The sequence below is a fragment of the Mobula birostris genome, chromosome 11 (genome assembly GCF_030028105.1).
Source record: "Mobula birostris isolate sMobBir1 chromosome 11, sMobBir1.hap1, whole genome shotgun sequence".
Taxonomy (NCBI): Eukaryota; Metazoa; Chordata; class Chondrichthyes; order Myliobatiformes; family Myliobatidae; genus Mobula; species Mobula birostris.
In genome coordinates this window covers 28,231,276-28,353,171 of record NC_092380.1, presented here as the reverse complement: position 1 = coordinate 28,353,171, position 121,896 = coordinate 28,231,276, and the positions used below count along the sequence as shown (strand labels likewise).

Here is a 121,896-nt window from a genome sequence, read left to right as displayed (position 1 = left end):
TAGTGTAGAGGATTGTCAAAGATTGCAGAGAGACATTGATAGGATGCAGAAGTGGGCTGAGAAGTGGCAGATGGAGTTCAACCCGGAGAAGCGTGAGGTGGTACACTTTGGAAGGACAAACTCCAAGGCAGAGTACAAAGTAAATGGCAGGATATTTGGTAGTGTGGAGGAGCAGAGGGATCTCGGGGTACATGTCCACAGATCCCTGAAAGTTGCCTCAAAGCTTATGGGGTGTTAGCTTTCATAAGTCGAGGGATAGAGTTTAAGAGTCGCGATGTAATGATGCAGCTCTATAAAACTCTGGTTAGGCCACACTTGGAGTATTATGTCCAGTTCTGGTCACCTCACTATAGGAAGGATGTGGAAGCATTGGGAAGGGTACAGAGGAGATTTACCAGGATGCTGCCTGGTTGAGAAAGTATGCATTATGATCAGAGATTAAGGGAGCTAGGGCTTTACTCTTTGGAGAGAAGGAGGATGAGAGGAGACATGATAGAGGTGTACAAGATCATAAGAGGAATAGATAGAGTGGATAGCCAGCGCCTCTTCCCCAGGGCACCACTGCTCTATACAAGAGGACATGGCTTTAAGGTAAGGGGTGGGAAGTTCAAGGGGGATATTAGAGGAAAGTATTTTACTCAGAGACTGGATGGTGCGTGGAATGCACTGCCTGAGTCAGTGGTGGAGGCAGATACACTAGTGAAGTTTAAAAGACTACTAGACAGGTATATGGAGGAATTTAAGGTGGGGGCTTATATGGGAGGCAGGGTTTGAGGGTCAGCACAACATTGTGGGCCGAAGGGCCTGTACTGTGCTGCACTGTTCTATGTTCTAATTCCGAGGTTTGCAGAGCCCTGTGAAATTGTAGCCAAAGCCATTCCATCAGTGTACAAAGTACTGACTTCTCCAGATAAAAGCGGCTGGTATGATATCAACCAGCTGAAATTGGTGGGGGAGAAACAGGAATGTCATAACAATTGATGTACATGATGGCCCTGATTTGGGAAACTGCTCCAAGAAGATGGAGGGGTGGTTTTCAGTGGCTGCTTGTCTCTCTATATATTCACTGGGGACTTTTTCCACAGTATTGTATTTTTAGTACATTTCATGTCTTGCACTGTATTGCTGCTGCAAGATAACAAATTAGATTAGATTAGATTATGAGGACACGCAGTTCTCTTTTATTGTCATTTAGTAATGCATGCATTAAGAAATGATAAAATGTTTTTCCAGAATGATATCACGGAAACACATGACAAACCGACTTAAAAACTGACAAAAACTACATAGTTATAACATATAGTTACAACAGTGCAAAACAATACTGTAATTTGATAACAGACCATGGCACAGTAAAAGTCTCAAAAGTCTCTCGAAAGTCCCATCATCTCACACAGACAGTAAACCTCCAGCACCGCCAACTTGCCGATGCAGCATCCTGGAAGCATCCGACCACAGTCCGACTCCGAGTCCGTCCGAAAACTCCGAGCCTCCGACCACTTATCCGACACCGAGCACTGAGCACCATCTCTGCTGAGCGCTTCGACCCTGGCCCCAGCAACAGGCAATAGGCAAAGTTCAGGATTTGGGGCCTTCATCTCTGGAGATTCTCGATTGCGCAGCAGCATGATCAGCAAAAATAAACTTGATTCTGATTCCTCGCTGACAATCAACACAGATGCATCTCAAGGATATGTGCTTAGGCCAATGCTCTACTTTCTGTACACTGTGGCTCCGTGCAGCTCAAATGATCGCTATACATTTGCCATGATGCCACTGTTGCTGGCAGAATTTTATATGGAACGAGGAGGCACATGGGCGTGAGACAGGTCAGCTGTTTGAGTGGTGTCACAACAGCAACCTTGCAGTCAACGGCAGTAAGACTAAGGAGTTGATTGTGGACTTCCAGAAGAGGAAGTCAGGAAAACACACTCCAGTCCTTATCAAGGGATCAGCAGTAGGAAGGATGAGTAGCTTCAAGGCGAGTGGTCCTGGTTTCTAATCCGGCCGGCTCCTTGTACGCTTTCCACCCGATGTGCCACCAGGTGCGGAGAGGAACAACACAAAATCCTGGACCCAACATGTTGATGCAATCATGGAGAAGGCACACCAGCGGCTCTACTTCATTAGGTGTATGAGGAGATTCTCAGTGGTCCCCAACTACCGGGCCGCAAGGAAACGATATGAGTCAGCTGCACCTTTCCTCATTCCCTGTCACGCACTGTTGAACTTGAACATAGGGTTGCCAACTGTCCCGTGTTTGCCGGCACATCCCATATATTGGGCTAAATTGGTTTGTCCCGTATTTCCCCCGCTAGAGCGTTCCTATGAAACCTTTCGTGCCAAAATGGCGTGAAGCGAAGAAGCAATTACCATTCATTTATATGGGAAAATTTTTTTGAGTGTTCCCAGACCTAAAGAAAAACCTACCAAATCATACCAAATAACACATAAAACCGAAAGTAAGTAACACGAACGTATAGTAAAAGCAGGAATAGAAACAGAGAAACGTAGAAAATAGGTGCAGGAGTAGGCCATTCGGCCCTTCGAGCCTGCACCGCCATTCAGTATGATCATGGCTGATCATCCAACTCAGAACCCTGCACCAGCCTTCCCTCCATACCCCTACATTTGTCTTTACCAGTCTTTTTCTTTTCACATATCTATAAAAGCTTTTACAGTCAGTTTTTATGCTCCCTGCCAGTTTTCTCTCATAATCTTTTTTCCCTTTCCTAATTAAGCCCTTTGTCCTCCTCTGCTGGACTCTGAATTTCTCCCAGTCCTCAGGTGAGCCACTTTTTCTGGCTAATTTGTATGCTGCTTCTTTGGAATTGATACTATCCCTAATTTCTCTTGTCAGCCACGGGTGCACTACCTTCCCTGATTTATTCTTTTGCCAAACTGGGATGAACGATTGTTGTAGTTCATCCATGCGACCTTTAAATGCTTGCCATTGCATATCCACCGTCAATCCTTTAAGTGTCATTTGCCAGTCTATCTTAGCTAATTCACGTCTCATACCTTCAAAGTTACCCTTCTTTAAGTTGAGAACCTTTGTTTCTGAATTAACTATGTCACTCTCCATCTTAATGAAGAATTCCACCATATTATGGTCACTCTTGCCCAAGGGGCCTCTCACAATAAGATTGCTAATTAACCCTTCCTCGTTGCTCAGTACCCGGTCTAGAATAGCCTGCTGTCTGGTTGGTTCCTCGACATGTTGGTTCAAAAAAACCATCCCGCATACATTCCAAGAAATCCTCTTCCTCAGCACCTTTACCAATTTGGTTCACCCAATCTACATGTAGATTGAAGTCACCCATTATAACTGCTGTTCCTTTATTGCACACGTTTCTAATTTCCTGTTTAATACCATCCCCGACCTCACTACTACTGTTAGGTGGCCTGTACACAACTCCCACCAGCGTCTTCTGCCCCTTAGTGTTATGCAGCTCTACCCATATCGATTCCACATCCTCCCGGCTAATGTCCTTCCTTTCTATTGCATTAATCTCCTCTCTAACCAACAATGCTACCCCACCTCCTTTTCTTTCATGTCTATCCCTCCTGAATATTGAATATCCCTGAATGTTGAGCTCCCATCCTTGGTCACCCTGGAGCCATGTCTCTGTGATCCCAACTATATCATTTTTATTAATAACATCGGCACTTTTAATTCATCCACCTTGTTACGAATGCTCCTTGCATTGACACACAAAGCCTTCAGGCGCTCTTTTACAACACTCTTAGCCCTTATACAATTATGTTGAAAAGTGGCCCTTTTTGATTTTTGCCCTGGATTTACCGGCCTGCCACTTTTACTTTTCACCTTACTACTTTTTGCTTCTACCCTCATTTTACACCCCTCCGTCTCTCTGCACTTGTTCCCATCCCCCTGTTGTGAACTAACCTCCTCTCTCCTAGTCTCTTTAACTTGATTCCCACCCCCCAACCATTCTAGTTTAAAGTCTCCTCAGTAGCCCTCGCAATATGATATGATAAATACACAGCCTATATAAAGTAGAAATAATGTATGTACAGTGTAGTCAGGAAGATGAAGGCAAAACAGATTGGTGGGGAAAAAAATTGGCACGTACGCGCATGCGCATACAGGTGCCTGCACAAGGCTTCATGGTCATTGTAGTCTCCTGGTGCAAAGTGTCCTGGGATTTGACGCTACTTTTGTCCCTTATTTGGGAGTGAGATAGTTGGCAACCCTAACTGTAAAAGACATGTTGAGGTGAGTTTAACCCTACTTGAACAACCCCCCCCACCCCCCTCGGTCGGCTGGTCTGCAAGAACATTGACAATATTAAACCGGTCCGCGGTGCAATAGAGGTTGGGGACCCCTGCAATAGGTAACCAAAGACTGTGGCAAATTTCTGCAGACACATGTTGCAGAGCCTCCAGACTGGTTGCATTTCTGTCTGGTATGGAGGCCTTAGTGTGCAGGATCAGCAGACGCTGCAGAGGATTCGGCAGCTCTGATACGGGCAGAGCCCTCCCCACTGTCGAGGGTGTCTTCAGGAAGCAGTGCCTCAGTAAGGTGACATCCATGATTAAGATCCCTCCCCATCTGCGGCATGCCGTCTTCTCATTGCTACCCTCAGGGTGGAGGTTCTTTTCCTCTGCCATCAGATTTCTGAGTGGTCCAAGAACCGTTTGAACACGAGTTCTTTTCTTTTGTGTTAATTATTCATTTATTAATTTACAGTCATTTTGTCCTTGCACAATACTGCTGCCTCAAAACAACAGATCTTACATCATAGCCGCCAATGGTAACAAATCCGATTCTGATTATAAAGGAGCCGGTTGTTGAAACTGGAATGTGTAGAACATTCCCGGAAAGGATGATAACTTTGTGGAATTCTTTCCTTGAGCCGGAGGCTGATGGGGGGGGGGGAGTGGGGGTAGAGCTAGATAAATATTTCAACGATTGAAGAATGGGAGGGGATCCAGCAGGTGGGGAGGGGGAGGACAGTTGGTGAGGGGGGAAAAGAGTATTCGGAGAATGGGAGGGGATAGTTGGCGATGGGGGAAATAAAAGAGTATTCGTGGACTGCTGAGATGAGATTCAGTGGGTGGGAGTGGAAGAGAGTCGATGATGGGGCAGAGTGTTCGTGGACTGTGGGAGGGGATTCAGAGGGCTGGGAGAGTTTGAGATTGGTGTGAATGTTCATGGACTGTTGGAGGGATTCAGTGGGCTGGGAAAGTTTGAGATTGGGGTGAATGTTCGTGGACTGTGGGAGGGATTCAGTGTGTGGGAGGGGAAGAGAGTCGATGGGGCGGAGTGTTTGTGGACTGTGGGAGGGATTCAGTGGGCTGAGAAAGTTTGAGACTGGGGTGAATGTTCGTGGACTGTGGGAGGGATTCAGTGGGTGGGCAGAGAAGAGTTGGTGATTGAGGACAGTGTCTGTGGTCTGTGGGAGAGCAGTCAGTGGGCTGGCAGAGTTTGTGATTGGGGTGCATGTCCATGTCTGGTGAGTGCCGGGGGGTGGAAAGAGAGTCGGTGATGCGGCAGAGTGTTCGTGGACTGTGATAGGAGATTCAGTGGATAGAGGGGATGGGGAAAGGATATGGAAGTGGGGGGAATTCCAAGGATGGGTAGAAGAGTCAGGGATGGGGTAGTGGTTGGACAGGCAAGTGGTGGGTATCACGTGGGTGGAGGGGATTCCCTGCCCTCCGCTTGCCCTGCCTGGTCTGGTCACTGGTCCTTCTTGTCCCCGGGACCCCAGCGGGCTCGCCACTCGTCAGGCCCCAGCTGATGCCGCTCTGTCAGCCAGCCCGAGCTCCGGGCCCCCGACACCAGCCCCGGGAACAGCTGCTCAACCAGGAGGTGGGTAGCTGAGACCACGTCCCACAGCCGCTCATCCCGAGCTGCAGCAAGAAAGAGAGAGAGAAAGGGTCATCAGAGAGGGGAGAGGGAGTGCCGGTCACGTGGGGAGCGGTGTCTCGTGGCTGTGGTTGGGGCTGGTGAAGGTTCTGAGACAGATGACGCTATAGGTACGTACCAGTGCGGATCGAGGCTTGGAGCTCCGCTAACTTGCGATGCTCCACTCGGAAGCCTGTCAGGTCCCGGTGAAGCAGCAGAAGAAGGAGCTCGGCATGGATAGCAGCCTGGATAATGTCCACACTCCCGGCTCCCTCCCTCAAGCATACGCTCACCTCACCTGTAAAGACAGTCCCGTGTCACCCCAAGGTGCTGCATACATGCCATTCTATCTCCTATCTACTCTTTCCACCCCCACTCCCGTGACACCATCCTCTCCGCTTCTCCCGGGACAGGGCCTCCGACATCTTGTCCTTTCTCCCCCCCACCCACCCCCGACCACTCTGTGTTGGGGCTCTGGACATACTATCTTCACTTCCGCACCCCCCCCCCCCCCCCACCAACCCTCCAGGACAGGATGTTGGACACGCCATCCTCTCTCTCCCTCCCTCCCCACCCCCCACCGGGATAGGGCATCAGACACACCGTCCTCTTCCCCCACTTCTATGTCACGTCATCCTTTCCCCTCCACCCAGGACCGGGTAACAGGACCTGCCTTCCTCTCCACCACCTGTGGAATAGGACACCCCCCCCCACCACCCGCGAGCCCCAGAATCAGGTCTCACAATGAATAATACTGACTCACCAGTATCTCGACGTATTCCCAGTAAATAATTCTTACTGTTGTTTTCTATAGCCCGTTGATATTCGGCAACACTGAGTACAAGAGAGTGGGACAGCCATTACAGGTCGGATACTGATCGAGACAGGGCGATCAGGGTGTATGTATACAATTACGGATTTCCAGGATGGATTTACAGTCTGGGATCTAATCCAGGGTGTTCCAAGATTATATGCAGAACAACAAAACCCTGGGAGTGGTTACAGTCTGAGGTCTAGTCCAGGGGTTCTATGGGTTTATATATTGAATAACAGATCTCCAGGAGTGGGTTACAGGCTGGGATCTAATCCAGGGTGAGGTGGGTATTTACACTGTGTATTATAGGTAGCCTTTTGGTTCCTTAAAGTTGTTATAGCTGGGGGTGGTAATGTGGACAAGCTCCCACTGCCTATTAAATGCTCCCAATGGGGTTTGCCTCAAATTGCCTCTGAAAACCAAGTCTAGCTCCTGGCCTTCGCATGTGGTTACTAAGCCTGAAGGAGCTGTTTCTACTGACAGAAGAAGGGGCCAAGGCGGGTTACAGGCACCTCAAAACCAGTCACTTTGAGCAAATGGAATTTGTCAGCCGTGGTTGGCAGCTCATCCAGAGGGAAATTCTGATCTCAAACTTCCGCTGCTTTACGGCTATACCCGCTCAAGGGGGAGGCTCCTGGAGTAAACCCAGAGGAAAAAATCCGGAGCAGGAGTCCCTAGGGCAGTCCGACACGGAGTTCAGAGCTGACCGGCAACTCCTGTGACGCTGCTGATAGCAAATTGTATTGGCCTCTGCAGTTCCTTTGAGTTCATCAGATGTGAGGAGACGGGGAGCTTGCTATATGGGCAGCAACTTGCTCTCCGTATCGTACTGCCCTGGCTTGCGTATCTACACAGTTAGGATGTAACATCCATGGTTGACCCCGATCGACGGAGGCCTCACGCACTCACACATTATAGGTGGGTGGGCGAGTTGGCAGTTTGTACCTACCTCTGGCAGATGGTGTGTAGTGGAGCTCCCAGTCGTACAGTCCCTCTACGCCAGAAAGCTGGAACAGAGGAGGGAGATTAGTTGTTAGGGTTACAGTAGCTGAGGAATTATCCATGAAAAGCATAATTTACGTTTGCAATACTGTATACATTCTAAATATAGACTCAGTGACCACTTTATTAGATACCTTCAGTACCTAATAAAGTGGCCACCGAGGTCATGTTTGTGGTCTTCTACTGTAGCCCATCCACTTCAAAGCTTGTTGTGTTCTGTGCTCAGAGACATTCTTCTGCACACCACTATTGTAACACATGGTTATTTGAGTTATTGTCTCCTTCCTGTCAGTTTGAACCAGTGTGGCCATTCTCCTCTGAACTCCCTCATTAGCAAGGCGTTTCCACCCTCCGAACTGCCACTCACAGGACATTTTCTGTTTCTTGCATTCTCTGCAAACTCAAGAGACCTTTGTGTGTGAAGATTCCAGAAGATCAGCAGTTTCTGAGATACTCAAACCACTCCGTCTGGCACCAACAATCATTGCATAGCCAAAGTCACTTAGATCACATTTCTTCCCCCATTCTGACGTTTGGTCTTAACATCAACTGAACCTCTTGACCATACCTGCATGTTTTCATGCATCGAGTTGCTGCCACATGATTGGCTGATTAGAAATTTAAATTCATGAGGTGTATAGTTTACCTAATAAAGTGGCCACTGAGTGTACCGTTTGTACATTCCTGACATGTAGATGGGTATAGGTAATGTGGCGGATGTGGAGTGCATGGACTATCTCACTCTACCCGGTGAATTGAGGAGTTTCCCATTACATTACCTCTTCCCGTCTATAGATGAGGAATGTGGCAGATGTGGAGTGCATGGACTAACTCATTCCACCCAGCGAGGTGAGGAGTTTCTTGTTACATTCCTCAACTATAGACGGGAAGAGGTAACATGGCAAAGGATGAATGATTAACCCCCCCTCTCCATCCCTGCGTTGGACTGACCTGGTAGGAGGGGCTCCCGGGGATTGATGGAGGCAGGCAGAGGGACAACCCCCTCCCTCAGGAAAGTGTCGAGCAGCAGCCGGAGACGAGCATTGTTCAAGGTCTCCATCACCACAGCCTGGACAGCGCGGTAGTTGGCGAACAGATGGAGGGTGGTGAATAGGGCGAAGAGCAGGTGGGTCAGGCTGTGGGGGGAGGTGAAGATCCCATGTCCAAGATTCACACCTTTTCTAATTTCACCACTCTTCCTTTTTTCACACCCTTCCTCTGCTCTCCGCCTTGAGCTTCTCCTCTTCCCCCCTACACCTGCTTTCCCTCCATTATCTCCCCCACCCCTCTGTCTGCCCCTCCCCACTCCCACCTTCCCTCTGCCCTCTCTCTCTACCTCCCCCTTTCCACCCACACTTCCCATACGCTCTCCCTACTGATGTGCCAGTTCCAACGCTGGGACAGCCCATCACTCCCATTCCCCAGGTACGTTCAGGCTGCACTCAGGTTAATGCCAGGGTCACGGTTCAGGGCTGGGGTCAGTCACAGGCTGGGGTTAAAGGCTGGGGTTTGTGGTCCAGGTCAGGACTGGAGGTCAGCTTGCAGTCGGGGGTCAGTGTTTGAGGTTAGGAGTCAGAATTTGGGTTCAGTTATGGATCAGTGTTTGCAATCGGGGGTTGGAACTGGGCTCAGCAGTGCAGAGTTTGGGGTTAGCTTGGGGTCAGGGTTTTGGCTTGGGATTGAGGTCAGCTTGGGTTCAGGGATCAGGCCTGGGGTTGGGGAGATCAAGATGCCTGTTGAGGGTCAAGGGTCAGAGTTTGAGGTCAGGATTGGGGTCAACTTTGTGTTCATGGGTCAGCACCAGGGTTAGGAGGGTCAAGGTTCGTGATCTGGGTTAGGGGTTGAAGTTGCATTTGGGGTCGGCTGGGGATCGTAGGCAGGTGTCAGTTTTGAGGGTCGAGTAGTCAGGGACTGGAGTTGGGTGGGATTAGGGTCAGCTTGGTTTTCGGGTTGGCCTGAAATCAGGGGTCAGGGTTAGGAGTCAGCCCATCATTGGGCGTCAGCGGTGCAGGGTATGGGGTTGAGAGTGAGGTCAGCTTGGGGTCAGAGGTCAGTTTGGTGATGGTTGGGGTTTGGGACTGGGGTCGAGGGTTGCGACGGGTGAATGACCAAGGGTCCAGGGTTGGGGGACTCTGCTCGCGTACAGAAGGTTGTCAGCAGTGAGTGGAGCCAGAAGCGCGCCGGCGGAAAGTCCAGCCAGGTTCACCAGGGTCTCCTGTAGAGGTAACACACAGGACAGAGGGTCAGTGGCTGGTGTCCCTTCCTCTCCCACCCAGCCCCTCCCTCTCACTGCCCATCACTCTCCCCCACATCAACCCCCTCCCCCTCCCCAACATACACCGTAACCCTCCTCACCACCTTTGCCTTGCACCTCCCTTTCCCTTCCAGAGGCCCTTACTTTCTGTCCTTCTTCCTTCTTACTCTCCCCATTCTCTTTCGTCCTGACCTCTCTGCTTCCTCTCCTCTCCCCTTTCCCTTGACCCTCTTCCTTCCCCCACCCCTTATCCTCACACCCTTCTCCACCATCTTCCCAACCTCTCATTCCCCCCCCCTCCACCTCTCCTCCCCTCCCTCCCGTTCCCCACCCCCCTCACCTGACTGCCATCTTTGGCTGACACATCAGCCATGTTGTCTCTCCGGGCCTGGTGAACTGTCAGTGCAGCCCTGGTCGCACCTCCAGCCACTCCCACCACCGACTGTGGAGAAAGAGAGAGAGAGAGAGAGAGCATGAACAGGGAGAGGACAGGACACGGTGGTGGGAGGGATTGGGGTGGGGCAAAACAGTTCTTTCCCAGTGACAAACCTTCATCAGCCCTGCCCCCAGTGACCCACCTTCAACAAGCAGGATACGCAGATGATGAGAGTGAAAATCGTTGGAAAGGCTGGGGCGATGATCTCAATGAAAATGGCCAGGTCATTAAGGAGGTCGGCAAACAACCTGGAGAAGGGCAGGGAGTGACGGGTCAGACACAGAGTGAAGCTCCCTCCACACCATCCCATCACACACTCCTGGGGGTCAAATACAGAGTGAAGCTCCCTCAACACCGTCCCATCACACACCCCCGGCAGTCAAACACAGGGGGAAGCTCTGTCCGCACTGTCCCATCACACACTACCAGGGTCAGACACGGAGTGAGGCTCCCACTATACCGTCCTGTCACATACTCCCAGGGTCAGACAGAGTGAAGCTGCCTCCTCATGGTCACATCACACACTCCCAAGCAAGACATAGAATAAACCTCCCTCTGCACCATCCTGTCACACACTCCCAGGTCGGACATGAATGGAGTCGCCAAGGATCTTGTGTCCAAGGTTTGAGAAACTCACCTCCACTGCTTGGCGTCCTGATCCAGTTGTGTCCTGCAGAAATAAAGACAGGGTCAGGCGATGATGTTCCCACTGCCCAGCCCCACAGGATCACGGTTCTGGACCCATATTCAGGTGGCGGGGTGAGTGAGAATACCCTCTGGAGGGGGCAAGGAGGGAAAATCAGAGGATGTTCTACAGTTGATTCCTGTGGTGGGGGGGGTCTGCATCTATAGAAGCAGACTGTTTAGAACCAAGGGGAGGGGTAATCTCGTCAGGATCCATCGGATTCTGAGGGCAGAGCTGGAGGTGGGGTGGATGGGTGGGGGAAGGGGATCTCTCTCCTGCTGGGAGGGGAAAACATGGAAGTGTCCGTGTCTGACCATGAGTGTGTGTGATAGGACAGTGAAGAGCGAGCTTCACTCTGCGAATGACCTCAGGAGTGTGTGTGATAGGGAGGAGTTCCATTTCGGGATAAAGGAAGGCAAAGACCGTGTGAGATTAAATTGGAAATTGAAACAATTTGCAAAGTGGGACATCTTGAGGAGCTAAACCAAGTCAGGACCTGCACAATAAATTCTTTGGGGTGTGTTGTACCCAGGGGTACTAGTACTTATTTCCCAAAAAGTGGAGATACACGTAGACAGGGTGGTGAAGGAAATATTTAGCACACTGGCCTTTATCAGACGCGTAACTGAGTACGAGAACTGGGGTGCTGGTGAGGCCCCACTTGGAGTTCAGGTCACCCAGCTATAGGAAGGGTGGGATTAAGCTGCATAGAGAACAAGAAAGATTCACCAGGATGTTCCCAGGACTGGCAAGCTTGGAGAGACAGGACAGGGTTGTTTCTGTTTTTATTCTGGAGTGAAGGGCGCTAAAGGGTGACCTGACAGAGGTTTATAAAACTCTGAACTGTGTAGATAAGGTGGGTAGTCATGGTCGTTCTTCCCCCAGGGGAGGGAAGTCTAATACTAGAGGGAATAGGTTTAAGGTGAGAGGGGAAAGGTTTAAAGGGGCAAAATTTGCCACACAGTGTGTGGTGGGGATATGGGATGACGGGCCAGAGGAAATACAATTAAAAAGCATTTAGACAAGTATGCAGATGGGCAAGGTTTAAAGAGATACGGAAAGCTGGGAGCAGCTCAGAGGAGCTGAGTGTGTCCAGGAGTGGCTAAATTGCTGTTTTGGAGGAGTTGGGAAACAGAGGAGAGGCTGGGATCATGCGGAAAGAGGCAAGGAGGGGAAGGAGATCTGACAGGGAGGCAGAGGAGTTGTGGGGTGGGGATGAAGCCGCTGGCTCCCATTTCTCTATATGTCTGGGTGCCGCACGCTTGATGGTAGCAGGGGTAGGCGGCGGGGGGGGGGGTTTGAGGTCGGGGATGGTGGAAATGGCTACAGCAACAACACTCACCCCTTCAACCAGGCAAAGAGGATCCGGCCGATCATTCCGGTGCCGTCTGGAAGAGTGAGCACACACAAAGGTCAGAGATGTGGGTGACAGAGGTCTCCGAGTCACAGGCCATGTAAGCAGGTCCTTTGGCCCAATTTGAGCAAGACGTCCCATCTTCTCATTTTGGCCATATCCCTCCAAACCTTTCCTACCTGTCACTGGTCCAAGTATCTCTTAAACGTTGTTAATGCACCCGTCTCAACCACTTCCTCTGGCAACTCCTTCCAAGTACAGACAACCCCTGGCTGAAGAGGTTGCCCATTTAAATCTTCCTCAGCTTAAATCTCTGTCCTTTGGCTCTTGGTTTCCCAACACCAAGAGAAAGACAGCGTGAACTCACCCCACCTATGCCGCCCCACTACGATTTTATTCACCTTTGTATAAAGCTGGGAAAACTGCCAGGAAGATTTTGCAGGGATTCGAGGGACTGAGCTACAGGGAGAGGTTTAGCAGGCTAGAACTTGACTCAAAGAGACAAAGAGGCAGAGCGAAGATAGCGCTAAATGGTGACTCCTTTGCTTATATCTTTGGAAACGGCTCTCTTTCTATCTTTGATATCTCCTTTTCATCCTTTTCAAGGCTCTTTTGAAGACCCTGACCAGGAGTTAAACTCTGACTTCAGTTCCTTGCGGGAATGGGACACACGGTCAGGGCCTCATGACTGGCCGCTTTTTGATATCCCAAGGACGTGGCCTGGAAGGCAAACGCGCCTTCAGGCTTCCAGACTTTCGTGGCTCTGGAGATGGGCTGATTCTAGGCCGGTGCCCCTGACTGAAGCGTTGCAGGAGAACATGGAATATCAGGAGCAGCGGGTTAGCTGCTGGAGGTCGTGTGTCCGGAGAGCTGCTTCTTGATGGTGCCGACTCCCTGGGTGCAAAGCTCGGAATAAGTGATGCTACAGTCTTTTAACACTGTAAATCAATGAGTTGTTTATTATGTCATCCCTCTTGCTGTGAAACCTCTTTTTCCCTTACGAGGGAGAAAGAGAACCTGTGATATGTCAAATTACTGGGTGAACGAGTAGTCTTTGGGGTACTGCAAGTCTGTGATTTTATTGATGCTTTGCTGCACACTTGAGTGCACAGCGGAGGGCACTGATGCTTTTTGCTGGTGGGAGTGGTGGTGGGGGGGGGGTCATTGCCTTGCTGCTGCTTGTGTGTGGGAGGGGGGAGCTGGGGGGGTTTTGGGGTTCTAACATTTTTTATCTGTCATTCGTTCTTTGGGGCACTCCTCTGTTTTCATGGATGTTTGTGAAGAAGAAGAATTTCAGGATGTAGATTGTATATATTTCTCTGACATTAAATGTACCTATTGAAGTACATTTATTATCAAAGTATGTATGCAGTATACAGCCCTGAGAGTAGTCTTCCCCACAAGCAGCCAAGAAACAAAGAAAACCATGGAACCCATTCAAAGAATAAATATCAACACCTCCCACCCTGCCAAAAAAAATCACATCAATAGCAGCAAAAAAAAAAAGAGCAAAAAACACAAAATGGAAAGAGTGCAGATATATTCAATTCAGCTCAGAGTTCATTATCTGCAGGCTGCCCTGATTCAAAATCACCTCAAATAAAAACAAAAGAAAAAGTGACGAGAAACCAGAAACACACCATAACATGAACATAGTGCAATCCACAAGCTGCCCAAGACCCAGGACCGTGGTAGCATCCCCTGATAGCCTTGAGGGAGAGACAGAGATTGTCCGAATGCAGGGACCTTCCTTTGGCAGTAGCCAGCGAGAGGCTGGTAGGTGGTGCCCCGCCTTCCGCACTCTCCTCAAGGATTTCAATCTTCCTTGTCACTTTAATTGGTGAGATATGGAGTCGATCATGGGCTCACGTGCCGACTACAGGTTTTTTGACCTCTAGGCCGCACGCTTCACTCGAAACAGCCTCTGAGTCGGCAAAGAGCCAGGTTGTTCAATTGACCCAAAAAGCACACCACCAGAATGTCGATCACAGGCTCCAACACCAGTGGAACCACATTCGAAAGAAAAAGACATAAAACAAGTGAAAGAGGTAGTTTTGTGAACCTTCTGGAGGATATCACACTTGGTCGTGTTATCCACTGGTGCCAACGAGGGGTAATCTTACAGAAGTATATAAAAACCCAAGGCGCATAGACAGGGTGAATGTGCACAGTCTTCTTCATTGGGTTGGAGAACCAAAAACTAGATGACACAGGTTTAAAGTGAAAGGGGAGGCACTTAAGAGGAACGTGAGAGGCAACTTCTTCCACACAGAAGCTGTTCTGTACGTGAAACAAACTGCCAGAGGAAGTGGTTGAGGCAGGTACAATAACAATACTTAAAAGACACTTGGACAGGTACATGGATAGGAAAGGTTTAGAGGCATATGGGCCAATTATGGGTGAATGGGACCCACTTCGATGGTTAACTTGGCTAGCATTGCTTCCGTGCTGTGTGATTCTTATGATTGAAAGACACTGGTCAGTGTACAGATCTGCCCGAGGGAGAGGGACCAAAAGACACCTGTCAGTGTACAGATTTCCCCTGAGAGAGAGACTGAGAGACACTGGTCAGTGTACAGATCTCCCCGAGAGAGAGAGAGACAGAGACACCGGTCAGCGTACAGATCTCTCCGAGGGAAAGAGACTGAGACACTGTCAGTGTACAGATTTCTCCGAGGGAGAGAGACTGAGAGACACCGGTCAGTGTACAGATTTCCCCTGAGAGAGAGACTGAGAGACATTGGTCAGTGTACAGATCTCCCCGAGAGAGAGAGAGACAGAGACACCGGTCAGCGTACAGATCTCTCCGAGGGAAAGAGACTGAGACACTGTCAGTGTACAGATTTCTCTGAGGGAGAGAGACTGAGAGACACCGGTCAGTGTACAGATTTCCCCTGAGGGAGAGACTGAGAGACACCAGTCAGTGTACAGATTTCCCCTGAGGGAGAGACTGAGAGACACCGGTCAGCGTACAGATTTCCCCCACTGCCAATCCCCTTACCTTTCAGCATCCAGGTGAGGGAAGCAGCAGCAATTGTGGCAGAGCTGTCCCCGACCCCCACACCCCTCAACACCGCCTGCGTGGCCAGGGTCCCGGTGAGAGTGCTGGCGAATGCCTGAGGAGGGGGAAGAGGGAGATGTTCTTAATTTCAAAATTGAGAACATTCATGACAGAGAAATATATATGAATAGAAGAAACAGTGCAAAAAATATCCTTTACACTCTCAGTTTGTACATTACGTAGTGTAAACCTTGGAGAAGAGAAAAAAGGATAGAAACATAGCAGCTATAAAGTCATAGAGCACTAAAGTACTTCCAGTCCTTCTCATTTGTACCAAACTGTTTTTCTACCTAGTCCTCTCAACATACGGCCAGACCTGAGCCTTCTATACCCCTCTCATCCAATGCACACAAAATACTGAAGGAAGTCAGCAGGTCGGTCAGCATCTATAGAGCGGAATAAACAGTTCACATTGGGCCGAGACCCTTCATCAGTACCGGAAATGAAGGAGGCAGAAGTCAGAATTTTGATTCGCTGATCATTGATTCTGCGTTGCTCAAGATCGCCAGCATCTGCAGAATTGCTTACATTGATGTACCCATCCAAACCACTCCTAAATGTTGCAACTGAACCCGCATTCCCCACTTCCGCTGGCAACTTGTCCCACACACTCGCACCACCGTCTGAATGAAGAAGTTCCCCCTCAGGTTTCCTTTTCACCCTAAACCTCTGATCCCTAGTTCTAGTCTCAGCCAGCCTTAGGGGAAAAGCCTACATGTACACCGCTTATAACTCTGTGTACATTGCCCTACCTGGCTCCCTGGGGGAGAGCCCGTTCCTTGTTTGAAGGGCTTCTCACCCACCTCAGCTCCTCCATGTGCAGTAGTGGAAGGAACTACAGGAGCCACAGAGAGATATGGATAGGTGAGTGAGTGAGCAAGGATCTGCAAGGTGGAGTACAACATGAGCTCATCCACACTGGAGGGAAAAATAGACGATCAGATGATGCCACGGTGGCATGGCGGGTAGTGCGACTTTATTACAACTAGGGGTATCAGAGTTCAATCCCAGCATCCTCTCTAAGGAGTCTATACGTCCTCAACATGGAATGCGTGGGTTTTCTCCCGGTCCTTCGGAGTCCTCCCACAGTGCAAAGTTCAAACTCCCACGGTTAGTAGGTTTATTGGTTATGCAAATTCTCTCGTGATTAGGTGAGGGTTAGATCAAGAGTTGCTGGATGGGGCAGCTTGAAGGGCCGATATGGCCTTTTCCACTGTGTCTATCCTAATAAATAAATAAACAAATATTTAAATAGTGAAAGATTGCAGCCTGCTGTTGTACAGAGGGAGTTGGGAGTGCTTGTGCATGGATTGCAAAAGGTCGGTTTGCAGGTGCAACCAGTTATCAAGGAGGCAAGCGGAATGCTGACCTTTAATGCTAGAGGAATTAAATTTAAGAGCAGGGAAGTTATGATGCAGCCGTACAAGGTACTGGTGAAGCTACACCCAGAGTACTCGTACAGTTCTGGTCTCCACACTCGACGAAAGATACATTGGCCTTGAAGGCCGAGCAGAGGAGATTCACCAGGTTGATTCTGGAGATGACGGGGTTAACCCAAGGAGAGACTGAGTCGTCTGGGACTTTACCCACTGGAATTCAGAAAAATGTGAGGGGATTTCACAGAAATATATAACATTATGAAAGGAATAAATAAGATAGATGCCAGAAAGTTATTTCCAGCAGCTTCAAGATTCAGGGGAATAGATTTAGACTGGAGGGGAAGAGGAAATCCTTTTCCCCGGAGAGGACTGAATTAGTGGAATTCTTTGCCCAGCGAAGCAGTAGAGGCTACCTCATTACAATATACTTCAAACACAGTAAAATATGGTAGATTTGCACATAGCGGGGGAATTAAGGGTTACAGGGCAGATAGGTGAAGTTGAGCTCATGGCTTGTTCAGCCGAGATTTTTCTGAATGGTGACGCAGGCTCGAAGGGTCAGATGGCCAACTCCTGCATCTGTTTCCTGTGTTCTTTAGCCTGTACCATGACTTTCTACAGCATTCCCCAACAGACATCTCACTGTGCTAGAAGAACAACACATCCTGGGCAGGCCAAACAGTGTCCTTCACTGAGTTGATGACCTTTCAGCAACGATTGATATCCGTCTTCTTGTACGTCCCTGGAACAGCCCCTGTTCCTGTTTCACAGCTGCCGGGGATGACAAAGGACACAGACCCTCACGTCTGTCCCCACATCCTCTTAGCAATCGACATCTGCAAAAAGCTGGAGTCGTCGAACCCACCCATGTGGGACCGAGCTCACATTAACAAATCCAAGGCAAACTGTCCTCTCCCCCCCGCCCCCACCCCTCTGAGATTGGGCGTTAGACTCATTATCTTCTCCCTCTCCTCTGGCACTGGGCATCAAACATAATACCCTCTCCACCCCCTTGGGACCAGGTACCGGACACACCACCCTTTCTGGGAATGGTTGTTGGATACATCATCCCCCCTCTCCCCATGGGAGCCCTGGTTTTGCACTGACCTGTATGGTGTCCCAGACCTGGTAAGACAAGTAATCAGCACTGACGCTCTCTGGGTATCCTTGTGGAAGGAAGACAGACTGAAAGAGAAATGTGAAAGGGGAAGGTTACTGTGAATATTCCAACTCAAAGCCACCGCATCATTGGCAGAAGAGATTACAAACTGTGTATTGAGGGTTGGAAGCTACTGTTCAGGGAGAGATAGAACAGTGTAGGTTGTGGAATTTGAGGCTGATGGAAGTGACGGAGTTTGGATCTGGTGGGTCATCACAATCTTTGAATAAGGAACCAACTGCTCTACATGGAGGTGGAAAACAATTTCTTCCCCTGATGCATTAGAATCGTTGGGATTTTCTTCCCTTGAGGCTCGGTCCCAGAGCTCAGAGACAAAGAGGTTTCAGGCTGTGCTAGAAAGGGCTGAAAATTTAAGTAACATCCCTGGAGGGTGTTGTGTTTGGGGAAGAAAAGCTTTATTACCCATCCCTACTCACCCCCTGAGGTGGGGCACTTACCAGCATTTATCACACATCCTTCATTATCCCCTCGAGAAAGTGGGTAATTTGCCAGCATTTGTTGCTCATCCCTAATTGCCCCCATCTGTTGGTGTCGGGCAGCGCCCTCCTTTCCCACCACTCACCGAGATCCCTCTTGCCAAGGAGTTGGCCACTTGGCCCGTTTTCTCCTGCTTTCTCAGCAACCTCCCTTCCAGATCGCGGATATAGTGGCGGGCCCCACCTCCACCGTACTTCTCGCTGCAGAAAATGGCGCTGTCCATCCTCGGCATGGTGCGGCCTGGGGGAGAGAAAGCAAGTGGTTAACACTCACAGAGGGGGAGGGCTTAACTCAGTGATGGGGAGGGGTTAATTGTCACAGAGAAAGAGGGGTCAACTCAATCAGAGGGGGAGAGGGGGGTTCATGGTCACAGCGGGGAGGTGTTAACTCATCTCAGATGGGGGGGTTAATAGACAGAGGAGTTAACATACAGTAGAAGAGGGGTTATTTCAAAGGGGAAGGATTTAATATTCACAGGGGAAAGGAAGGGATTAATGGTCACGGGGGAGAAATTAACACACAAAGGAAAGGGAAAGGGTTAACTTTTACTAGGGGAGTTAATCGGGGAGGAGAGGGGGAGTTAACAGAGGAAGGGGTTAACTCCAGCAATGGAAGGGTTAATGGTCATGAAGCGGGTGAGGGAGGAATAGGCGGGGAGTAGAGGGAATAGGGAGAGGGAGAAAGGGAGGTGAGGGAGGGAGAAAGGGAATGAGAGGGAGGGAGAAGTAAATGGTCATGGAGAGTGAGGGAGGGGAAAGTGGGAGGGAGAGATTAATGGTCATGAACGGGGAGGGAAAGGATCAACATGGTCGAAGGGAGGGAAGTGGAAGGGCAAGGAGAAGGAGGAGCGAGGGAGTGGAATGGAGAAGATCTGCTGGGGCACACTCCCGAAACTCCTCCCTTTTATCCCTCTCTCCTTTCAGGCCTCAACCCGTCTCTCTTCACTCTATGATTATTATCCCACAAAACTACATCCTCTGTGCCTGACACTACTCCCTGTACATACAGGGTTGTATAGCCAGTATAGCAGATGATACCGCTGTAGTGGACAATATTGAAGATAACAATGAGTCAGAGTTCAGGAAGGAGATAGTGAGCTTAGTGACATGGTATCATGACAACAACATTTCCCTTAAAGTCAGCGAAAGAGCTGGTCATTGACTTCAGGAAGGTTGGGAGAGGGGTGGGAGGCTGTACACGCTCCTGTTTACATCAGTGGTGCTGAGGTTGAGAAAGTTGACAGCTTCAAGTTGAGCTGTGAACATCATCAATAATCAGTCCCTGTCCAATCCCATTGACATATAGCCAGGAAAGTCCACCAATGCCTCTACTTCTTTTAGAGGCTAAAGAAATTTGACCCTCAATGTCTATAGATGCACCATTGAAAGCATCCTGCCCAGACGCATCATGGTTTGGTACGACAACTGCTCTGCACCTGACCACAAGAAAACACAGTTAAAGAATTGTAGAAACAGCTCAGCACATTGCAGGAACCATTCCCCCCACCCCCCCCCCCCCCCAGCGTCTCAGTCACATGTGGTACCGCTACATACATTTTTTCAGTGCTGGTTTCTGGTTTATGATTTTCACACGTACCGAGACACAGTGGAAAAACTTGTTTTGCATACTGTTTATACGGGTCAGATAATTACACAGAGCCTTGAGCTACAATAAAGTAAAAGAATAACAGTGCAGAATAAAGTGTAAAAGCTACCAATAAAGTGAAGTGCAGATAAATGACGAAGTGCAAGACAGATTGTGAGGCTAAGAGTCCATCTTATTCTATCAAAGGTCCGTTCAAGAGTATGATATTATTGGGATAGAAACTGTCGTTGAACCTGGTGTACGTGCTTTCAAGCTTTTGTATCTTCTGCCCAACAGGCATAGGGAGGACAAAGAACGTCCGCGGTGAGTGGAGTCTTCGATTATGCTGACTGTCTTACTGAGGCAGCAAGAAGTGTAAACAGACTCCATGGAGGGGAGGCTGATTCCTGCAATGTGCTGAGTTGCGTCCACAACTCTTTGTAGTTTCCTTTGGTCATACACAGAGCAGTTGCTATACCAATTCATCGTGCATCCATACAGAGTGTTTTCTATGGTGCATTGATAAAAAAAAACGGTAGGAGTCAATGGGACATTTGCTGGCTGGTGGCGTAGTGGCATCAGCGCCGGACTTTGGAGCTCGAACCCAGCCGGCTCTCCTGGCACGCTTCCATGCTGGGTTGAGCGTCGAGCTAGCAACTCGACCTCGTAAAAAAGAAATTGCCTGCTACAGAAACATCAACAGCAAAAAAGTTGATGGCCTATGCTCTCTCGTGAGGTTAAAAGGCAATTTCTTTTTTCAATAGGACATTCCAAATCTCTTCAGCCTACAGGCGTTGGTAAGCCTTCTTGGCCAAGACATCAACTTGGTTGGACCAGTACAGGGAGAAACTTGAAACTCTCAACCTCAACACCACTGATGTATACAGGAGCATGCACATTGGCCCCTTCCTGGTCAATGATCAACTCTTGTTTTATTGACATTGAGGGAAAGCTTGTTGTCATGATACCATCTCACTAACCTCTCTACCTCCTTCCTGTACTCCGACTCATCAGCATTTGAAACACAGCCCACTACAGTGCTATCATCTGTAAGCTTGTAGATGGAGCAGAATCTGGCCAGGCAATCATGAGTATACAGACAGTAGAGTAGGGGGCTGAGGACGCAGCTTTGTAGAGCATCAGAGTTTAGAATGTTCATGGCGGAGGTGTTGATACCAATCCTTACAGGTTATGGTCTGTTGGTCAGAATGTTAAGGAACCATTTGTGGAAGGATGCATTAACTCCCAGGGTCTGCTGTTTGGTGATGTGCTTGCTTGGAACAGCACGCAAGAACCCAATACATCATGGGTGCATCCCTCCCCATCATCAGCAGTATCTGCAGGACATGCTGGCTCAAAAAGGCAACATCCATCATCAAAAATCCTCCCCATCCAGGCCATGCCATCTTCTTGGGCAGGAGGTACAGAAGCCTGAAGTCCCATCCCATTCTACCAGTTTCAGGAAGAGTTTTGCACTAACCCTATCTCAGCAATAGGACTCTATGGATCTCCTGAAGATCCACAGCTCTAGGTTTTTCCCCATCACTGTCAGATTCTTGAACCCACTTGAAAACCCTAACACTGTTTCTGTTAGGTACCTGGAATTTCTTGCTTTGATCTTTAGAAATTTTCTCCACTTTTTGTTGATTCCACTTGGCACATCTATGTGTTGGTTAGTGTTTTAATCCAAGATTTAGATCCCGGATTCTGAAATTAGCCACTGGGAGGTATAAAGAATGTGACCCTATATTACCCTGTTCCCCATTGGTCTGGAGAAATTATTAACTTAACTATCAATTATGGAAAAACATTAAAATTTAGCTATTTCAGCAGAACTTGAAGTGCACAGGAATCCATCTAATTGTAAACCACAAAATGAACACTAGGAATACTCAGCAGGTAGTTCATGAGGAGAGATATAAAGGTTAATATTATCAGTGTCACTTCCTGTTTTGAAGTCTGTTATCATTTGTATGTTTCAACGTAAAAGTCTTAGAGAAGTACAGCAGAGAAACAGGCCCATTGAAACCATTTAAGCTGTCTACTCCCATCGGCTTGCACCAAGACCACAGCCTTCCATACCCCTACCATCCATGTACCTTTCCAAACTTACTCTTAAATTTTGAGATCAAGCTCGCATGCACCACTTGTGCTGGCAGCTCATCCAATACTCTCAGGACTCTCTGCATAAAAAAGTTACCCTTTGTGTTCCCTTTAAACTTTTCACCTTTCACCCTTAACCCATGACTTCTGGTTGTAGTCCCGCCCAACCTCAATGGAAAAAGCCTGCTTGCATTTACCCTATCTGTATCCCTCATAATTTTGTGCATCTCAATCAAATTTCCTCTCAATTTTCTACATTCTAAGAAGTACAGTTCTAACCTATTCAATCTTCACTAATAACTCAGGTTTAGCAACACCCCTGCAAATTTTCTCTGCACTCTTTCAACCTTGTTTACATCTTTCCCGTAGGTAGGTAACCAAGGCCTCACCAGCATGTTATACAACTTCAACGTAACACCCCATCTCCAGTACTCAATACATTGATTTATGAACGCCAAAGTGGCAAGAGCTTTCTTTATGACCCTGTCTACATGTGACGCCACTTTCAACTTGTATTCCTAGATCCCTTTGTTCTACCACACTATCAGTGACCTACTGTGTAAGATCTACCCATGCTGATCCTACCAAAATGCAAAATCTCCCACTTGTCTGCATGAAATGCCATTTGGCATTTTTCTGCCCATTTTTCCACCTAGTCCAGATCCCTCTGCAAGCCATTATAGCCTTCCTCACTGTCCACTGCAACCCAGTCTTGGTGTCATCTGCAAATTCACTAATCCAGATAACCACATTATCAACCAGATCATTGATACAGATGTCAAACAACAATGGGCCCAGCACCGATACCTGTGGCACTCCACTAGTCACAGGCCTCCAGTCAGAGAGGCAACCATCTATTATCACTCTATGGCTTCTCCCACAAAGACAAGGTCTAATCCAATTTACTACTTCATTCTGAATGCTGAGTAACTGAAACTTCATGACCAACCTCCCATGTGGGATCTTGTCAAATTCCTTCCTAAAGTCCGTGTAGAAAACATCCACTGCCTTGCCTTCATCCACATTCCTGGTAATTTCCTCAAAAAACTCTATAAGACTGATTAGACAAGATCTACCACTCACAAAGCCAAGCTGACTATTCTTAATCAGTCCATGTCTGCCCAAAGGCTTATAAATCCTGTCCTGTCAAATGCCTTCCAATATCTTTCCCACAACTGATGTCAGAATCACCGGCCTATAATTTCCTGGTTTATGTTTACAGCCTTTTTTTAAAAATAGCGGAGCAACATTGGCCTTCCTTCAATCCTGTCACTAAGTAAGATTTAAGTATCTCTGCTATTCCCTGCAATTTCTGCACTTGCCTCCCGTAGGATGAGGGAACGCCTTGTCAAGCCTTGGGGATTTATCCACCCGGATTTGCCCCAGGATAGCAAACACCTTGTCCTCTGCAATCTGTGCAGAGTCCATGAAGTTGATGCTATTTTACCTCACTTCTATAGACTCTCTGTCTATCTTCCGAGTAAAAAAAATATTTAAGATCTCCCACATCTGTTTTGGCTCCGCACTTGCATTACCATTCTGGTCTTCTAAAGAGCCAGTTGTGTCCTTTGCAATACTTTTGCTCTTGACTTATCTGTAGAATCCCTTAGGATTCACCTTCATTTATCTGCGAGACCAACTTCATGCCTTCTTTTAGCCATCCTTAAGTATTATCTTGCATTGCTTGTACTCCATAAGCACCTCATTTGTTCTAACTTGTCTGCACCTGCTATGCACCTCCTATTTTCTCTTAGTCAGAGCCTCAATATCTCTTGAAAATCGAGGCTCCCTACACTTGTCACCTTTACCTTTTTATTCTGACAGGCACATACATACATTGAATTCTCAAAATTTCATTTTTGAAGGGCTTCCACTTACCAAATACACAACACACACATGCCCCAAGCCACACCTGCCAGATAATTTCTGTTACCATCAACATTGGCCTTTCTCCAATTTAGAATCTCAACCCGAGCACCTGGCCTATCTTTTTGCATATTTACTTTGAAACTAATGGCATTGTGGTCACTAGATGCAAATTGTTCCCCTACAGAAACCTCTGTCGCCTGCCCTGTCTCATTCCCTAATAGCAGATCCAGTATCACACACTCTCACGCTGCGACTTCTACATAATGTTGAAGGAAATGTTTCTGAACACATTTGACAAACTCTATCCCATCTAGTCCTTTTACAGTATGGGATTCCCAGTCAATATGTGGAAAGTTAAAATCACTTACTATAATAATCTTATGTTTCTTGCAACAGTCTGTGATCTCTTTACAAATTTGTTCCTCTAAATCCCTAGGTGGTCTGTAATATAGCCCTAATAAAATGGCCACACTTTTCTTAATTCTCAGTTCCATCCATAATGCCTCACTAGACGAGTTCTCCAGTCTGTCCTAAAACAGTACTGTCATGACATTTTACCTGGCTAGTAATACCACTCTCCTCCTTTAATCCTTCTGAGTCTGTCACATCTAAGACACAGAAACATAGAAAATAGGTGCAAGAGTAGGCTATTCGGCCCTTCGAGCCTGCACCGCCATTCAGTATGATCATGGCTGATCATCCAACTCAGAACCCTGTACCTGTCTTCTCTCCATACCCCCGATCCCTTTAGCCACAAGGGCCATATCTAACTCCCTCTTAAATATAGCCAATGAACTGGCCTCAACTGTTTCCTGTGGCAGAGAATTCCACAGATTCACCACTCTCTGTGTGAAGAATCTGTTTTCCTGTTTTTGCCACCAAAGTGGATAACCTCACATTTATCCACATTAAATTGCATCTGCCATGAATTTGCCCACTCACCTAACCTACCAAGTCACCCTGCATCCTCTTAGCATGCTCCTCACAGTTAACACTACCGCCCAGCTTCGTATCATCTGCAAACTTGGAGATGCTGCATTTAATTCCCTCGTCTAGGTCATTAATATATATTGTAAATAACTGGGGTCCCAGCACTGAGCCTTGCGGTACCCCACTAGTCACTGCCTGCCATTCTGAGAAGGTCCCGTTTATTCCCACTCTTTGCTTCCCGTCTGCCAACCAATTCACTATCTAAGACAATGGAACCCCGGAATACTGAGCTGCCAGTCCTGCCCCTCCTGCAACCAATTCTCACTAATGGCTACAACGTCATAATCCCATGTGTTGATCCATGCCCTGAGCTCATCCACCTTTCCTACGATACTTCTGGCATCGAAATACAAGCAGCTCAGGACACTAGTCCCACTATGCTCAACCTTTTGATTCCTGACTTTGCCTGAGGCCTTACCAACATTTGTCTCCACAGCCTCTCCACTAACTGTTCTGGCGCTCTGGTTGCCACACCCATGCGACTCTAGTTTAAATCCCACCATGCAACATTAACAAATCTTCCCACTAGAAATTAGTGCCTCTCCAGTTCAGGTCCCACCTTCCATGGAAGAGAACCAAGTGACCCAAAACTATTATGCCCTCCCTCCTACACGAACTCCTTAGCTACATATTAAACTGCATAATCTTCCTAGTTCTGGCCTGACTAGTATGTAGCAATCCTAAGATCACAACCCTGGAGGTCCTGTCCTTTAACTTAGCACCTAACTCCCTATATAGATCCTTGTCACTTGTTCTACCCACGTCATTGGTACCTACTTGGACCATGACCTCTGGCTGGTCACCCTCCACTTGAGAATACCGAGGACCTGATCTGAGACGTCGCAGACCCTCGCATCCGGGAGGCAACATACCATCTGGGAAACTTGTTCTCGCCCACAGTATCTCCTTTCTGTTCCCCTAGCTAACAAATCCTCTATCACCACAACTCGCCTCTTCTTCCCCCTTCCCTTCCGAGTCACAGAGCAAGACTCAGTGCCAGAGACCCTACCACTGTGACTTTGCTACATCACCCTGAACAGTACCTGAAGTGTCGTTGAGGGGGAATGGCCACAAGGGTACTCTGCACTGGCTCCTTAACCCCTTTCCCCTTCCTGACTGTCACCCAGTTTCCTGTGACCCACACCTTGGGTGCAACTGCCTCTCTATATGCCCTGCCTATCACCCCCTTCAGCCTCCTCAACGATCCAGAATTTATCCATTTCCAGCTCCAACTCCGTAACGCAGATCGTTAGAAGCTGCAGCTGGATGCACTTCTCGCAGTTCTAGCCGTCAGGGACACTGGAGGTCTCCCTGCCTTCCCGCATCCCGCAAGAGGAGCATTCAACTATCCTGGCTGACATCTCTCCTGTCCTAACTGGGCAAATGGAAAGAAGGGAGGGGGAAAAGACCTCAACCTGGAGTTTCTCTTTTTTGCCTTCTCTGACTGAAGCCTTGAAGAGCTAAAGCCTCAAAATCTGTCCACTCCAATGATGGCAGCTGCACATGCTCCGGCCTTCTTTTAACTTGTTCTTCCTAACCAATCCCAAACAGCAATTAGTTGCTGGTTAGAACTCCAAACATACTGCCTGGAATTGCTGCCTTTCGCTGCCTGCACAAGGTAGGGTGCAGACTGAGGTCTCTGAGCTTCCTGTCAAGCCTGGAAGGAATTATGGTGTGGAATGCTGAACTGTAGTCCAGGAACAGCATCCCTCTTCTCCAGGTGAGGACGGTGTGTAGTGCTGTGGCTATGGCGTCATGGGTAGACCAGTTCCGTCGGGAGGCGAATTGTCGGGGGTTCACTCTGGGTGGTAGCATGCTGCAGATGTAGTCTTTAACCAGCCTCGCAGAGCATTTGCTTACATTTGAGGTGAGTGCAACAGGGCACCAGCCTGTTTGTTCACAGTTAACAGCTCCTAATGCCTACAGTTACTGTTCTCGAGATTTGTTAGTTATGCCTGCAGAAAAAGATTCTCAGGGTTGTATGTGGTGACTTGTATGTACTCTGATTATAAATTTTACTTTGAACTTTGGAAAGTTAAAGAATGAAAATACGAAGAAAGAACAGACAAAGGATAATCGTTTCTACCTTGGCTTCTTCCCGTAGGCATGGTTACAACAAAGCCCACGCTAAATGGCACCACCTCAGTACTCGTGTCCTGCCATAGCTGGAGGCTCCCAACAGCACTATGGGAAACGGGAGGTGGAGCCGTGCAGAAAGTACGACTGACACGTTGATTTAAAGATACCTGAACTGATCTGGGAGAAGTTCTAAGAAACTGTTTCCCCTCGCAGAATAGCTTGATATATTGTCATACAAAAGACAATGATATTACCGACTTTGTAGAGTGTGTGCATAATATATTTAAAAAATATCAACTCTAGAGGCAGGAATGCCCGTCGTATTAACTATTATTGTAAATAAGTTGCAACCTCATGGAAATGGGACGGTCGGTGGATGTAAATGATGGGATTGTCCGCGAGGGATACGTTTCGGTTTGTGGGCAGCCTGGCCATTGGGATTGAAGATACTGTGAGCGCCAAGGCAGTTTTGATAAAAGCTTCCACCCCCACCAGCACTACAGACTACCTGGTTTACTTTAAATGATCCTTTCTTGGATTGTACTGAAGAACTTGTATAATTATCATTCTGGCCATTTAAAAATACTACCTGTACAAAGCCCATACAAAGCCCACACGTCATCCTTCTTTGTTGACAGATTTTCCTCCCGATGTGATACTGGGAAAGAAATTTAGTGGATGTGCTGTGTGTGTGTGTGTGTGTGTGTGTGTGTGTGTGTGTGTACACCTCATACAACAGCTGGGGCGGCCCGATTATCTTCCTCCTAGTCTGCTCAAGCAGCCGAGCACTTTGCCTCAACAATTTCCTGCTGTTGGAACGATTCACACTGACTCTCATTACTTCGGAGTAGCACAAGACAGTGGACACAAGGTGGGCTTCTCATCTCTTCGGGAATTCCGATAGAACACAATGAATTAACTCTAATTTTTTTTTTCCCACTTTTTAATTGTCTACTGAAATTGTTGTTATAAGGTGTGTGGCTTAGCTAATGGGAATGATTAACTACAGACAGGAAACGAGCCGACTCCGCCACCAGGATAGCAGCAGCGAATTCTTATGGCCAGATGATACACCCAGTGTGATCAGGCCGGTAATACTTTCCAAATTCGCTTGATGAACTAGTAACAATTACAGTGTGATGCCTCAGAGGCTGAGAAGACGATGGATTAAAATCACACTATGTGCAAGACTTCAAAAGAGTGATTAAGTGAACTTCCGATCATCACTGCTTGCGACTGGGCATTATACGATTTGGATCGTCTTTTCTGCGTCTGTACAGAAGTAGCTCATGAAGCTAACACTGCTGACCCTTCACCTTAGTTATGAAATGCATTGCGCACTAACCGGTCAGGTTGTTGGGTGTGCTCTACAGGGTCCACACATTTGAGCCAGTTGAGCCTCCAACCCTGAATTGTAGTGCGTTACGAGAGCTGAGAAGGGAGCAAGCAGCTTAACAGTCCATGGATATGACTCTTGCCAACGCAACTGTTTTGAAGGATGGCGACAGATTCTTGAACGGACCTCTTGTACGACCGGATGGAGTCATTACATCACAATCTACTTCATTAGGATCTTTCACTTTGACGTTCACTTTCTCTGTAGCTTTTACCACAGCCAAATGCACAGTATAATGAATGATCCGATTTGTAGGAACAGCATGCAAAACAACAATAAACCAATTCCAATTCCATTCTGCTGCTTGAAGACCATTGAACTATTGAATAAGATTAGACTTCTACGGCCTTGCAACTTATTGTCTGCCTGCACTGCACTTTCTCCCTCATTGCCACACTTTAACCCGTTATCAAATGAATATGCTATTTTTGCTGTTATTATTCCATATCACTACCTGGTCGTATGGACGTGGTGAAATGATCTGCCTGGCAGCCGCTCTGTAGAAACGATGTGACAGCACTGCGAAGGTCTCCTGCATTGAGCCACACGGAGAGAGTGGAGAGGCCAGGACTGTGTCCCCCAGAGTGCAGGAGGCTAAGAGGTGACCAGATAGAGGTCAGCTTCGGTTCCCCCGGGTCGAAAACCACAAGATTTAGGAGCAGAATTAGGCCATTTGGCCCATCGAGTCTGCTCTGCCATTCCATCATGGCTGATCCATTTCCCCTCTCAGCCCCAATCTGCCTTGTCCCGTATCCTTTCATGCCCTGACTAATCAAGAATCTGTCAAGCTCTGCCTTAAATATACCCAATGACTTCACCTCCACAGCTGCCTGTGGCAGACAATTCCACAGATTCACCATTCTTTGGCTAAATAAATTCCTCTTCATCTCCATTCTAAAAGGACCTCATCTATTCTGAGGCTATGTCCTTTGTACTCCCCCACTATAGGAAACATCCTCTCCACATCCACTCTTCTGGAGCCTTTTAACATTCGCTAAGTTTCAATGAGGTAAATGCTTCTCAAATGACAAGCCTTTCAATTCTGGGATCGTTTTAGTGAATTTCCTTTGAACGCTTTCCAATATCAGTACATCCTTTCTTAGATAAGGGGCCCAAAACTGCTCACAATACTCCTAGAGAAGCCTCACCAGTGCCTTATAAAGCCTCAACATTACATCCTTGCTTTCATATTCTAGTCCTCTCAAAAAGAATGCAAAAATCACATACTCAACTTGCAAATTAACCCTTAGAGAATCATGCACAAGGACTCCCAAGTCCCTTTGCACTTTGCATTTTTGAATTTTATAAAATAGTCGAACCTTTCATTTCTACTACCAAAGTGCATGACCATCTACTTCCAGACACTATATTCCATCTGTCATTTTCCTAATCTGTCTAGTCCTCTATAGCCCCTCTCCTCAAAACAACCCACCCTCTGCCTATCGTCATATCGTCTGCAAACATGGTCACAAATCCATCATCCAAATTATTCACGTGTCACATAAAAATAAGTGGTCCCAACAGTGAACACCACTAGTCACTGGCAGCCAACCAGAAAAGGCTCTCTTTGTCTCCTGCCAATCAGCCAATACTCTATCCATGCTAGCATCATTCCTGTAATTCCTTGAGAGCTTAACTTGTTGAGCAGCCTCATATGTGGCACCACATCAAAGGCTTTATGAAAATCCAAGTACACAACGTCCACAAATTCCAGCTTGTTGTTTCTTCAAAGAATTCCAACAGATTTGTCAGGCAAGATTTTCCATTGAGGAAACTACAGCCTATTTTTCATGTGCCTCCAAGTAGCCAAAAACCACATCCTTAACAATCGACTCCAATATTTTTCTACCCACTGAGGTCAGACTAACTGGCTTCTGCCTCTCTACTTTCTTGAAGTGTGGAGTGACATTATGGGACTATTGAACCATTAGACAGTCTCTTGATCTCTCAATCTTGATCTGCCATAGTTGGATGCATCAGCAAGGGAGATGAGGCTGAGTACAGGGCTACGGTAGGAAACTTTGTCACATGGTGTGAGCAGAATTATCTGCAGCTTAATGTGAAGAAGACTAAGGAGCTGGTGATAGACCTGAGGAGAGCTAAGGCACCGGTGACCCCTGTTTCCATCCAGGGGGTCATGTGGACATGGCGGAGGATTACAAATACCTGGGGATACGAATTGACAATAAACTGGACTGGTCAAAAAACACTGAGGCTGTCTACAAGAAGGGTCAGAGCCGTCTCTATTTCCTGAGGAGACTGAGGTCCTTTAACATCTGCCAGACGATGCTGAGGATGTTCTACGAGTCTGTGGTGGCCAGTGCTATCATGTTTGCTGTTGTGTGCTGGGGCAGCAGGCTGATGGTAGCAGACACCAACAGAATCAACAAACTCATTCGTAAGGCCAGTGATGTTGTGGGGATGGAACTGGACTCTCTCACGGTGGTGTCTGAAAAGAGGATGCTGTCTAAGTTGCATGCCATCTTGGTCAATGTCTCCCATCCACTACATAATGTACTGGGTGGGCACAGGAGTACATTCAGCCAGAGACTCATTCCACCGAGATGCAGCACAGAGCGTCATAGGAAGTCATTCCTGCCTGTGGCCATCAAACTTTACAACTCCTCCCTTGGAGGGTCAGACACCCTGAGCCAATAGGCTGGTCCTGGACTTATTTCCTGGCATAATTTACAAATTACTATTTAACTACTTATGGTTTTATTACTATTTAATTATTTATGGTGCAACTGTAACGAAAACCAATTTCCCCCGGGATCAATAAAGTATGACTATGACTAATCTACCTTGTCATGGCCCTTGCAAATCACTGACTGCCCGCACTGCACTTTTTCTATGACTGTAACATCATTCTGCACTCTGTTGTAGTTTTGCCTCTACCAGCACAATACACTGTATAATGAAATGGTCTGAATGGATGAAAAGTCCACGAAAACCTGGCGCCATCCGCTCACTCACCCTTTACTGCTTGGGATCCAGCTCCGCTTCCTGCAGCCACATACCCTCCAACTCCCTCCTCCTTATTGGTCAGTGTATTCAGTCCCCGCCCTCAAAAGGCGGGACCTGAACTACCACCATCTCCATTGGTTAGCAGCCCAAGTTCCCCATCCTCATTGGTCAACACCTAAACTCCCGCCCTTCCTGTATTACCACCTCCCATATTTGTCTTCAAATATAATTCCGCCTCCATGGTGACACGTCACCAAGTCCCGATTGACATATCAATCGCCTTTCCTATTGGTCAGTTCTGTTACGCACCCTCCCACCGCATTGTAGTAGTCAAAACCTTTCAGCTTTGCCTCTATTACCTTCCCATTGGTCAGTGCCAGGCAACTATACCGCCTGCTGACAAACTCACCATCACCCCCATCCATTGGGCAGCAACAGTAAACCAACTCCTAATGGACAGAGAGCTATCACCCGTCTTCACTGCCGGACCACGTAATTTAATTCATCCCTTGTACCGCAGGTGACAAGCCTATGTAGTTGTATAGACGGTTGATGCTGATTGGCTTGCGCGCACACTCACCCCGCCCATCCTGCGGCCTTGCCCAATAGAAGAGCGCGAGCTTTTCGCTCTGTCCATTCAGTGACACGACCGCATCGGCCAATAGAGAGGAAACGTTGCCGCGTTTTTCCAATCAGATGGCGGTTCGAGCCCTCACCAATGAATACGACGAAATCTAACTCCCGCTGATGCGTGTCAGCGGAAGCTGCCTAGCACCAGCCAATCAGAGCGTGGCGACGCTTTGGAACCAGCCAATAGGAGGCATACGGTCTACCGGGCAACAGTCATTGCGGTGCGAAGGGCGGAACGGCGGGTCAAAGGGGAGAGGAGGTCGGATGTGTTTCCAGGCCGCTGGAGGGTGAGAAACAAGGAGGGGAGGGGGAACGGAGTGGGCTAGGTGGGGATGAGGAGATGGGATGAAGGGAAAGACAAACAAAGGGCAGAGGCAGGCGGATGGTGGGGAGAGTGGATAGACGGGGAGGGGGGCATAGAGTGTGGAAGGGTGGGGGCACAGGGGATGGAGTGGGCTGCAGAGGAACGGTGGAGGGGTAGAGTGAATGGAGGGAAAAGGGGGATAGCAAATGTAGGGAGGGGTCGGAGATGGAGGTGGGGGAGGGGATGAAGAGGAGGAGGAGGAAGAAGAGGAAGGGATGTGGAAAGCGTGTGTGAATGAGGATGAGAGGGATGAGGAGGGGAGTGAGATAAGGGGGACGCGGGAGGGGGAAGAGGAGAGGGAGGAGGAGGATGGGGAGACGTAAGGGGGGAGGGGGATGGGGAGGAGGAAGATGAGGGGACGGGGGAGGGGGATGGGGAGGAGGAAGATGAGGGGGAAGGGGAGGGGGATGGGGAGGAGGAAGATGAGGGGACGGGGGAGGGGGATGGGGAGGAGGAAGATGAGGGGACGGGGAGGGGGATGGGGAGGAGGAAGATGAGGGGACGGGGAGGGGGGTGGGGAGGAGGAAGATGAGGGGAGGGGGAGGGGGATGGGGAGGAGGAAGATGAGGGGACGGGGGAGGGGGATGGGGAGGAGGAAGATGAGGGGACGGGGGAGGGGGATGGGGAGGAGGAAGATGAGGGGACGGGGGAGGGGGATGGGGAGGAGGAAGATGAGGGGACGGGGAGGGGGATGGGGAGGAGGAAGATGGGGGATGTGGGAGGGAGAGGGGGAGGAGGAAGATGAGGGGACGTGGGGGGGAAGGGAAGAGGAAGGAGGGGCTGGGATGAGGAGTGGGATAGCGGTGACGGGGAGGGGCTGGGATGAGGAGGGGGATAGCGGTGATGGGGAGGGGCTGGGATGAGGGGGATAGCGGTGACGGGGAGGGGCTGGTATGAGGAGGGGGATAGCGGTGACGGGGAGGGTCTGGGATGAGGAGGGGGATAGGGATGATGGGGAGGAGGAGGGGGATGGGGACTTGAGAGGGGGATAGGGGTAACAGGGAGGGTCTGGGATGGGGGATGGGGTGATGGGGAGGGTCTGGGATGAGGGGGGATAGGGGTGATGGGGTGGGGCTGGGATGAGGAGGGGGATGGGGAGGGTCTGGGATGAGGGGGATAGGGGTGACGGGGTGGGGCTGGGATGAGGAGGGGGATAGGGGTGACGGGGAGGGGCTGGGAGGAGGGGGATGGGTGGGGTTGAGGAGGTGGATAGGGGTGACGGGGATGGGGATGTGGGAGGGGGATGGGGTGACAAGGAGGGTCTGGGATGAGGGGGGATAGGGGTGACAGGGAGGGACTGGGATGAGGAGGGGGATGGGGTGCCGGGGAGGGGCTGGGATGAGGAGGGGGATAGGGGTGACGGGGAGGGGCTGGGAGGAGGAGGATGGGTGGGGTTGAGGAGGTGGATAGGGATGATGGGGGAGGGGGATGAGGACTTGGGAGGGGGATAGGGGTAACAGGGAGGGTCTGGGATGGGGTGATGGGGAGGGTCTGGGATGAGGGGGGATAGGGGTGACGGGGTGGGGCTGGGATGAGGAGGGGGCTGGGGTGCTGGGGAGGGGCTGGGATGAGGAGGGGGATAGGGGTGATGGGGAGGGGCTGGGAGGAGGGGGATGGGTGGGGTTGAGGAGGTGGATAGGGGTGATGGGAAGGGGGATGGGGACATGGGAGGGGTATGGGGTGACAGGGAGGGTCTGGGATGAGGGGGGATGGGGTGACGGGGAGGGTCTGGGATGAGGGGGGGATAGGGGTGACTGGGAGGGTCTGGGATGGGGGGATAGGGGTGACGGAGGGTCTGGGATGGAGATGGATAGGGGTGACGGGGAGGGTCTGGGATGAGGGGAGATAGGAGTGATGGGTGGGTCTGTTTTGGGGGGGATAGGGGTGATGGGGAGGGGTTGGGATGAGGAAGGGGTTAGGGGTGACGGGGAGGGGCTGGGTTGAGGAGGGGGATGGGGTGATGGGGAGGGGGAAGATGGGAGAAGGGTTAGGGGAGTGGGGAGAGTGACGGAATGATGGTGTCGGGGTGACAGAATGGGATGAGGGCATGGGGTGGGGGATGGTGGGAGAGTGATGGTATTCAGAGAGGGTGGGGTGGAAAGGAGATGGGTATGTGGGACGGGAGAGGCGGAAGGAGGAGGGGTGCTGAGAGGTACAGTAGGGAGGCGAGGGGGAGGGAGAGTGGGATGGAATGAAGGCCGAATGGTTTGAGAGATGGGGGACAGCAGCGGAGAGGGACTGGGAAAGGAGAAAGGTGGTTGAGAGGAGGGGAGAATGGGGGTAGAGGAAGTGGGTTGGGCGATTGAGGAATGCAGATGGGGTGGCGTATGGGAATAAAAATGGATGGTGGGTGAGGCAGATGGGGGTGTGGTTTGGGGAGAGCGTAGTGGGGTAGGAAAGCAAGGCAGCGATGACGGGTGTGTGGGGGAGGAGGTGTTTCACACACCTGCCCTCTGTTGGGATGTCAGGAGTTTAAATACTGGACCCCTGACCCCCTACTCCATGAGGTGTAGTCCTGAAGGGTGTCTGACAGTCAGTCTCTGACTGGTTAAAAAAATGAGCAGAATGGTAGAGATGGGCTGAATAGCTCACTGTTTCTCTTCAATGTTTCCACTATTCTTCCCCACCCATCACCACCTCTCTGCCCCTCCCCCTGACATCACCCCACCCCCAGCCTGCCCAGTATGTCGGGAACAGAGGTTGCCGCTGCCTGAACTCACCTGCGGCCACTCGTCAGAAGGATGGAGGGGGAGCCAGGATCTCACTTGGGTCAGCACATCACCCTGCGACGTCCCCGAATCCACAGGGGCGCTGGACAACTGGAACGCTCCAAGAGAAGGTGTTGCAGGCCCTACAGGTATGAATGCTGAGAGCTTGGGCTTCCTCCAGGATGTCCTTATGGGAGGAGCTGAGAAATGGCAAAGGTATGGCCACATTAGTGGGGTTGTATTATAGACCACCCAATAGCGTGAATTGGAGGAGCAAATCTGCAGAGAGATAGCAGGCAACTGCAGGAAACATAAAGTTGTTGTGGTGGTAGGGGATTTTAATTTTCCATATATTGATTGGGACTCCCATACTGTTAGGGGTCTAGATGGTTTAGAGTTTGTAAAATGTGTTCAGGAAGGTTTTCTAAATCAATATATAGAGGTACCAACTAGAGGAGATACAATATTGGATCTCCTGTTAGGAAACGAGTTAGGACAAGTGATAGAAGTGTGTGTAGGGGAGCACTTTGGCTCCAGTGATCATAACACCATTAGTTTCAACTTGATCATGGACAAGGATAGATCTGGTCCTAGGGTTGAGATTCTGAACTGGAAGAAGGCCAAATTTGAAGAAATGAGAAAGGATCTGAAAAGCGTGGATTGGGACAGGCTGTTCTCTGGCAAGGATGTGATTGGTAAGTGAGAAGCCTTCAAAGGAGAAATTTTGAGAGTGCAGAGCTTGTATGTTCCTGTCAGGATTAAAGACAAAGTGAATAGGAATAAGGAACCTTGGTTCTCAAGGGATATTGCAACTCTGATAAAGGAGAAGAGAGTTGTATGACATGTATAGGAAACAGGGAGTAAATAAGGCACTTGCGGAGTATAAAAAGTGCAAGAAAATACTTAAGAGGGAAATCAGGAGGGCTAAAAGAAGACATGAGGTTGCGTTGGCAGTCAAAGTGAAGGATAATCCAAAGAGCTTTTATAGGTATATTAAGAGTAAAAGGATTGTAAGGGATAAATTTGGCCCTCTTGAAGATCAGAGTGGTTGGCCATGTGCGGAACCAAAAGAAATGGGGGAGATCTTAAATGGGTTTTTTGCGTCTGTATTTACTAAGGAAGCTGGCATGAAATCTATGGAATTGAGGGGATCAAGTAGTGAGACCATGGAAACTGTACAGATTGAAAAGGAGGAGGTGCTTGCTATCTTGAGGCAAATTAAAGTGGATAAATCCCCAGGACCTGACAGGGTATTCCCTCGGACCTTGAAGGAGACTAGTGTTGAAATTGCAGGGGCCCTGGCAGGTATATTGAAAATGTCCGTGTCTACGGGTGAGGTGCCGGAGGATTGGAGAGTAGCTCATGTTGTTCTGTTGCTTAAAAAAGGATCGAAAAGTAATCCGGGAAATTATAGGCTGGTAAATTTGACATCAGTAGTGGATAAGTTATTGGAGGGAGTACTAAGAGACAGAATCTACAAGCATTTGGACCGACAGGGACTTATTAGGGAGAGTCAGCATGGCTTTGTGCGTGGTAGGTCATGTTTGACCAATCTATTGGAGTTTTTTGAGGAGGTTACCAGGAAAGTGGATGAAGGGAAGGCAGTGGATGTTGTCTACATGGACTTCAGTAAGGCCTTTGACAAGGTCTCGCATGGGAGGTTAGTTAGGAAAATTCAATTGCTAGGTACACATGGAGAAGTGGTAAATTGGATTGGACAGTTGGCTCAATGGAAGAAGCCAAAGAGTGGTGGTAGAGAATTGCTTCTCCGAATGGAGGCCTGTGACTAGTGGTGTGCCACAGGGATCAGTGCTGGGTCCATTGTTATTTGTCATCTATATCAATGATCTGGATGATAATGTGGTAAATTGGATCAGCAAGTTTGCTGATGATACAAAGATTGGAGGTGTAGTGGACAGTGAGGAAGGTTTTCAGAGCCTGCAGAGGGACTTGGACCAGCTGGAAAAATGGGCTGAAAAATGGCAGATGGAGTTTAACACAGACAAGTGTGAGGTATTGCACTTTGGAAGGACAAACCAAGGTAGAACATACAGGGTTAATGGTAAGGCACTGAGGAGTGCAGTAGAACAGAGGGATCTGGGAATACAGATACAAGATTCCCTAAAAGTGGCGTCACAGGTAGATAGGGTCGTAAAGAGAGCTTTTGGTACATTGGCCTTTATTAATCAAAGTATTGAGTATAAGAGCTGGAATGTTATGATGAGGTTGTATAAGGCATTGGTGAGGCCGAAACTGGAGTATTGTGTTCAGTTTTGGTCAGGATATTAATAAGGTTGAAAGAGTACAGAGAAGGTTTGTTTACAAGGATGTTGCCGGGACTTGAGAAACTCAGTTACAGAGAAGGGTTGAATAGGTTAGGACTTTATTCCCTGGAGCGTAGAAGAATGAGGGGAGATTTGATAGAGGTATATAAAATTATGATGGGTATAGATAGAGTGAATGCAAGCAGGCTTTTTCCACTGAGGCAAGGGGAGAAAAAAACCAGAGGACATGGGTTAAGGGTAAGGGGGGGAAAAGTTTAAAGGGAACATTAGGGGGGACTTCTTCACACAGAGAGTGGTGGGAGTATGGAATGAGCTGCCAGACGAGGTGGTAAATGCGGGTTCTTTTTTAACATTTAAGAATAAATTGGACAGATACATGGATGGGAGGTGTATGGAGGGATATGGTCCGCGTGCAGGTCAGTGGGACTAGGCAGAAAATAGTTCGGCACAGCCAAGAAGGGCCCAAAGGCCTGTTTCTGTGCTGTAGTTTTTCTATGGTTTCTATGTCCTCTCCCATCTCCGTCTGCCTCAGTTACCTCCTGCTTCCACCCCCCACCCCACCCTCTCCTCCACTCGCTGTTTTAAATATCTTCTCATTGCCTCTCACTTGCTCCCTCAGCCCAAGTCATGTTGCCTCTCGAGCACTGGTGGACTCCCAGCAGTGGCCATCTACCCCTCTTCCTGCTGTCTGCACTCGCCTGCGACCCTCGCCCTCCAGTTCCTCGTCCCATCGGCCCTTCATCACGACCTCTCCCCTGGAGCGACGTGCTGGTCGTGTCCTCTCCATCACGCTGCAAGACTGCCGGAGCCGCAGTGAGGAGGCAGCCACCGCTGAGACACTCTCCCGGACCTTCGGCTGGAAGGTGAGCGTTATCCCCACCCCGCTGTTCACTCGAAGTGAGGGGTTCTCATGTGGGTGGGTGTATGAGAGAGGCAGAGACTGGCAGACAGACTGTGAGAAAGGGGGAAGCAGGAACAGTGGAGGGATGGGAGACAGCGATAAAGAGGATACAGAACACTGAAATAGGTGTTTCAGTCCAATTGTTCCACGCTAACTGCATTGTTTGCTTCATCTGCCTGCATTTGGTAGCTGCATTCTCCTGTCTGAGTGGGCTTTGGGAATGGCTTTTAAATGTGTCCACCTCAGCCCCTCTTTGCAGGAGCTTGCCCACCCTGTGCCCCTGATGTCCCTTTTGAATCTCTCGCCTCTAATTTGTGCCCTTTGTGTTTTTAGTCCCCCTCCCTAGGGAAGAAGGCTGCTTTCATTCTGTCCTGTCTGTGCCCCTCATGTTTCTGGTCATCTCTCAGTCCCCTATATTCCAGGGAAGAAAGTCCTGTCTGTGCAACCTCTCCTTCTAAATTAGGCCCCTGAGTCCAGGCAGCATCCTGACTGATCTTTTCTGTACTCTTTCTAAGTTTAATAACATCTTTCCCATAGCAGAATGATCAAAACAGTGTGCAATACTTCAAGCGAGGTCTCCCCAGTATTTCATATAACTGTGGCACAGTTTTCCAGTCCTGTCTTCCATGCCCTGACTGATGAAGGCCATTTACTAAAAACTGCTTCACCTCCGTGTCTATGTGAGATGCTGCTTTCAGTGAAATATGAACTTGCAATTTGTGTCTTTTTGTTCCATCACACTCCCCAATGCCCTACATTCACTAGATAAGTGCTACCCTAGTTTGATCTCCAAAAATGCAATGCCTCACATTTACCTGAATTGGAAGCCATTTGCCAATCCTTAGCCCACGTACCCAGCTAATCCTGATTCTCCTGTCATTATCCTCCAGATCTACAACACCATAACTTCATCCTGAAACTTACTATGCCTTGTATATTCACATCGAAATCAATCATATAAATTACAAATAATACAGCTGGCCCCCTGTGGCATACCACTAGACATAGACCTTCCATCCAAGAAGCAACCTTTGACCGTCACCCTTTGCTTCCTGTCAGTGAATCCAATCTGCCATCTCCGTGGATCGCATGAGTTCTAACCCTTCAGACTAGCCAGCTGTGAGGTACCTTGTCAAAACCTTGCCAAAGCCCATATGGACAATATCCACATTCCTACCCTTGTCTACCTTCTTAGTTACCTCCTTGAAGTACTCCAAAGGATTGGTCAGCCATGAAAGCTGTGCTGACTGTCTTGAATCAGACCATATCTCTCCAAATGGTGGTAGATCCTGTCTCTCTCAAGATTCCCTCCAGGAACTTGCCAAAAAAACAATGTCAGACTGACTAGCCAGCAGCTTCCTGGCTTATTTTGTTTGCCTTTTTTAAACAATACTACCACATTTGCCGCTCCAGTTATCCGGAACCTCGTGGCCAGTGTTGATTCAAAAATCTCTGCAAAAGGCCCCTGCCATTTCTTCTCTAGCTAACTACAAGGTCTGAGAATGTACCAGATCGAGCCTTGAGGATCTATCCTCCTTAATGCACTTTAGTGGCTGTAATATCACCTCTTTGTTAATTTGTATGTGGTCTTCAGACAACACTGCTCACTTTCCCTGTTTCCTTAGCCTTCACTGTCTTCGCTCCAGTAAACACAGAAGAGAAGTATTCATTAATTATATTTTTATCTTATCCAGCTCTATGCAAAGATAGCAATGCAGGTCTTTAAGGGGACCTATTTACTCTTAGTATATCTGTAGATTTTCTTGAGATTTTGCCTCACCTTACCTGCCAGATCCTTGTCGTATCCTAATCTTTTCCCTCTACCTTGTATCTTGAGTGCACCCCTATTGTCATCAAAGAGAATCTCCAGTTCTTAGTCGCATGTATGCACTGTGTGGTTCCCTCTCTTTTAATCAGCTCAGTCTTCACCAACAGCCTGAACTGATAATCATATAGATACCATGGCCAAAAAAAACCATTAGACATTGTAAACACGAGGAATTCTGCAGATGCTGGAAGTTCAAGCAACACACATCAAAGTTGCTGGTGAACACAGCAGGCCAGGCAGCATCTATAGGATGAGGTACAGTTGACGTTTCAGGCCGAGACCCTTCGTCAGGACTAACTGAAGGAAGAGCTAGTAAGAGATTTGAAAGTGGAAGGGGGAGGGGGAGATCCAAAATGATAGGAGAAGACAGGAGGGGGAGGGATGGAGCCAATAGCTGGACAGGTGATTGGCAAAGGGGATATGGGAGGATCATGGGTCAGGAGGCCCAGGGAGGAGGAAAAAGGGAGGGGGGAAAACCCAGGGGATGGGATTAGACATTGGCCCATTGAGTCCACTCCACCATTTATTATCCCCCTCAAACCCACTCCCTGCCTCCTCCCCCTACCCTTGAACACCCTGACTAATCAAAAACCTGTCAACCTTTGCTTTAAATATACCCAATGACTTGGCCTCTACAGTCGTCTGTGGCAATGAACTCCACTGATTCACCACCCAATGGCTGAAGAAATTCCTCCATATCTCTGTTCTATAGGGAAGTCCTATTCTGAGTCTGTGCCATCTGGTCCCAGACTCCCCCAGTATAGAAAGCATGCTTTCCACACCCGCTCTTTCTTGGCCTTTTAATATCAGATAGGTTTCAATAAGGTCTCCTCCCCTCCCCCCCCCAGGTATTCTAAACTCCAGTGAGTACAGGCCCAGAGTTGTCAAACACTCCTCATGTTAACCTTTTCATTCCCAAAACCACCATTCTCATGAAACTCCTCTGGACCCTCTTCAATGCCAACACATCCTTTCTCAGATAAGGGACTCAAAACTGCTCACAATACTAATCAATTTCTTTTAAAACCTCAGGGTTACATCCTTGCTTTTTTATTCTGGCCCTCTCGAAATGAATGCTAACATTGCATTTCCCTTCCTGACCACGGACTCAACCTGCAAGCTGACCTCTAGGTAATCCTGCGCAAGGATTCCCAAGTCCCTTTACACATCTGGTTTCTCCCCATTCAGAAAATAATTTGTACCTTTATTGCTTCTGTCAAAGTGCATGACCATACACTTACCTACAATGTATTCCATCTGCCATCTCTTGTCCATTCTCCTAATCTGTCCAAGTCCTCCTGCAGCCTCCCTGCTTCCTCAACATTACCTGCCTCCTCTCCCCCCCACCTATCTTCGTATTGTCCGCAAACTTGACCATGAAGCCATCAATCCAATCATCGACATTAATGTGAAAAGAAGCAGTCCCAACGCCAACCCCTGTGGAGCACCCCAAACCACTGGCAGCGGACTGGAAAAAGCTTCCTTTATTCCCACTCTTTGTTTCCTGTCAGTCAGCCATTCTTCCATCCTGCTGGTATCTTTCCTGTAATACCATGATCAGCCTGCTTAACAGCTTCATGTACGGCATCTTGTCAAATCTAATTAAACAATATCCCTATTGATTCTGCTTGTTATTTGCTCAAATAATTCCAACAGATTTGTCAGGCAAGATTTCTCCTTAAGGAAACTATACTGATTGATTTATTTTATCACGTGCCTCTAAGTACCCGGAAACCTCACCCTAAATAATGGACTTCAACATCTTCCCACCACTGAGGTTAGGTTAACTGGTCTACAGTTTCTTGTCTTTTGATTCCCTTAGAGAATAGAGTGACATTTGTAATTTTCCAATCTTCTGGAACCATTCTAGAATCTAGTGATTCTTGAAAGATTGCTGCTAATGCCTCCATAATCCCTTCAGTTTTCTCCTTCAGAACACAGGGGTTTAGTCCATCTGGTCCAGGTAACTTATCTACCTTTATATCTTTCAGCTTCCCAAACACCTTCTCCTTTGAAAATAGTAACTACACTCCTTTCTGTCCCCTGACACTTGAATTTCTGGCATACTGTTGCTGTTTCTCCATAGCAGAGACTGACGCAAAATGCTTATTAGATTCGTCCATCATTTCTTTGTCCCCCATTAGTACTGCTGTGGTGTCATCTTCTAGCATTGATATCCATTCTTGTCTCTCTTTTACTCTTCATATATTTGAAAATACTTTTGGTGTCCTCTTTGATGTTACTGGCTAGCTTGCCTTCATATTTCATCTTCTCTGTCCTTATTGTTTTTTTGCCTTCTGTTGGTTCTTAAAAGCTTCCCACTAATATTTTCAGTATTATATGCCTCTCTTTTGCTTTTATGGCATCTTCAACTTCCGTTGTCAGCTATGGTGCTTCACACTTCCTTTTAGAATGCTCTGTTGGGATGTATCTTTGGTGGGTCTTGCGAATTGCTCACAGAAACTCCAGTGTTACTGTTCTGTTGTCATGCTGTTAGTGTCCCCTTCTAATCAACTTTGGTCAGCTTCTCTCTCATGCCTCTGTAGTTCTCTTTACTCCTCTGTAATTCTGATGCATCTGATTTTAGCTTCTCCCTGTCAAACTGCAGGGTGAATTCTATCATATTAGGATATTGCTTCCTGAGGGTTCCTTTACCTTAAGCTCCTTAATCAAATCTGGTTCATTATACAACACCTATTTCTCCCCTGATTTATTTAATGTGTACAGTGAAACAATATTACAAAAAATAAGAGACACCTTGGGAATCAAACTTGTCAGTGAAAACATCAATAATTTCAGATATGCAGATGACACTGTGTTAATTGCAAGTACGGAGGAAGAACTACAAAACTTAATTGATATAGTTGTTGAAGAAAGTGCAGAAATGGGTCTATCTATCAATTGCAAAAAGACAGAATGTATGGTGATATCCAAAAAGGAGAATCCTATCTGCAGGCTGAGAATAAATGGGGAAGACATAAAACAATGACAAGACTTTTGCTACTTGAGAAGCTGGGTGACATCAGATGGCAGGTGCGACATGGACATCAAAAGAAGAATAGGGATGGCGAAAGACACCTTTATGAGAATGAAGAGTATACTGACCAATACTAAACTAGGCATGACAACCCACCTCAGAGTACTGCAATGTTACGTTTATCCAGTTATGTTATATGGCTCAGAATGTTGGACAATATCTAGTAACACGAGGAAACGAATTGAAGCAACAGAGATGTGGTTTTTGAGGAGGATGCAAAGAATATCATGGACGAAACGAATATCTAACGAGGATGTCATGAACAGAGCAAACACAAAAAGAGAAATAATGTATTAGATCATGGAAAGGTAATGTAACTTCATTGGACGTGATTAGGAAAGAGGAGTTAGAATGCACGGTAATTATGGGAAAGATTGAAGGGAAGAAAGCAAGAGGAAGACAGACAAATGATGTTGGAGACAGCAGCCAGAGAACTGGAAATGAATACCAATGAATTGATCCACTTGACCCGAAACAGGAGTGTGTGGGCTATGGCAGTCAAAGCTCAAACTGAGCACAGCACATCATGATGATGATGAATCCAGAATTGCCTTTTCCTAATGGGCTCCACCACAAGCTGCTCTAAAAAGCCATCTTATAGTTATTCTGCAAATCCCCTTTCTTGAGATTCTACACCATTCTGATTTTTTCAATCTACCTACATATTGAAATCCCCCATGACCATCATAACTTCGCCTTTTTTACATGCCTTTACTGTCTCCCATTGTACTTTGTACTCCACATCCTGGCTACTGTTCAGAGGTTTGTATGGAACTCTCGTTAAGTATTTTTACCCTTGAAGTTTCTTAACTCTGCCGACAAGTCTTCTACATCTTCTGATCCTATGTCACCTCTTTCTAAGGATTCGATTTCATTTTTTACCCTCTGCCTACCTGGCTGTTCTTTCAACACAATGTGTATCCTTGGATGTTAAGCTCTCAACTCTTTCAGCCACAACACAGGGATGTCCACAGCATCATACCTGCCAATCTCTTAAGTACTTTGCAGGGTCATCTATTTTATTACGTATGCTGCATGCATTGAAATATAACTCCTTATGTAGCACCCCTTTCAACTTTTCCCCTGTGTTACTAGAAGTTTAATTCTTATCCCTTTCTAAACTTTTAGAATTTAGTTATTTTAGAGACTTTTCTGTCCTTTCGTGTACTATCCATTTATTTTATCTTCTGTTTTTCAAACAGTTTGAGCCTTCTATTTACTTTAAAGACAAATCATTGTCTCTCTTTCCTCACAGTTTCTCTACACATTGTATCTACTTGTTTACCAACAGCAAGCATGCCCCCAAGGATATTGATCTCCTATAGGTTCAGGTGTATCCTGTCCTTTTTTATACAGGTTGTACTTTGCTCAGAGAGGTTCTAGTCTTCCAGAAATCTGAAAACTTGCCCCCGTGCACCGATTTCTCGGCCATGGAGTCATCTGCCAAATCATCTTAACACTGATGCGTGGCACAGGCAGCAATCTGATGCAACCCTAATGCAGTTTTCTCTCTCTAAGACAGGGATTCCCAAGCTGTGATCCATGGTTAATAGTAGGGGTCCATGGCATAAAAAAGGTTGGAACCCTTGCTCTTGGACCTCATCCTTTTTCCTGTTGAAATCGTTGGTACCAATATGTACCACGATTTCTGGCTGTTTACCCTCCTGCTTTAGAATACTGTGTACCTGACGTGAGATGTCCCTGGCATCTCTGACTATGGAATCGCCTATCACTGTTAAACTCTCCTTCGCTCCCTTTCCCTCCTTAAGCCACAGAGCCAGACTCAGTGCCAGAGACCTCAGTCACTTTCCTGTGGTAGGTTGTCTTCTCTCCACCACCAACAGTACTCAAAAGCAGTATACTCATTATTGAGGGGAACAGGCACACTGAACACTGTCAAGGTACTCTACATTGTCAGCAAAGCTCACTAACATCTCTACTTCCTCAGGAGGCTAAAGAAATGTGGCATGTTCCCTTTGACTCCCACCAATTATTATTGTTGCATTGTTGAATACATTCTACCTGGATGAATCACGGCTTAGTATAACAACTGTTCTGCACATGATTGTAAGGAATGGCAGAGAGTTGTGGATGCAGCTCAACGTGCTGTGGAAATTAGCCTCCAGTCCATGGACTCTGTCTACACATCCCACTGCCTCAGTAAAGCAGTCAGCATTATCAAAGACCCCACTCACCCTGTGCATCCTCTTTTCTCCCCCTTCCCAATTGGCAGAATAGTTAGATAAGCAGACAGGAGATTATGTGAACATGACACACCTGGATGGTATGTTGCCTGGCAGGTTATCTCACGTCAAGTACTCCGCATTCTAAAGCAGGAGGGTAAACAGCCAAAAGTTGTGGTACATATTGGTACCAACGATTTAGGCAGGAAAAGGGATGAGTTCCGAGAGCAAGGGTTCCCAAACTTTTTTATAAAAGCATGTCTCAGTGGGTTCAAAGACAGAACAATGCGACAATAGCTAAGACCATTGAATGGTTCCCTAGTACGATACGGTTGAACTCTTAGCCTCACATTTTATCTTGTTATGACCTTGCACCTTAATGAAAACCTCTCCTGTACTTTGTACTTTCTCTGTAGCCTTTACATTTTATTCTGCATTTCCTTTAACTATCTCAGTTCACTGAGCAATGAAATGAGCTTTGTGAACAATGTAAAAGATGAGCTTTTCAGTGTTTCTCTGTGCGTGTGACCATAATAAACCAATACCAGTTCCAATCTCTTGTCAGCCAGGGTTGCTGAAGCCCGCCAGCCTTTGCCCTTCACCCTGATGGGTACATGCAGGCCCTGAACACTTAACATCACACTTTTAAAAGGCTTCCTCTTGGCAGATGCTCTTTTCCTGGTAAGCAATCTCACCCAATCACTGCAAGATTGTACCGAATGGCTGGAAAATTTGCTCTGCCCCACTTCAGGACCTCGACTTTTTAACAGTGATGTGCTTCTCCATAACTGTTTTAAAACTAGGTCATGGAGGAGTCCCTGGGAAGGGAGATAGATGGAGGTGGTGGGGCAGCAATGGTGATGTGTGGGGGTGAGGGAGGCCAGGATGTTTCTCAGTATGTTGTGGGGGGAGGGGGTGTGTGTATGATCGAGCCTTTTGCCATCCAGCAGTGTGGCACGTGGCGTTGATGCCCTCTACCCCACCACACACACATTTTCCCCTCCCCAATTCTCTGTCCCTCCCTTCACCATACCCATTTCTCTCTACAGGGGTCCTGCCACAACTCCAGAAACAATGTAGGGTCATCGCCTTCCAATGGGAGGTAAGTAATGTGGGGAGGATGGTGGAGGAGGGAGCAGCACATGAGGGAGGGGTGAGGCAAGGAGTGGGGAGCAGTTGAGAGGGTGGGGTCAATGTTGGAGGAAGGAGGGGCGGGAGAGGGTGGGGAGTGGGCAGCACGATGGGTGCACTGGGGAGGGTCGATGGGGTGCGGTGATATCGAAGCCTTTACCCAGCTTCACTACATCCAGTGATCTGGGTGTCTCTGGGATCTTGCAGAGATGCGCCTGCCCATGGTCCCACGTGGATTTGCTTTCCTTCGCCTCCAAGCCTGACAAATCTCTCCTCTCCCTTTTCCTTCCTGCCGGCAACAGGCTCAGCCCACTTCTGGAGACTCCTACTCAGCTCCTCCGCCCAGGCTCCAAGGCAGATACCCCACCGGTCACACTGAGGGAGAGCCCTCACCGGAGTCGCTCAGGTATGTCTGACAGCAATGCTGATATCTATCCCCACAGCCGCCTGTGCCTTCTCCCCCCGCCACTGAATAGCAGCCTGAAACTCCTCCCCTGCGTATTTTGTGTGCATTGGTGAAAAACTTCCATTTGTTTGCCAGTCATACAGATCATTTCATTCATTTGTACATTGAGCAGTAAAAGGTAAAACGAGAGTTACGTTGACAGGGAAAATGCACTGTCGGTAGACAAGGTGCAAAGGTCATAGTGGCATAGTTTGAGGTCAATAGTCCATGTTAGTATTCAGTAGTCTGGCAACAGCGGAGCTGAAGCTGTCCTTTCAGGCTTTTGTATTTCCTGCCCGATGGGAGCGAGAAGAGGAGAAAGTATCTGGGGTGGGTGGGCTATTTGATTTTGCTGGCTGCTTCACTGAGGCAGGAGGAAGTGTGGACAGAGTCCATGGAGGGTAGGCCAGTTCTGGTGATGTGCTGAGCTGCATGCAGATCTCTGCGGTTTCCGGTGGATGCTTCTTACTGTGCGTCTTAGTCAATGGGGGCACAGTGGGAACTTTGATTAGGGCAACCCCTCCCCCTGTGCAAGACAAAATTCCTGGCCCCCACCCAGAGACCCGGGGGGGGGGAGATGGGTTTAAAGATTTCAGTGTGGGTATCAGGAGGTCGTTCAGCAAAAGTAATGTACTCGTCAGAGAAATGGAAGTGGGGCAGAGGAGGTACAATACAAAGGTATCTGACTAAACTGGAAGTAATGCTATGTAGTCAAAACATTCCAGAGTCGTTCTGGGGAATTTGCTCTGGCTCGCCACTTCAATCTGACATACAGTAGCTGTTCAGCCCCTCTCTGCTTCACTCCTGGACCCTGATCTTTCCTCCTCAGTTGGAGTAAACTAAAGCCCCATCACTCACTGTCCACCACCAGGAGGGGTAAGAGAGGGTGAATTGGGGTGACATTCCCCCACTGATGTTGTGCCAAACTAATTAAGCTAATTAAATGCCTGCCTAATGCCTTATGCATACACTCTGTCCATATCCCTCCATTCCCTGCACATCGATGTGCCTATCTGATAAGCTCTCAAACATCTTTATCATATCTGCCACCCTGGCAGCACGTTCCAGGCATGCACCGCTCTCTGTGTAAGTAAATAAAGCAAGCTTGTCCTTTGAGCTTGCCTGCACTCACCTTGAATGCTTGCCATCTGGTATTAGACATTTCAAACCTGTGGGAAATGGATACCACTCATAATCTTACAAACCTCCATCGGGTCTCCTTCAGCCTCCGCCACTCCAGAGAAAACAGCTGGAGTTTGTCCAGCATGCAGAGGGTGGGGAGAGCCTCTACGCTGTTATACTACCTTGATGTGCTTCGAAAATACCTGTACGGATAGCACGCAAACTTCGGGTTTTCACTGAACCTTGGGGTACATGTGACAATAACCAATCACTTCTCAGCCTTCTTTGCTCCAGGGAAAGTGGACCTAACCTTCCCAATCTCCCCTCGTAACTAAAGTCCTCCAGATCCAAGCAGCATGATGGTGTTTGTACTTCTCTTCACTGAAAAACATGCAATGTAGTACCTGACATTTCAATCCTTGGAAATAAGATGCCAACTGCCTATTCTATCTACACCTCTATCAAGTCTCCCCTTAGTCTGCTGCTCCAGAGAAAACAGCACAAGTGTGTCCAACCCCTCCTTGTAGTACATGCCCTCTAGACAGCATTCCGTTTAAACCTCTTCTGCACCCATTCCAAAGCTGCCCCCCCTCCCCCCCAACCCTTCCTATAATGGGGTGAGTAGACTGTACACAGATACTTCATTTGGCCTGTGGCCTGAGCAAAATAAATTCCCAACTTTTATACTTCACTGGTAGTGGCTCCATGTGTCACTACTACAGGGCGTGACGACCCTGCCTTACACGAGTCCTGGGCTCAGCTGGCTCCGGCTGACAGTACCCGGTATGGGCCCCTATCCAGGGTTACGGACCCCACTGCCTCGTGGGTATCTTTGGGAGAAGAGAGAGCTGAGGAATAAACCCTACACAAGTCCGGAGTAGAGCCCTTAAGGCGGTTGGATGACGTATCACGTCACCTCCTGGCAGCTCCTGCAGCCAAGCTGATGCCAAATGTACCGCTTCGCATTCCTTTGGACCACATCCGTGAGGCCGAGAGGGGAATCTTGATGTCTGGGCAGCCCAGGATCTCCATATTCATTGCCCAGGTCTGCGCCTCAGAGAGAAATTATTACCAGGCGCATCCATTGTCTACTTAGACGGAGCCATTATTATTATTACTATGATACTTCACTTTTCACCACCCTAATGTGGAAATGACCCACACAAGTTAGACTACTGTATAGGGCATAGGAGCAGAAGTAGACCATTTGGCCCATCTAGTCTGCTCCAACATTCCATCATGGCTGATTTATTATCCCTCTCAACCGCTGCCCTCTCCCAGTAACCCTTGGCGCCCCTAAATAATGAAGAACCCATCACTGTCTGCTTTAAATATACTCAAATGACTTGGCTTCCACATCTGCCCGTGGCAATGAATTCCACAGATACACCACCCTTTGGCTAAAGGAATTCCTCCTCACCTCTATTCTAAATGGACATTCCTCTAGTCTGAGGCTGTGCCCTATGATTGTAGACTCACCCGCTAGAGAGAACACCTTCCTCACATCCTCTCTATCCATACCTTTCAATATTTGACAGATTTCAATGAGATACCCTCTCTTTCTCCTAAACTCCAGTGAGAACAGGCCTGGAGCCATCAAACGCTCCTCATACGTTAACCCTTTCAATCCCAAAATCATTCTTGTGAACCTCCTCTGAACCCTTTCCAGTGCCACCACATCTTTTCTCAGACAAGGGTCCAGAACTCTCTCAATACTCCCAAATGCAGTCTGACCAATGGCTTATAAAGCCTCAGCATTACATCATCCTCTCGAAATGAATGCAAACATCGCATTGCTTTGCTTAGCTACAAGTTGTGGCTGCGTCCAACAATTGTAGATAATATGGCGTCTCTGCGAAGCTCTTTCTATGCCTCTACACTGAGAGCTTCTTGTAATCTTTGTAACAAGTCTGAAAAATGTTAATGCTAAGCATCTATAAAATTTGATATTGAATTCTTTTATAATTTGGCCCTTCACCAGGGACCGTTGCTCTGGAAGCCTTGACACCAGAAGGGAGGCTGTGGTTCAAGGAGGAGAGGCTCATTAACCCCCTCCCCCACCCACATTCATGAGGGGAGATCGGGGATGGGTGATAGATGCTGCCAGATTTTCACCTTGCCAAGAGTAACTGGGCATGGGTGATTAATCGGGCAAGTTCCCCACCTTGAGGGGAAAGTGGGGACACATGAAGTCTGGCATGGTCCCCACCTTCTCAAGTGAGTGACAAGGGGTGTGTGATAACTGCTGGTGTTCCCCATGTTTGCGATGTGTGATTAGGGGTGGGAACTAACTCTTGCTATTCCCCCTCCCACAGGTGCTGCACAACCCTGGACGCCCTTGGAATCTCCAGAGCAGCCCTCGGAAGCCCCTGGCTCCCCTCTGCCCCCACCCTGCAGCCGCTGGGAGCTCTCCCCCATCCTCAGCACCGTCCGCTCCAAGCTGGAGGGCTTCGCCGAGATCTTTCTCTCGCCTCTTCGCAGCCACCTGCCCTGGCGCGGGGGCTCCACGGCGGCGGCAGCTCCCTCCGAGGCCAAGCCGCCTCCACCCTCACCTGCACCCCCACCCCCTCCCTCTCCTCCTCCACCAAGGAAAGAGGGAAGACCTGCCACCCGCCTCTGCCGCAGCCTGTCCTGCCCTGAGATCCCAGCCTCCCCCTCCCCCTCCTGCTGGCCCCACCACCCCATCCTCCCAGCCCCATCTTTGCCCCCCTCTGCCAACCCCAGGCACAGGCGCCACACACTGGGGGGTGCGGACCCCAGCCGGGAGCTGACGGCCCCTCCAGCCCTCCTCTGCCTGCGCAAGGAGGTGTTCCCCAGTTCGTGGGGTACAGCAGGAGCAGGGAACGGTGGGGGCCGGCCCGAGAGGAGGGTCTTGGCCCCTGCACATCCGGCCAACAGAGAGCAAACAGAGGCGACGGATGTATGGAGGGGCCCTGTCCTGGAGTACAGGTAATGGGGGGGGGGGGGTTGAGGAGTCAAGGGTGGGGGATGGAGACGATGGGGGTGGGTGGGAGGCGGCGAGGGAGTGGATTGGAGGGGGGAGGGTAAGAGAGGAAGGGCAGTGAGTAAGAGGGGAAGGAGGAGAGAAAAAAAAATGAGTCAGTGGGGGAAGTAGGGATGGGTGAAATAGTGTGAAATGGTGCCAAACGGGAGAAGAGGGGAGCAAGGCTGAGGGGAGGAGGGGGAGTGGTGAGATGGGAGGGTGGTGAGAGATGGATTGGAGGTAGATGGTGAAAGATGGAGGATGCGTTGTTGAGGGGTAGGGAGAGGAGAGGAAAGGGGTCGGAGAGAGAGGGGAATGGGGCACAAGGGATGTGAATAAGGGATGGAGGAAGAGGGGGTAGTGGAGTGGGGGGGGGTTCCAAAATAGGAAGAGGAGAAGATGGGGAGGAATGGTGGGATGAGGGTGGTGCAGAAAGAGGAGGAGAAAGATGAGTAATGGGGACGGCGGAGGAACGGGGAGGAAGTGGGTGGGAGAAAGGAGGGAAGAAGAGGTTGGGGAGAGAGTGGGAGAATGATGAGGAAGAGGTGGTAGAAACGGGGAGGAGGAGAGGTAGAGGTGAGGAGGTGGGGTATTTGGAAGAGAAGGGAAACGAGGGGGGAGGAACTGGAGGGTAGGAGTGAGTTTTTGGGTGGAAGAATGTTAAGAAATGAGTTGGGGTGAGGTGTAAGAGAAGGTCATGGAGGGTTGGGAAGGAGGAGTGTGGTCAGGGAGAGGCTAGTGAAAAGAGGAGGAGTTGGTAGGAGAGGGGAGGAGGGTGTGAGTTTGCTCTGTTTCACCCTCCCTGACCTTGCTCTGACCCTGTTTCCTCCTTTATCTGGAAACAGCCCGGCCTATCCAGGCCAGTCCAGTGACCGGGAGCTGCCTTCACAGTCCAAGAGTTCACCAGCACGGGCATCAGAGACCCAGGAACAGGTGTCTGTGCAGAAGCCTGGAAGCACCCCTCGGAAACGCAAGCTGGACGCAGTCCTGCCCGAACCCCGTGAGGCAGAGACCCCCGAGCACAGCACCGAGGTGAGGGGAAGGGAGGATCTGACTCTGTAATCCCTTCCCACCTACATTCCCCCACTCCTCCAAACTTCCCTCCTCTTTTCCTTGCCCTGTTCCACTCTCCTACTCCCTTTCGTATTGTAATTTCCTCCCTCCCTACCTTGTTCTTCTTCTACCTCCCCTCTACTACACCCCATCTCCTTGCCTCTGTAATCACATCCCCTCCCCCTTCTCTACACCCCTGTCTCTGTAATCACATCCCTCCTCTCCCTCCCCTACACCTTTCCCATCTCTACTTCAAATCGCCCTCTCCAGCCCCCACGTCTCTCACCATCTCTGTTCCCTGTTCTCACTTCCCTCCCGGAACCCCTACACTCCTTCCTGGGCTCAATTTGATCCAGCCTGCATTTCCTCCCCAGACCTCAGAAATCAATGGACAGACTCGTGTGGGAAAGGTGTCGAGGTTCCGCATCAGGAAGGCACCAGTGAAGACGCAGTTAAACCTGACGCCTATGGGACTGCCAAAACCAGCAAGGTAATGTAGCAAAGTCATCCTCCCTCTGGGGGAGATCTGTATTTTAATTCGAATTCCCATTCTGACATGTTGGTCCACAGCCTTTTCTTGTCCCATGATGAGGCCTACCTCAGGCTGGAGGAGCAACACCTTGTATTCTGTCTTGTAGCCTCCAAACTGACAGCATGAATATTGATTTATCCTCCTGCTTTTTAAAAAACAGGAGGATAAATCCCCTTTTATTCTCCACCCTGGCATCTTGCCTCTTCTCCCCTCCCCAGGTCCTCTTGTCCTTCCCTTTCTCCTATAGTCCACTGTCCTTTCCAATCAGATTCCTTCCTCTCCAGCCCTTTATCTTTCCTACCCGAATGGCTTCATTATCACCTTCCGGCTATCCTCCTTTCCCTCACCCTACCTTTTTTATTCTGGCATCTTCCCTCTTCCTTTCCAGTCCTGAAGAAGGGTCTTGGCCTGAAACGTCAACTGTTTATTAATTTCCATAGATGCTGCCTGACCTGAGTTCTTCCGACATTTTGTGTATGTTGCTCTGGATGTCTAGCATCTGCAGAATTTCTGGTGTTTCTGATTTGCCGACTAGTATGATTGTGTTTCAGGTTAAATAAGAAGGAGTTCAGCCTGGAGGAGATTTACACAAACAAGAACTACAAAGCTCCCACTGAGAAGCGGTAAGTGTTCTATGCCTGAAGCTTTGCGGGGATTGCCCAAGTGGCAGGGTTGTTTGCACTGAAGGGTTCCTGGTGCAAACAATCCTGGACTTGTGGTTGTGCTGGTCTGGTGAGATTTCCCCTAGATGTTACCTGGATTTGGAGCGGTATAGGTACAGGGGGAGACTGAGGAAGAGGCTGGGACTGTTCTCCCTAGAGCACTGAAAGCTGAATGGTGAAGTAAATGAAGTATATAAGATTTTGAGAGCGTAGGTAGAATCTTTTTTTTAAATCCCAGGCTGGGTGTATTTAATAAGACACAAATTAAGGAGCAAGGGAGAAGATTTGAGGGGGATCTGAGGGATGTCATTTTCACACAGAAAGTGGTTGATATCTGGAACTCACTGCCAGAGGAAGTCATAGTCATTCAGCACTAGATTACAGTAATATGCCCTTCATCCCATCTAGTCCATGTGATCTGCTCTCCTGCCCAGACCCATCTACACAATCAGACCGTGTCCCTCAAAGCCCCTCTCATCCATGTAATAATACAAACTAATTTGAAACATTACAGTGGCAGCTTGTCCCTTTCTATCTGCTCCGCTCTATTCTGTTAACAACCCCCCCCCCCTTTCCAAAGCCATCCACCCCCTCACCCAGAATCTAATCTATTATCACAGACTTGTATGATGTGAGATTTGTTGTTTTGCATTTGCAGTACATTGCAAAGGCATAAAATTACTATAAAATACAAAAGAAAAGTGCAAAAGAAAAAGGAATGCTGAGATAGTGTTCTGGAGCTCACGGACTGTTCAGAAAGAAGCTGTTCCCGAATGATTGAGTGTGGGTCTTCAGGCTTCTGTACCTCCAGCCTGAAGGTAGTTGGGTGAAGATTGCATGTCCCAGATGCTGAAGGTCCTTGATGGATTCTGACTTCTTGATTCACTGTCTTTTGAAGATGGCCTCACTGATGGGCAGGGTCGTGCCTGCAATGGATCAGGCTAAGTTTACAACCCTCTGGAGCCTTTTTCAATCCTCTGCATTTGAGTCTCCATACCAATAGTAATACCTACATCAGGCTGCTGTTCAGTGATTACAACTCAGTGTTCAACGCAATCATACCCTCAGTTCCAATTAACAGGCTGCAAACCTGGGCCCCTGTACCTCCCTCTGCAACTGCATCCTCGACTTACTCACTGGGAGACCACAGTCTTTGCAGATCAGAAGTAACATCTCGTTTACAGTTAACACTGGTGCACCTCAAGGATATGTGCTTAGCCCACTGCCCTACTCTTTCTACACCCGCGATTGTGTTGCTAGACACAGCTCAAATGCCATTCATAAATTTGCTGACGACGCAACTATTGGCGGAATTTTAGATGGTGACTAGGCATATGGGAGCGAATTTGAATTATGTATAATTTTTTAAATAATATGTATATTTTTGATTATGTATTGCAATATGCCGTTTCTACAAAACAACAAATTGCTAGTGGTTTGGGGATTCTGATTGGGGATGTAATGGGACCAGTCAGATACTCTCCACAGCACATCTGTAGAAATTTACAAAAGTCTTTGGTGACACACCGAATCTCCTTACAAAGCATAGCTGCTGGATCACAAGATTGTGCCACCACTCAAGCAACGGACCTGTCTCCCACCTATCCACTTACTCATCGCCACCTGAGTGAGATACTACCAATAGCATTGTGTCACTGGCAAATTTATAGATGGTATTTGAGCGGCAGCCAGCCACACAGTTGTAGGTGTAGAGACTGTAGAGCAGTGGGCTAGGTACACATCCTTGAGGTGGGTCTGTGTTGATTGTCAGCAAGGAGATGGTACTACTGATGTGCACTGACCGTGGTCTCCTGATAAAGAAGTTGAGGATCCAGTTGTAGACAGATGTACAGAGCTACATCTTGCCTTGTGGAAAATGACTTCTACCAACTGCCGCCCCTATACTACTTCAGGAGGCGAAAGAAATTTGGCAAGTTCACTTTGACCCCCACCAATTTTCATCAGTGCATCATAGAAAGCATCCTATCCAGGTGTATCATGGCCTGGCACAGCAACTGCTCTGCCCATGACCACAAGAAGCCATGGAGTTGTGGACACAGCTGAGCATGTCACAGAAACCAGCCTCCCTTCCACAGGCTCTGTCTCCATTCCCTGCTCCCAAAATAAAGAAGCCAGTGTGAAGGCCCCACCCACCCCAGACATACCCTCCTCTTCCCCCTTCCATCATGCCGAAGTTACAAAACCCTGAAGGTACTTCCCATCCGGCTTAGCTTCTCCCCGCTGTTGTAAGACAATTGAACGGTTCCCTGGTATGATAAGACTCTCTTGATCTCCAAATCTACCTTACCATGGTTCTTGTACCATGTCTACTACAGTATAGTTTCTCTGTGTTGAACATAGAACGCAGAACAGTACAACACAGGAACAGGCCCTCCAGCCCGCAATGCTGGCCTAAGCTAGTTAACAGCATTTAAATGCCTGGTTAAATTAATTCCTTCTGCCTACAATGTCCGTATTCCTCCATTCCTTGTGCATCTGTTTCCCTACCTAAGCCCTTCTTAAACACCTCTATCATATTTGCCTCCACCACCACCCCTGGCAGCACATTACAGGCACCCACTGCTTGTGTGGGGGGGGGGGTAAAAAGTCTTGTCCCTTCCATTTCTTTTGAACTTACCCCCTCTCCTTAAAAGTTTGCCCTCAGGTATTAGACATTTCGACACTGGGGGCAAAAGATACTGTGCCTCTCATAATCTTACAAAACCTCTATCAGGTGTCCCCTCAGCCTCTATTACTTCAGAGAAACAACCCAAGCCTGTCCAACCTCTCCTTACAGCACCCGCTCTCTAATCCAGCAGCACCCAGGAAATGTCTAATGCTCCCACACCCTTCCTGTAATGGGGGTGGATGGGGGGAGAAGAACCAGAACTGAATACACACTCCAGATGTGGCCTGACCAGAGTTTTATAAAACTGCAACACGTGTAGCTTCCCAACTTTTGAATTCTGTGCCGTGACTATTAAAAGCAAGCCTATGCATATCTCTTCTTTCCCACTCAATCTACCGGTGTACCCACTTTGAGAGAGCTATGGACTTGGAATCAGAATCAGGTTTCATATCACTGACATATTTGTTGTTTTGCAGCTTCTTTACAGTGTAATATATTGCTATAAATTGCAGTAGGAGATGTACACTCAGTGACCACTTTATTAGGTACACATATATACCCACTTACTAATGAAAATATCTAATCAGACAATCATGTGGCAGCAACTCAATGCATAAAGGCATGCAGACATGGTCAAGAAGTTCAGTTGTTCAGACCAAACATCAGAATGGGAAAGAAATGTGATCTAAGTACCTTTGACCGCGGAGTGATTGGCCAGATTTGAGTATCTCAGAAACTGTTGATCTCCTGGGACTTTTACGCACAACAGACTTTTCAGAGAATGGTGCAAAAAAAAGACAAAAAGAAAAATCCAGTGAGCAGTGGTTCTGTTGGCAAAAATGGGGCTTGCTAATGAGAGAGGTCAGGGGAGAATGGCCAGACTGGTTCAAGCTGACAGGAAGGTGACAGTAACTCAAATAACCACAAGTTACAACAATGGTTGGCACATAGCTAAGTGGTTAAAGTGTCGGTCTAGTGATCTGAAGGTCGCTAGTTTGAGCCTCAGCTGAGGTGGCATGTTGTGTCCTTGAGCAAGGCACTTAACCACACATTGCTCTGTGACGACACCGGTGCCAAGCTGTATCAGCCCTAGTGCCCTTCCCTTGGACAACATCGGTGGCGTGGAGTGGGGAGACTTGCAGCATGGGCAACTGTCGGTCTTCCATACAACCTTGCCCAGGCCTGCGCCCTGGAAACCTTCCAAGGCGCAAATCCACGGTCTCACGAGGTTAACGGATGCCTATATAAAATGACAATGGTGTGTAGAAGAGCATCTCTGGATGCACAACACATCAAACCTTGAAGTGGATGTGCTGCTGCAGCAGAAGACCTCTCCTGTGGCCACTGAGTTTATACAGTAAAGGAGAACAAAAATAGTGAGGTAGTATTCATGAATTGGCTCATTATCCATTCAGAAATCTGAGGGATGAGGACGAAGCTGCTACTAAAACACTAAGTGTGTGTCTTCAGGCTCCTGTACCTCCGTGATGGTAGCAATGAGAAACGGGCATGGCCTTTTGGTGATAGGGATACTTAAAGATGGATGCCACCTTTTTGGTGCATCACTTTTTGAAGATGTCCTTGATGGGGAGACTAGTGCCCATGATGGAGCTGACTGAGTTCACAACCCTTTGCAGCTTTTACCGATCACGTGCATTGGCACCTCGGTACCAGATGGTGATGCGTCCAGTCAGAATGCTCTTCACAGTACATCTGTAGAAATTTGCTGGAGTCTTTGCTGACATAGCAAAGGTCCTCAAAATCTCATCTTAATGAAGTGTAGCTGCTGACATGCCTTCTTTGTTAGGACAAGGATAGATCCTCAGAGATGTTGACACACAGGAAATTGAAGCTGCTCACCCTTTCCACTGCTGGTCCCTCAGTAAGGACTGGTGTGTGTTCCCTTCACTTCCTCTTCCTGGTCCTCAATCAATTCCTTGGTCTTAATGACGTTGGGGCACCACTCAACCAACTGATGTATCTCACTTCTGTATTCAGTTGAAGTCAGAAGTTTACATAAACCTTAGCCAAATACATTTAAACTCAGTTTTTCACAATTCCTGACATTTAATCCTAGAAAACATTTCTTGTTATGTTTCTTATGTTAGGATCACTATTTTAAGAATGTAAAATGTCAGAATAATAGTAGAGAGAATGATTTATTTCAGCTTTTATTTCTTACATCACTTTCCCAGTGGGTCAGAAGTTTACATACACTTTGTTAGTATTTGGTAGTATTGCTTTTAAATTGTTTAACTTGGGTCAAATGTTTTGGGTAGCCTTCCACGAGCTTCTCACAGTAAGTTGATGGAATTTTGTTCTATTCCTCCAGACAGAACTGGTGTAACTGAGTCAGGTTTGTAGGCCTCCATGCTCGCACACACTTTTTCAGTTCTGCCCACCAATTTTTTATTGGATTGAGGTCAGAAAATGATGTCAAGTCTGGTTCATCCTTGGGAGCAATTTCCAAATGCCTGAAGGTACCACATTCATCTGTACAAACAATAGTACGCAAGTATAAACACCATGGGACCACGCAGCCGTCATACCGCTCCTGGAGATGAACGTACTTTAGCGCGAAAAGTGCAAATCAATCCCAGAACAACAACAAAGGACCTTGTGAAGATGCTGGAGGAAACAGATGGACAAGTATCTATATCTACAGTAAAATGACTCCTATATTGACATAACCTGAAAGGCTGCTCGGCAAGGAAGAAGCCACTGCTCCAAAACTGCCATTAAAAAATGCCAGACTACAGGTTGCAAGTGCACATGGGGACAAAGTTCTTACTTGTTGGAGAAATATCCTCTGGTCTAATGAAACAAAAATTGAACTGTTTGGCCATAATGACCATCGTCATGTTTGGAGGAAAAAGGGTGAGGCTTGCAAGCTGAAGAACACCATTCTAACCGTGAAGCATAGAGGTGGCAACATCATGTTGTGAGGGTGCTTTGCTGCAGGAGGGACTGGTGCACTTCACAAAATAGGTGGCATCATGAGGAAGGAAAATTATGTGGATATATGGAAGCAACATTTCAAGACATCAGCCAGGAAGTTGAAGCTCTGGCGCAAATGGGTCTTCCAAATGGACAATGACCCCAAGCATACCTCCAAAGTTGTGGCAAAATTACTTATGGACAACAAAGTCAAGGTATTGGAGTGGCTATCACAAAGCCCTGACCTTAATCCGATAGAAAATTTGTGGGCAGAACTGAAAAAGCGTGTACGAGTAAGGAGGCCTATAAACCTGACTCGGTTACACCAGCTCTGTCTGGAGGAATGGAACAAAATTCCAGCAACTTACTGTGAGAAGCTTGTAGAAGGCAACCCAAAACGTTTGATCCCAGTTAAACAATTCAAAGGCAATGCTACCAAATACTGACAAAGTGTATGTAAACTTCTGACCCACTGGGAAAGTGAAGAAAGAAATAAAAGCTGAAATAAATCATTCTCTCTACCATTATTCTGATATTTCACATTCTTAAAGTAAAGTAGTGATCCTAACTGACCGAAGACAGGGAATGTTTTCTAGGATTAAATGTCAGGAATAGTGAAAAACTGAGCTTAAATGTGTTTGGCTAAGGTGTATGTAAACTTCTGACTTCAGTTGTGTCATTGGCAAATTTATAGATGGTGTTTGAGCGGTGCCTAGGTACACAATGGTGGATGTACAGAGAGGAGAGCAGTGGGCTAAGCATGATGCGGAGGAGCGCTGGTGTTAATCGTTAGTGAGGAGATGTTATTTCTAATCCACAGTGACTTTGTGGTCTGATGAGGAAGTCAAGGATCTAGTTGCAGAGTGAGGTACAGTGGCCCAGGTTTTGAAACTTGTTGATTAGTACTGCAGGTATGATGGTATTGAACGCTGAGCTATAATCAATAAACAACAGCCTGCCATAAGTATTGCTGTTGTCCAGGTAGTCCAAGGCTGAGTTAACAGCCAGTGAGATGGTGTCTGCTGTAGACATATTGTGGTGGTAGGCAAATTGCAGTGGGTTCAGGTCCTTGCTTACTACTACTACTTCTATGTCGACTCAGCCCTAGGGGGCCGGCGTCGGGCACGACGGCGGACTCTCCACTTCTCCCTCTCCCTCATCAGTGTGTTCAGTTCATCTACATTAGCCACGCGGCTGTCTTCTAGGAGCGTATTGACCATAGTCTTGGGAGGGCGCCCAGGGCTCATCCTCCCGTGCTTGGGCTCCCATATGATGTCTAGGCTGGCAGGTAGCTCAGGGTGGCGTAGACAGTCGTTGCTTAGGCAGGAGTTAATTCTCAAAATACTTCATCACTGTAGATGTGACTGCAACTGGCCAATGGTCGTTGAAGCAGCTTGCCCTTCTCTTCTTGGACACTGGTGTGATTAATGCCCTTTTGAAGTATGTGAGAGCCTCTGACACAAACAGTGAGAGATTGAAAATGTCCTTGAACACTCCCACCAGTTGGTTGTCACAGGTTCTTAGTGCCCTACCAGATACGCCTTGGGGCTAGACCCCTTGCGAGGGTTCACCCATCATGTTCTGATATCGGTCTCTGAGACAAAGATGACATAGTCACCAGATGCTGCAAGGATTTGCTGATGTACAGCAGGATCCTGGACTCCAAGATCATGCAATACATCAACTCTGTTAAGGGTCTTTCCATTAACAATGTACTATCTCTTTACATTTGACCTCCCAAAGTACAACACTGCACACTTGCCCTGATTAAATTTCATAGAAACATAAAAAACCTACAGCACAATACAGGCCCTTCGGTCCACAAGGCTGTGCCGAACATATCCTTACCTTAGAAATTACCTAGGGTTACCCATAGCCCTATAATTTTTCTAAGCTTCATGTACCTGTCCAGGAGTCTCTTAAAAGACCCGATCGTATCCTCCTCCACCACCGTTGCCGGCAGCCCATTCCACACACTCACCACTCTCTGCGTTTTTAAAAAAGAAACTCACCCCGACATCTCCTCTCTCCCTACTTCCAAGCACCTTAAAGCTGTGCCCTTTCATGCTAGCCATTTCAGCCCTGAGGAAAAAGCCTCTGACTATCCACATGATCAATGCCTCTCATTATCTTATACACCTCTATCAGGTCACTTCTCATCCTCCGTCGCTCCAAGGAGAAGAGGCCAAGTTCAGTCAACCTATTCTCATAAGGCATGCTCCCCAATCTAGGCAACATCCTTGTAAATCTCTTTTGCACCCTTTCTATGATTTCCACATCCATCTGCTATTTCGCTGCCCATATCTGCAACTGATCTATATTGTGCTGTATTGTTGGCCAGTCTTTCTATCCACAACTGCACCAATCTTCATATCGTCTGCAGACATACTACCCCACACAGCAGAGTTCCCAGTGTAGATCCCAGCAGAACACCAGTTATCACAGATTTTCAGCCAGACCTGGTCCCACTGAGCGTTATCCTTCACCTTCTATGGGCTAGCTAATTCTGAATCCAAACGGCTAAGTCACCATGGAACTATCTTAATTTCTGGATGAACTCTCATAAGGGACCTTGTCAAATGCCTTACTAAAATCCACTTAGACAATATCCACAGCTCGGCCTTCATCAATCACCCTGGTCACCTCATTAAAAGTCTCAGTCAAGCGACTTGACTGGCATGTCTGTCCCTATTAGGCCATGGTTTTCCAACTGCTTATAAATCCTATCCATAAAAATCCCCTCTAGTAACTTCCTCTGCCACTGATGTGAGACATGCAAGACTATGGATTCCAGGATGATCCATATTCCATAAATAGTGGAATATCAGCTACTCTTCAGTCCTCCAGGACCTTGTCTGTGGCTAGAGTGGACACAAAGATAGCACTTTTCTGGCTTTATAATCTTCAAGCGCTCTCTGATCTTCACTCCCTAAACCTTACATATGTTTCCTTTCTCTTGGCTAAACTTGCCATCTCCCTTGACATCTAAGGTTCCCTTACCTTGCCACCCTTGTCCCCCCTTCATACTGGAACATTTCTGTCCTGTACTCTGTGCAGTTGGCTTTCAGACACCCTCCACACACCTAAACCTTTTGCACTTCTATATGAGTGAAGTTAAGTCACTCACTACAATCACCCTATTCTTTTGGCATCTTTCCTTAACCTGCCTGCATATCTGTTCCTGGTGGCTATTGGGTGGGGGGGTCTCCAGTATAATCCCATCAAAATGATTGCACCTTTCTTATTTTTGAGTATGGAGAGTGGATGATCCCTCCTTTTGAGTACCTGATTAATAGCACATCTCCTCTCCTACCCCCAACACCCCTTTACCTCCTCTATCTTTCTAAAATATCAAAACCCAGGGGCATGAAGCAACCAGCCCTGTTTACTTCCCAACCAGGTCTTGGTAATGGCCACAACATTGTAGTTCCATGCATTGATCTATGTTCAAAGTTCATCACCCTTATCCACAACACTTACAGCATGAAAAATGCACTTCAACCTGTTCATCCCATTGTCTCCATAACAGTAATACTTTATTCTGCACTCTATTGTTTTCCCTTGTACTACCTCAGGAGATATGATTTGATCTGTAGAGGCAGTATACAAAACAAATTTTTCATCGTATCTTTGTACAAAAGACAATAGTAAACCAATCTACCAATTTCTGTTGATGGAACTCACCCCCTCCCCCCCACCCAAATTAATCTCCTCATTGGTCAGGAGCTGACAGTAACAGCTACCTCTGCTCTTCCAGGAAATTTGGAGGTGCTGACTAGGAGAAGGGACTGGTCCCTGCACTCAGTCCCCTGTGGCCCGCTGTTCAATGTGATCCTGATTGATAATTACTGACTTTGACTCTTCTGTAGCGCTCAACCATTCAAATATGTATAGAGCACAGCACGGGAACAGGTCCTTTAGCCCATGATGTCTATGCCGAACACTATGTTGAATTGGACTAGATCTATTCTGCCTGCACACAACTCGCAGCCCCCCCCCCCCCCCCAATCCCTGCACATCCATGCGCCTATACTAAGCTTTCTAAACACCTCTGCCATATCTGCCACCACCACCAGATCTGGCAGCACATTCCAGACACCCATACTCTTGCCCCCTCTCACCTTAAATAGATGCCCTCTGATATTAGACATTTCAGACCTGGGGGGAAAATAATGCCAGATGACCACACTGTCGATGCCTTCCATCATTTTAGACCTTAACACAATTAAGACATTAGGCACATTGAATATGCTCCAGCATTTAATTAAGGTTGAATTTTATTTTCCTCATCTCCATTCTCCTCCATTCTCCTGCCTTCTCCCTGTAACCCTTATCCCCAGTGATAATCAAGAATCCATCAATCTCTGACCTAAATGTACCCAATGACTTGGCCTCAACAGCCTTCTGTGGCAACAGATTCACCTCGCTGGCTGAAGAAATTCCTTCTCGTCTGTTACAGAAGAGTGTCCCTATACTCTGAGGCTTTGACCTCGGATGCCAGACTCTCCCATTGATGGAGACATCCTTTCCACGTCCAGGCCTCCCAGTTTTTTATAAACTCCCATCAGATCTCCCTTCAGCCTCCAACTCTAGAGAAAACAGCCCTAGTCTGTCCAACCTCTCGTCTCCAATTTATCCATCTCCAACCTGAATATATCCAGCAGTGTGACCCCTACCTCCGTTGGGGGCATGGAATTGCAGAAATTCACCATCCTTGGAGAGAGATGGAATTTCTACACACCTCAGTTTTAAACAATTAGACTCTCTGTTGTGTTGCTCTGTCCCCTTGTTCATGACTCCCTTAAGTGGAAGCGTTTCCACACCTACTGTTATCAAGCCTCCTCGGGGTCTTCTGTGTTGGGGTACTGTTACCTCTCATTCTTCTAAACTCCAGGGAACACAGATGCAACCTGTTCAGCCCTTCTCGATAGGACAGCCCCCACCCCCAAGTAAGGGGACCAGAACTATGCACAGTTTTCCAGATGTGTCCCAATCAACATCCTGTACAAATGGAACATTCCCTCCGTGCTCTTAAACTCCAACCCCTTCACAGTGAAGGACAATGTTGTTTGCCATCTCGACCACTTGTTGGAACTACCTGCTAATATTTTGAGATTTTGTGACCACCTTGATCCCTCTGAACTTCACTCACTTATAGATTCTCCATTGAGATGACAATCCACTTTTTGAATCCTCTTACTAAAGTGTTATACCTGACACTTTCCCACATTAAACTCTATTTTCACCCAACCTAAGGTCTATATATTTCTTATTTTCGAGATCCAGGCCCTTCCATCCCAATGAGCCCATGAGTCCAATAACACCCATGTGACCAAGTAACCTACTAATCTTTGGAATGTGGAGGAAAAGGAAACACTCGGAGGAAACCCACTTGCTCTTGTAGTTAACGTACAAACTCCTTGCAGATAGCGGTGGAATTGAACTTGAGTTGCTGGTGCTGTAACAGCATGAAGCTAACTGCTCGCTATCATGCCAGCGATCTGGCCTTTTGTAAATGCTTTGACTAATATAGTCAGGAAATTGCGAGCATCTTTATGAAATTCTAGTTAGGCTGCTGTGAAGTACTACATTTGGTTCTGATTGCCCTGTACAGAATGGTGTACGGCATTGGAGAGGGCGCAGGAGAGGTTTGCCAAGATGCTGCCTGGATTAGAGGCTGCACATTCAAATGAGAAGTTGGACAAACTTGGATTATTTTTTCATGAGCAACGGAAGTTGAGGGGAGACCTGATAGAGGTTTTTTTTAAAGAGTATGAGAGGCATAGATTGAGTAAACAGCTGCTGCTTTACTGAGGTAACAAGAAGTGTAGGCAGAGTCCATGGTGGAGAAGCTGTGCTGAGCTGTGCCCACAACTCTGTGCTGTTTCTACAGGTCACAGACAGAGCGGTTACCATACCAAGCCATGATGCATTGGATAGGATGCTTTCTGTGAAGCACTTGTGAGGGTTGATGGAGATGTGCTGAATTTCTTTAGCCTACTTTAGGGATAAGAGCACATGGTAAGGGAAAGTAATTTGGGGAGAGTGAATTATGATGCTGCTAGGCAGGATTTTGGAGCATACATCTGGAATGGATATGCTTGGGGAAACAGAAACATGGAGGTTGTTTAAGGAGCGTTTGCATATGGGGTTCTGGATTGCTTTGTCCCATTGAGGCGGGGAAAGGATGATGGGGCGAAAGAACTATAGTTGACAAGAGATGTGGAACATCTAATCAAAATTTCAGGTTTAAGAAGCAACTTGAGGAACTTAAGAATGGACTTGGGGAGAGCTAGAAGGTGGCATGAAAAAGCCCCAGTGTGTAAGATTAAAGAACCCCCCCCCCGCCCCCCAAGGCCAGTAGGAGAAAGGCTGTCCTGAATCAAATGTTGCATAATGAACTGGATTTGATTATGGAGCTTGAGGTAAAGAACCCCTGAGGAGGTAGTGATCACAATATGATAGCGTTCTCCCTGCAATTTGAGAGGGCGAAGGTAAAGTCAGATGTATCATTATTGTAGTGGAGTAAAGGGAATTACAGAGATGAGAGAGAAGCTGTCCAAAATTGTTTGGATGGGGACACTAGCAGGGATGATGGCAGAACAGCAATGGTTGGACTTCCTCGGAGCAAGTTGAAAGACACAGGAAAGATGCATTCCAAGGAGGTAGTACTCTAAAGGCAGCATGACGCAATGGTGGCTGATGAGGGAAGTCAAAGGCAACATAAAAGCAAAAGAGGGCATATAATAGCAAAAATTAGTGGGAAGTTTTTAAAAAAAAAACCAACAGAAAGAAACTAAAAAAGCAATAAGGAAGGAAACAATTAACTATGAAGGTAAGCTAGCCAATAATACCAAAGAGGATACCTAACAGGATTCAGTGTTTTCCTGGCATATATGACTAATAAACTCTTCTCGGGCTTCTAGCCAGGTTGATTATAACAGATGTTGATTATAAACTCTGCCATCTTCTTCATGGATAATTATTAGGATTATTATCATCCCTGACAAGTGGCAGAGTTTGTCATCGAAGTTTTTATTATAATCGATGCTGATATCCAGCTGGAAGCCCATGAAGAGTTTATTTGTTAGGATACCAAATGTTTTTTTAGATATATAAAGAGTAAAAGAGAGATGTGTAGATATTGGACTTCTAGAAAATAACACTGGAGTGGTAGTAATGGGCCTCATGAAAATGGTGGATGAACTTATTCAGTATTTTGCATTAGTCTTCACAGTGGAAGACACTAACAGTATGCTGGTAATATGAGACTGTCAGGGGAAGAAATGAGTGCTGTTGCAATATCTAGGAAGAAGGTGCTTGGGAAGTTGAAAATTCTGAAGGTAGATAAAACATCTGGACCAGACAGACTACATCTTGGAGGTGGCTGAAAAATTGTGGAGGCATAAGTAATGATCTTTCATGAATCACTATATTTTAGCATGGTTTGAGAGGACTAGAAAATTGCGAATGTTAGTCCACACTTCAAGAAGGGAGGGAGGCAAAAGAAAGGAAATTATAGGCCAATTAGCCTGACCTCAGTGGTTGGGAAGATCCTGGAGTCGATTGTTAAGGATGAAGTTTTGGGATACCTGGGGGGCCGATGTCAGCATGGTTTCTTTAAGGAAAAATATTGCATGACAAATCTGTTGGCGTTCTTTGAGAAAATAACAAGCAGCATAGAGAAGAATCGGTGGATGTTGTGTATTTGGATTTTCAGAAGGCCTTTGACAAGGTGCTGCACATGAAGCTGCTTAATGAGATAGAGAGCCCATGATATTACAGGAAAAACACTAGCATGGTTAGAGGATTGGTTAATTGACAGGAGACAAAGAGTTGGAGTAAAGAGAGCCTTTTCTGTTTGGCTGCCAGTGACTAGTGGTGTTCCACAGGGGTTGGTGTTTCGACCACTTCTTTTTATGTTATATGTCAATTATTTGGGTGACAGTATTATTGGCTTTGTGGCCAAGTTTGCGGATGATATGAAGAGGGGCAGGTAGTGTTGATGAAGCAGGGAGGCTGCAGGAAGACTAAGATTAGGGGAATGGGTAAAATGGCAGATGGAGTTAGTGTTGGGAAGTGTATTATCATGCACTTTGGTAGAAGGAGTAAAAGTGTAGACTATTTATAAATGGGGAAAAAATTCAAAAATCAGGGGTGCGAAGGGGCCTGGGAATCCTTGTGCAGGGTTCCCTCAAGGTTAACTTGCAGAATGAGTTAGTGCTGAGGAAGGCAAATGCAAGTTAGCATTTATTTTGAGTGGACTAGATTATAAAAGCAAGAATGTAATGCAGAGGCTTTATAAGACACTGGTGAGGCCTCAGTTGGAGTATTGTGAGCAATTTTGGGCCCCTTATCTAAGAAAGGAAGGAGAGGGTTCAGAGGAGGTTCACGAGAATGATTTAGGAATGAAAGGGTTTCGTATGAGGAGCGTTTGATAGCTGTGGGCCTGAACTCACTGGAATTTAGAAGAATGGCGGGGGGTGGGGGTGTGGAAATCACTGCAACCTGTCAGATGTTGAAAGGCCGAGATTTAGTAGTTGTGGAGAAAATGTTTCCTTTCATGGGGGAGTCTATCAACAGAGAGCACAACCTTAGAATAAAGAGATGTCCATTTAGAATAGAGTTGAGGAGGAATTTCTTTAGCCAAAGGGTGGTGAATTTGTGGAAATCAGTGCCACAGGTGGTTGTGGAGGCCAAGTCGTTGGGTGTATTTACCATATAACCATATAACAATTACATCACGGAAACAGGCCATCTTGGCCCTTCTAGTCCATGCTGAACTCTTACTCTCACCTAGTCCCACCGACCCGCACTCAGCCCATAACCCTCCATTCCTTTCCTGGCCATATAGCTGTCCAATTTAACTTTAAACGACAACATCGAACCTGCCTCAACCACTTCTGCTGGAAGCTCGTTCCACACACCTACCACTCTGAGTAAAGAAGTTCCCCCTCACGTTACCCCTAAACTTTTGCCCTTTAACTCTCAACTCATGTCTTCTTGTTTGAATCTCCCCCACTCTCAATGGAAAAAGCCTATTCACGTCAACTCTATCTATCCCCCTCATAATTTTAAATACCTCTATCAAGTCCCCCCTCAATCTTCTACGTTCCAAAGAATAAAGACCCAACTTGTTCAACCTTTTTCTGTAACCTAGGTGATGAAACCCAGGTAACGTTCTAGTAAATCTTCTCCGTACTCTCTCTATTTTGTTGACATCTTTCCTATAATTCGGTGACCAAAACTGTACACAATACTCCAAATTTGGCCTCACCAATGCCTTGTGCAATTTCAACATTACATCCCAACTCCTATACTCAATGCTCTGATTTATAAAGGCCAGCATACCAAAAGCTTTCTTCACCACCCTATCCACATGAGGTTCCACGTTCCATCTTCAGGGAACTATGCACCATTATTCCTAGATCCCTCTGTTCTACTGCATTCTTCAATGCTTTACCATTTACCATGTATGTCCTATTTTGATTAGTCCTACCAAAATGTAGCACCTCACATTTATCAGCATTAAACTCCATCTGCCATCTTTCAGCCCACTCTTCTAACTGGCCTAAATCTCTATGCGAGCTTTGAAAACCTACTTCATTATCCACAATCCCTGTGCCGAAGACGCCGTGCCCCAGCAGCCTCAATGACTACAGACCGGTGGCATTGACCTCCCACATCATGAAGACCCTGGAGAGACTTGTTCTGGAGCTGCTCCGGCCTATGGTCAGGCCACACTTAGATCCCATCCAGTTCGCCTACCAGCCCCGACTAAGAGTTGAGGATGCCATCGTCTACCTGCTGAACCGTGTCTACGACCACCTGGACAAGCCAGTGAGCACTGTGAGGGTCATGTTTTTTGACTTCTCCAGTGCGTTCAACACCATCCGCCCTGCTCTGCTGGGGGAGAAGCTGACAGCGATGCAGGTGGATGCTTCCCTGGTATCATGGATTCTTGATTACCTGACTGGCAGACCACAGTACGTGTGCTTGAAACACTGTGTGTCCGACAGAGTGATCAGCAGCACTGGGGCTCCACAGGGGACTGTCTTGTCTCCCTTTCTCTTCACCATTTACACCTTGGACTTCAACTACTGCACAGAGTCTTGTCATCTTCAGCAGTTTTCTGATGACTCTGCCATAGTTGGATGCATCAGCAAGGGAGATGAGGTTGAGTACAGGGCTATAGTAGGAAACTTTGTCACATGGTGTGAACAGAATTATCTGCAGCTTAATGTGAAAAAGACTACGGAGCTGGTGGTAGACCTGAGGAGAGCTAAGGTACCGGTGACCCCTGTTTCCATCCAGGGGGTCAGTGTGGACATGGTGGGGGATTACAAATACCTGGGGATACGAATTGACAATAAACTGGACTGGTCTAAGAACACTGAGGCTGTCTACAAGAAGGGTCAGAGCCGTCTCTATTTCCAGAGGAGACTGAGGTCCTTTAACATCTGCCGGACGATGCTGAGGATGTTCTATGAGTCTGTGGTGGCCAGTGCTATCATGTTTGCTGTTGTGTGCTGGGGCAGCAGGCTGAGGGTAGCAGACACCAACAGAATCAGCAAACTCATTCATAAGGCCAGTGATATTGTGGGGATGGAACTGGACTGTCTGACGGTGGTGTCTGAAAAGAGGATGCTGTCTAAGTTGCATGCCATCTTGGTCAATGTCTCCCATCCACTACATAATGTACTGGGTGGGCACAGGAGTACATTCAGCCAGAGACTCATTCCACCGAGATGCAGCACAGAGCGTCATAGGAATTCATTCCTGCCTGTGGCCATCAAACCTTACAACTCCTCCCTTGGAGGGGCAGACACCCTGAGCCAATAGGCTGGTCCTGGACTTATTTCATAATTTACATATTACTATTTAACTATTGATTACTATTTTCTATTACTATTTATTATTTCTATATTACTATTTACTAATAATATTACTATTACTATTATTTATGATGCAACTGTAATGATAACCAATTTCCTCTGGGATCAATAAAGTATGACTATGACTACTATGAAACTCCACCGATCTTAGTATCATCTGCACACTTACTCATCCAGTTTACCACCCCATCATCCATTGGAATGAAGGTTGGTAGGTTTTTGTTTAGTTTGGATGTGAAAGGTTGTAGGGAGAAGGCAGGAGAATTGGGTTGAGAGAGAAAATGTATCAGCCATGATGAAATGGCACAGCAGACTTGATAGGCCGAATAGCCTAATTCTGTTCCTATGTTTTCTGGTTTTAAGGCGTTCTGTTCTTCATGTACATCCAGGAGGATGAGTAGATTGAGGGTTTGACTGATCAGGGATATTAGAGGAAATGTGCCCTGAGTTGGAAGAGGTAGGGGAGGTCTTTCATAAATACTTCATTATTTACCTGTGAGAGGGACCTTGACGAATATGAGGACAACGTAGAACAAGCTGATATGCTGGAACATGTAGACGTTAAGAACTTTTGAAAAACATTATGATAAGTCCCAGTGGCCAGACGGGATGTACCCCAAGTTACTACAAAAGCAGGGGATGAGACTGCTGCACCTTTGGCGATGATCTTTGCATCCTCATCAGCCATTGGAGTAGTGCCAGAAAATTGGAGGGTGGATAACTCTGGCAATTATAGACAAGTGAGCCCTACTGTGGTGGTGGGCAAAGTATTGCAGAGAATACTTAGAGACAGGATTTGCAAGTGTTCGGTGAGCATAGTCTGATTAGTGTAGTCAGCATTTCTGAGGGCAGGTTGTGTCTTGCTAGGCTGATTGGATTCTTAGAGGCAGAAACAAACCAAATGAAGACAGCAGTGTCTGTGATGTATATGGATTTTATTAAGGCGCTTGATGTTTCCCCATGGTAGGTTCATACAGAAAGACAGGAGGCTTGGGATCCAGGGAAATATGGCTGCATAGATTCAGAATTGGTTTGCCCACAGAAGGTATTTTGGTGGAGAGCGGATTACCGCTCTTTGTGATTTTATTTTTAAATAAATGATTTGGATGAGGAAATGGAGGGTGGTTTAGTAAGTTTGCAGATGACACAGTTGTAGATAGTGTAGAAGGGCGTGGTAGGTTACAATGGGACTTTGACAGGATGCTGAGCTGAGAAGTGGCAGATGGAGTTCAATCTGAAACAGTGTGAAGTCTAAATTTTAAGGCACAATGTCACTGGCATGATTCTTAACAGTGTGATCCTGGGGTCCATGTGCATGGGCTCAAAGTTGCAGTGCTGTGGGTTAAGAAGGCATGTGGTGTGTTGTCTCCATTAGTCAGGGATTGAGTTGAAGAGCCACGAGTTATGTTGCAGCTTTACGTAACCCTAGTTACACTACACATTCGGAATATTGTAGCACACAAAATGCTGGAGGAACTCGCAGGCCGTCTACATTGTGTTCAGTTGTCATCGCTTTGTTATAGGAAGGATGTGGAAGCTTTAGAGAGAATGCAGAGGGGACTTACCAGGATGCTGACTGACTTAGAGTGCATGTCTTATGAAGATAAGTTGAGTGAGCTAGGGCTTTTCTCTTTGGAGTGAAAAGTTACTTGATAGAGGTGTGCATTAGATCAAGCGAACAGCCAGAAACTCTTTTTTCCAAGGTGGTAATGGCTAATATGAGGGGCCATAACTTTAGGGTGTTTGGTGGAAACTATAGTGGAGTGTGCTGCCGGGGTGGTGGTAGAGGCAGATCGATGAGACATTTCAGTGACTTAGGCACATGTATGAAAGAAAAATGGAGGGCTATGTGGGAGGGAAGGGTTAGATTGAGCTTGGACTAGGTTAAAGGGTCAGCACGAACATTGTGGGCTGAAGGGCCTGCTCTGTGTTTGTTCTTCTAAGATCCTGAAGCGGTAGAGGCATTGGTGAACTTTCTTGTGCTGCTTGTTTCTGTGTGACTGGACTGGGACAGACTGTTGGTGATGTTTGCTCCAAGAAAGTTGGAGCTCTCAACCATTGATCAACCTCGGCACCATTGATCTAAACAGCACCCTACGCTCTGAAGTCAATGACCAGCTTTTCTGCTGACATTGAGGGAAATGTTACTGTGATGACACCGTGTCACGAGGTGCTCTATCTATATCCTGTACTCTTGACTTGTCATTATTATTTGAGTTGTGGCCTCCTACGATGGTATCATCTGCATTGTTATGAGGAGAATCTTAATTAGATGTTCAGGGAATGGAAGGATATGGACATTTTTTAGACAGAAGGCATTTAATTACTAGTTTAATTACAGAATAATATTGTGGGCTGAATGGCCTGTGCTGTCCTGTTGCATATTCTTTGTAGATCCCATTGCAGAACCCCTCCCACTTTACAGAAGCTCCATAAGACAACCCAGGCATGGGAAACCCAGCGCAGGCACTGCATACTTCTGCAGTCACTGGTCCTCAATGGGTTCTGGGAGCACAGAGATTGCATAGTACAGCTCCATATCAGTCCCATTGGCTTACTGTGTCCATGCCAATCTCACTGATCCTGTCTCCTGGCACACTGAACATATCCGTCCGCTCCCTGCCGCACTCCTCCATAGTAATGGCAACACTCAAACTGCGCCCACAACACGATCGTCTCTTTTCAAAGGATCTATCCATGAGGAAGTGGGAAGGCAGGGTAGTAAGTGTGCAGATGTCACAAAGGTTGGTGGTGGTATTGAAGTAATTACAAGGATACATTGATGGGATGCAGAGCTCGGCTCCAGTTGCAGATGTAGGAAAAGTGAAACGATACACTTTGGAAAGTAGAATTTGAAGGCAGAGTACAGGGCTATTGACAGGATTTTTAAGTGTCGAGGAATAGAGGCATCTTGGGGTCCAAGTTCATAGATCCCTCAAAGAGGGATCTGGGAGTACAGAACCATAATTCTTTGAAAGTGGTGTCACAGGTAGAGAGGGTTGTAAAGAGAGCTTTTGGCACTCTGTCCTTCGTAAATCAAAATACTGAGTACAGGAGTTATGTTGAGATGTGTATGACATTATTGAGGCCTAAAAATTGAAAGAGTACAGGGAAATTTGACAATAATACTGCCCCGACTCAAGGACCTGAGTTTCAGGGAAGGACTGAACACGTTAGGACTTTGTGCTCTGGACTGTACCAGAATGAGGGAGATTTGATAGAGGTATAAAAATTTCTGATGGCGTAAATGTAAACAGGCTTTTCATTGAGGTTGCATGAAACTAGATCTAGAGGTCACAGGTTAAGGGTGAAAGGTGAAATATCTAAGGGGAACCTAAAGGGGAATTTCTTCACTCAGAGGGTGGAACAAGCTGCCAGTGAAAGTGGTGGATGCTGGTTTGATTTCAACATCTAAGAGAAATGTGTATAATTACATGGATGGGACTAGGGACTAGGCAGAATAATAGTTTGGTACGGACTAGATGGACTATTCCTTTGCTGCAGTGCTCTATAAATCTGTGACAATGGAGGGAGCTCCACTCTGTATCTGACCCTGGATTGTTTGATGAGACAGTGTGGATGGAGCCTCACCCTGTGTCTCACCCCAGGAGTGTGTGACAGGACAGTATGAAGGAGCTTAACCCTGTTTCTCACCCCGGGAGTGTGTGACAGGACAGAGTGAAAGAGCTTCACTCTGTGTCTGACCTCGGATTGTTTGACGAGACAGTGTGAAGGACCTCCCACCATGTTTCTCACCCTGAGAGTATGTGATGAGACTGTGTGGATGGAGCCTGACTCTGTGTCTGACCCTGCGAGTGTGGGACAGGACAGTGTGGACGGAGCCTCACTCTGTGTCTGACCCTGCGAGTGTGGGACAGGACAGTGTGGACGGAGCCTCACTCTGTGTCTGACCCCAGGAGTGTGTGACGAGACAGTGTGGACAGAGCCTCACTCTGTGTCTCACCCTGGAAATGAGTGACGGAGCTTCACCCAGGAGTGTGGGACAGGTTTCTCATTTCACTCTGCTCTTTATTCCACCAGCCCATTCGAGACTATCTTCGAGGAGCCGGTGGAGCGGAACGGGCTGCTGGTGCTGACCAGCCAGCGGCGGCTGAAGCGTACGGTGCAATTCCAGGACGGCAGCCTCCCCCGCAAGCGACGGCTGCGGCAGAAACTGCGCCTGGTGCAAGGGGGTGGCCCGGGGCTGCGCGGAGACCGCTCGAGGTTGGAGGCGCCTGAGTTGGAGCGGCTGCTGAGGCAGCGGTTGTCCGAGCTTGACTCCTTCTTCGCCGGGGAGGAGGGATAGGGTCCCCAGCCCTCACTCCCTCCGTCCCCCACCTCCCTATATTGCCTCCCTCAACTTGCTCCGTCCTTCCCTATTCCTCACCCTCCATCCTCCCTCTCTCCCTCCCCCCCACAGCACTGTACAGCCTCGTTTTTACCAGATAATATATATTTTTACTAACTCGTTCAGTTTTGTACTTGTCGCATGGTTTGGTTCTGACGATTCCTTTCATGAGGCACTGCCTCCTCACCCTCCCTCATCCCTCTGCTCCTGCCACATGCTCCCTGCTCCCCCCCCGTACCCATTCTTGCACAACCCATCATCTCCCTCCCTCCCTCCCTCCCTCTCTCCTATTTCCTTTTTTCCACCTCTCCATCTTCCCTTCCATGACTTCCTCTTGGTCTGTTTCTCCCCCATTGCCTCCCCCGCCCTGGGTGCAGGATGTACAATGGATTTAATTAAAATGACCTTGCTTAAATGAATGCTGCAAAGGTTTCTCAGGCGGCCTAACTCACAAAACGTTTGGTTCCTCCTAGAGCTCGCCTCACACTCTGGGGAGACTGCGCTGAAGGGAGGGAACTACAAAAGTCATTTGGGGGAGATGTGGGAATGGTGGTTAGGCCAGTTAAGTCTAACCTCCCTCCTCCTAACAACCCTTCAGCGTTCACACCCCTCTTCCCCCTCTTCCCCCTCTTCCCCCTCTTCCCCCTCTTCCCCCTCTTCCCCCTCTTCCCCCTCTTCCCCCTCTTCCCCCTCTTCCCCCTCTTCCCCCTCTTCCCCCTCTTCCCCCTCTTCCCCCTCTTCCCCCTCTTCCCCCTCTTCCCCCTCTCGACCCCACGCCCTGTCTGCTCCACACCACACCGCATTTGCTAAAATTGTTTATTTCAGTTAATCTTTCATTGTTAAGCAGTGAGATATAAGTTAAGTATAAATAATCAACCCCCCCCCCCGAACCCCACCAGTAACAGTTTCCCCCAGTTCCCAGTAACAATGTCAATGGCACTAATTGGCACTAATCCAGCGGATGCAGTCAGTCAGACAGTGCCAGTGGGAGGTGGGGCTCAGAGTAACAGTCATGCCATAATGCTGGGTTCAGTCTTGGAAGCAGGTGCCCCTGCCCCAGAGGGCAGAGCAGGGTGACGGGTGGTTACTATCCTGCTCGGGACCAGGCTCGCTCAGCTCTCCACCTTACTCTGCTAGCCTCACCAGGTAGGACACGAGGACAATGAACAGCAGACCCAGCACCACGCTGGCCACCAGCACCAGGAAACTGAGGAGGCTGAACTTCACCGCCCGCTGCTGCCACTTCCTCGCTGCCTCCACGTCGCCTCGGTCCTCCCGCTCTGTTGCCTGTGGGGGTGGGGGAGATTGGCGTCAGAGTTTTGGCTACAGTCCCCTGAAAAGTGTTATAGGTGGGATCTCCTCCAAAGTTTCGGGAGGTTGAAATACAGAAGAACAAATCTCCAGGAGTGAGTTACAGGCTGGGATCTAATCCAGGGGCTCGGGGATAATATATAGAATAACAGATCCTCTGTGCTTGGTTACAGACTGAGATCTAATCCAGAATTATTCGGTTATGTATAGAATAGGATTTCCCATGTGTGCATTACCGACTGGGATCTAAACCAGGCATTTATGAGTTTTAAATAAAACATCACAGAAGCGCAGTAGTGAGTCATATGACAGGAATGTGCTTCCAGCATTTATTACTTTCATTATCAAATGACACTCCCACAAAATCTGGAAATCCCCATTTTCGTTTTCTGAGTAATGTGATCAGTGAAATGCATTTGAACCATAGATTTATCAATGTATTACATGCCCCTCATTCTCTCTCACTCAGTGAGATCTGCACACTGACCAATGTCTCTCAGTCCCCTTCTCTCAGGGAGATCTGTACACTGACCTGTGTGTGTGTGTCCCTCTCGCTCTCCCTCTCCCTTGGGGAGATCTGTGCACTGACCGGCACCTCTCAGTCCCTCTCTCTCAGGGGGAAGATCTGTACACTGACCGGTGTCTCTCAGTCCCTCTCTCTCGGGGAGATCTGTGCACTGACCAGTGTCTCCCTGTCTCTCTGATCTGTGCACTGACCAGTGTCTCCCTGTCTCTGTCTCTCAGATCTGTTCACTGACCAGTGTCTCCCTGTCTGTCTGATCTGTGCACTGACCAGTGTCTCTCTGTCTCTCCGATCTGTGCACTGACCAGTGTCTCTCTGTCTCTCTGATCTGTGCACTGACCAGTGTCTCCCTGTCTGTCTGATCTGTGCACTGACTGGTATCCCTCCCTCTTGAAGATCTATACACTGACTGGTGCCTCTCAGTCCCTCTCTCGGTGTTATCTGTACATTGACTGGTATCATTCCAAAGGAGAATGAGGAAACAGTGGTTGACAAGGGATGTTGAAGACAGCATAAAAACAAAAATGCTGATAACAAATAGTGGGAAACTAGAGGATTAGAAAGCTTTTAAAAATATCAATGCAACTTAAAAAGCAATAAGGACAGAAAAGACAAAATATGAAGTTGACTCTGGCCAATAATATCAAAGAGGATACCAAAAACTTTCTGATGTATGAAGAGTAAAAGAGTGGATATTGGACCACTGGAAAGGGACAGCAAAGGAAGTAATGGGGGACAGCCTGAATAATTACTTTGTCAGTCTTCACTGTGGGAGAACTCCAGTAGCATGCCAGAAATTTGAATGTTTCGGGCAGAAGTGATTGTAATCACTAATACAAAGAAAATCACAAATGTTACTCTGCATTTTAAGAAACGAGGGAGGCAAAACACAGGAAATTATAGGCCAGTTTGCTTGACTTCAGTCGTTGAGAAAATGTTAGACTCAATAAGGGTGAGGTTTTGAGGCACTTGGGGGCACACAATAAAATAGGTTAAAGTCAGCATGAGAATAAGTCTTGGCTGACAAATTTGTTGGAATTAATGCATGAGAGTAAAACAGGCAACGTGGACAAAGAATCAGCGAATGTTGTTTACTTGAATTTTCAGAAGACCTTTGACAAGTTGCCACATATGAGGCTGTTAAACAAGATAAGAGCCCATGGTATTACAGGAAAGATACTAGCACAGTTAGAAGAATGGCTAACTGGGAGAACGCAAAGAATGGAAATAAAGGGGGCTTTTTCGGGTTGGTTGCTAGTTCCGCAGTGGTCAGTGTTGGGTTAACTATGTTTCACATCAAGTGTTAATTATCTGGTTGACTGAATTTATGGCTTTGTGGCCAAGTTTGCAGATGTCAATGGGCGTATATAGCGGAGGTTGATAATTGGTAAGGGTGTCAACCGTTTCAAGAGTGAAGGCAGGAGAATGGGGTTGAGAGGAAAATAAATCAGCCACAATCGAATGGTGAAGCAGACTTGATGGGCTGAGTAGTCTAATTCTGTTCTTGTGTCTTGTGGCCTTCTCATTCCTCAGTTCCTTGCTCTCAGGGAGATCTGTACACTAGCTGGAGTCTCTCAGTCCCTCTCCCATAGGGTGAGATCTGTACACTGACTGTTGTCTCAGACCCTCTCCCTCAAGGGATGTCTGTACACTGACCGGTGTTTCTCAGTCTCTCCCCCTTGGGGAAGATCTGTAAACCAGCTGGTGACTCTGTACAGGGGTGGGGTACAAACTCACCCTTACGGCACTGATGAGTGCGTAGATGCCGACACAGGAACACCCGAAGATCACACTGAAGATCGATAGCCAGAAAAAACTCTTCTTGGTCCCCCAGGAGTGGTACATTCTGTCCTGCTCCTGCTCCTCCTCCTCCTCCTCCTCCTCCTCCATCTCATTTCTCTTCATGAGAGTCTGGTTCTCATTCACGCCCCCATTCACCCGTGGCGAATTTCCATCCATCTCCTCGCCCCCTGCCCCTGTCACTGTCTCCCTGGGCTCTCCAGTCACTTCCATTGTTCCCTCTGCCTTCTGTGACCACACAATGTGTCAGGATGGCAGTGATTCAGCTGGAGGGAGAACACGAGAGGGATTCCCGTTATGTGCCGAGATCTGGAGGGGTGACATGAGAGGTTTATAAAACCATGAAGGTGCTTTTTTTTTTTTACCCTTTCCCCTTCCTCCCCCCAACACTCCTCACTTGCTCTGTGATCGGTTCCCACACACCCCTCCCACCCTTACACTCCTCCCTGTCTCTGTGACACCCTCTCTCCCTCCCCTACATTCCTTCCTGTCTCTGACCCTCTCCCTTCCCGACACTTCTCTCTGTCTCTGTGACACCCTTTCTCCCTCCCCTACATCCTTTGCTGTCTCTGTCCCTCTCCCTCCCCAACAGGCCTCACGGTCTCTGTGACCTCCTCCACCCCTCCCTGTCCCTGTGACACCCTCTTGCCCTCCCCTACATCCCTTCCTGTCTCTGACCCCTGCTCTCCCTTACACCCATCCCTGTCTCTGTCAGTGCCACAGAGTACAGGAGCTGGGAATCACATGACAGCTGTACAAGACATTAGTGAGAGTGCAGTTGAAATACTGTGTGCCGTTTTGCTTACCCAGGAAGGCCGGGATTGACCTTTACCATAGCCTTGGACAGGGATAGGAATAGGTACTATGGAAAACTAATTTGGAGAGAATAGATTATGATGCTCTTTGGCAGTGTAGATTGGGAATAGATGTACTCAGGGAAATGCACAACAGAAATATGGAGGTTCGAAGGGAGAACTTGCATGGGGTTCTGATATCTTTGTCCTGTTGAGGCAAGGTGAAGGAATCATGGTTGATGAGAAGTTGAACATTTAATCAAGAGGAAGAAAGAAGCTTGTTTAAGTTTTAGGAAGCAATAGTGACATGTGGCTCTTGAAAGTTGCAAAGTAGCCAGGAAGGAGCTTAAGAATTGACTTAGAGTAGGACACGTGGAGGCCTTGGTGACTAGGATTAAGGAAAACCAAGGCGTTCTGCATGTGCATGAAGATCAGGAGGATAACTAGAGTGAGGGCAGGATCAATCAGGGATAAAGGAGAAAATATGCTTGAAGTAGGAGGAGGTAGGGGAAGTCCTTAATGAATGTTTTGTTTCAGTGTTCACTAGTGAGAGGTGCACAGCGTAGGACAAGCTGATACTGTATGCTGAAACATGTCGACAAGGACCTGTTGGAACTTTTGGAAAATGTTATGATAAATAAGGCCTCCTGGGGTCATACAAGATGTATCTCATGTTACTACAGGAAGCAAGGAAAGAGATAGCTGCTCCTTTGGCTATGATCTTTGCATCCTCACTAGCGACATGTGTAGTAACAGAGGATCAGAGGGTGGCAGAGGTTATTCCTTTTGTTCAAGAGAGATAATCCTGGGAATTATAGACCAGTGAGTCTTACATCAGTGATGGGCAAACTATTGGAGAGGATTTTTAGAGACAGGATTTACAAGTATTTGGAGAAACAGTTTGATTAGGGGTATTCAGCATGACTTTGTGGGGGGCAGGTCATGCCCCATGAGCCTGATTGAGTTCTTTGATGAAGTGACAAATTGATGAAGGTTGAGCAGTGGATGTGGATTTTTCTAAGACATTCAACAAGGTTTTCCCATGGTAGGCTCATTCAGAGTCAGGAGACTTGAGATCTAGGGAAATTTGGCTGCATTGTTTCAGAATAGGCTTGCCCATAAAAGACGGAGGGTGGTTGTAGAGGGATTGTATTCTGCCTGGAGGTCAGTGACCGGTGGTGTTCCACAGGGATCTGTTCTGGGACCCCTGCTCTTTGTGATTTTTATAAATGGATGAGGAAGTGGAAGGGTGAGTTAGTAAATGTACAGATGATGGAAAGTTGGTGGTGTTGTGGACAGTATGGAAGATTGTTAGAGTTGACAACAGGACATTGACAGGATGCAGAGCTGGGCTGAGAAGTGGCACATGGTGTTCAGTCCGGAAAAGTATGAAGCGATTCACTTTGGAAGTTCGGACTTGAAGACAATATTGGGTTAATGGCAGGATTCTTAACAGTGTGGAAGAGCAGAGGGATGTTGGTTTCCATGTCCTTAGATCCCTCAGAGTTGCAGTACAAATTGACAGGATTGTTAGAAAGTTGTATAGTGTGTTGGCTTTCATTAGATTGTGGATTGAGTTCAAGAGCCACGAGTTAGTGTGGCAGCCTTGTAAAATCCTAGTTACACCACGTTTGAAATATTATTCAGTACTGGCCGTCTCGTTTTAGGAGGGAAGTGGATGCTTTAGAGAGGGTGCAGAGGAGATTTACCAGGATGTTACCTGGATTATATAGCATGTCCTATGAGGAAAGGTTGAGTGAGCTAGGGCCTTTCTCTTTGAAACGAAGGAGGAGGGGAGATAACTTGATAGATGTCCAAGATGACGACAGGCATAGATAGTGGACAGCTGGAGACATTTTTCCAGATGGAAGTACCTAATAGGAGGGGGCATAATTTTATGGTGTTTGGACAAAAGTATAGGGAGATGTCAGAGGTAGGTATTTTTTTATATAAAGAAAGGTGGGTGTGTGGAACATGCTCCCAAAGGGGGTGATAGAGGCAGATACAGTGGGGACAACTGAGGCTCTTTCATAGGCATGTAGATGAAAGAAATGGAGAACTGCATGGGAGGGCAGGTTTAGATTGATCTTAGAATAGACGTAACATTGAGGGTTGAAGTCCCTGCAATGATCTATATTCTACACTGTGACGCAAAGAGAGTGGAACAGCCTAGATGTGTTCTCCCTGAAGTGAAGAGATTGAGGGAGGAGAGACAGATCGGGTGGGCAACAGGAGACTCCTCCTCTGTATCTGTAAACAGAGGACTTGGGATGAGGGGAGAGGAGGTTCAGAGGGCACCTGGGGGGTAGGGTTGCGACTTGCGAGGGAAGATATTCCCTCCCAGAGAAGAGATGGAACCTGGAACTTGCTGCCTGAGAAGGTGGTGGAGGACGAGATTCAAGTATTCGGATGAGCGCTTGAATCTCCACGGCGGAGAGTGGACACGTGGTTTGGGAAATGGGATGAGCGTGGGTGAGCCAGTATGCACAAGATGGGCCGAAGTGCCTGCTTCCACACTGTTTGCCTTGTTCACCGTTCACATCCCCCAGCTGTGAAACTGGAGCAGTGACCTCGCCACAGGATACATTGGACAGAGGGAGAGGACAATGTCCCGGAACGAAAGAACAATCGGTCACTGACAAACCAAAATCATCTCGGACCTCAGCAGTGCTTAAAAGCAGAAGTTAGAAAATACTGGAATCAATCTGTGTCAAAGAGGCCCCCACACAATAAACACAGGCTGCAGTAACAGCGGCCGATCGGTGCACACAGATCACCACTTGAGAGAGACAGATCAGTGTAGATATCACCCTCCCCACGGAAGAGAGGGACTGAGAGACCCTGGTCAGGGTACAGATCTCCCCTGAGAGACGCTGGTCAGTGCACAGATCTCCCTTGAGGCGGAGGCAGAGTCACCTGTCAGCGTACAGATAGATAAAGCGAGAGAGAAGGAAACAGCAGTTTACATGTGACAGGGAAGGGCAGTGTTGATTTTAGTTTTTCCTGGTTGCTTATTGAGATTTAGTACAGTGAACGTGTTCCACCAGGTTCCCTCGGTTCGCCCCTCTCTGCTCGCTGTTAACATTCCGTTCCTGCTCCGTTACAGACGCGGCGAGGGTACGGACCCCGCAAGAGATTCAGCTGAATGAGGGCTTCAAAGTAACATATAACTTAACAACTTAACCCAGAGCTAGGATGGGGGAAGAGGACGCGCTCGCCGACCGGTCGGGGGTTGGGTGGAGTTTTGGGAGTGAGAGGGTTGTGTGTCTAATCACTGGGGGACCCTCTTTGGGTATCTGTTAGTTTGTATGTACACTAATAGTCCGTTTGTGTATCGGCGCTTCTGTGAATGGGTGTGTTTTGGTCTGCGTGTGTCTGTGTGTGTTGCTGGATACGGCTCGTCAGTGACTATGTCTGTACTTTCAGTTAGTTTGTGTTGTGAGCGAATCCCCTCCGCCCGTCCCCGCCCCGCTTCTTTTCTTCCCCCTACCTCGGCTCCCGGCACCGTTCCTTCGCCTGCCGCTGCCGCTGCCGCTGCCGCCGCACGGCCCTTCTGCCCCCACCGCTCCGTTTCCGCGTGGGCAGCGGAAGGGAGCGTCACCAAATTATCAAACTTCTCCAAAACGTCAACTGTCGGGTTAGCGCGGAGAAAGAGAGAGGGAGGACGTGGAATGTGCGCGGCTGGGCGAGGAGGGAGGGGGAAGAGGGTGGGAGGGAGAGATGGAGGGAAGTGAGAGAAAGGTGGGAGGGATGGAGACGGGAAGAGGAAAGGAAGGAAAGAGCGGGATGGAAGAGGGAGGGAGGATGGAGAGGATAGGAAGGGTTGAGGTGAAGGATAGAGTGGGATTCATGAAGGAGGAGGGGAGGTTCAGGTAGGAAGAGGAGGTGGAAACGTGTGGTAGGTAAACTAAAGAGGGAGGGCAGAGAAAGAGGACAAAGAAGGGGTGGATGAGTACTGGAAGGAGGAGAGGTGACGGGGTGGAGAAGGATGAAGTCCTGGAGGGAGGGGAGGAGAACGATGAGTTGGAGCATGGTGGAAAGAGCGGGAAGGGGAGTAGGCTGATGGCTTGGAGTAGGGGGATGGAGATGGGGAGGATGGTGTGAGTGAGGGAGAAGAAATGAGTTGGAGGAGGAGTAGGATGAGGACATGGAGGAGACTGCAGACAGAAGGGCTAAGCATCCGGGGGCGTGTCAGTGCCGGGAATCAACATAATTCCTGGTCAGCGCGGGTGCGGAGGGAGTCGGCCGAGGAGCAGAAACAGCTTAGGAAATTGGTCAATTACTCATCAGACCACGCACAACTGATGTCTGGCAGGAAAAATGCTGAGAGAGAGGAGGGAGGGAGATGGGGTGAGTTGCAGGGGCCAGGGGGGTTTACAGAGTCAGGGAGGGAATAGTGAAGAGAGCAGGTCACGAAAACAGAGAGGGATAAATGGGAGGGTGGGGTTAATAGAGATAGGGTTCTGGGGGGGGGCAATGAGACGAGTGGAGTGTTGGGAAGAATGGGGTCCGGAGATGGCGATGGTAGCGGGAAGGGAAGCTGCCACCAGAGACAGGGAGGGGCATAGGGCTGGAGCTGGAATGGTTATGGAGACGGGATGGCTGTATTTGCCAGAGAGATTTACGGGACTGGCGATTCACAGAGATATAGGTGAAGGCATAGAAGACATTGTTCTAACTGTGGCCCTATGTTAGAACATTGAAACCACGCCAGCACAACATGGTACAGTAATAGGCCCTTCAGCCCCGATGTTAAACTAGATCCCTTCTGCCTACACAATTTCCATATCCCTCCATTCCTGCACATCCACCTGCCTGCCTACAAGCGTCTGAAATGCCTCCGTCGCATGCATCTGCCTTCACCACCACCCCAGGCAGCACATTCTAGGCATCCACCACACTGTAAACAAAAACTTGCCTGCACATCTCGTTTGAATGTATAACCTCTCAGTTTAAATGCATGCCCTTGGGCATTTTAACCCTGGGGAAAAGACACCGGCTGTCAACTCTATCGACTTGTAAACCTCTATCAGATCTCCCCTCAGCACCCGCTGCTCCAGGGGAAACAACCCAAGTCTGTCCAAACTCTTTACAGCTCACACCCTGAAATCCAGGCAGCATCCTGCACCTTCTCTAAAGTCCCCTGCATTCTTCCTGTCACGGGACACCACAACACTCCAGTGCAGCCTGACCAACGTTACATAGAGATGTGGCAGAAACCCTTACCGACCAATGGAGGACAAGCATACCATATACCTTCCTTACCACTTTCGCCATTTCGCACTTTCAAGGAGCCGTGCGCTTGCCTCTCAAGACCCTTCTGTACATCAATACTGTTAAGGGTTCTTCCATTAATGTTGATAAAAAATGAAACCAAATCATTTGAAAGAGGTAGCATAGGGTCAGAAGGTGTTGAATCATGTTGGTAGAGGTAGAGAATTATAAGGGTAAAAAAGTACTGTAATGGGAGTTATATAACAGTAGTAAAGATGTGGTCTACAAATTTCAAGGGGAGATAGAAAATGCATGTCAAAAGGTCAATGTTATGACAGCCATGGAGGACTTCAATACGCAGCAGATTGGGAAAATCAGTTTGGTGCTGGATCCCCAGAGGGGAAATTTCTAGAGTGTCTATGAGATACCTGTCTAGAGCAGCTTGTGGTTGAGCCCACTAGGGGATCAGCTATTCTGGACTGAGTGTTGTGCAATGAACCAGAATTGATTAGAGAGCTTAAGGTAAAGGAACCCTTAGGGGCTGTGATCATAATATGATCAAATTCACCCTGGAATTTGAGGAGAAGCTAAAGTCAGATGTATTAGTATTACAGTGGAGTAAAGGGAATTACAGAGGCATGAGAAAGGAACAGGCCAGATTTGATTGGAAAGGAACACTAGCACGGATGATGGTAGAGCAGCAATGTCTGGAATTTCTGGCAGCAATTTGGAAGGCACAGGATATAAACATCCCAAAAAGGAAGAAGTATTCTAAAGGCAGGATGCTACAACCATGGCTGACAAGAGAAGTCAAAGCCAACATAAAAGCCAAAGAGATGGCATACAATAGAGCAAAAATTAATGGAAAGTGAGGAGATTAGGAAGCTTTTAAAAACCAGCAGATGGCAACTAAAAAAGTCATAAAGAAGGAAAAGATAGAATATGAAGGTAAGACTATAATATTAGCGGATACCAAAAAGTTTCTTCATACATACACACACACACACACATATATATACAGTGTAAAAGATAAGCAAGAGTAGATATTGGACCACTGGAAAATGATGCTGGAGAGGTCATTATGGGAGAAAAGGAAATGGTGGTACTTTGTATCAGTCTTTACTGTGGAAGACAGTCAAATGCCAAAAGTTCGAGAGTGCCAGGGGGCAGAAGTGTGTGAAGTTACCACTACTAGGGAGAAGATTCTTTGGAAACTGCAATGTCTGAAGGTAAGTAAGTCACCCGGACCAGATCATATGTATCCCAGCGGGTTCTGAAAGAGGTGGTTGAAGAGATTGTGGAGATATTAGTAATGATCTATCAAGAATCAATTGGTTCAGGAGGAATGGAAAATTGCAAAATTTTCCACTCTTCAAGAAGGGAGAGAGGCAGAAGAAAGGAAATTATAGGCCAGTTAGTTTGACCTCAGTAGATGGGAAGATGTTGGAGTTGATTATTATGTACTTGGAAGAATATGGTAAAGTAGGCTGTAGTGAGTATAGTTTCCTTAAGAAAAATCTTGCCTTACAAATCTGTTGGAATTCTTTGATGAAATACAGTAACATGCCGGATAGGCAGGGGAGAATCGGCAGATGTTGAGTACTTGTATTTTCAGAAGATCTTTGACAAGGCACTACACATGAGGTTGTTTAACAAGTTAAGTGCGCAAGGTATCGCAGGAAAGATACTAAAGTGAATAGAACATTGGCTGATTGGCAGGAGGGAAAGAGTGGGAATAAAGGGAACCTTTTCTGGTTGGCTGCCATTGATTAGTAGTGTTGAGACCATTTCTTTTTGGTTATACATCAATGATTTGGATGATGAAATAGATGGCTTTGTGGTTATGTCTTGGGCAATACAAAGATAGGTGTGGGGCAGGTAGTTTTGAGGAAGGACAGAAGGACAGACAGATTAGGAGAATTGGCAAGGAAATGGCAGGTGGAACAGTGTTGGGAAGTGTACGGTCATGCACTTTGGTAGAAGAAATAAAAGCATAAACGATTTTCTAAATGGAGAGGAATTTCAAAAATCTGAGATGCAAAGGAATTTAGGAGTGCTTGTGCAGGATTCCCTAGAGGTTGATTTGCAGAGGTTGAGTTGGTAGTGAGGAAGGCAAATGCAATGTCAAGGGTTCATTTTGAGAGGACTGAAATATAAAAGCAAGGATGTAATGTTGAGGCTTTATAAGGCATTGGTGAAGCCTCACTTGGAGTATCGTGAGCAGTTTTGGGCCTCTTATCTAAAAAAAGATGTGCTGGCGTTGCAGAGGGTTCAAAGGACGTTTATGAAAAGCTTGTCATATGAGGAGCATTGCTCCTGGAATTCAGAAGAATGACCTCATTGAAACCAATCAAATGTTGTGGAGAGGATGTTTCCTGTGGTGGAGGAGTCTAAGCGGGCACAGCCTCAAAATAGAGGGGCGTTATTCTGGAACGGAGATGAGGAGAAATTTCTTTAGCCAGTGCAATGAATCTGTGGAATTCAGTGCCACAGGCGGCTGTGGAGGCCAAGTCATTGGGTATGTTAAGGCAGAGGTTGAAAGATTCTTGATTAGTCAGGGTATGAAGGGATGGATATGGGGAAAAGGCAGGAGACTGGGGCTGAGAAGGAAGATGATGAAATGACGGAGCAGATTTGATGGACTAAATGGCCTAATTCTGCTCCTATATCTTACAGTCTTATTAATAATGTACCGTCTCCCAAATGTGATCTCCCAAAGTGCAACACCTCACACTTGCCAGGATTAAACTACAAACTACAAAAGCTACACGGGGGATCACTTCATCGAGCACCTCCACGCTTTTTGCCATAAGGGAACTTCCCAGTGGCCAAACATTTTAATTCCAGTTCCCATTCTGACATGGCAGTCCATGACCTCCTCTTGTGTCACGATGAGGCCACGCTTGGGTCAGAGGAGCAACACCTTATATTCCACCTGATGGCATGAATATCAATTTCCTCTTCCACTAAATTTTTTCCTATCCCCTCCCCTCTTCTATTCTCTATTTTGGCCTCTTACCTCCTCTTCTCCTTTCCTTTCTCCTATGGTTCACTCTCCTCTCCTATCAGATTTCTTCCTCTCCAGCTTTTCCTACCCACCTGGCTCACCCATCACCTCCTAACCATCCTCCTTCCCTTTCTCCTCCTTCCGCAACACCTTTTTATCCTAGTGTCTCCCCCCTTCCTTTCCAGTCCTGAAGAAGGATCTTGGCCTGAAACCATAGATGCTGCCTGATCTGCCGCGTTTCTCCAGCATCTTGTGTGTGTTGATTTAAACTGCGTCGGTCATTTCTCCAACCCTATCTGTAAATGATCTGTATCCCACTGTCTCCTTTGACAGCCCCATACACTTTCCACATCCCCTTTGTGTTATCAGAAAACTTACTAATTCACCTACTTATTAATGCACTGTGTGTATTATATATAGGTCCCAATTAACTATCTATCATATACACATTGTGGATTCCAGTTAATTGTGACAGATCAGGACCAATATATTTTTTCCCAATTAAGCAGCTGCCCCAATTAGCCTAAGTTCCATGCAAGTAGTGTAACAATGTGTAAAAAAAAAGACAAACTACCGTTTAACTGAGTAAGAAATTATGTATTTAAATGAAATACAGACTAAATTAGAACACTACCAAAACTACTACAGTACTATAAATTGTGTATTAGTTCCTAAATAGGCATCCGGAATTAGATACAGTTCTCCAGTGTACACCGATGTGTTCTTTTGATTGACTGCAAATGAACAAGATCAGCGCAGATGCCTAATGCAGACAGGGGACTGCCTTCAAACAGTGCTTTTGACAATTGCATCCTCTAAATCTTCTAATTGCAACGTTCAAAATCATTGCTGATACCTTCAAATTCTTTGTGGTTCCTAACTTGATGAAGTTGTGAAATTGCTTAATTTATACTCCTTTAAGTTTTTGGCATCTCCAAGCCTGAATGTTTGAAACCACAGTGAGCAAAATGGTTCTAAATTGTCGTACTGCTTATTACTCACCAATTATCAGTGACAAAACTTCCTTTATCAAACACCTCACTAAAATGCATGTAGGTTACATTCAAAGGATCAGGGGTCAGAAGGATCAACTTTAATTGCCATATATTAGGAATTCGCTGTGGTGTGTTGGCGTGACATGCCACAAAAACAACATTTAACAATTGTAAGAATAAAAAAATATAAAAATAAAGTTAGAGGTTAAAATACAGATATGGAATAAAATGTGCATAAATGCCAGCATGTATTTACAATGCAAACAGTATTATATAAAGTGTTTACAATGCAGTGACAGGTGTAATAAATAGAGAGAGTTGAGGGGATGATTAACTAGAGTGGTTGATCAGATTAACTGCCTAGGGGAAGAAACTTTTAAGATGATACGAAGGCTGTTTTTTTTTTAATTAGCCCCGTAGCACTTTCCAGAAGAGAGCTTTTGGAAAAGGCAGTTTGCAGAGTGAATAGTGTCCACAATGATTTTTACTGGTCTCCTCTTTGTTTTGGACACATACAAGCCCTGCAGTGATGGTAGACTACAGCCAGTGGCCTTTTCTGCTGACCTGACAGTTTGCTGCAGTTTTCATATGTTGTGAGGGGAAGCTGCACCAAACCGGACAGTAATGGCTGCTGTGAGGATGCTCTCTGTGATGGCAGTGTAGAATTGAACAGTACATTCTGCAGAAGATGGGACATAACTAACTGCCACAAGAAATAGATCCTCAGCTGAGCCTTTTTATCCATTAAGGTGATATGGTTCTCCTACATGAGGTCCTGTGAAATAATGATGCCCGGGATGTTGAAGTGGTGTTGTTGATGATTTGATGAGTGGATGGTGAGGAGACGCATTTCTCCTGAAGTCGATTTGCATCTCAGTGGTCTTGAGGGCGTCGAGCTCCAAGTTGTTGTGAATCTTTGTCTCCTCCTTGTAAAACTCAGTCAACCTGGTGAGTCATGACTTACCTTGTGGAAAGCTATGTTGTCTGCCTACAAGTGCTCATAAATCTTTTCCAGTAACTTCCTACCTCTGATGAGAGGTTAACCAGTCTATAGTTTCCAGGATTATACTTATTTACCTTTTTGAACAAAGGAACAGCTTTGGCAACTCTCCAGTCCTCCAAGACCTAACCTGAGGCTAGAGATGATTCAACGATCTTGATCAAGTCCCAGCAATTTCCTCTCTTGTCCCCCCTTCAACAACCTGGGATAGATCCTATCAGGCCCCGGGGGACTTATCCACCATTATGCTCTTCAAAAGACCCAGCCCCATCAGCTTCAGAATGCCCCAGCAAATTAGCATCCCCCACATTAATCTCCTCCTCCTTGTCTACTAATTTAGAACTTACCCCACATTCTCTGAGCCAACAAATATTTCCTTTCTTTATCCCTGAGTGGTCTTCCTCTCTCCCTAGTTATCCTCTTACTTTGAATATGGGTATAAAATGCTTCAGGATCCTCTTTATTCCAACTTGCCAAAGAAAATTTATCACCCCTTTTAACTTTAATTTTACTTTTTGTCTAAAATCATAACCCACACTAATCTCATTATTGTTGGTGCCCTTCTCCGTTACTAACTTGGCCCACATTCTAAAAGCATAAGTTCCCTCCTTCATCATTGTTTTTTTAATGTCTCCCTCTCTCTCCCCCCCACTCTCTCCCTCCCCCCCTTTCTGCTTCCCTCCCTCTTATTTTGAATACAAGTATAAAATGCCTGAGGATTATCTTTGATCCAACTTGTCAAAAAATTGTTTTGAGTTTCCTAATGCCCTACATGAGCTCTTTCTGCTATATCCTTCAAAGGTCCTGTCTGATTTTACAGTTTTCTAAAACTTACATACACTTCCTTTTTCTTTTTGATTAAGTTTGTCCAAGTTTCACTTGCACTGCGATGTTAATACCTCCCCCTCAATGGGACACTCTGATCCTGAACTCGGATCAGCTGCTTTTGCAAAAATTCCCGCGTCAGATGTGGATACTTACAGCTGTTTTCAATTACCTCCCCCTCACTCGAGTCTAATGATCTCATAGCTTTCGCTCCAAGTAAGTACTTTTCCATAAGGTTCAGGCTTATGCTTACACATTATTAAAACTTAAAGTTATATGGCGCAGAAGGAGGCCCTTCTGCCCAACTGACCAAGATGCCTTCCTGAGCTGGTTCTATCTGCCTGCTATTAGATCGTATCTGAACCTTTCCTATCCATGCACCCGTCCAAGTGCCTTTTAATTGCTGCTTCTCCCACTTCCTCTGGCAGCTCCCACCACCCTTTAAACCTGCCCCTTTAAACTTTTACCTTTTCAATTTAAACCTGTGCCATCTAGTTTTAGACTGTACTCCCTTGGTGGAGAAAGAATCATGATTTTACAAACCTCTGTCAGGTCACCCCTTGGCCTCATTCACTCCAGTGAAATCAGTCCTCGCCCTGTCCAGTCTCTTCCTATAACTCAAGCCTTTCAGTCCCAGGAACGTCCCAGCGAATCTTTCCTGTGTCCTCTCCAGCTTAACCCCACCCATCTGCACTCAGTGCCTTGGGACCAGGGTTCACGGATGGAGTGACACAGGGCAGGGTGGTCACGTAATCTCAACTTCCGTACTCAATGCCATGGGAGCGGGTTACAGAGATGGGGAGTGACGCAGGGGCTGAAGGAGGTCATAGAGATGGGAAAGGCGCAGGGGCCGGAGGGGGTCACAGGGCCAGACAGGGGAGTAGGGGAGGAAGGGAAGTCACGGAAGACGGATGGCCGGGAGGTGACAGGTGGTAGAGTAGGTTAGAGTGGACCATGGGAGAAAGGGAAGGAGGAGCGACACAAGAGGGATGCGGTAGGTAAATAAGAAGAAAAGAGGAGGTGAGAAGGGAGCTAGAATGGGAAATGGAAGAAGAGAGAAGGTGGCGGGGGAGAGGAAATACTGGAAGTTAGAGAAATTGATGTTCATGCCATCAGGTTGGAGGCTACCCAGACAGAATATGAGGTGTTGTTTCTCCAACTTGAGATTGGCCTCATCACAGCAGTAGAGGAGGCCATGGACCGACATGTCAGAATGGGATTAAAATGCTTGGCCCACCAGGAGAGTTCTGCTTTGTGTGGATAGAGCGAGGGTGCTGGACAAAGTGGACTCCTAATCTACGACAGGTCTTATCAATGTAGAGGAGGCCATACTGGGAGCACCAGATACAGCAGGTGACCCTCAGGTGAAGTGTTGCCTCACTTGGAAGGACTGTTTGGGGCCCTGAATGAGTGAGAAAGAAGGTGAATGGACAGGTGTAGCACTGCAGTGGGGAGAGGCGACTGGACAAAGGAAACACAGAGGGAGTGATCCCTGTAGAAAGCGGAGAATGGTGGGAGGTAAAAATGTGTTTGATGGTAGGATCCTGTTGAAGATGGTGGAGATTGCGGAGAATGATGTGCTGGGCGCAGAGGCTCATAGAATGATAGGTAAGGGCAGGAAAACTCTATCCCTGTCAAGGCGATGGGAAGATCGGGTGAGGGCTGATATCTGGGAAATGGGGGAGATGTAGGTGAGGGCAAAATCAATGGTGAGGAAGGGAAACCCCATTCTTTGAAGAAGGAGGACATCTCTGATATTCTGGAAACAGAGGCAGCTAAGACTGAGGAACTGAGAAAGGGAAATGGCATTTTTACAAGTGACAAGTTGGGAAGAAGTATTGTGAAGATAGCTGTGAAAGTCAATAGGTCTATAAAAATACCAATATTCAGTCTGTCTCTAGAGATGGAAACAAAGAGATCGAGAAGGGGGAGATAAGTGTCAGAAATGGACCAAGTGAACTTAAGGGCGGGGTGGAAGTTGGAGGTAGAGTTGATGAAATTGACAAGCTCAGCAGGGTGCATGAAGCAGCAATAATACAGTCATCAGTGTAACGCAGAAAGAGTTGGGAGATTTACCAGTGAAGGCTCGAAACATGGACTGATCTATGTTGCCAAGGAAAAGGCAGGCATAGCTGGGTCCATGGCTACACCTTGGGTTTAGAGAAAGTTTAATTGTCATTCAACCACACATGAATACTCATGAATGCAGCCAAATGAGACAGCGTTACAAAATTGTTGAGTGTGGGCTGAAGTGTTCCAGTGAACCTTTCTTATACCAGAGGTCATCAAGTCCCAGTAATATCCTTGTCAATTTTCTCTGCACTCTTTCAATCTTATTTACATCATTCCTGTAGGTAGGTAACTAGGACTGTACGCAATACTCCAAATTAGTCACTACCAATGTCTTGTACAACTTCAACATAATATCCCAACTCTTGTACTCAGTACTTTGAAGTAAGAAGGTCAATGTGCCAAAAGATCTCTTTATAACCTATCTACCCATGACACCACCAGCAAGGAATTATGGATGGGTATTCCCAGATCCTCCGTTCTACCGCACTCTTCAATTCCCTACCATTAACTCTGCAAGTCTTACTCTGGTTTGTCCTCCCAAACTGCAACATCTCATGCTTATCTGCATTAAATTCAATCTGCCACTCTTCAGCCCATTTTCCCATCTGGTCCCAATCCCTCTGCAAGCTTTGATCGCCTTCCTCGCTGTCCACTACACCCCCAGTCTTTGCGTCTTCCATAAATTTGCTGATCTAGTTTACCACATTATCATCCAGATCATTGATATGACAAACAACAATGGACCAGCACTGATCCCTGTGGCACAGCACTCGGCACAGTCCTCCAGTCAGAGAGCAAACACCTGCCACTACTCTCTTGTCTCACCTTGCTCAGCCAATGTTGAATCAAATTTATTACCTAATCCAGAAGCATCTGAACCTTCTTGAGCAGCCTCCCTGGTGGGATTTTGTCAAAGGCCTTGCTAAAGTAAATGTAAACATCATCCACCTTTTTTCATCAAATTTCACAAATTCCGTGCTGTCCAGCCCTTTATCGGTTCAACACAGAGGGTGGTGAGGTACATAGAGTGAGCTGCCGCAGGTGCTGCTTGAGGCAAATACAATAACATCACTTGAGAAGACCGCAGAAAGCGATGTGGATGGATGTGGCTCGGTGGGTTATTGGCAGATATTGAGAGGAGCTGGGTGGACAATGTGGTCAGCATTGGAAGGTTAAGTTGCAGTTGTACTAGATTTTGGTGAGGTGGTGTTTTGAATACCACGTTCAGGTTTGGTCATCCAGGAAAGACAAATTGGAAACAGTGCAGAGATTTCCCAGAATAATGCTCGGAATTGAGGGACTAATTTAAAAGGAGAGGTTGGACAGGCTGGGACATTCCTTGAAGTGTACGAAACTGAGAGAGGGATCCTGAAAGAAGTTTGTAAAATCAAAAGGAGTACAGATAGGGTGAATCTACACAGTTTTCTCCTCAGGGTTCAGGAATCAAGTACTAGAGGGCACGGGTGTAGGATAAGAGGGGAAAAATTTAAAAAGGACTGTGGGGTGGGGGGGGGGGAGGTGGTGTGCAGGTATCTACATATGTTGTATTGCTCTATGCCAAAGAGTAGAGAGATAGGGTCAGTGATTGGGCATGCACCAGGTATCCAATGTGGGAGAAAGCAAAAATATCCACGATGGCAGAAAAAGTAAACAGAAATATGTTATCTCACTGGGAGAAGTTCTGAAATCCTGAGCCACAGAGGAACCTGGGCGTTCCAGTGCAGGATTTGTAAAGTGGTCTGAGGGAGGGTCATATTATCCTGAGGACCATGGAGGGATGGATGGAGGCAGAGAGAGGGTCTGTGGCCTCTGACCCAAGAAAGGGAAGTTGGGAGAGGTCATTTTTGCCTTAGTATCATGAAGAAATGGATGGGGAGAACAACGTTTACATCTGTACCATGGAGGCATAGTTAGGGGAGGACTGACGTTGACCTGGGGTCATTGAGGGATAGTTGGTGCAAAGTCACAGAGCCATACAACACAGAAGTATGCCTTTCAACCCAACTGGTTCATGTCAACCAACATACCCATCTAAACTCATCCCATTTTCCTGCATTTGGCCAAAAAGCTTTCCTATCTAGTAACTGTCCGTGTCTTTCCAATGTTACTAAGATCAGGTGAACTTTTCAAATGGTGGAGCAGATTGGACGGGATGAGCAGCCTTTCCCTCCGCCCAATTTCCATCTTTTCAACAATGAATGGACGTTATCACTGACCACATTCTCTCCAACACATACAATCTTGTTTTACAGATACCCTCACCAATCATGGACACTGCCCACCAGCTGAATCCCCTCCCACAGTCCACAGCCACTCTCCCCCATCACTGACTGTCCACGGACACTCTCCCCCATCACTGACTCTCCTCACCCACAGAATCCCCTCTTACAGCTCATGGCCGCACTCCCACTTACTGACCTTCCCCACCCACTGAATCCCCTCCCACAGCCCACACTCTTCCCCATCACTGACTCTCCTCACCCAGTGAGTCCCCTCCTACAGCCTACAGACACACAACCCATCACCATCTCTTCCCACCCACTGAATCCCCTTCCACAGCTCACAGGTCCTCTCGCCCCAGTACCGACTCTCCCCATCCAATAAATCAGTATCCATTGAATTCCTTCTTATGGGATATAACGCCCACCCCCACCTCATCGTTGGTTATTCCTCTGTGCTTCTTGCTGATCTCATTGAGGCTGACTGCATTTCAACAAAAACACCCACTCTAATATTTAGAATCCAAATTTCCCAGAATTAATCCTGTCAGTTCCAGCAGATCTGCCTCATGTCGCTCTAGTGACTTTGCCTTGATCTCATCCAGAACTGACTTGTAACCGCAACTCAAGCCATCCTAGGATTAAATAAAAGAATTAATTTTACTGAATGTTGTCTATCAGTCCCTTTCCCTCAGTGGGAGATCTGTACACTGACCGGTGTCACCCTGATCCTCTCTCTCAGGGGGGATCTGTACACTGACTGGTGTCTCAGTCCCTCTCGCTAGGTGAAATCTGTATACTGATTAGTGTCTCTCAGTCCTGCTCTCCAGTGGTTATCTATACACTGACCAGTGTCTCACAGAGGTAATTCTGTATACTGACTGGTGTTGTTCAGTCCTGCTCTCTGTTACATACCTCAAGGAGATCTGCGATTTTTTTTTGAGAGAATGATGTAATGGTCTTTTGGAGGTCACCTGATGTAATTTTCCCACCGATGTGAGGTCACGTGGTGACATGTGCACCACGGGTATATAATAGAAGACCCCAGATGATGCAGTTAGGTTTTTAGTTTTCCGGCTGGAACACGCGTCTGTGTCTCCGTTTCTGTTGCGTATTTGTTTTAATGACGCAGGTTAACTTTTAAAACGGAGTGTTGCGTTATGTTGCAAGGTACAATAGTGCTGGATTGGCAATTTTTGCTAGATGTGTTGATGTACCTTATTCCAGCAGTAGTATGGGAGAGTGAAGAATTTATCGAAGTACAGGACCCGAAGGATTGAGAGGAGTCGGTTTCGTTTGGCAGCTTAACAAAGGATTGACCTTGAGTCTTCGTTGAAGGAGTAGTGGCCTGCATCGAAGATAACTCTTGCCAAAAGAGCAAAGAGTTCATGCAAAGGTTTGCTCTCTCTAAAAGAAATTAAGGTCAGTTGTTTTAAACTGTTTATTCCCTGCATCGTGAATCCTTTGGACAGAACCAGCGGGAAAGTGTCGTCTATGAAGAAATCCTTCTCCAGAGAAGTCTCTCCCAATTGAACGTATAAATCTGTTGGAATTTCGAATTTACCATTTTAAGAACTATATCTGACTTTACCACTTTAAGAACTGTTTTCGCATTTAACGCTTTAAGAACTAGTGTCGAGTGACGACTTGTTGAACGGCTGCATAGCGGTTAACTTCCGGTTAAGGTTTTCATTTGTTTTTTTTATTATTTATCCGTGCTTAATAAATGTTTGGTTGTTTTTATATAACCTGTCTCGATTGATATTCATTGTTGCCGGTTACGTAACATAATCTGTGGTGGCTCGTGGGATATGTTCCGATTTCGAGTTTAAGTGCCAGTAATTGCCGTTTTTGATTTGGAAAAGGGAAGTACCCATTTTTTTTTTTGTTTGATTGGTGTGTGAGTGGTATTTGACAACAATGAATATTGATGGATTTATGGACACGCCTGACTCGCGGTCTTTAGTGAACGCGAGAAAACCCGAGGTATTGGAGATTGCTAGGAGGTTGGATATGAAAGGAATTACGAAGAATACCACCAAGGCTTTCATATAAAGAAAAATCTCTGAGCATTATATTACTTTGAAAAGTTTGATGAGGAGGTGTTAGATAGGTTTCCAATGAGTAATCTGGAAATGCAGTTACATCTTGAACAAATAAAGTTAAAGCAATTAGAAGCTGATTTGGAAAGAAGTCGGTTAGAAGCTGTAAATAAACAAAAGGAATTTGAGGCTAGGAAGGCTATTAAAATAAGGGAATTTGAAGAAAGAGAGGCCCATAAAAAAACGGAATTTGAAGAAAGAAAGGCCCATAAAAAAAGGGAATTTGAAGAAAGAGAAGCTGAAAACCAGAGGAAATTTGAGCTAGAAATGCAGAAATTAAAGTCCGGGAATCAGTCTTCTGGTTCTACGAAACAGTTTATTGCTAGTCGTGAGGTTATTTTGGCTCCTCCATTTAATGAAGCTGAAGTGGACAAATATTTCCAGCATTTTAAAATTGTTGCTCTGAGTTTAAAGTGGCTGAAAGAGCAATGGCCAGTGATGTTACAAAGTGTAATTAAAGGCAAGGCACAACAAGTTTATACAGCTTTAAATGTTGAGCAAGCACTGGATTATGATATTGTTAAACAGCATATCTTAAAGGCATATGAGTTGGTTCCGGAAGCATATAGAGAAAGATTCAGAAATTTGAAGTAATCAGTGGAAAAAACTTATGTGGAATTTGCCTATGAGAAATCTGTGTGGTTTGAGAGATGGGTTTCCTCTAAAAATGTGAATGGGGAGTATAATAAATTAAAAGAGTTGATTTTGCAGGAGGAATTTAAAAGAAGCATTCCTGTTGAAGTGAAAACATACTTAAATGAATGGGACACTGCTACATTGCAGGAGATTGCTAAATTAGCTGATGAGTATGTTTTAATTCACAAGAATAAATTTTCTCCAGGTAACATTTTTAAAAGGGAAAATAGCATAGAGAGTCAAGGTAAACCAGAAATTAAATCTGAAGTTAGTGAGAAAAGTAAGGATGAAGGGAGACATGTGAAGGAAAGACATTTTGGTATTATTTGTAATTATTGTAAGAAACCTGGACATGTAGTAGCTAATTGCTTTCGATTGAAAAAGAAAGAGAAAGAAGTAGTTCCAGATGCTTGTGTGCAGCATATTGAAACACCTGTAAATTCACAGGGTTTAGAAAATACTAATGAAGATGTGTTAGAGTCTGACCAAGTTAAGAAAGGATATGAAACTTCTATAACAGAGGGATTTGTATCCTTGAAAGAAGGATCCAATTCAGTACCAATAAGAATACTTAGACATACTGGAACTTCTCAATCACTGATATTAGACAGTGCACTAAAGTTTAGTGATGAGTCTGATATTGGTGAGGTAAATTATATAAGAAGGAGTTGGGAGTGCCCTTATGCCAGTACATTTACACAGAGTAAATTTAAGGTCAGGATTAGCTACAGGGGTTGTTAAAGTAGGACTACAATCCAGTTTACCTGTGAATGATGTTTCTCTTTTGTTAGGGAATGATTTAGCAGGTGGACAAGTTTTTCCTAAAGTGCATTTGACAATAAATTCAAATTCTGAGGAACCACAGAAGGACTCTAAAACAGATTCTTCCTGTGTCGTAACAAGAGCTATGGCTAAAAAGTCTGATGTAACGGATGAGGTTGTTACCCATGACAGTTCAAATCAAGATTCGAATTTTGAGGATGTATCAGAAACTTTCTTACCTACATTATTTGATCAGGATTTTGGTGGTAATTCTGACCAGGAAGATTTGTCTTTATCTCGGAAGGAGATGATAGCAGAGCAGGGTAGAGATCCTGAGATAGTTCAATTAAAGAACAAGCTCTTCCAGATAGTGAAATTGAAAAAGTACCAGTAGGATATTATTTTGAAAAGGGAGTATTGATGAGAAAGTGGAGATCGCCTACAATTCCTGCTAGTGAGGAATGGGAAGTTAATCATTAGGTAGTAGTTCCTAAAATTTATCAAAATGAAATTTTAACTATGGCTCATAGTATTCCTTTGGGTGGTCATTTAGGTGTAAGGAAAACCAGGAACAAAGTTTCTAAACATTATTATCGGCCTAGTTTAAGACAAGATGTGGCGACATTTTGTAGAACGTGTCATACGTGTCAAATTGTGGGTAAACCTAATCAGGTTACTCCAGTGGCCCCACTGCAACCAATTCCAGTATTTGGTGAGCCGTTCTCAAAAATCATTGTAGACTGTGTAGGTCCTTTGCCAAAGACTAAAACTGGACATCAATATTTATTAACTATTATGTGCACAGCGTCTAGGTTTCCAGAGGCTGTACCTCTTGGGAATATAACAGCCAAAACTGTGACAAAGGCTCTTATAAGATTCTTCACTTATTTTGGGTTGCCTAAGGAAATACAAGCGGATCAAGGTAGGAATTTTATGTCTGTATGGTTTCAGCAGATAGTTTATAAACTGGGAGCAAAACAGATTATTTCCTCAGCCTATCATCCAGAATCACGAGGAGCCTTGGAGAGATTTCATTCTACACTAAAAACTATGATTAGGACATATTGTGTGGAAAATGAAAAGGACTGGGATGAAGGTATACATTTACTACTTTTTGCAGTAAGGGAGGCAGTACAGGAATCATTAGGTTTTAGTCCTTTTGAACTTGTGTTTGGGCATAGAGTTCGAGGACCTTTGGCCTTGTTGAAGGAACAGTGGATTAATAAAGAGGTACACACTAATTTGCTAGATTATGTTTTAAAATTTAAGGAAAGATTGTGTAAAGCTTGTAGCTTGGCCAAGGGAAATTTAAAGTTAGCTCAAGAGAAGATGAAGACTTGGTATGATAAGGAAGCTAGGATGCGGTCATTTAAGCCTGGAGATAAGGTGTTGGTTCTTTTCCCAGTGCAAACGAACCCATTACAAGCTAAATTTCATGGTCCTTATGAGATTAAATCTAAGGTAAATGATGTAGATTACGTGGTAAAAACCCCAGATCGGAGAAAGACAACACAGCTGTGTCATATAAATATGATAAAACCGTATTATGAGACAGAAGCTGCTACCATGACTGTTGTGATCAATAATGAGTCTGATCTTGATAAAAACTTAATGGAGGATTCATCTGAAACTCATTTTAAACCCAACATTATTTCAGCCAGGTTACCAAATTCAAAAATTCTAGAAAATATTGATGAAAAATTAGCTCATTTACAGCCAGAGCAGAGAGAGCAGATGAAGCAGTTAATTTTTAAATATAGAGATTTATTTCCAGACGTCCCTAGAAGAACCACCGTAGCTACACATGATGTAGATGTTGGAGATGCAAAACCCATAAAACAACATCCGTATCGAATGAACAGGGAAAAATGTGAACTTGCTGAACAAGAAGTTAAGTATATGTTAGAGAATGATATTATTAGACATTCTAATTCGAATTGGAGTTCACCGTGTGTTATGGTGCCTAAGCCAGACAATAGTATTAGGTTTTGTACAGATTACAAGAGGGTAAATGCTGTGAGAAAAAACTGATGCATATCCAATCCCTAGGGTAGATGATTGTGTAGATAAAGTTGGACAAGCCAAATTCCTTACAAAGATTGATTTGTTAAAAGGTTATTGGTGTGTTCCATTGACGGATAGAGGTAGAGAGATTTCAGCATTTGTAACCCCATCTGGGTTATATGAATATAATGTTCTTTCATTTGGGATGAAGAATGCACCGGGTAATTATCAGAGGATGATTAATAGCGTGATTCAGGGATTAAAAGATACAGATGCCTATATTGATGATTTAGTTACAGGAAATAATACATGGAAAGCACATATTACTGTGGTGGAGAAACTATTTGAGAGACTTTCAAAAGCTAACTTAACTATTAACTTAGCTAAAAGTGAATTTGGGCATGCCACAGGGACTTACCTGGGTTATGTTTTGGGTCAGGAAAAATTAGCACCTGTTCAAGCAAAAGTTCAGGCAATTTTAGAAGTACCCACTCCAACTGGTAGAAAAACTCTCCGAAGATTCTTGGGTATGGTAGGATATTACAGAAAATTTTGTAAGGATTTTGCAAACATTGCTCTTCCATTAACTAATCTCTTGAAGAAAAATAAAAAGTTTGTTTGGACAGGGTCTTGTCAGGAGGCATTTGATAAATTGAAAACTATAATATGTAGTCAACCTGTGCTTAAATCTCCTGACTTTGAAAAACCATTTTTGTTAGCTGTGGATGCTAGTGATGAAGCTGCAGGAGCAGTGTTACTCAAAGAGATGTTGGTGATGAAGTTGATTATCCGGTAGCTTATTTTTCTAAGAAATTTAATGCCCATCAAAGAAATTATTCAATAATAGAAAAATAATTGTTATCTCTTGTTTTGGCTTTACAACATTTTGAAGTGTATGTTGGTTCTACTCGTAAACCACTCACAGTTTATACCAATCACAATCCATTAGTGTTTTTGAGTAAGATGAAAAACAAAAATAGATGATTATTAAATTGGAGTTTAATGTTACAGGAGTATAATATTTTGATCACTCATCTTAAGGGTAAAGATAATGTGATCGCTGATTGTTTATCTAGATGTTAAATGTAGAATGAAAATTTGTTTTTTATGAAGTGCTATTTTAACATTTTTAACACTCCTACTGTACATTAGTTTGTAAAGTGCTGAAAGATAAGACTGTATATATTGTGTATGTTGTAAATTTTATACCTTTGTTTTTTTTGTATAAATTGTTAATTCTTAAAATATTGTTCTTTAAGAGAATAAAATTTTTTTTGGAGGGTGGTATTACATACCTCAAGGAGATCTGTGATTTTTTTTGTGAGAATGATGTAATGGTCTTTTGGAGGTCACCTGATGTAATTTTCCCGCTGATGTGAGGTCACGTGATGACTTGTGCACCACGGGTATATAAGGGAAGACCCCAGATGACGCTGTTAGTTTTTTAGTTTTTAGTTTTCCAGCTAGAACGTGCGTCTGTGTCTCCGTTTCTGTTGCGTATTTGTTTTTATGATGCAGGTTCATTTTTAAAACTGAGTGTTGCGTTCTGTTGCAAGGTACAATAGTGCTGGATTGGCAATTTTTGCTAGATGTGTTGATGTACCTTATTCTTGCAGTAGTAAGGGAGAGTGAAGACTTTATCGAAGTACAGGACCCGAAGGATTGAGAGGAGTCGGTTTCGTTCAGCAGTTTAACAAAGGATGGACCTTATTGAGTCTTCGTTGAAGGAGTAGTGGCCTGCATCGAAGATAACTCTTGCCAAAAGAGCAAAGAGTTCATGCAAAGGTTTGCTCTCTCTAAAAGAAATTAAGGTCAGTTGTTTTAAAATGTTTATTCCCTGCATCGTGAATCCTTTGGACAGAACCAGCAGGAAAGTCTCATCTATGAAGAAATCCTTCTCCAGAGAAGTCTCTCCCAATTGAACGTATAAATCTGTTGGAATTTCAAATTTACCATTTTAAGAACTATATCTGACTTTACCTCTTTAAGGAATGTTTTCGCATTTAACGCTTTAAGAACCAGTGCCGAGTGACGATTTGTTGAACGGCTGCATAGTGGTTAACTTCTGGTTAAGGTTTTCATTTGTTTTTTTTTATCGTTTATCCGTGTTTAATAAATGCTTAGTTGTTTTTATATAACCTGTCTCGATTGATATTCATCGTTGCCAGTTACGTAACATCTCTCAGGGGGAGATCTCTAAATTGACTGGTGTCTCCCTGTCCTTCTCTCTCAGGGGGACATCTGTAGGCTGACCGGTGTCTCCCTGTCCCTCCTTCTCTCAGGGGGATATCTGTGCCCTGCCTGGTGTCTCTCACTCCCTCCTCAAATGTTCATCTTTTATGCCCAACAGCTTGATATAATTTCCACTGTTGACTATAATTGATAAACTCAAAGATTTTCACAGATTCCTTGTGATAGTTGGTTCAGAAGTTAGTCACTTCTGTCCCACCATACACAGCCCTTTGCATTCACTCCCTGTCCACAATGGGGCCACAATGGGATATCTGTACACTGACTGGTGTCTCCCTGTCCCTCTCTCTCAGGGGAAGATCTGTACACTGACTATTGTTTCCCTGTCCCTCTCTCTCAGGGGGTGATCTGTACACTGACCGTTGTCTCCTTGTTCCTCTTTCTCAGGGAGAGATCTGTACACTGACTCCTCGAATGTTCTCCTCTTATGCGCAACAGTTTGATACAATTTCCACTGTCGTCTCTAACTGATACCCTCAAAGGTTTTCACAGATTCCTTGTCATAGTTGGTGTAGAAATCATTCACTTATGTCCCACCATACACAGCCCTTCCCATTCACTCCCTGTCCACATTCTCAATGGGACCCACCCCTTCCCATTCAATGCTACCATTTACATTCCTAATAGATCCCACCCCTTCCCATTCACTCCCAGACTCCCAATGGGACCAACCACTTCTCAGTCACTCCCCCCATTTTCACTCCCAATGGACACCACCCCTTCCCATTGAATTCTACCATTTATATTCCTAATAGATCCCACCCCCTCCCATTCACTCCCAGACTCCCAATGGGACCAACCGCTTCTCTCTCACTCCCCCCATTTAAACTCCTAATGGACTCCATCCCTTCCCATTCCTCCTTCTGTCCTCACCCAAATCCTCACTTCTTCCTGTGACCCGGCAACACTCAAGTACTCTCTTGACCTTTCCTTGACAGTAAAGGTAATCAGAGGATTTTTGGAATTTTTGTACTTGGCGATGGGTGGGGCTGGGGAACATGAGACAGTGACGGGATGGGGAGCTGTTTCGGATGCAATTCCAGATAGTGTTGAAGTCAATGTATTTCTTCTGTTCCAGAAATAGACAAGGAATTCTGAGCAAAACACAAACAGTAGATCGATGAGGGCCTCTAGTGGCTCAGCATGGTATTCCCAGCCTCTCCCACTGTCAATGCTCCCTCCACCTGGAACTCCATCCTTTCCCTTCTTGATCATGGTCAGGGACAGAGACACCATTGGGAAGAAATTCCAAGTATTCCATGTCCTCTAGAGAGGGAATTTCTCCCCACCTCTGTCCCAAATGAGCAACCACTTATCCTGAGAGATGTGAAACCCTGCAAGTCAATAACCCAGGCTGTGGGAAACACGCTGAGAGAGAGATGAAACCTTCTATCCCCTTTCTTTCTCTCCCTCTCTCCTTCTCGCTTCACTCCATTACACTCCCTGCACAGACATCCCCCACTCAGACAGAGACTGGTGAGTCGCACTCACCCTCCCTCTGCAGCTCATGTGAAACCCCTCCCCTTTTCCATTGCATGCAGCCCCTCCCCTCGTCCCTCCTGTGCACAGCTCCTCCCCTTCACATACAGCCCCTCCCATATCTTATACCATCTCTCCCAGTTTGTCACAACTCTCTCCCTGCTCTCCCAACAACAATAACACAGCAACAAAGCAACAACAGCAAAACAAGTTCCTTTCCCTCCCTCCTACTCACCCACTCACACACACAGACAGGCCTCCAATCCCAGGACAGGCTGTCTCTGGGCCTTCAGACATCAGTAACCCGACAGACTCTCCGTCTCACAGACATCAAGCTTCTAACCTCCAGTTCCTGATCTGGACTTGTAGACCTCTGACCTCTGGACACATCGACCCAGGGGTTTTGACCTTCAGGCTTTGTCCTGAACTTCGACCCCTGCACTTCACCGACCTCTGGGAACCAACCCCAGGAATTGCCTATTGTGGGATTCACATGGGCCTTGCCAACCTGAGGGGATCATTTTGCCTTCTGCTCCAACAGATCTTCAGCTCTGTGATTTGTTGACCTGGGAAGCGATCACAAGCCTTTGTCTTTGGGCCGCGCTGTCCTTGGTCATTGACCACAGGGATCCGCTGGCCTATGGCTAAGGAGCACTTCAACCACCGGCTCCTGCCCTTGACCTCTAACTCCTCATTCCTATCCCTTAACGGTAACCTGTCCTCCAGTTCTCCAATGTCAGCCCCAAAACCATCCATATGAACCTAAAAAAACAACTCCTTCTAATCTCAGAGGGTGAAAACCTGCATGGTTTTCCCTTTTCTATACCCTCAGAATTCCAGGCAACATCCTTATGGAATTCCTCTGCACTCTTTCAAACATTGATATTTTTCCTGTATGTAGGTGAACAAAATTGCACACAATACTCCAAATTAGGCCTCACCAATTCAACTTTATTCAACATAACATCCCAACTCCTGTGTTAAATGCTCTGAATTATTAAAGTTTGCAGCGTGATGTGGATCAGCAGACAAAATAGGCGAATGAAGTGCAATATGCCAACAGCTCTGTTTATGGCTTGTCCACCTGTGACATCACTTTCAAGGAATTATGGGTCTGTATTCCCAGATCCCAGATCTAACTCACTCCTCAGTGCCCTAACATTCACCCTGCAAGTCTGACCCTGGTTTGTCAACCCAAATTGCCATGCCTGACACTTGTTTACATTAAACCCCTTCTGATATTTTCAAGCCAATTTTATCTGTTGGTGCAGATCACACTGCAAGCTTTGATAGCCTTCCTTGCTGTCCACCACACCCCAGGCCCGGGTGTCATCAGCAAATGTGCTGATCCAGTTTAACGCATTATCATCTAAACATACTGAGAACTGATACGGCAGCTCACCACCATTTAATGCCTCCAGTCAGACAGATAACCATATACTCTCTGGCTTCTCCCACAAAGCCAATGCTGAATACAATTTACTACTTCATTCTGAATACCAAGCAACTTAACCTTCTGGACCCGCCTTTCAAGCGGGACTCTGTCAAAAGCCTTGCTAATGTCCACAGCCTTTCTATCAACAGCCTTCCTTGTAATTTCTTCAAAAAACTCTGTAAGATTGGTCAGACACAAACTTGCACCCACAAACCCATGTTGATTCTCTATTCTGGCCCTGTATTCAATACATATATATCCTGTCTCTAAGAACACCATCCAATAACTTGCCCAAGACTGACATCAGGCTCACCGGCCTATAATTTTCCAGTTTATTCTTAAAGCATTCTTGAATAACAGAACAAAATTTATTAACCCCCAGTGCCTTACCTGTGGCTAAGGACATTTTCAATAACTGCCAATTTTAAATACCCCTGCAATAGCCTCCTGAAAGGTCTGAGGGGTCACTTTGGCCCTGTGGATATGTCCACTCTAACTTGCTTCAAAGTTCAAAATAAATTTATTATCAAAATATATATATGTCACAAAATATACAATCCTGAGATTCATTATCTTGTGGGCATACTCAATAAATCCATAATAAAATAATAACAGCAATCAAATCAATAAAAGACCACCTAAACGTGGTCATTCAACCAGTCTTCAAAAAGTGCAAACGTTGCAAATAAAAGAACAAAGTAGTAGTAATAATAATAATGATAAACAATAAAAACCAAGAACACGAGATAAAGAGTCATTGAAAGTCCGTCCATAGGTTGTGGGAACTGTTCAGTGATGGGTCAAGTGAAGTTGAGTGAAGTTATCCCCTCTGGTTCAAGAGCCTGATAGTTGATGGTTAATAACTGTTCCTGAACCTGGTGGTGTGAGTCCTGAGGCTCCTGTACCTTTTTCCTGATGCCAGTAGCGAGAAGAATGCATGACCTGGACAGGAAGCATCTCCTCTTGGTAATCCAGATATGGTACATGCCATCACTAATCTTTTGCCTCAGTTTTGTAGACCCTGTGACTGACTCCTGAGTAAATGCAGGCACACCTCCTCTTTCTTCTTAACCAGGGCCTCAATATCCCTGGAAAACCAGGGTCACTCTTTCCACTGCTGACCCTTCGATGAGGACTGGTGTGTGTCCCTCAACTTCCCCTTCCTGAAGTCCACAATCAATCCCTTGGTCTTACTCATGTTGAGTGCAAGGTTGTTGTTGTGACACCACTCAGCCAGCTGATCTATCTCACTCCTGTGTGCCTCTTCATCACCATCTGAACCTCTGTCAACAATGACAATTGGCAAATTTATAGACGGTGTAGGAGCTGTGCTTAGCCACACAGATGTGGGTGTAGAGAGAGTAGAGCAGTGGGCTAAGCACTGTTGAGGTGCACCAGTGTTGATTGCCAGTGAGGAGGAGATGTTATTTCTGATCCGCACTGACTATGGACTCCCAGTGAGGAGGTCACGGATCCACTTGCAGAGGGAGGTACAGAGGCCAAAGTTTGGAATTTGTTGATAAGAACTGAAGGTATGATTATCTTTCTCCAGAATTATCTTGAAGCTAGTGGAATAATGATCAATAGATCAAAAGTGCTCTCCAACACACATTTTCTGTCACCTGCCCTATCTCATTCCCTGATAAGAGATCCCAGTATTGCCCCCTCTCTAAATTGAATCTCTCCACATTGATCGTTAAGGATACTTTGCTGAACAGACTTGACAGACTCTATTTCATCCAAACCTTTTACAGTGTGGGAGTCCCAGTCAATACGTGGAGAGTTAAATTCATCTTCGATCACAACCTTATTTTTCTTGCAACTGTCTGCTGTCACTCTATAAAGTTGTTTATTTTTTTATTTGGAGATATAGCGTGGAACAGGCTCTTCTGGCCTTTTCAGCCACACCACCCAGCAACACAGCAATTTAACTCTAACCTAATCACAGACAATTTACATTGACCAATTATCCTGCTTACCGGTACGTCTTTGGACTGTGGGAGGAAACTGGAGCACCCGGAGGAAACTCACATGCACGCAAGAAGGAACAGATGAACTCGCTTACAGAAGACGTTGGAAATGAACTCAGAACTCTGATGCCTCAAGCTGTAATAGTGTTGCCACAATTTAGATGAAGGAATCAGTAACGTTGATGCAGGTAGTCTCACACTCATGAATATTAGCCAAATCAGTGTAGCTGAAACATGTTGGGAATTGGGGAGCTAAACACACACCTTTAGATTTGCTGCTAAAAACCTTGGGAGGTCTATAACATAATCTCATGGATGTGCTCATCCCTTTCTTGCTTCTTACTTTCACCCATATTGCCTCAATAGGTGAGTCTTCCAGTATGTCCTCTCTGAGCACCGCTGTGATATTTTCCCTAATGAATAATGCCAACAACTCCCTCTTTAATTCCTCATTCTCTCTCTCTCAATTCATTATCTTTCTCTGTTTCTATTGTCACGAACCCCGTGACGGGGATAAAGAAACCAGCAGAGATGGAAAACACTTTGGAGTCTCGTATTGCTATAAACTAATAATATTTATTAGTAACTACGCAATACAGTAATATAAATATAGATAAATCAAACAGGTTAGCTATAAATATATACATGAGTACGTAAATCAGTAAGTGTGGAAATATATGTATGTAAACCAAGCTTCCTTAAGTCTAGTGGTAAAAAGATACAGTCTTACGATGTTGAGTAAAGCTCAGTTCAGTTCAGTTCGTGGTATGTAGTTGAATAGCGATGGAGAGAGAGAGTGAGTTGAGTCTTCAGGTGAGCTGTTGCCGTCGATCTTCTCGTCGTCCTCCGAAATCCTTCACAAGTCACCGACTGTGACTTTAACCAGGGGATTGGTTTTCCTGTGGTGGAGCTATAACTTCGGCAAGAGTGGACACATGGACAACTCCCCACCAGTCAACCCCTTCTCCTTCACTGGAATAGCAATTTGGATTGATCTGCCTGATCAATCCTCCAAAACCCACTTTCTCTGCAGGCACCACAATGCTTATTCAGTGTCCAGATCATGTGTCTGAGGTCTGTATCATCTGACTTCCTATTTATTTCACCAGGCTGAGCATCACCTGTCATTGAAAGAGTCCCTCCCTCCTTTGTCTTTAACATGAATAATGTCCTGTTGGTCACCATAGCAACTTTCGAGCTGCTCGGTGCTGTCTCCAAACCCAACTCAGTAGAAATCCAAAGTTACTTCCAGTGCCTTAAAGTGAGAGTCCAACCGTCAATCTTTGTGTGTCTCTCTCTCTCTCTCTTTTCAAAAGCAACATATCGGTGGTAAATAACTCTCTCTCCTTTCAAAAGCACAGTTAATAGGAGTACTCCAGGATCTCCTCACACTCCCCTTCCTCCGGGAAAAAAAAATTGTCGAAGATGATTTTTTTTGTCTAAATGTAAATTACAGAGTTTCAAACAATACAGATTAGATCATCGGACGACTGAGCAAAAATGTGTACAATTTCCAACTTAATATCTGGATAACTAAGCAGCTATAACATTGTCAGTACCTTTCATATGTGTTATTTTTAAGTCACCTTCCTGCAATATCAGACTCCAATTTAACAACCTTCTATTTTTATCCTTCATTTTATTTAAAAACGTCAACGGATTATAACCCATGTAAACCACAGGTGGTCTCTGAGCAACAGAAAGATTTTGAGGTCTCTGATCATAGGCCTCAAAATGTTGTAAAGCCAGAATAAGTGCTAGTAATTCCTTTTCAACAGTTGAATAATTTTTCTGGTGCACGTTGAAGTTCTTTGAGAAATAAGGTACTGGATGTTCAATGTCATCCACTCCCTTCTGTAACAGTACAGCCCCTGCAGCTTCATCACTAACATCTGTTGTTACAGAAAATGGCTTTGAAAACTCACGTGCTTTGAGCGCAGGATGATAACACAGGATGGTTGCCAGATGTTCAAGTGCCTCCTGGCAAAGGTCATTCCATACAAATCTTTCACTCTTCCCTAGGAGTTTTGTTAGGGGGAAGAGCGATGTCAGCAAAGTTCTTACATAACTTGTGATAATACCCAACCATTCCTAAAAACCTTCTCAAAGCTTTCTTGTCGGTCAGAACAGGAACCTCAGCAATAGTTTGAAGCTTGGCCTCTACAGGAGCCAGCTGGCCTTGGCCCACCACATAACCCAGATATGTGACTGTGGCATGGCCAAACTCACTTTTAGCGAGGTTCACCGTAAGATTGGCCTTGGAAAGTCAGTCAAACTGTTTTTCTACTGCTGCAATATGCTCTTCCCACGTGTCATTCCAGACCACTAAATCATTGATATGAACTCCTGTGCTTCCTAACCCTCCAATCACAGAACTGATTATTCTTTGAAATGTTTCTGGAGGATTTTTCATCCGGAAGTATAAAAGATTGTATTCATACAGTCTAGATGGTGTCACAAATGCTGATATCTCTTCAGCCCTCTCTGTTAAAGGAACAACCCAGTATCCTTTTAACAAGTCAATCTTAATAAGGTATTCAGCCTTCCCCACTCTATCAATACAGTCATCCATTCTCTTTCTTTGTTCTTTCTTGTTTCTAATTCCTTGTTCAACCCTTTTACTTTCCTCAAAGTTCACTCTGTGAAGATGCCATTTCATAAGCTGGGCTAAGTTCATAATGACGTGATGCACTGCACCTGTGCACCATTTCAAAACACCAATTAGTCCTTTTACTTGTTTTTTTTCCGTTTTGGGTCCAACTGGTGGACCTTATTCAGTAATATTTTCCAAAACAATGGAATTCTGACATCTGGGTGAGTCTAGATTCAATGAGTAAACATGTCTTTCCATTCCATTATCAGATTTCACGACTCCATTTTTTTCTACAACAATTCTCCCAGCTGCAATTCTGGCAAAGAAGTGTCTTATTTTGACTCGACTATTTTGTAACCTTTCCTTAGAAAGGACACAAAGCTTACTAAATCCCTTCCAGAGTTCTCTAAGTAGGGTCAAAGGTCCTTTTGGCCTGTAACTGAACACAGGTTCCAACAAATTACCCTTCACTGCCTTCTGAATCGAATCTCCACCACTAAATAAGAAGAGGGGAACCCCTTCATTCGAATTTTCCTCATTTCTCACACAATGTGCTTTAATCATGGTCTTAAGAGTTGAGTTGAGCCGTTCCAAGGTTCCCTTGGACTCTGTGTGATATGTAAATGACACCATGTGCTTAGCTTCTAATTCTCTAGCTATCCCCTGGAATGTTCTCGAAGTAAAGTTATTACCCTGGTCAAATTGAATTTCTTTGGGCAGACCTACCAGTGTGTAAAACTTCCTGTATGCTGTTACCACAGTCTTAGTCTCGGTGTTTTCAAAAGACATTACTTCAGGGAACCTAGACACAGCACACACAATTGTTAACACATACTGATAACCAGCTGCAGTCTTTTGCCATGGGCCCACACAATTCACTACATCATTCCTTAAACTAGGCCAATAAAATTCCTTCACAATCCTATTCACTGTCTCTCTCACTCCATGATGTCCACCTAAAGGCATACTGTAAGCCATGTTTAAAATTTCAGCCCTGTAACCTTCCAGAACCACCACATGACTTGCAGGCACTGTGGCTGGTCTCCACTTCCTCATCAACACCCCATCTTTAAGGCAACATCCCACTGACTCTCTCTGAACCTCCTCTCCTGTGAGAGCTATCTCTCTTAAAGCCACCATTCCAGAATCTGGCTTCTGTTCCTCTGTAAATTCCTTCCTCAATAAAGACAAACCTTTCTTACACACCTTACTCTTATCAATTGTACTACCCTCTAAGTCCTGCTGAAATCTGGAAGGTAGAAAAGTCTGTGACACATCATAATTTAAACTTTTGGTTTTTCTATTGTAGGTCTCTATAGCAACTTTGCTCATCAGCTGAATTGATGAAACGCTCTTATCTTGGAGAGCAGTCAACATGTCTCCATTGTTTACCAAATTCTGTATCATCATCAGGCTGATGAGAATTACGTAAACATTATGAAAGAGGCTAAACAATCTCTTTATCAACTTTCTCTGACCTTCACTACGCCCTGCTTCCATCACATTACACTGAATAACAGCATGACTTTGCAGGTGCTCAAATGTCCAAACAAGATTCAACAAACTAGCACATCCTGTCTCAGCAGACCTTTGTCCGGCAAGCAGGGTCAAAGGTCATGCAACCAATCCAACCTTTTCCATCACTTTATCCAAAAGTCCAGGAACAGCACTTTTCCCATTACTTCCAGCAACATTGACCTCACCAGCTTTTAAAACACGGTCTACTACAAATGACTGAGAATCCTCACATTCCACTGGTACCAAGGTTAACCCCTTACTCACTGAACCAAGTCCATCTGACAGACAAAAACTGCATTCCTTTCCAACCAAGTCAGGCACCTCAGACTTCGACTGAGCCTCAACACAAGGTTCAGAATCCTGTGAACTCACAGGTACTTCAACAACCTGAACACATTCAATCGGGACAACTGCCTCTTCTGGGCTGTCATCACTTGTCCCAGTTTCAAATTCAAGGTCATCTCGAACCTCCCAGCTCATCTCTGGGAAACTCTCATCCGGAACCAACTCAACCTCATGGGTTAAAACTTCTTCATCTGCTTTCTCAACAGACCCCTGCAGGGCAGGGGCATCCTCTGCCACTGGGTGTGCCTTTACCTCATCAGGAACACAACTTTTAAATTCATCACACAAAACCAGCCCTTCCGAGCTGTAAAAATCATCAGGGACTGACATTAAACCCCTTTGCTGCAACCTCTCCCTTTTAAACTGTCTCTGCCTTTCTGCCACGTGATCTTCATGTTGCCATTTCTCCCTTTCAAGCTGTCTCTGTCTTTCTGCCTCTTCTCTCTGTTTTGCTGCCTCTCTAGCCTTTCTCTCGAGCTGTTTTAATTTCTCTTCATGCTCCCTGTTTAATATTTCTAACAGAAGCTGAAGCTCATCCTCAGTAGGTTCACCTTCCACGAACAACTCTAATGCCTCCTCATCAAATGTTCCCTTATCTATATAATATTCAACTATTTTTCTTTGAATTTTTACCTTAGTCACACTCTTCTTTACCTCAATTCTCAATTCTTTAGCAATGTCCTGTAACTCATACTTTTTAGTTAACTTCAAAGTCACCAGGTCTGGTGATTTCAGAAAGTCTCTAACATCCATTTCTGCTGTTTTCCCACACAGGCAAATCAAAAGGGATTTTCCCCAAATCAATTCAAACCAGCCTCCTAACCAAATCGTTCATATCGTGGACACAGGCCCCAATTAATGTCACATACCCCATGATGGGGATAAAGAAACCAGCAGAGATGGAAACCACTTTGGAGTCTCGTATTGCTATAAACTACTAATATTTATTAGTAACTATGCAATACAGTAATATAAATGTAGATAAATGAAACAGGTTAGCAATGTATATATATATATATGAGTACGTAAATCAGTAAGTGTGGAAATCTATGTATGAAAACAAGCTTCTTTAAGTCTAGGGGTAAAAAGATATAGTCTTACGATGTTGAGTGAAGTTCAGTTCAGTTCAGTTCGTGGTATTTAGTTGAGTAGTGATAGAGAGAGAGAGAGCGAGAGTGAGTTGAGCCTTCAGGTGAGCTGTTGCCGTTGATCTTCTCGTCGTCCTCCGAAATCCTTCACAAGTCACCGACTGTGACTTTAACCAGGGGGACCGGTTTTCCTGTGGTGGAGCTATCACCCCGGCAAGGGTGGACACATGGACAACTCCCCACCAGTCAACCCCTTCTCCTTCACTGGCATAGCAATTTGGATTGATCTGCCTGATCAATCCTCCAAAACCCACTTTCTCTGCAGGCACCACAATGCTTATTCAGTGTCCAGATCATGTGTCTGAGGTCTGTATCACCTGCCTTCCTATTTATTTCACCAGTCCCTCCTTCCTTTGTCTGCATAGAAATGCAAGCAGGCAACAAGTCCTTGAAAGCAACATGAATAATGTCCTGTTGGTCACCATAGCAACTTTCGAGCTGCTCGGTGCTGTCTCCAAACCCAACCCAGTAGAAATCCAAAGTTACTTCCAGTGCCTTAAAGTGACAGTCCAACCGTCAATCTTCGTCTCTCTCTCTCTCTCTCTCGCTCTCTTTTCAAAAGCACAGTTAGTAGGAGTACTCCAGGATCTCCTCACACTATCACGTCTAAAACAACAGTCTCCCAGAAAATTCAGCTGCCTGTCCTGCCCCTCCTGCAACTAGGTCTCAGTAATGGCTACAACATCATAATTCCTCGTGCCTACCCTTGCTTTAAGTTCATCTGCCTTAGCTACAATACTCCTTGCATTGAAATATACACAACTCAAAACATTAGTCCCACCGTATTCTGCCTTTCAGCTTCTGTCTTTGCACGCAGGTTCAACTTCTACTTCCCCACCATCACTCCTCTCGCTGACCTGCCACTCTGGTTCTCATACCACTGAAACTCTCGTTTAACCCCTCCCCCCCCCCCCCCCCCCCCCAGGGCATCATTAGCAAACCTTCGCACAAAGATATTGGTCCTCCTTCAGATCAGGTACAAGCCAGCCTATTCCAATTTCCTGGAAGAGAGCCCAATGATCCAAAAATCTGAAGTCCTCCCTCTTGTAACATCTCCTTAGACACATGCTAAAGTGGATTATCTTCCTATTTTTGGCCTCACTAGCAAGTGGCCCGGTAGAAAACCTGAGATCACCACACTGGAGGTCCAGTCCTTTAACGTAGTACCTAACATCCTGAATACTCTTTGCAGGACATCATCACCCTTCCTGCCTATATGTTTGGCACAAATGTTGACCACGACCTTTGCTTGCTCACCCTCCACGTTAAGAATGCTATGGACTCAATCAGTTGCATCTCGGACTCTACACCTGGGAGACAACATCCCATCTGTGAGTGCCAACCTAGTCCCACAGAGTCTCCTGCCTATCCTCCCTAACAAGTGAGTCCTATCACTACTGCTTGCTTCTTCTCCTTTCTCTCTTGAGGCACAGAACCAGACCCAGTTCCAGAGACCTGACTGCTGTGGCTTTCCTCTGCTGGGTCAGTCCTACCCCCTATAAGTTGTATATTTGTTATTGTGGAGACTGGCCACAGGGGTTGCCTGCACTGACTGCCTGTTCCATTTCCCTCTCCTGAGGGCCACCCAGATACCTGCTTCCTGCGACCAAGGAGTAACTGTCTTCCTGTAACTTTTGCCAATCAGCTCCTCTAACTCCCAAATGATCTGTCGGTCATTCAGCTCCAACTTCAGTTCCTGGACACAGTCTGTTAGGAGCTGCAGCTGGATGCACTTCTGGTTGGTGTAGACTTCAGGGATGCTGGAAGTCTCCCTGTCTTCCCACATCCAGCAAGAGGGGCACTCCACTGTCATGACTGTCGTTCTCACTCAAAACACACAAAATACTGGACAAATACAGCAGCATCTACGGACATGAATAAACAGACAGCATTTCAGGCTGAGGCCCTTCTTCAGGACTGAAATGGAAGGGGGAAGATGCCAGAATGAAAAGATGGGGGGAGGGAAAGGAAGTTAGCTAGAAGGTGATAGGTGAAGCCAGGCGGGTGGGAAAGGCTGGTGGGGAAGGAATCTGAAAGGAGAGGACAGTGGACCTTAGGAGAAAGGGAAGGAGGAGGGAACCCTCAGGTAAATGATAGGCAGCTGAAAAGAGGTGAAAGGCCAGAATGAGGAAATGAAGAAGAGGAGGGGGGAGGGAATTTTTTTTTACCTTATGGAGAAATCGGTATTTCCAGACCTCTTGGTACATATCAGTACCAATGACGTAGGAAGGAAAAGCAATGAGTTCCTGAAAAGAGATTTTAGATAGCTAGGTAGAAAACTGAGAAGCAGGACCTCCTGCTAGCAATTTCTGGATTGCTGCCTGTGCCACGTGCCAGTGAGGGTAGAAACGGGATGATTTGGCATATAAATGTGTGGTTGCAAAGCTGGTGCAGGGAGCAGGGCTTCAGGTTCTTGGATAATTGTGACCTCTTCTGCGGGAGGTATGACCTGTTCAAAAGTGATGGGTTGCACCTGAACCCGAGGGAGACTAACATTCTCACGGACAGGTTTGTCAGAGCTGTTGGGGAGGGTTTAAACTAACTTGGCAGGGTGATGGGAACCGGAGTGAAGGGACTCAGGAAAGGACGGATGGTAAAAAAGTAAAAATAGCATGCAGACACATTGTCAGGAAGGGCAGGCAGGTGATGGGACTTAGCAGCAGCCAACAGGCTGAGTATCAAATCATTAGGGATGTAGAATCAGAAAGGGTAGCAAAAACGGTACTCAACGTGTTGTATCTAAATGTGCGCGGTATAAGAAATAAGGTGGATGACCTTGTTGCAATATTACAGATTGCCAGGTATGATGTTGTGGCCATCACTGAATCGTGGCTGAAGGATGGTTGTAGTTGGGAGCTGAATGTCCAAGGTTACATGTTATATTGGAGGGATAGGAAGGTAGGCAGTGGGGTGGTGTGGCTCTACTGGTAAAGAATGGCAACAAATCAGTAGAAAGATGTGATATAGAATCAGAAGATTTTGGATCGTTGTGCGTTAAGATAAGAAACTGCAAGGGTAAAAAGACATTGATGGCAGTTATATACAGGCCTCCCAGTAATGTAGGAAACTGAGAGGGGGATCCTGCAAGAAGTTTGTAAAATCAAAAGGAGTATAGATAGGGTGAATCGACATAGTTTTCTCCTCAGGGATCAGGAAACAATTACTAGGGAGCATAGGTGTAGAATAAGAGGGGAAAGATTTAAAAAGGATCAGGTGGGGGAAAGTATCTACATATATTTTATTGCTCTATGATGCACAGATATACCAAAGAGTAGAGAAATAGGGTCAGTGATTGGGCATGGACCAGGCATACAATGTGGAAGAAAGCAAAAATATCCACAATGGCAGAAAAAGTAAACAGAAACATGTTATCTCACTGGGAGAAGTTCTGAAATTCTGAGCCACAGAGGAACCTGGGTGTCCCAGTTCAGGATTTGTAACGTGGACTGAGGGAGGGTCATATCTGCCTCAGGACTATTGAGGGATGGATGGAGGTGGAGAGAGTGTCTGTGGCCTCTGACCCAAGAAAGGGAAGTTGGGAGAGGTCATTTTTGCATTAGTATCATGAAGAAATGGATGGGGAGAACAACGTTTACATCTGTACCATGGAGGCATAGTTAGGGGAGGACTAACGTTGACCTGGGGTCATTGAGGAATAGTTGGTGCAAAGTCACAGAGCCATACAACACAGAAGCATGCCTTTCAACCCAACTGGTTCATGTCAACCAACATACCCATCTAAACTCATCCCATTTTCCTGCATTTGGCCAAAAAGCTTTCCTATCCAGTAGCTGTCCAAGTGCTTTTCCAATGTTACTAAGATCAGGTGAACTTTTGAAATGGTGGAGCAGATTAGAGGGGATGAACCTCCTCACAATTTCCATCTTTTCAATATGAATAGACAATCTCACTGACCACCTTCTCCCCAGCACATACGGTCTTGTTTTACAGATACCCTCACCTATCGTGGACACTGTCCACCGGCTGAATCCCCTCTCACTGTCCATGGCCACTGTCCCTCATCACTGACTCTCCCCACCCACTGTCCACGGACACTCTCCCCCATCACTGATTCTCCTCACACAAAATATCCCCTCTTACAGCTCATGACCACACTCCCTCTCACTGACCTTCCCCACCTACTGAATCCCCTCCCACAGCCCTCACTCTTCCCCATCACTGACTCTATCACCCAGTGAGTCCCCTCCTACAGACCACAGACACACAACCCATCATCGGCTCTCCCCATCCACTAAATCCCCTCCCACAGCTCGCAGGTCCTCTCCCCCCAGCACCGACTCACCCCATCCGATAAATCAGTATCCATTGAATGCCCTCTTATGGGATATAATGCCCACCCCACCTCATCTTTGGCTATTCCTCTGTTCTTCTTGCTGATCTCACTGGGGCTGACTCCAGCTCCACAAAACCACCGACTCTAATACTTAGAATCCAAATTTCCCGGAATTAATCCTGTCAGCTCCAGCAGATCTGCCTCACATCGCTCTTACGACTTTGCCTTGATCTCACCTAGAACTGACTTGTAACGGCAACTTAAGCCATCCTGGGATTAAATAAAAGAATTAATTTTACTCAATGTCCTCTATCAGTCTCTCTCCCTCAGTGGGAGATCCGTACTCTGACTGGTATCTCAGTCCCTCTCACTAGGTGAAATCTGTATATTGTACTGACCAGTGTCTCTCAGTCCTGCTCTCTAGTGGTTATCTATACACTGACCAGTGTCTCTCAGAAGTAATTCTGTATACTGACTGGTGTTGTTCAGTCCCTCTTTCTCAGGGGGAGATCTTTAAATTGACTGGTGTCTCCCTGTACCTCTCTCTCAGGTGGAGATCTCTAAATTGACTGGAGTCTCCCTGTCCCTTTCTCTCAGGGGGATATCTGTAGACTGACCGGTGTCTCCCTGTACCTCTCTCTCAGGTGGAGATCTCTAAATTGACTGGAGTCTCCCTGTCCCTTTCTCTCAGGGGGATATCTGTAGACTGACCGGTGTCTCCCTGTACCTCTCTCTCAGGGAGATATCTGTACACTGACTGGTGTTTCCCTGCCCCTCTCTGTCAGGGGGATATCTGTACACTGACTGGTGTCTCTCATCCCTCCTCGAATGTTCACCTCTTATGCGCAACACTTGATATAATTTCCACTGTCATCTATAACTGATACACTCAAAGGTTTTCACAGATTCCTTGTCATAGTTAGTGCAGAAGTCAGTCACTAAAGGCCCACCAGACACACCCTTCCCATTCATTTCCTGTCCATACTCTCAATGGGACCCATTCCTTCCCATTCAATCCTACCATTTACATTCCTAATGGATCTCACCCCTTCCCATTCATTCCCACACTCCCAATAGGACCAACCGCTTCTCACTCACTCCCCCCACTTAAACTCCCAATGGACTCCATCCCTTGCCATTCCTCCCTCTGTCCTCACCCCAATCCTCACTTCTTCCTGTGACCTGGCAACACTCAAGTACTCTCTTGACCTTCCCTTGACAGTAAAGATAATCAGAGGATTTTTGGAATTTTTGTGTCCTTCCTGCAGTACTTGGCGATGGGTGGGTCTGGGGAAGATGAGACAGTGACGGGATGAGGAGCTGTTTCAGATGCACTTCCAGATAGCGTTGAAGTCAATGTATCTCTTCTGTTCTGGAAATATACCAGGAATTCTGAGCAAAACACAAGCAGTAGTAGATCAGTGAGGTCTTCTAGTGGCTGAGCATGGTATTCCCAGCCTCTCCCACTGTCAATGCTCGCTCCACCTGGAACGCCATCCATTCCCTTCTTGATCATGGTCAGGGACAGAGGCTCCATTGGGAAGAAATTTCAAGTATTCCATGTCCTCTAGTGTGGGAATTTCTCCCCACCTTTGTCCCAAATGACCAACTACTTATCCTGAGAGATGTGAATCCCTGCTAATCAATAACCCAGGCTGTGTGAAACATGCTGAGAGTGAGATGAAACCTTCTATCCCCTTTCTTTCTCTGCCTCTCTCCTTCTCTCTTCACTCCATTATGCTCCCTGTACAGACATCCCCCACTCAGACAGAGACTGGTGAGTCGCACTCACCCTCCCTCTGCAGCTCATGTGAAGCCCCTCCCCTTTTCCCATTGCATGTGGCCCCTCCCCTCGTCCCCCCTATGCACAGCCCCTCCCCTTCACATACAGCCCCTCCCATATCTTATACCATCTCTCCCAGTCTGTCACAACTCTCTCCCTGCTCTCCCAACAACAATAACACAGCAACAAAGCAACAAAGCAACAACAGCAAAACAAGTTCCTTTCCCTCCCTCCCACTCACCCACTCACACAAACAGACAGGTCTCCAATCCCAGGACAGGCTGTCTCTGGGCCTTCAGCCACCAGTAACCCTACAGACTCTCTGTCTGTATTAACCAATTCCACAACCAATCCAATCCTTGCTCTCATGTAGTCCATAACTCTCCATTTTTCTTACATTGATTTGCCTCAGAGGATCTTAAATATCCCTATTGCATCAGACTCTATCTCTGCCCACAGCAATGTGTTCCAGGAACCTATTGCACGCTGTGTAAAATACCTCTTTCTGACATCTCCGCTAAACCTTTCTCCACTCAGCTTAAATGGGTGTCCTCTGCTATCAGCCATCGCCGCCCTGGGAGAAAGGAGTTGGCTGTCCACTTTATCTATTCCTCTCATTATATTATCCACCTACTGTTTATCAAGTTGCCTCTTAATTTCCTTCACTGCAAAGAGAAAGCCCTACCCCACTCAACCATTCCTCATAAGACATGTTGTCTAATCCAAGCAGCATTTTCTCTGCACCCTCTCTGAAGATTCCACATCCTTCCTATATCGAAGCAACAAGAACCAAATGCAATGATGTTACAGTACGTAAGATGTTGTTGAAGTTGAATTTGGAGTACCTTGTGCTGTTCTCTTCACCTATCTACATGAAAGACATCAATAAGATTGAAAGCTACAGAGAAAATTTACAAGGAAGAAGATGGTGCCAGCGAGCATCGTGACCAAACACGATATCTCCAGAAGGTTCTGGAAACTCTTTCTTTCACTTCTTTTATGTCTTCTTTTTCTCTCAAAGGTGGTTCTGTTATTGTTGCAGCCTGTCATCTACATGCTGGTGGCATGTTTTCGGACCAATCGAGTGCCTCTGGCACTTTGGTGTCATTGAGGGATTTTAGTGAGGTGTCTGGCCTTGAGGGCACGAAGCCTGGAGACGGGGTACGAGACCATGATCGACTCCATTTCTCACTGATTAAAACATTGAGAAAGATTGAAAACATTGAGGACAAGAGCAGAAGGCAAGGGGGTGGTCAGTGCCTTCTACCAGCTTCTCACTTGCTGCTACTGGAGGAAGGTCCATCATTTTGAATAGTTTCTTTCTCCTCACACTTGATGCTGCCAGAGGATTGTGCTAAAGACCATGGTCCTAGGCAGTTTTATTTGATCCATCATAGATTGGACTCTGTAGTTCATGTTATGGTATGTTTCTGGTTCCTGGTCTCTCCTTTCCTGTTGCTGTTTTGGGTGACTTTGATTGGGGTGGCCTGCAGGTGATGAATGAAGCTGAATGGAATTTGCCTGGACTCTTTCAATTTTATGTTTTATATTCTGTGTTTTTTGCTCATTTTTATTTTCTGTTTTCTTGCTGTTTGCACAATTTGGTTTCTTTCATGTGGGAGGTGTGGTTTAATATTTTTCTTTGAACAGGTTCCAGGACTTTCTTTGTTTCATGTCTGTCTGCAGGAAGATGAATCTCAGTGTTGTATATTGAATACGTACTTTGATAATAAATGTACTTTGAGTCTTTGAATCTTTGGATGTTGCTGGGACTTCGGGACCTGAGTTATAGGGAAAAGTTGAAAGGGTTTGGATATTATTCCGTGAGGGACAGCAGAATGAGGACAAATCATATTATGACGCCTCTACTTTCTGAGAAAACTCAAGAGAGCTGATATATGCACATCTACACTCATGGACTTTTACAGTTCTGCAGTAGAGAGCATCCTAACATGCTTCATCACTACATGGTACAGAAACTGTACTGTGGTGGACAGGAAGCCTCTACAATGGTTAGTCAAAATTGCTGAACACATCATTGGCACCAGCCTACCTGTAAACAAGAACATATGTACAGAAAGCTGCTGGCAAAAGACCAATAACCTCATGAAGGATCCCACCAACCCTGCTCATGGACTATTTGTCCCAGTCCCATCACTGGGACCATCAGATTCAAAAACAGTTACTTTCCCCAAGCAGTAAGGCTGTTCTAGACACTATCCACCCCTCCACACCCACCACCACCAAAATTTTATCATTTTCTGTCAGTCATCTGGTGTACAGACACTCCTGTGCCTAGAATCTGTTTAAGGGCACTCTTTACATGAGCTATCTGATGTATTTATATATATATATACTGTGTTTTTTCATATATTATTGGATTCCTTAATGTGTTCCTTTTGGGTTGCATCAGATCCAGAGTAACAATTATTCTGTTCCTTGACACTTGGGGGAGAGGAGAATGAGGGCAGATCGTGATATCTCTTTACACCTGTGTACTGGAAATAACATGAAACTATCTCAGATCTTGAGATGTACAAAATTATGAGAGGTACAGATAGGGTGAAATGCTTGCAGGCATTTCCCCACTGGTTAGATGAGACTAGAACTAGAGTTTTAGGGTGTAAGGTGAAGTATTTAAGGGGAATCTGATGAAGATTGAGATCAGAGGGTGGTGTGAGTGTGGGACTAGTAGCCATTATATGTAGGTTAAATTGTAACATTTAAGAGAGGTAGGTCAGGTACATGGAAGAGAAAGTATGGAGTGATATGATCTGGGTGCAGGTAGATGAGACCATGTAGAAGACCAAGCCAGCATAGATTAAATGGAATGAAGTGATTTATGTATTTATGTCTCCCAATTGTGCTCCAACCAGTTTTATGGAACTGCAAAATTACCTTGTGATGTTTTAACTCAGTCCACCAAATAATGAAGACCAACAGACCATAAGTCTTCTTTACCACCTGATCAAACTTGTGCAACAGATTTGAGTGATCTTTCGGCTTATATCCCAAGATCCCTGTTCCGTCATGCTGCTAAGAATAAACTGGGGCAGGGCTAATTTTGGAGATGTTACACAAGTTGTTTCAGAGTTTGTTTGAGTGAGGCTATTTGCTGGTAAAAAAAAAAATGACAGGCACGTGTGAAGTTTTTAAAAGTGCAATATCAAGATCCAGGGGTAGCAGGGCAAGGCTGGAATATTGAGGAGACCCGAGAGGACAAGAGGTATTGAGGCTCTGGTTATTCATTGGGTTCAGGCAATTGGAAACAAGTGAATCCCTCAACGAATAGAAGTGTGGGAGTACACTTTAGAGGGAAATCAAGATGGCAAAAAGAGGATATGAGACAGATCTGGAAGGCAAGTTTAAGGAAAATTCCAGAAGATTCAATAGGTAAATTAAGAGTAAAAGGTTGGCTAGGGAGAGGGTAGGTCTCCTTGAAGATCATCATAGCTGTGTATGCGTGAAGCCGTAGTAAATGGATGAGATTTCTTAACTAATAGTTATCTTCAGATTTTACTGTGTAAAAAATGGTGATTGTGAAATAATTGAGGGATATGCACATTGATGTCTTGGACCACATTTGAATTATTGAGGAGTAGGTATTGGAGTCCAGTAAAATGGGTAAACCCCAGAGCCTG

At 46.2% G+C, this 121,896-nt stretch overlaps 2 protein-coding genes across 6 annotated transcripts; one reads left to right on the top strand and one right to left on the bottom strand.

Annotated features, from left to right (window-relative positions):
* Window positions 1-1,246: 1,246 nt before the first annotated feature.
* rusf1 (RUS family member 1) lies at window positions 1,247-82,811 on the bottom strand. Of its 5 annotated transcripts, XM_072271985.1 has the most exons (16): window positions 82,094-82,811; window positions 77,747-78,118; window positions 35,217-35,404; window positions 18,600-18,754; window positions 17,965-18,042; window positions 15,419-15,533; window positions 12,406-12,451; window positions 11,016-11,048; window positions 10,521-10,626; window positions 10,283-10,384; window positions 9,833-9,903; window positions 8,640-8,824; window positions 7,636-7,693; window positions 6,636-6,706; window positions 6,012-6,170; window positions 1,247-5,877 (listed from the first exon to the last, which is right to left on the bottom strand). In XM_072271985.1, exons 4-16 carry the CDS (start codon window positions 18,744-18,746, stop codon window positions 5,705-5,707), a joined length of 1,344 nt encoding a protein of 447 aa, XP_072128086.1. In that variant the 5' UTR covers window positions 18,747-18,754; window positions 35,217-35,404; window positions 77,747-78,118; window positions 82,094-82,811; the 3' UTR covers window positions 1,247-5,704. The 5 variants fall into 5 exon arrangements, with proteins under 5 accessions (XP_072128086.1, XP_072128089.1, XP_072128085.1 ...); XM_072271988.1 differs by lacking the exons at window positions 35,217-35,404; window positions 77,747-78,118; window positions 82,094-82,811 and adding an exon at window positions 32,083-32,171; XM_072271984.1 differs by lacking the exons at window positions 35,217-35,404; window positions 77,747-78,118; window positions 82,094-82,811 and adding an exon at window positions 31,912-32,015.
* LOC140204961 (proline-rich protein 14-like) lies at window positions 32,335-74,437 on the top strand. The gene is made up of 10 exons (XM_072271983.1): window positions 32,335-32,419; window positions 35,171-35,353; window positions 38,109-38,352; window positions 46,488-46,540; window positions 46,872-46,975; window positions 50,452-51,085; window positions 51,965-52,151; window positions 52,547-52,662; window positions 53,256-53,327; window positions 73,869-74,437. Exons 2-10 carry the CDS (start codon window positions 35,238-35,240, stop codon window positions 74,131-74,133), a joined length of 1,791 nt encoding a protein of 596 aa, XP_072128084.1. The 5' UTR covers window positions 32,335-32,419; window positions 35,171-35,237; the 3' UTR covers window positions 74,134-74,437.
* Window positions 82,812-121,896: the final 39,085 nt, after the last annotated feature.

Excerpts from the sequence above, each read along its gene's own strand:
- rusf1 (XM_072271984.1), bottom strand. Across the intron at positions 10,627-11,015 it reads CAGGACGCCAAGCAGTGGAG|GTTGTTTGCCGACCTCCTTA; the intron begins GTGAGTTTCTCA and ends GCCCTTCTCCAG. Across the intron at positions 9,904-10,282 it reads CAGCCAAAGATGGCAGTCAG|GAGACCCTGGTGAACCTGGC; the intron begins GTGAGGGGGGTG and ends TTACCTCTACAG.
- LOC140204961 (XM_072271983.1), top strand. The coding sequence starts at position 35,238 with ATGGAGGGGGAGCCAGGATCTCACTTGGGTCAGCACATCACCCTGCGA. Across the intron at positions 46,976-50,451 it reads CCCTCACCGGAGTCGCTCAG|GTGCTGCACAACCCTGGACG; the intron begins GTATGTCTGACA and ends CCCCTCCCACAG. Across the intron at positions 53,328-73,868 it reads AAAGCTCCCACTGAGAAGCG|CCCATTCGAGACTATCTTCG; the intron begins GTAAGTGTTCTA and ends TTATTCCACCAG.